We start from the raw sequence: 144,179 nt of genomic DNA, 5'->3' as shown, positions 1-144,179 counted from the left end.
TCCGGCAGCCGACAGGCTTTGGCCTAAAATATTGTCTATATAAATTCATGAATCCACTTGCTGACCGGTTGTCGGCATTGAGCATTTTTTAATAGGGGTTTATATGTGACCCTACCATTAACATCCTATATAAGGCAAGATTTTCATTATGCTTTATGTGACATGTCAAACTAGGGGGTTTTCATGATTCTGAATCCATTTCAAGCATTAGTTTTGCACAAAAAACACTCCTTGTCTGCTGGTCTACTGTCATCAACCACACAAACTCTAGAACCAAGGACAAAGCACACATTACAGCCGTCACTCGATCCTGTAGGTTTACACAACATTCGACAAATCGGACCCTTCCTCACCCAGGAGTCAGCCCAGCTCCTAATCCAGACATCAGTCATGTCAAAACTTGACTATTGTACCTCCCTCCTTACTGGCATGCGCACACACACATATATATATATATATATACACACACACACACACACACACACACACACACACACACACACACACACGACATAACACAATGTGTTGCATACAAGGTCACTGGGTCGCAAGACAAATTTCAGTGCAAACTGACAAAGTACAATATCATATGTTGTAGATTTAGCCTACATTGTTTCTGTGCCACTGTTTAAATGTTTGTTGTGGTACGTTTTCCCTCTTTATTTTCTGGCGCGTAGGGATGAACACAATAAACGAAGTCCAGAGTGTGCCTTCCTATGCAAGATGAAGAACAGAGATTTTCTAGATTTGACGGTGGCTGAGTTCATGGCCTTTGAGAAGGAAAGGTTAAAGATCTTCATGGTGGGTCTCTTCTCTACATGGTGTTGTCTCTGCATATTACAGTTGGAGGCCATCGATATTGTCCTTTTCTTTTTGCTGAGGTTTGCGTGATCTGCGCAAAACCCCTTTTGGTGTTTTAAACATTATGTTATAATTTAGCTATTGAAAAATAGCAGATCTACAAGCTCATCTACGAGCTTGTAGGTCTGCTATTTTTGAAAATCGTGAAAATATTTATTTCAGAAAACTGGAGGATTTAGAAGGATTTTTTTTAAATTTTGAGGTCAGGCCTAAATGGGTCAAATAATAAGGGACAATATCGGTGGCACCCAACTGTATGTGCTGTGCAACAAATGCATTTTGACATGGTGTTAAATGTTGTGGCTGTTCCTCGTCTTCCAGAGAAAATCCTTCCATGTGAAGATGGCCTGCTTGCGGGATGAAATGGACAAATTACTCGTCAAGCTCGAAGCAATGAAGGATTCATTGCTTCCAAAGGAAAAGAAATGATGTGCCATATGGTCATGTTTTATGTGTAGCTATGTTCTATTTTCATGATTAAATGTCTACCTAAAAGTGGTTGTACGTGGATACATTGTTTACTATCTGAACGGTCCATTAAAAGGGGTCTAATTGCTATATTTAGTTCAAATAAGTTAAGTGTTGAGTAGCTCAATATTCCCCTAGTAATTGTTATGTTTGATTAATTGAAAGATTTATTAACAGTATGCAGAATAGGTACATTTCAAGCACAACTCGATACAAAAACTGTTAACTATACGATAGGGTCCACCATTTTCAATTTATAAACATACAAATATAGAGCACAGAAGTCCTGACGTCACTGCCCTCTACTATCAGTAGAGGGTGCCAGTCCCTAGGTTCGTGTATTTTTTTTATAAGCATTGTAATCTCCATAGGGGGATTTTAGATCGCCTCATATAAGAACTGTGTTTGAAAAATAAACCGATCACCCCGGCCTTTTCACTCCTATGGATATGAAGCATCGACTGAAGGTGGAAATGTACAAATATACCCAAAGAGTAACAAAATAAGCGTTAGAAACGAGCCAAACAACCCAGAGACTACATTTCCGGGTAGGCTGCTTCTGCCCGTCGCACAACAGAAACTGAACGTTAATTACGTTTATTTTAATTTTAATTTTATTGATATATAATGTATCGTGGTTAGTACGAGTCGAGTCACCAACAGCTGAGCTTACGTCAACGAGGAATCTCAGGAACGCAATATGTTGACAGCTGGGCGTGACGTATATGCTCAAACACAGTTCTTATATGAAGCGACATAAAATCGCCCTATGGAGATTTCAATACAAATAAAAAAATACACAAACCTGTGTGTTGGTGCCCTCTACTGAAAGTGACGTCAGACTTCGGTGCTCTATACACTTCTATATAACAAACAGGAAATCATCATAAGGAGGTGAAAAGATAATATACGGTGGGGGGGTGAAAGGGCGTTGTAATCATGAATGTACAGTATGTATATAGACAATATTTTAGTCCAATACAAAATAAACTATATACCAAATTTCCCGCTTTGAACAAAAAAAAACCTGTTGGCATGATAGATTGTGCATTTAGACCTGCAAGCTCATGAGCTTGTAGGTCTGCTATTTTTTGAAAAATCGTGAAAACGCGGCACAAATCTTTCAATATAATATTCTGGGGGGGGGGCTCTGGAGAGAGAGAGAGCATGTGGTCATGATCAGGTGATGATGAGGAGAGGGTGCATGGCCTGGGAGGGGTGTGTGATTTGAGGAGAGTTGAACTGGGGCACCCTCTCGCTAAAACAATGCACCACGGTGTCCCAGACCGCTGTTTATTTGCAGAGGGCCGATACATACCGTACACACACAAACATCCTAAATAAGCACAACTACTAGGTTTTTCTTTCTTTTTTTTATATGAAATTCTCTTGTGTGCCTTTTCATTTCTGGTGTTTCAAAGGGAGAGATCAGAGCGACCCGCTGCGTTTGAATGAACCGTAGGGTCTGCTCCCAGCCTGACGGTTCCTCCTGCTTCACAGCAGGAACCTGTTTGCTTTGGTAGTGGGACAACGTTTCCTGCTCTTCGCTCTTCCTGCTCTTTCGGCAAACAAAGGCTTCTGAACACAGTATCATGGATGACAGGGTCGCCCTCGGGGATACGGAACATTTCAGATCAATGTAAAGTGTAAACAGTACTTTTTGGCCAAAAGGGGATTTTGTTCTGGGAAAAAAAATACTTTTAGTTACTCCACTGCGCCTTCTACCGATATTGCCCAGAGAATTGCCTCATAGAGAATATTTTTCCTCCGGTGAAAATAAATCCCTTTCTGGCCAAAAAGTACCGTTTATACGTGTGGTGGGGGGCTCAGAGTGCTCCCACTAAGGAAAGTAGGCTTTCTAATGACACAACCCGCCTTTGTTTTGGTGAGCAGCAAAAACGTTCTTTTTATTTACGATAAAGACGAGAGGCTGGTCTGCATTCATGCGAGTGTTGAGAGTAACATAGGTCTAAATGCAACGCATTAGAGCTATGTACCAGAGCTACCTAATAGGTTACTTGGGGTTATTTTGCTGTTGAGCTTTGTGACAACCACAGACATTCCTGCACAACAACCCCTTTACTTCGGAGGTGGACTGTTATGTCACAGATCAAATAATAAGACATGAATTAACTTCCTGAGCTTCCATAAATATCCCAATATCAAACAGATTGTGTTCAACCTACTGTTGATGTTCAACAATGTTTGCAAGTCGTTCTTTCTTGTATTTTTTCCAGGAAACGTGTGAAATCAAAGCATTTTATTGACATGTGGGATAATTGCTTCCAGTAGCCGGCATCTGAATACAAGTCAGATTTTAAACTAAACTATCACTCACACCTTTTAAAAATGAACACCACAATACACTTGATAGCGCCACAAAATATACACTATTTCATAAATCAAGTTTATTTGAAAAACAAAAGGGCTCTTAATTGCTTTGTGGCACCTGGTGAGTGGATAAAAGGCGAATTTAAGCAGTTGATTAGGGCTCAGTGAACAGTGTTTCATTAGGCAAAAGCAGGGGCTCGCAACTCATTTTGTAATGCTCCAAGCAACTATTCACGAACACAGCAGGGAACATTTGGACCAGTATATGCCTCAAGTTTCTCATACTTGGAATGTATATTGAGTGTTGTATATATAATAGCATGTTTACATGCGTGTGTGTGTGTGTGTGTGTGTGTGTGTGTGTGTGTGTGTGATCCCTGCCAGTGCCATCATCTCAAATCTACCTTCTAACGGTTACATCACCGTCTGTATTATGCCCAGATGTGGACCTGCATGATGTCACACTGATGACATCATACACTGATGACATCATACCTGACTGACCACTGATCACCATGGCGACACTGAGGTAAGCTGATAGCCATTGGTGGAAGAAGTACTCCATTTATTATTTTTCAACTTGAGTAAAAGTACCAATACTACAATATAGAAATACAAGTAAAACTTTACTCGAGTAACTATTGTTTTCAAATTTACATCATATTTGAGGCACATATGACCTCATTTCTCCTTTCATTGTCAATGGCAAATATCAGACGTGGGGGGGACAAAAGCTGTATATAGGGCGCCCCTCAAAAAAATCACACCCGTGTGAAGTGAGGGGCGCTCTTATCATCATACATCATCTCATTCCAGCCAATCACAATTTGCATCCTCACCTTCGTCATCAATGTTTGTGTTATGCTATGTTTGTGTTTACACTATGACGTAAAATTGTCCATTCGTTGTCAATGGCATTTTAATGTTTGTGTTAGGACAAAGTTTGTGCACATAGCAAAAGCTGGACAAAGAAATATTGGACACATTTATACTCAAGTGAAATAACAAACAAAACCTCAAAATGGTACATGGAATGATATTTGGTTACTTTCCAGCACTGCTGAGAGCAGGAACACTCTTCATAGAACAAACTTATGTGGTTACTTTCCACCACTGCTAGAGCAGAATCACTGTTCTTAGAACAAACTAATGATATTTGGTTACGCGTGTGTGTGCGCGCGTATGTGCGCGCGCACCGTGCGCATATGTTGAGGTTTAATTTCATATTGATTGAATAGATAACTTTTGTAGATGTGAAAAACAAAAGAGAAGCCGAATACAGTAATCCTGTTAAATCATTTGGTTAAACAACAAAATGTGCTAAATGTACCTGTGTGTACTGTATAGCATTACGCGGAAGCAGGGATTGAACCCGGGGCTCCCACTTGCCAGACCAACTCTCAACCTATCAATAGGGGCGCTGAGCCTGATTGGCAAGGCTGTTGTGGGCCGGGTCTCTAATAGATGCATGTGCATTTAGTGCCATTAAGTTAGCCATCTCTTGTTAAGAGATTAAGAGAGTATATTAGTTACACTTATTTTAAACTTTGGTGCAGTGGTGTAGTATACTATGCCGTGCCGTCGTTTTTTGCGAAAAAGCGCATACCGTCTGCTAATCATTTCATCCATTGACCACGTGCGAGCGCATGTCGCGCAGGGAATAATCATGGTATGCCGTCTGAAAAACCTGGACTACAGCACTGCTTTAGTCCAACACAAACCAACTGATATAGTATCAACTAAAACAGAGCAAGTACTAGTATTTCTCTATGCTGTCCTGTAGAGGGTGCCAGTTAGCTTTGTCACAGGATTGGGACACTTTAATCCAGGGGCTACATGCGTCTGGTCCACAAGATTCGATACACCACCAAGATACCCATGTACCTGTCTAAATACTTCCTTAATGTTAACGAAGTCCACACCCACAACACCAGAGGGAGTGCAACAAACCATGTACAACCCAGATTCGGCACAAACAAGGGACTAAATTATTTTCGCTCCTATGCCACCAAAATGTGGAACGCCCTACCAACAGTCATTAAGACATGTGAATCCCTTGACTCCTTCAAAACCGCTCTCAAAGGGCACCTACGGACGGCTGCAATTTGAAACTGGCCCCCGTAAAATCTGAATCCCCCCCCCCCCCCCCCCCCCTTTTCCCCATCACTATATGTTTCTTGAATTGAACATGGTAGACCCTCTTGTAAACAAGTGTAATGCTTCATTGGGTCGTCCACTCACAGTTAACAGTCTTTGTATTGAGTTTGTGCCTGAAATGTACTGTAATTCTGCAAACTGTTAATAAATATTTCAATCAATCAATCCCCACCTTCACATAATGTGGCCCTCAGGTTATTATTGCAATAGGCCCTACTGATATATCATTGATTTCAGCTGGTAACAATTCCAAACATGCAAACATGACCCGCTTCATAAAGTTAACATAACTATAATTAAAGGCATTTGAAATAAAAATGTTACAATTTAAACATAGCAAAAAACTATTCAGGATTTAAATTCAAATGGATTTCAAAAATAGATGATCTACTAACTGCGTCGCAGTTTTTAGCTTGTAGATCGGCTATTTTTGCTACAACAGTATGCTTTGTGGCCCTCTGCAGTGAGTGTGGAAATATAGTGGCCCTCCCATATATAATAGCATGTTTACAGTAATTGCTAATGTAACCCTAATCAGGGCTTAAATCTGCACCCCTATGTCAATCCAATTAGAGTGTGTGTGTGTGTGTGTGTGTGTGTGTGTGTGTGTGTGTGTGTGTGTGTGTGTGTGTGTGCGTGTGCGTGTGCGTGTGCGTGTGTGTGTGTGTGTGCGTGTGCGTGTGTGTGTGTGTGTGTGTGTGATCCCTGCCAGTGCCATCATCTCAAATCTACCTTCTAACGGTTACATCACCGTCTGTATTATGCCCAGGTGTGGACCTGCATGATGTCACACTGATGACATCATATCACACTGATGACATCATATCACACTGATGACATCATATCTGACTGACCACTGATCACCATGGCGGCACTGAGGTAAGCTGATAGCCATTGGTGGAAGAAGTACTCCCATTTATTATTTTTAAACTTGAGTAAAAGTACCAATACTACAATATAGAAATACAAGTAAAACTTTACTCGAGTAAGTATTGTTTTCAAATTTACATCATATTTGAGGCACATATGACCTCATTTCTCCTTTCATTGTCAATGGCAAATATGAGGGGACAAAAGCGTTATACCTGTATGTGATTGGTTAGCAGATTTGCTTGTCTACATATGACGTAAAGTTTCCCTTCATTGTCAATGGCAAATATCAGACGTGGGGGGGACAAAAGCTGTATATAGGGCGCCGCTCAAAAAAATCACACCCGTGTGAAGTGAGGGGCGTTCTTATCATCATACATCATCTCATTCCAGCCAATCACAATTTGCGTCCTCACCTTCGTCATCAATGTTTGTGTTATGCTATGTTTGTGTTTACACTATGACGTAAAATTGTCCATTCGTTGTCAATGGCATTTTAATGTTTGTGTTAGGACAAAGTTTGTGCACATAGCAAAAGCTGGACAAAGAAATATTGGACACATTTATACTCAAGTGAAATAACAAAACAAAACCTCAAAATGGTACATGGAATGATATTTGGTTACTTTCCAGCACTGCTGAGAGCAGGAACACTCTTCATAGAACAAACTAATGATATTTGGTTACTTTCCACCACTGCTAGAGCAGAATCACTGTTCATAGAACAAACTAATGATATTTGGTTACGCGTATGTGCGTGCGCACCGTGCGCATATGTTGAGGTTTATTTTCATATTGATTGAATAGATAACTTTTGTAGATGTGAAAAACAAAAGAGAAGCCGAATACAGTAATCCTGTTAAATCATTTGGTTAAACAACAAAATGTGCTCAATGTACCTGTGTGTACTGTATAGCATTACGCGGAAGCAGGGATTGAACCCGGGGCTCCCACTTGCCAGACCAACTCTCAACCTATCAATAGGGCTGAGCCTGATTGGCAAGGCTGTTGTGGGCCGGGTCTCTAATAGATTGTGCATTTAGTGCCATTAAGTTAGCCATTTCTTGTTAAGAGATTAAGAGAGTATATTAGTTACACTTATTTTAAACTTTGGTGCAGTGGTGTAGTATACTATGCCGTGCCGTCGTTTTTTGAGAAAAAGCGCATACCGTCTGCTAATCATCTCCTCATCCATTGACCACGTGCGAGCGCATGTCGCGCAGGGAATAATCATGATATGCCGTCTGAAAAACCTGGACTACAGCACTGCTTTGGTGTATGTACGATTATCCAACACAAACCAACTGATATAGTATCAACTAAAACAGAGCAAGTACTAGTATTTCTCTATGCTGTCCTGTAGAGGGTGCCAGTTAGCTTTGTCACAGGATTGGGACACTTTAATCCAGGGGCTACATGCGTCTGGTCCACAAGATTCGATACACCACCAAGATACCCATGTACCTGTCTAAATACTTCCTTAATGTTAACGAAGTCCACACCCACAACACCAGAGGGAGTGCAACAAACCATGTACAACCCAGATTCGGCACAAACAAGGGACTAAATTATTTTCGCTCCTATGCCACCAAAATGTGGAACGCCCTACCAACAGTCATTAAGACATGTGAATCCCTTGACTCCTTCAAAACCGCTCTCAAAGGGCACCTACGGACGGCTGCAATTTGAAACTGGCCCCCGTAAAATCTGAATCCCCAGCCCCCCCCCCCCCCCTTTTCCCCATCACTATATGTTTCTTGAATTGAACATGGTGGACCCTCTTGTAAACAAGTGTAATGCTTAATTGGGTCGTCCACTCACAGTTAACAGTCTTTGTATTGAGTTTGTGCCTGAAATGTACTGTAATTCTGCAAACTGTTAATAAATATTTCAATCAATCAATCAATCAATCCCCACCTTCACATAATGTGGCCCTCAGGTTATTATTGCAATAGGCCCTACTGATATATCATTGATTTCAGCTGGTAACAATTCCAAACATGCAAACATGACCCGCTTCATAAAGTTAACATAACTATAATTAAAGGCATTTGAAATAAAAATGTTACAATTTAAACATAGCAAAAAACTATTCAGGATTTAAATTCAAATGGATTTAAAAAATAGATGATCTACTAACTGCGTCGCAGTTTTTAGCTTGTAGATCGGCTATTTTTGCTACAACAGTATGCTTTGTGGCCCTCTGCAGTGAGTGTGGAAATATAGTGGCCCTCTCCATCATCAAAGTTGCCCACCAGTGGTTTAATCTTTAAAACATTACAAACTAAGGGTCGTCCGATGTCGTCCGTGGCGGTATTTAATCACATTTAATGGTCGTCCGATGTCGTCTGTGGCTTGGAAACTGTTAACTGACTTAGTGGGTTTTGCATCACAAATTCACAATACAGTATGTCCAGTATGTAGCTATGTATACACAATGCTCATTAATGAAGAATTCTTTTTGTAAGAAAGCGGCTTTAACTTGTCCTCCTATGTTCAAATATTTATAGTACAACCGCGCTCTTATTTTACAAATTCAATGAATCAGTAAATAACTGTTATTGTATGTACCAAATGTTTTGTACCAAATCACATTTATATTAATAAAATGTCATACTCTTGAACATAACGCACATTTGTGTTTTAGTAACAATACTGGGGAAGAGAAATGTCAAACCTGTCTGAACCAGCCCCATTCAATGCATCTAGTGTAATCACTCAAGACCCCCCTCTCCACACACACTACACCCACACACAGTGGTACACTTGGACACCTGTTTCTCAGAGTCTTTCAGCTCTGTAAGGAATTTGCATCGCAAATTAGGCAAATTCCCACACACACCCGCTCTACCCAAGCGCCAAACTCAACCATTTCCCTTTTAAAGCAATAGGACACTTTGGTAGAGGTTTGGGTTGTGTAGCTAGTTACCTTGCCAGCCATGGATCTGTGGATGCGAATATTCAAATAGTAAAATCAATCATGAAGTGGACATTTATATAAAGAAAGAAAACTTGGGTCTAATGATGTTATATATTGGCAGAAGCAGTTTTGCTTGCACTTGTTTATATGCTAAAACAGCTGTTTCCGGCTGCAATGTAAGTCAACGAGGAGTATATTTTGGATTACACATTTTCTAATCAATGGAGCAACTTTTTTTTTTAATATCTTTCCCACCTTCGAAGTAGACAATGGAACTACACAACCAAGTGTTTCTTCAAGCCAAATTTATATTGGTCTTATATTGGTCTTATGACTATGTTGCTCACTGAAAATAACTGATTTCCACAGAGAAAACAATTTTCATATATTTTATTTGCGTGAGTGACACAGTTGTACAACAAAGTATAAAATAGACTTTAGTCTGTCTCAGTGAATGGGTATAGGAGACTTCTGAATACAGGCCTTCTTAGGGCCCAAGAGTCCGTGTCAGTGGTGACGATGAAGAAGAGGGTTTTAATTTATTATACTCAAAGGGAAATGGTTTACCACAAGAGGCAGAGGACAGCTCAGATCTGATCAGATGACAGATACAGCCTGTCATAGTATTTGTGTTCACAACTCACATTCCTGAACTTCCCTCAGTCGTCAAAATGTTTTCTATTTCTATGTTCGGTGGTCTGTGCTTTTGTCTGACGATGCCTGTCATTTGGATATTTTCTGTTTATCTACCATCCTTGTAATTATCGTTTTCCTTCTGCTCTCAGTAAACAATGTTGGCCTGTCTGCCATTCCACCTGTCCCGCTCCACTGGTGCTAAGTCAGTGGTATTCTAGTCCAGTTTATACCTGGTTTGTACGACTGTGTTGCTCGCCAAAAATGAACAACATCACAGCCGCACGACAAAGTAGAATTTAGCCTTTGTACTAGAGGGTGTAACGGGAGACTGACTTTAAAGCTAATCTGAAGGGGCGATGACCCAGACATATACTCCCATACCCAACCACACGCATGCACGCACGCACACACACGCGCGCGCGCGCACACACACACACACGCACACACACACACACGCACGCGCACACACACACACACGCACACGCACATGCACACGCACACACGCACGCACGCACACACACGCACACGCACACACACGCACACGCACACGCACACGCCACAGACACAAGCTGTATTCAGCATGCATTTTGATTGTTCAGTTTTCTTAACCACTTAGTAAAACCCTATGCTTAGTTGATCCTATAGGTCTACTAGTATTTCCCTCTAAAAAGAAATCTGTAGATGAAGATCTGCAAACTAATTTTGCTACGCATCCCTGGCTTGTAGTTTGACTATTTTAGCCTGAATGTTCGACCCTCCAGAATAGGGGCACTAGGGTTCATGTAGTTAATGCTTATCATTTTGGGATGATTATGAATTGTGAAGTAATGTAAAAAATAGTAGTGTTATGTAGATATAGATAGTGATATGATATGGATTGCAGTTTACAGATACTGACGGTGCACATTACTTTCACATTTTATATTGCTGCACTTTTGAATGAATCACTTTACTGCCACCACTGCAGCCAAAGACTATACATTACACATAAATAGTAACTCCAAAACCTGGTAGGAGGCAATACGGCCAAGATATCCTTAGTCTACTAACAACATGCTGGGCCGTGCACAGACTTCATTTAGAGCAGGTGCCCTAGTCATTAGGGCACCTGACTTGAACTACTTGAACTTTGTCCTGTGCTTTGAACCCATTCCGACTGTAGTCTTATTAATACAGCGCCCGGGAGCAGTAAGGGGTTAAGTGTCTTGCTCAGGGGCACTTCGACACATAGACTGGGTGGGCTGGGGGCGAACCGGCGACCTTATGATGACCAGAAGGTCTACCTACTCGGATACATCATAGTCCCACTATACAGTTTGCGTACAGCCAAAACAGGTAAATGGACAACGCTATCGCCCTCAGCCTCCACACTGCCCTCTTCCACCTGGAAGAGAGCAGGGCTGTATACAATGAGAATTCTGTTCATTGTATACAGCAATCAGCACCGTCATTAAGCTCAGAGAACTAGAACTCGACACCGCCCTGTGCAACTGGATCCCAGACTTCCTGACAGACGGACCCCAGGTGGTGCGGATTGGCACCAGCACCACTTCCATATACACTGACTCTTAGCAATGGGGCCCACCAGGGCTGTGTGCTCAGCCCCCTCCTGTATTCCATGTTCACTCATGACTGTGGGGCCGCATGCAGACAGTGATGAGACGTCCTTTACAGAGAAGAGCCCTGACATCATAGTATCAGGATAAGATCCATCTTAACATCTGTAACAGAGGAGATGATCAATAGACCCACAGGAGGCTGCAGAGAGCACACGCCACCATTTACGCCAACAGTTTGGTGGAGAGAGTCAAGGTGGTAAGACATAGGCCCTATAGACCGAGCAGGTTCCACATGGACTCCAGGGTACCTTACAGGTGCACCACAGACAGTATCCTGACTGGCTGCATCAACGCATTATTTTGACCAAGCAATTGGTTGAAATAGGCCATTCAGCCGTGCTGAAATGAGCATGACAGCACACCTAGCCGTTAATAGAAGATTAATCACATTAGAAATATCATCAGTTGTGTTGATTAGTTGATTAGTGAGTTTTGTCAGAGCAGCAGCATTATTGGCTTAGGAATGGAACAAAAAGGGCAGGTATACGCTGATTATGCTCCTGTATATCAGTTATTATGGTGGTACTTGGAGAGCCAAATATTTTCTGAGGTGGTACTTCAGTATAAAAAGGTTGGTGATTTAAAAACTGTAACCTGATTCTTTTCACATTTTGTATTGAAATTTCAGGTTTTTACTGCTATTATTGACTGGGGTAACCAGTCCTACATTTAGCCGGCGAAGAAAGGGTGTTTCTTCGACATTTATAGGACTTTTTCATGATTCTATCGCTTCTCAGGTTCCCAGATTTCGATATGGCAGACAGAGTGCGGTGAAGTTATAGAAATTGCACATTTCACAACAGCAACGATGTCATGAGAGGTTGGAAGATTTTCTGCAGGCCTTCAAAAACGTACTGTATATGTCAGATATGTGTGCTTATGTAGCTTTAGGATATAGACGTTATAGCAAGTGATGCAATGCTAGCGTTCTACCATATAATCTGGCCCCCAGTGGCCAGCCACAGCACTCTTCAGAGTGGATACAGGCGCACTTGTTGTAGCCTTGTTTTCAGACTATTATCAGTGTCACAGTCATAATTGGCATTTATGTCATTTGTTCTTGTTCAGTATTACACTGCAATTTAGACATCCATACTGTATAGGTGACTGTGACATTTATATGCATACAGTATGACACACACACACACACACGCACGTGTGCACACACACACACACACACACACACACACACACACACACACACACACACACACACACACACACACACACACACACACATTCCAGTTATTCCTGTGTAAGTAATAGCCTGTAAAAAAGGGTTACCAAACGAATCCTTCCTCTAATCATCTATTGTGAAGATGCATTGTTACATTCTTTTTTGGGGGGGTGGGGAAGAGTACTACATTATAGGGCCATATGTTTGAAGCGTCTGGGAGATTACAGTCTGACTTCATTTAAAGCTGTAAAGCTCCTCTAAAGCTTTTTGGTAACAAACACTGAGCCCCCTTACAGTTATCCCCTTGCCTGCCAACTGCCTCCATGTATTGTGGCCTGCCCACAGTGCCCAGTGAGGATTAGGGTCAGGGCGGATGACAAAAAAACACACCATTATGCAGAGTTATGGTTGAGACTATTCGTCTATAGTACTCTGCCCAGGGCATATTGTCAATATATCACAGATAAGGCGTGTTACAGGTCGGGCTGACACGCCCCATTTTTTTAACTTAAGCTGTATGAAATTTCTTGCCATTAATATAGTGGTTGCAACTGTATTAATTGATTGCCCGAGTCCCGTGGTGGGAGTTCTGCTCTGGTTTTGGTCAATATTAAGTAGGCCTAGTTCCGGTCATTTTGTGGGGGGCACAGGGGGCCACGCAGTAAAAGTAAATGAATCCACAAAACTAACGTCATTTGTATTGTTGACCAATTTCTAAAATATTAGCGCAACTTTCGTTCAACTTTGACCACTCTATCACATATAACTATTTTTTGGGCGTAGTGATATGGACACAAAAAACATAGTTCCGTGTGATAGAGGGGTCAAAAATGAACCCATTTGGCCCATTCATTAGGCCCAATGGGACTCCAGCCCATTAGGCCTGATAATCACAGACGAGTTTGCAAACTTCTTCGAACGATGATGTCATGTTGTCTGGCTGTTTAACTTTCAATGTGATCTATCCATGCCGATCGTGTTTACGTTTACAACTCAATGTGCCGGCGGAAGTGTCTTTCAAGTATAAGTTCACGAATGCGATGCATTGTGAGCTTGTAAATCGGCTATTTTCAAAAGATTTTGTACACATTTTGAACTTGTGAAAATGGGACATTCTGCGATATGAGTACTCTTACTTTTAGTACTTTAAGTACATTTTGAAGCTGATACTTTTGTACTTTTACTTGAGTACATTTTGAATACGGGACTACTTGTAACAGAGTACATCTACATTGCAGTATGTATGCTTTTACTTAAGTACTTTTTTCTGCCACTGATTTGTAGTAGTGAACGTGCACGTGGATCCGGAGGCTGCGTCAGGCAGAGGGTCATCAGGGGTCAGAGATGCTCTTTCAATGGACAGTGGACAGGAAGTGTGCGTGCCCTTTTATGGTGCCCTTTCAGAATAACAGTAGCCGTCTTGTGTTTTATTTGGACATGCCCTTGGTAATGTAGTAAAATCGGGAGAAAGGATGAAAGCTTGCAGAAAATAGACAAAACAACATATTTTGAGATGGGGTCAGCAGCCAAATAGGCTATAAATAATTCTGGGGCTCCTTGACATTGAATAGTTTGAGCACCATTGACATAGAAACATAGGTTTTTCAGAAAACTGTCATGATTTAGAAGACATTATATTATGTAGAATCGGCCTCAGGTCTATGGGTTAATGTGGTTAACACAATACAGAATCTGCCAGTGAAAATGTCTCTTTTGCCCTCAGTGATATTAGTTTGGCCATGCCTGCTAGTTAACACCCAATATGGGAACCAATTAGAACACCTGATTGCACACATTAGACAGTTCTGCAAAACAGAGGTTAATAGCTGTATTTTTCCAAATGATACTGTATTTGTAGTGAACGAGAAGGTTGTTAAGTACAAGATAGACTTGCAAAACTGTAATGAAGGACTGTGATTATTATTATTCATTTGTGCTCAGAATTACATTTAGAATAGTTTGGGTTTTAATGGTCTGCAAGGGCCTTGGATTCTGCTTATTCTTTGGCTTGTTGTTTAAATGTTATCCATCAAGTTGCTTTTATAGCGGTGTTGTGAACAAATGATCTGGCATGGGGAACGTGTTTTGTGTTTATCTGCTCACCGGGGAAGTTTGTTACCGTGTTTACATGTCGCTGCTCTTCGCACTAATCGCCATTTGATCTGAAGTCACTTCCTGCTATTCTTGTGTCACGTCCCTACTGTCTCCTCTCTTCCTGTCCATCAAGTTCCCTCTTTCCCCCAACAAGGAAACCAGGGGCTCAGAGAGGATACCCATAGAGTAGGGGGGGGGGGGGTGCAGGACTGTGGGTGCATGCCATGTTTGCGTGCGTGCGTGCGTGCGTGCGTGCGTGCGTGAGTGAGTGCGCACACCTTTGAGCATGCAAGGCCTTGTGTGTGTCATTGTGTAAGCAAGAACACTGTTCTTTACACTGGCTCTGAGAAAGTTGGGGCCAGACTTTAGGTTGATATGGATGGGAAGCCACAGAAGCAGACTACTATGATAACAGTCAGATAGAGTAGAGAGAGAGAAAACAGAAAGGTCTGGTTCCTTAGCACGTAACAAATGAGCTGGACTGGTAATTGAGCAGAACAAAATGTCACAATATTTACACTTCATTCACATTTCATTCATATCTTTGGGGAGAGTAGATTGAATATTTTCCAGTCTTGTGGAGATTGTAAGCTCTCTCTCACTCTCTCTCTCTCTCTCTCACGCACACACGCACGCACGCACGCACGCACGCACGCACACACACACGTACGTTTAATACGTACAGCAGAAAGTGACCTCACAGCTCTGTTATAATTGAGAGTAATGATAAAACCATATGGGCGGCAAGACCTTTGGTTTGAGGTTACAATAGCTTATTGTGTTCCAACTGGTGTCATGGGTGTTATACTGTGTGTGTGTGTGTGTGTGTGTGTGTGTGTGTGTGTGTGTGTGTGTGTGTGTGTGTGTGTGTGTGTGTGTGTGTGTGTGTGTGTGTGTGTGTGTGTGTGTGTGTGTGTGTGTGTGTGTGTGTGTGTGTGTGTGTGTGTGTGTGTGTGTGTGTGTGTGTGTGATGTAGGCCTATGCATGCGTCTTCTAGACCTTGAACTAAATCGAAGCGGCCGCTTAAGTTTCACAAACACTGTGAAGCCCGACAGCCATAAAAATCCATCAGGTTCATATTACTGGTGAAGAGGATAGAAGTTCAGAAACCTACTAAATCCTATACAAGTATTTGGAGTATTTCCCCTCACGGTTTATAGCAGCTGGCGTTCCCAAACTTTTTCATGTCAAGGACCCCCAAATTGACGCCAATTAGCCCGTGGACCCCCATTTGAAAAGATATTCCAGGGACCCCCATAAGAGAAGATTTTTACAGCTCTAGCAGTGATTCTCAACCCGTTTAATTTCAAGGACCCAGACCCCCATTTAATGGCATTTCTATCTCTGGGACCCCCAATTTATATTGTAAAATCAATGTGAATTTAACTCTGAGTGTAGTTCCATTTGTAGCCTACACTCTCAGAGTTACATACCCATAAGGGTCCATTTTGGTTCATTCATTCATTCATTCAAGTTTTATTTATTCTCAAAATTACACTGAGTAATTAAACTCATTTTCAGTGTCATCGAGTATTACAATATCATTTAGAAAAACAACACAATGCATCAGAAGATCAGGAAACTATCATTTAGCTGGGGACCCCCATGGAACTCCCTCAGGGACCACTAGGGGTCCCCGGACCCCACTTTGGGAACTGGTTTATAGAACGTTGCCCACTCTACTGCCCTGTGCGGCGTGGCCGCGTGGACAGCATGTGAACCGGTCCTCAGTGGTCTAAACGCAGTGGTTTTGAACCTTTTTCATATCAAGGCCCATTATTTATTCGGCATTTGATCCACGGACCACCATTTGATGACATTTAGCCTCTCAGACCCCAAACTAAAGAATGTTGTTATCGTTGACACACAATCCCATGCTGTTGGCAAAACGTTGATCAAAATAACAATTCTTCTACATTCATTGTCTAATTGTGTAGACTTCTTGTGAATTAATATAAGTATAAGTAATATAAGTAATATAAGTAATATAAGTAATATAAGTAATATAAGTAATGCAGTAATGCAGATATTAAACAATCATGTACAAATGATTTTACAAGTGTAAAATTAAACCAAATGGATTTGGTTTCATTTTACGCTCTCAAGAGTTAAAGATTTATAAGGGTCCATTTGGTTACCAACTCTCCATTTAGCTGGGGACCACCTCGAACCCCCTCAAGGACCACTGGTGGTCCCCGGACCACTGGTTGAGAACCACTGGTGTAAAGTAACTATAAGTAGTAGTAAGTACATTTGCTCAAGTACTGTACTTAAGGAAGTTAAGGTACAATTTTGAGGTATTTGTACTTTACTTGAGTATTTCCAATTTCAAATACTTTTACTTCTACTCCACTACATCTTAGAGCCAAAGCATGTACTTTTACTCCACTACAATTATTTGAAAACTAGTTACTTTGGATATTTTGATTATTATTACTACACATGACCAGTTCAGCTCTATATACATTTAGTAGTAATTTGACAATAGCAGATCTACAAGCTCACAATGCGTCGCGTTGCGACACATTGTGAGCTTGTAGATCGGCCATGTTTTCAAATTATTTTTATATATTTGAAAATTTGAAATGGGATATTCTGCACAATGAGTATAAATGTTGATGCCAATACTTTTGTACTTTTATTAAAGTACATATTGAATTGGGGACTTTTACTAATGGAGTAGTTCTGATTTGCAGTATTGCTACTTTTACTATAGTAAAATTATAGTGCTAATAATATGGCATGTGGCAACGAGGCCAACTTGGCCAAGTGAACATGTACACTAGCTAGCTAGGTACATGTTCACTTGGCCCCCCCATTGCATATAGTCAATATAAGCCTCAGTGACCAAGGAGAGAACCCCATCCCCCACCTTAAGGTTATTGGTCCCTATCCTGTGGCAGACAGGAAATGGACTCTCACCAGTGACACTGCCACAGCTGTCAATGGAAACAAACTGCTCATGGGCAGTTGGGCACTGCATGGGAATGACTTACTGCAGTGCAGCAGTGGAAAGTATAACTAAGCACATTTACTCAAGTACTGCACTTAATTAAGTACAATTTTGTACAATTGTGGGATAAGGTACTATTACTTTGCGTTTTGTTTTGTACTTTTGACTCCACTTCAATTATCAGAGAGCATTAGTTACTAGTTACTTTGCACATTTATAGAATTATTACAAAACTTACAGTAACTGATAAGTGATTATGTATTCTAGGTTAAGCTACCCAGCAGCATATGAAGCCGGTAATTAAGAGAAGCCCCACATTTAACAGCTGCAACATTGATGTGATGAACACATGAATGGATTATCTAATGGGGTCATTCTGTATTTTAAAGTTTTAATGCCAATACTTTTGCACTTTTACCCAAGTAACATTTTGAATACAGGACTTTTACTTTTCAATAGAGTATACTGTATTATATCTAAATTACAGTATTGTGGTTTTGATACTTTTAATTACCGTAAGTCAAATAATCAGAACACTTCTTCCACCACTCCTGCAATGGCACACCACTGCTTCTCTGAAACCTTGACAAGCTCTATATCTTTGACTCTTTCTGCACAGTAAGTCCTGAGCATTATTTAACTCTGAAAATGGTCAGTGGTTTTTATTATTTTATTTTATTTTTTTATAGTGCTTATCCCACGTTTTTTAATGCTGGGCGCTACACTTCTTCTGCCAACCTGGGGCGGACTGACCTCATGCTTCCTTTGTATTGAGTTTGTGCTTGAAATGTACTGTAATTCTGCAAACTGTTAATAAATATTTCAATCAATCAATCAATCCTTCTATGCATGAGGAGTCCAAGCTGCTTCTTTTCACCTGACAGGGGAGAGTTTCCCCGGCCGGACGTAGCGCGTGGAAGGAACAAGTTATTCCGACCAGTTCCTTTCCCCTCCATCAGGCGCCCCGGCTGGCCATGGGGAGGTAGTTTAGAGACCAGGATTACTGCATGTTTTTTGTGAGGGTAGGCCTATACCTACCCTAGGGGACACGGGGAGAACATGCAAACTCCACACAGAAAGTCAGTGGGGTTTTTTTCACTTTCATTCATTATTTTTTGAGTGGTGCAAACGACTCCAACAACTGGCTTTGCACCCGTGTTTGTTCGTACCAAAAAAACGAGCATGGTTGCTATGGTTAGCAACCAAAAAAACGAGCATGGTTGCTATGGTTAGTATGTGACGTCACTGACAATAAATGTGTAGTTGCACCACTCAGTTCACACAGGTGTGATTTTTTTCTCTATATTACACACTATATAATTTAAATGGTGGTGTTGTTTGTTTTGTTTTTTTGTATGTTGTGATCATGTACGTTGTACTCTGAGAGCGTGCTCTCAATGGTCTTCCCTGATTAAATGAAGGTCAAAAATAAAGATTTCCCTGTCCTATCCCGGATGGTTACTGTGTATTTTTTTTTACCAGTGACCCTGAGTGCAAGCTATTTATATTCTACAGGCAGCAATCTGGAACTTCCCATTCCTTCCTTTTATATTTGATAAATATTTATATCCCATCGCTGCTGGCTCAGCAAAACAACAACAAGGGGACAGAAGCAGAAATTGTGTCACCACACTTGGATGGGCTGACCCCCAAACAGTGGGTTCGACGTCAATACAATACATCTCACCTTCACTTAACAGGTTAATATAAGAATACTGATATATAATTGATTTCAGCTGTTAATTACTTGACTCTAAATTAGTAGCTTAATTAGTAGTATTAAAATGTTATTGTCTTTTTTTTATGTCCAAAGCATTTGTATTTAGTTAACATAACTATATTTAAAGGCATTTGAAAGATTTTTGAAATTAAATAAAAATGTTACTTTTCTGGATTGCAATTAAGAAATAGCAAAAAATGATTCAGGTTTTCAATTGAAATATAGCAAAAATAGCTGATCTACAAGCTCAAAACGCGTCGCAGTGCGATGCGTTTTGAGCTTGTAGATCGGCTATTTTTGCTACAACACTAATATGCAATGTGGCCCTCTGGATTCTCAACAGGCCGGGTCGGGCCTGTTGAGAACTCTAGTTTTCGCCGGCTGCCGGGCGTGGCTGCACAAATAACTTTGGGGTAGGCCCGTCTAGAGTTTAAATGGATAGGTATCGGTCAAAAGGGAGACATCGAAGAGGAAAGATTGATGGGGAAGGATCAACATATGTACTGTATATCCATATACTAATATTGATGACATCAGGGATCTCCATATATGGGCTTAATTGCGACAGCAGGTCGCATTTACTATGACATCAGCGATCTCCATCCCTGATGATGTCACGTGACAGCTGGGAACCATATATGGGGGCTTTATGGGGATTTTGAGTGATACACTGACTGACTGACTGACTGACGGGAAATGCACGATTCCATAGTTAACTGTGACCTTCGGTCCCAACTATGCCTTGCATCCACGATGCGTTGTGAGCTTGTAGATTCGCTATATTGGCATGTGAAATAAACTTTAGATAGGGCTTAAGATAGTCGATGGTTAGAACAGACTTCTACAATAATTTGCTGCCATCGACTGCCATCAAAATGCAGGCGAGTCGATCATACAGTAAAGGCAGACTAAACAAAGGAGCCTGGGCTTTTTCTCTTCATTAATTCCACGTCCTCTGCCAAGAGCTGATAAGAGACAGTAAAACAAATACAGCATAGCAGCTGCAGTGCATGCTGGCCATTTTTCACTGTCTAATTGCATTGAGGAAAAACCAATCATGGCCTTTTTATTCGTGTCCTCTTTCATCAGGAGGAAACAAACACCAGGAGATATTTGTGTGCATGACATTCATACAAATACAAACACCACATGAAACCTACAGTGGCCTAGTGTTCCTATATTCGGGTCATAATAATGAATATTCGGCAAAAATGGGGGGGGGGGGGGAGCGTTGTTGTATAGCCTACTATTTAGGGGGAAAGCAGGGTTAAAGGGTGTAAGACCACTTTTTTAGAGGTTTGGGTTGTTTTCTTACCTTATTATGGGCAAAGTTATTTCGCTCCGTTGTGTTGTTTATTAGCAATTTAATAAATAAAAATACCAGCCCATTGACTTCCATTGTAACGGGGAAACAGCTCTCAAAGTCACTCTTTTAGCACATAAACCAACGCAACAAAAGCTGATTCTGACAGGTTATCACATCAGGAAAACTCATGCGGTTTTATTTTCATCTTTTAAGATAGATTTATAAAGTTACTATTTTAGTCGGAGACTGCATTTATCTTTTTTTCATCTTTCTTTTTTTTATCTCTCTATCTATCTCTATAACATGAGTCTTCTGTTTGTCCTGGCAAAAATGGTAACAAATTCATCCATGTATTTGTTATATATTTCTCATGTGCTAAGATGACCAAGTTATTGTCTCCACCAGGCCGAAGGCATGGGGAGAGAGTATGTTTTGTTGTCTCCACCAGGCCGAAGGCATGGGGAGAGAGTATGTTTTGCACTCCGTGTGTCCGTGTGTCCGTGTGTCTGTCTGTCCGTCCGTCCGTCCGTCTGTGAACAGCTAATCTCTGGCACCGTTAACCCGGTTGATGCCAAATTTTGCACACACACTCCCTGGATGCCAACGATGAACCTCTGCTCCAAAATTTCCAGAACGGCCTGTTATAGCGCCACCAGGAGGCCGCTTTGTGCAAAACAAGTTTTTGGACAGTACACCTACAGATTTTGTCCAAACATCACACAAATGGGTACACAGTATCTCTAGAGCCATTCAACGAAACAGGTCTTTCAGATTTCTCAGACTCCATCCTAATTGGCTAAGATTGGCTTCCAAAGTTCACAGGAGTGCTCAGTTTCAACCAAAATGCTGCAAATCATGAACACATCGTGTGATTTCCGTGAAATTGTGCATACACATTCCCACTAGGCCAGGAAGAAATGCCACGTGAACATTTTCAACTCAGCCTCATGGTGGCGCTATAACTGGCCGAAAAGTGTTTTTACCTCTAACTGCACGGATCTGTGGATAACTTTGTATGCCAACTCCCTAGAGGCCAAGGAAAAACCTTTGCCTGGAATTTTTCACATCTGCTCTTTATAGCGCCACCAGGAGGCCGACATATGTAAAACACATTTTCTAATATTACTCCTTCAGATTTTATCCAAATTTCATGCAAATCGGTAAACATGCTCTCCATAGTCATGTGATCAAGACGGGTTTGTTTGATTTCTCATAATCCACCCTCATTGGCTACGATTGGCTTCTAAACTTTTCAGGAGTAGCCCGCTTTGTACCCGTTTTGTACAAATCGCCACAACTACTCAGCGCAGCGTCCGATTGCGGTGAAACTGTGCATGCATATTCCCACTAGGCTTTGGAAGAAATGCCACTTGACAGTTTTCAAATCAGCCTCATGGTGGCGCTACAACAGGCCAAGCCGCGTCTCTCTCACACACACACACACACACACACACACACACACACACACACACACACACACACACACACACACACACACACACACACACATTTTCTAGTTGTAACTTATTCTATGAGTAAGCAGACACTTGCGATTGATTATGGGCAGTTGGGCACATTTCATGACTCAACCAGGCAATCCGGTTTCCCTTGAGATTCTAACTCACTTTTCTGTGGAAGTTCTTGACATCTGACTTCCCAGTAACTGACAACATCGACGCATCATCATTTCTCACCAGATCATTTACTGCATTGTTTCTCAACTTGTGGTCAATACAATAAATTCAAATACAAATCTTCACTTTCCTACATTACTAAATGCATGGTCTGGGACAGGGACCACATGCAACACCTTCACGGACCACCAGTGGTCCACGGACCACGTGTTGAAAACCCATGTTGTACACCATCACTTGTTTACCTTTACTACCACCATATGATAATATTGTATCTGTATTTATTGTCTCCACCAGGCCGAAGGCATGGGGAGAGAGTATGTTTTGCACTCCGTCCATCCGTCCGTGTGTCCGTGTGTCCGCCCGTCCGTCCGTCCGTCCGTCCGTCCGTCTGTGAACAGCTAATCTCCGGCACCGTTAACCCGGTCGATGCCAAATTTTGCACACACACTCCCTGGATGCCAACGATGAACCTCTGCTCCAAAATTTCCAGAACGGCCTCTTATAGCGCCACCAGGAGGCCGCTTTGTGCAAAACAAGTTTTTGGACAGTACACCTACAGATTTTGTCCAAACATCACGCAAATTGGTACACAGTCTCTCTAGAGCCATTCAACGAAATGGGTCTTTCAGATTTCTCAGACTCCATCCTGATTGGCTAAGATTGGCTTCCAAAGTTCACAGGAGTGCTCAGTTTCAACCAAAATGCTGCAAATCATGAACACATCGTGTGATTTCCGTGAAATTGTGCATACACATTCCCACTAGGCCAGGAAGAAATGCCACGTGAACATTTTCAACTCAGCCTCATGGTGGCGCTATAACTGGCCGAAAAGTGTTTTTACCTCTAACTGCACGGATCTGTGGATAACTTTGTATGCCAACTCCCTAGAGGCCAAGGAAAAACCTTTGCCTGGAATTTTTCACATCTGCTCTTTATAGCGCCACCAGGAGGCCGACATATGTAAAACACATTTTCTAATATTACTCCTTCAGATTTTATCCAAATTTCATGCAAATCGGTAAACATGCTCTCCATAGTCATGTGATCAAGACGGGTTTGTTTGATTTCTCATAATCCACCCTCATTGGCTACGATTGGCTTCTAAACTTTTCAGGAGTAGCCCGCTTTGTACCCGTTTTGTACAAATCGCCACAACTACTCAGCGCAGCGTCCGATTGCGGTGAAACTGTGCATGCATATTCCCACTAGGCTTTGGAAGAAATGCCACTTGACAGTTTTCAAATCAGCCTCATGGTGGCGCTACAACAGGCCAAGCCGCGTCTCTCTCACACACACACACACACACACACACACACACACACACACACACACACACACACACACACACACACACACACACACACACATTTTCTAGTTGTAACTTATTCTATGAGTAAGCAGACACTTGCGATTGATTATGGGCAGTTGGGCACATTTCATGACTCAACCAGGCAATCCGGTTTCCCTTGAGATTCTAACTCACTTTTCTGTGGAAGTTCTTGACATCTGACTTCCCAGTAACTGACAACATCGACGCATCATCATTTCTCACCAGATCATTTACTGCATTGTTTCTCAACTTGTGGTCAATACAATAAATTCAAATACAAATCTTCACTTTCCTACATTACTAAATGCATGGTCTGGGACAGGGACCACATGCAACACCTTCACGGACCACCAGTGGTCCACGGACCACGTGTTGAAAACCCATGTTGTACACCATCACTTGTTTACCTTTACTACCACCATATGATAATATTGTATCTGTATTTATTGTCTCCACCAGGCCGAAGGCATGGGGAGAGAGTATGTTTTGCACTCCGTCCATCCGTCCGTGTGTCCGTGTGTCCGCCCGTCCGTCCGTCCGTCCGTCCGTCCGTCTGTGAACAGCTAATCTCCGGCACCGTTAACCCGGTCGATGCCAAATTTTGCACACACACTCCCTGGATGCCAACGATGAACCTCTGCTCCAAAATTTCCAGAACGGCCTCTTATAGCGCCACCAGGAGGCCGCTTTGTGCAAAACAAGTTTTTGGACAGTACACCTACAGATTTTGTCCAAACATCACGCAAATTGGTACACAGTCTCTCTAGAGCCATTCAACGAAATGGGTCTTTCAGATTTCTCAGACTCCATCCTGATTGGCTAAGATTGGCTTCCAAAGTTCACAGGAGTGCTCAGTTTCAACCAAAATGCTGCAAATCATGAACACATCGTGTGATTTCCGTGAAATTGTGCATACACATTCCCACTAGGCCAGGAAGAAATGCCACGTGAACATTTTCAACTCAGCCTCATGGTGGCGCTATAACTGGCCGAAAAGTGTTTTTACCTCTAACTGCACGGATCTGTGGATAACTTTGTATGCCAACTCCCTAGAGGCCAAGGAAAAACCTTTGCCTGGAATTTTTCACATCTGCTCTTTATAGCGCCACCAGGAGGCCGACATATGTAAAACACATTTTCTAATATTACTCCTTCAGATTTTATCCAAATTTCATGCAAATCGGTAAACATGCTCTCCATAGTCATGTGATCAAGACGGGTTTGTTTGATTTCTCATAATCCACCCTCATTGGCTACGATTGGCTTCTAAACTTTTCAGGAGTAGCCCGCTTTGTACCCGTTTTGTACAAATCGCCACAACTACTCAGCGCAGCGTCCGATTGCGGTGAAACTGTGCATGCATATTCCCACTAGGCTTTGGAAGAAATGCCAATTGACAGTTTTCAAATCAGCCTCATGGTGGCGCTACAACAGGCCAAGCCGCGTCTCTCTCACACACACACACACACACACACACACACACACACACACACACACACACACACACACACACACACACACACACACACACACATTTTCTAGTTGTAACTTATTCTATGAGTAAGCAGACACTTGCGATTGATTATGGGCAGTTGGGCACATTTCATGACTCAACCAGGCAATCCGGTTTCCCTTGAGATTCTAACTCACTTTTCTGTGGAAGTTCTTGACATCTGACTTCCCAGTAACTGACAACATCGACGCATCATCATTTCTCACCAGATCATTTACTGCATTGTTTCTCAACTTGTGGTCAATACAATAAATTCAAATACAAATCTTCACTTTCCTACATTACTAAATGCATGGTCTGGGACAGGGACCACATGCAACACCTTCACGGACCACCAGTGGTCCACGGACCACGTGTTGAAAACCCATGTTGTACACCATCACTTGTTTACCTTTACTACCACCATATGATAATATTGTATCTGTATTTATTGTCTCCACCAGGCCGAAGGCATGGGGAGAGAGTATGTTTTGCACTCCGTCCATCCGTCCGTGTGTCCGTGTGTCCGCCCGTCCGTCCGTCCGTCCGTCCGTCCGTCTGTGAACAGCTAATCTCCGGCACCGTTAACCCGGTCGATGCCAAATTTTGCACACACACTCCCTGGATGCCAACGATGAACCTCTGCTCCAAAATTTCCAGAACGGCCTCTTATAGCGCCACCAGGAGGCCGCTTTGTGCAAAACAAGTTTTTGGACAGTACACCTACAGATTTTGTCCAAACATCACGCAAATTGGTACACAGTCTCTCTAGAGCCATTCAACGAAATGGGTCTTTCAGATTTCTCAGACTCCATCCTGATTGGCTAAGATTGGCTTCCAAAGTTCGCAGGAGTGCTCAGTTTCAAACTAAATGCTGCAAATCATGAACACATCTTGTGATTTCCGTGAAATTGTGCACGCACATTTCCACTAGGCCGAGTGAAATGCCACATGAACATTTTCAACTCAGCCTAATGGTGGCGCTATAACTGGCCGAAAAGTGTTTTTACCTCTAACTGCACGGATCTGTGGATAACTTTGTATGCCAACTCCCTAGAGGCCAAGGAAAAACCTTTGCCTGGAATTTTTCACATCTGCTCTTTATAGCGCCACCTGGAGGCCAACATATGTAAAACACATTTTCTAATATTACTCCTTCAGATTTTATCCAAATTTCACGCACATCGGTACACATGCTCTCTATAGTCATGTGATCAAGACGGGTTTGTTTGATTTCTCATAATCCACCCTCATTGGCTACGATTGGCTTCTAAACTTTTCAGGAGTAGCCCGCTTTGTACCCGTTTTGTACAAATCGCCACAACTACTCAACGCAGCGTCCGATTGTGGTGAAACTGTGCATGCATATTCACACTAGGCTTTGGAAGAAATGCCACTTGACAGTTTTCAAATCAGCCTCATGGTGGTGCTACAACAGGCCAAGCCGCGTCACACACACACACACACACACACACACACACACACACACACACACACACACACACACGTTTATATTGCTCCTAAACATTTTGCCAAAAATCACACACACACACTCCTATCCTCCTGGTGGAGACCTGTGCCCAGAAGGGCACTTTTTCTAGTTTTTTCTGTCGTGCAACATGGTGCGACGGTAGGGGGTTAGGACATGTGCCAGTGTGGAGATGGAACTCTCACATGAAGCTGAAGACACCAATTTCAAGGGCTGTCACATACAACTTGTGTTTAGACAGACACAGTGGCCAGGTCTGTTTCGGTTGGACAACATATCTTGGCCAACATTGGCTTTGCAACAATGAGTTCGCTTTTCAGAGTTGCATAGTCTTTTCCAGTTCCAGCAAGTGCATGCAAAGGCTGCAACAAGGTGGAGTCTAGAAATCTCTCAGAATAGGGTACAAGGCTGTCATTAGTTCTAAATTCTTCTTTGAGAATCTGTTTTCCATTTCTGAAATGGCCCTGTCGAGGATGCTGAGCAAGGATCTTTTGAGAGACTGAGAGGGGGTGATGGTGGGGTATCAGTATCTGTATGACCCACAGTTGATAACACAACACTTTCACCAAGGCGTTTGCTCAATATGCTCCTTCTTTTAGGTTGATGTGACACATCCTGATCCTCCGCAGATAACTGAGAAAGCTCAGTCCAGCAATCCTCTTTGCGGATGTTTTTCAAGGACTCCAGTGATTCAGTAACAACCAAACCAGCAGAACACATATCCACAGCATGAGACTGTAGAATAACATTTGCTGGAATTAAGACACTAAGCACCCGCACTAGAAATGTGGCAATCTCAAAGAAATTTAGCCTCTTAATTTGAATTAAAAGGCCTGATGCTTCAGTGCACAAATCAACTGAGGCCTCATCATCCTCTGAAATCTCTGATAGGATAGTGCAAAGACGTTCTTCGTTCTCAACAATGCACCTTGTCACATCATAATGGCTTGTCCAACGAATTCCAATTAGTCGTCTGAGACAAGGAGCATCATACCTTTCTGACACATAGTGGTGACGGAAGAAGTTATACAGGGAATTGCAGAGGTCAAAAAACGTTTTGGCACATGGCTCACCCTGCATAGCATGCACAACCATTAAATGCAACTGGTCGTTGTATAACAGTGAATATATGGCACATATCTATCCACCTTCTTTTGAAGTAGTGCTTGGACACCACCTCGTACTCCACTCATCACCAAAGCACCATCATAACTATATATAACTATATTGTCAGCACTGTAGCCAGCCTCAGAAATGTGTTTTAATATCTCAGTGCTGGTGTACTCAGCATCAAGTTGGTGCAAGTTAAGTAATCCAATTAGATGCTCCTCTGGTATGGATTTACTTACAAATCTTAGAATTATAGACAGATTTTCTACATTGGTCCTGTCCCTTGTCCCATCACTTTTTATACAGAATCCTGCAGAGTCAGGAGTATATTTCCGACAGGGGAAACAGAAACATGCGTCTTTTTTAACGGAGTACTCAAGCCATGGTCGTGTGCGGTACCAGGCATGACACAAATGCACGTTTGGGGTATGAAGTTAGTTAATATGGGTTGGGACGGTGCCTCTCCATTCAGTTAATATGGGTTGGGACGGTGCCTCTCCATTCAAGTCTGTGCTCACTGTGACTGGGGCCGAGACAGCAGAGACGTCGGGTCCCCCATTGTTGGGTCTAAAAATGTGGCGCAGTGCCCATCCAATCAGAAATGGTACAGATATTTTGGGATATTTTTTTATAGGCAAAGAAATAAAAGAATCCCCATAACTTTTGATTGGGTGGACAGGACGCACCCCTGGCCCCCCCTAGAACCGGTGACATCTTGCGAGGTTGAGATGCACCCAGCTGCAGCCTCGCATACGAGCAGTCCCAGACACAGACACTTCTTCTAAAGTGTCTCCCTCAAACACGTCCATTGTGTATGTTTTTAGTGACAAGCGGACGAGATTTGTTTACGTCCCCGCCGTGGCTCAACAGCATTCCAATAATACGCTTCAGGAGTGGGTGTACAGTTTTGGTCCAATCAGATCGTTTTTCACTCAACGCGAACAGCAGTGATTCGGTCGGCGTAGGCATACCTACCGGATCTTCTTTCTACACAAATTAGTCAAAACAAGACAAAATTGACATTTTTTATTAAAAATAAAACCGCATGAGTTTTCCTGATGTCATAACCTGTCAGAATCAGCTTTTGTTGCGTTGTTTTATGTGCTAAGAGTGACGTTTAGAGCTGTTTCCCCGTTACAATGGAATTCAATGAGCGAAATAACTCATGGAATGGACTAGTTTGCCCATAATAAGGTAAGAAAACAACCCAAACCTCTCAAAAAGTGGTCTTGCCCTTTAAAGCAAATTAATGACATGACAGACTATAATAGAATGTAACCGCAAGGTTGCCAGTTCGAACCCGGGCTCCCCCAGAGTTAGTGTCGAAGTGTCCTTGAGCAAGACACTGAACCCCTAATTGCTCCTGATGTGCTGGTTGGTTCCGTTGCATGGTTTCCGCCGCCATTGGTGTGTGAATGTGTGTGTGAATGGGTGAATGTAATGCACAATCTCTGTAAAGCGCCTTGGATAAAGGCGCTATATAAATGCACCATTTACCATTTTAATAGAATGTTTGAATGTATGCGTTCATATTCAATCGTTACATGCAGCTATCACAAATACTTCTATACAGACAGTGTAAAACAATTTTTTTTATGAAAAGGTATAAACATTACACTCACACCATTCAATATCACACCAGCCTGTCATATGGCCTCAAGCAATCACAATATTGTTTTGGTTATTTTCACAGAAGAAAAACAGAACAATTAGAGTAGACATATGAGTCAGAGACATTAGTCACACATTCTTATGGCTAATTGTCTCCACCAGGCCGAAGGCATGGGGAGAGAGTATGTTTTGCACTCCGTCCGTCCGTCCGTCCGTGTGTCCGTGTGTCCGTCCCTCTGTGAACAGCTAATCTCCGGCACCGTTAACCCGGTCGATGCCAAATTTTGCACACACACTCCCTGGATGCCAACGATGAACCTCTGCCCCAAAATCTCCAGAGCGGCCTGTTATAGCGCCACCAGGAGGCCGCTTTGTGCAAAAGAAGTTTTTGGACAGTACACCTACAGATTTTGTCCAAACATCACGCAAATTGGTACACAGTCTCTCTAGAGCCATTCAACGAAATGGGTCTTTCAGATTTCTCAGACTCCATCCTGATTGGCTAAGATTGGCTTCCAAAGTTCGCAGGAGTGCTCAGTTTCAAACAAAATGCTGCAAATCATGAACACATCGTGTGATTTCCGTGAAATTGTGCACGCACATTCCCACTAGGCCGAGGAAAAAATGCCACATGAAAATTTTCAACTCAGCCTCATGGTGGCGCCATAACTGGCCGAAAAGTGTTTGCACGGATCTGTGGATAACTTTGTATGCCAACTCCCTAGAGGCCAAGGAAAAACCTTTGCCTGGAATTTTTCACATCTGCTCTTTATAGCGCCACCAGGAGGCCGACATATGTAACAAACATTTTCCCTGCATCCCTCCACATCTGCCGGTTATAGCGCCACCATGAGGCCGATTTCTGCAAAACGCATTGTTTATGTTAGTCGCACAGATTTCATCCAAATCTCACGCAAATCGGTACACATGATCTCTGTAGTCATGTGATCAAGACGAGTTGGATTTCTCAGATTCTACACTGATTAGCTAAGATTGCCTTCTCATGTCCTGCTCATCCAGAATTCTATCCTCAGAGATGCTATGAGTGATCTGGCTCTGCATTTCCTCAACAAAATGAAGAAAATTGTTGCAAGAAACAAACAAAAAAACATGTTTATATTACTCCTAAACATTTTGCCAAACATCACACACACTCATATCCTCCTGGTGGAGACCTGTGCCCAGAAGGGCACTTTTTCTAGTTCATACTTTTTTATTTGATGTGAACATGATCAAACTTATGTTCTGTTGATCAACTGTTAGATCAATGTTATTTAAAAGTAATACATAGCCTATTACTGTTAAAGCCAAGGGATCGTGCCATTCTTCTTCTTATTATTATTATATAAAAATAGATGAAAATGAATGTCCCGAAACCTTTAAAGTCAAACTGGCCTGTTAGAACGGATGGATCACCGGGCACTTGAGACGTGTAAAATAGTGGTTCTCAAAGATTTTCATGTAAAGGACCCCCAAATTGTATTCAGCCACAGACTCCAATTTTCATTTTGAGGCTTTTATGCAGCCTTTATTGATTATACAGTAGTTTGACAGAAAAGGTAGTGTGCATGGCATTGGTTCGACCTCCCGTTAGTCCAACCATTACTATAACACTATCCCAAACCCTAACCTAACCAGGGGCGTTACTAGCGTGACCCAGACAACGCAACTGCGTTGGGGCCTGCGTGGGTGCCAGGCCCGGATTGGACAGTCTGGCATATCTGGCACATGCCAGAAGGGCTGGGCAGTCATGGGGCCGGGGCTGAGCCAAAATGATAAGAAAAATTTATACAAAGAAGACATAATAGCGTCTTTGGGCCGTATTTGGGCCGGTGAAGACCACAAATGCCAGGGCCGATTTTCTGTGCCAGTCCATGCCTGGTGGGGGCGTATACTGATGTCTAGTTACGCGGCTGAATCTAACCTAACCCTAACCTCACATGGGTGATTTGTAACCCGCAGTACAGGTCGGACTAACGGGAGGTCTGACTTAAAGGTATGGTCAGTGATTTCACTTAATTCAAATATCACTTCTTTTTCCGTTTTGTTGTGATAATCCTCCCTACTATAGCGTGTGCTGACCATATAAAGAGTTCCTCCCTGTCCCCAGTTAACCCCTGGGGGTCAACCAACTTTAGGTTACGTTTTTTGGCTAGGTGGCCCAGCCTTCATCCAATCAGGATAGAGAGGGGCCTTCCGCCAATCATGATCGAGCGGGGGCGGGCCTTGTTGTGTGTGCTGTTGGCCTGTCGCGACCACGTGTCCCCCCACTGTAGTGCGTGCATGTGCACATCTTGTTACCGGGCGGACCGGGGTTTTTTCCAAATCACCCAAATCACTGAATGCTCCTTTAACAGTTCTACTGCTTATTCCGTGTTTCCCGCATTATAATCAAATATCCTACGCTGTCTGGATTGTTGTATTACCTTTAGATCATACGCTGAAGTATTTGGGCGTTTGATCCGTGAAAATCCGGTCCAGATCCGTTCCTCAGTTTGTTTTTGTACGATCGCACCACCCGCCATCTTGCCAAGGAGAATGGAGGGGGCTGGGAGGCTGTTGTAGTCAGACAAAACCTCCGTCCACTTGCATTGGACTCAATTTCCCAGAATCCCTAGCAGCCCAGCATAAGTTTCGATTTCCGGTTTCGTCATCATAACATGAAGCTCTCTCCCCCTGCTCCGCGGAACGACTGACTTTCTTTTTTATTATTAAAATTCGGCGATTTAGACACATAAAACAAATAGCGGGAAACGCGTAATAAGCAGGGCATATCGTTTGATCAATCAATTTAAGGCCCTGAAACTAAGGGCAGGGCGTGGGGAGAGAGAGATGGGGAGTGTGACATCCAGCCAAGGGCCTTGGCCCAAGGCCGTCAGGATTGGAACTCGAACCTGCGAGCCTATAGCTGCCCGGACCGCTACGCCAGCTGTCCGGGCCAGAGACGATTTGACAACATCTGTCAACATTTTTCGAAAAAAAGCCAATCTACAAGGTCACCACGCGGTGCGATACAACTGGAGCTGCTCATATAGCTGGGGACACCTGGGTTCCCTCCCAGACCCTACTTTAAGAACCAGTGGCGTAAACCTTGTGGTCACGGTGTTTAGCAAGCTGGTGTCAATCATCTAAAGTTGCTTGAAGGGGGTCCGGGGGGGGGGGGGGGGGGGGGGGGTGAGTGGAAGAGGCTTGTAAAAAGGGCCAAATGTTCACGCTCTCCAGCTGTGAAGAAGGTGTTTACTTGTGTGATATGGCTCGCTCAATTAAGGAACGCTCAGTTTTTGCCAGAGATTCTCCTTAATCATACAGGTTGAGTTATCAGCGGTTGCTATCAGTTGTGTGTGGTATCATGAGATAGATAAGAGCGGTGCCTACTGTCTGTGGCCCGGCATTGGTCAGATCACGAATCAAACTTGCAGAACCTGCTGTCAAACAGCAGGGGGGGGGGGGGGGGGGGTGTATGTGGTCTCTGACAGCTTATGCACACATCAAACAACTGTCAGGCCGCCCGTCCTGTCACCCGTCTGAATCCCTTTCTCTGTCTGTCTGTCTGTCTGTCTGTCTGTCTGTCTGTCTGTCTGTCTGTCTGTCTGTCTGTCTGTCTGTCTGTCTGTCTGTCTGTCTGTCTGTCTGTCTGTCTGTCTGTCTGTCTTTCTCTCTCTCTCTCTCTCTCTCTCTCTCTCTCTCTCTCTCTCTTTCTTTCACTCTCTCTTTTAATTCAAAGAGGCTTCATTGGCATGAGAGAACATATATGTACATTATCAAAGCAAACGTAGAACAAAACAATCAAAATAGAACAATAGTACAATTAAAACGGAATGAAGAAATGTGCAAAAAAGAGATGCGTTTCTCTCTCTTTCTCTGTCTCCTTCTTTTCTCACGCACACTAAAAGGACAACTCCACAAACCTCTAGTCATTTGGCGCCACAGATACCAGAAGAACCTGGCTCATAAACCGGCTATCTCACACTCAAGGTCATGTGACGATACTAGAGGATCAAAGCCAAGGGGTGTCAGCTGCCCTGCCGACAGATAGAGATCCGCTGTCTGTCACTATAGTGTGTATGTTATTGCGTGACAGTCTCTCTGCGTCTGTGTGCATGTGTGCACGTCTCTCCGCCTGTGTCTGTCTGCCAGCCAGCCTACGTGTCTATCTGTGTGTGTTTGTGTGTATATTTGTGGTCTCTGTATTTATCCCTTTGATGTCCCTGGGATAACTCATGTGTTATTGACTTGTTGATAGATCACAGTCAGATGATGGCAACTGAGATGCCTGGGTGTGGGTAGCTAGCGTGCACAACGTGACACGGAGCTTCTTCAATGCCGTCATGGTGTGTGGTTTACAGCACCATGGCCACACAGGAGAGGATAAAGAGGGGCTAGCTGGCAGGATGAACAGCACACGGTACCAAAAACAACAATCGATTTGAAAGACAGGTGGGCAATATAGTCAGAGGAAAAACACATGCTGTTCTGTGGAAACGGGGCAGCTGGTTCTAACTAAAAAAGAAATCACACCCGTGTGAAGTGAGTGGTGCAACTCCGTGTGGGGGTCCCGGAAATTCCAGACCCACAGGAACGTGCCCAGGGTGCTGGCCCGGTTCCGGCGAGCCGCCCCCCAAGCCGAAACGGTAGAGAAATTAGTTACCATGTGGGGGTCCCCGGAACATCCAGACCCCCAGGAACGCGCCCAGGGTGCCGGGCCGATTCTGCGAGCCGCCCCGTGTCCGAAACGGTTGAGTACTGTACTGTACTGTACTGTACTGTACTGTACTGTCACACCCGTGTGTGTGTGTGTGTGTGTGTGTGTGTGTGTGTGTGTGTGTGTGTGTGTGTGTGTGTGTGTGTGTGTGTGTGTGTGTGTGTGTGTGTGTGTGTGTGTGTGTGTGTGTGTGTGTGTGTGTGTGTGTGTGTGTGTGTGTGTGTGTGTGTGTGTGTGTGTGTGTGTGTGTGTGTGTGTGTGTGTGTGTGTGTGTGTGTGTGTGTGTGTGTGTGTGTGTGTGACGCTGCGCAACAGTGACACTTGGTTGTGAAAACCAACCAAATGGAATTTTCGTGCTCGGACGGACACAGCCAGCCAGGGACTAGCCTGGGGTCCACCTATGCTTTCTATGGCATAGGCAGCTCCCGGCAGGATCCGCCGGGAGAATCTAGACGCAGCTGCGCGACACGTGTGCGTCAATTTAACAAAGGTGCAGACGATCAGAAATCAGCAGAGAGTGAGTGGCGTTTGCGCTACTGTATGCCGAATTGAAGTGGACTCGGTCCCAGACTTTTTTTTTATCCCTGGAAATAAAAACGTCTGGGTTTCCGAGGCCAGCCAGGGACTGACACACATAGCTTCGTAATGAAGTGGTTGCAGCACTCAAACATTGTACACAATTTCAAGATGGAATGCATCTGTTCCATTGGAACTTGCCACTCTTAGGGAATGTAGTTTAAATTCTATCATATACGCACAGAAGTTATGGGTTTCTTACAGTGTCTCGGTGTGTCAGTGGGTGGGTTGAATGAGGTAATTGACACCAAATCTTAATATAGCCTATCTGTAGATTCACAGTCCTGTCAACTCCGACAATGCAAAACAAATCATCAAGTATAAATACACTACAGCTCCATTGGAATACAGATAGGAAGCTAGCTTTGACTAAACTCTCTCTATCTTTTCCTGTTCTGCCAAATGGCCTGCTGCAGGAGCTGGCTGGACAAAAGCTATAGAGGGACAACTCAAGGGAGAAAGAAGGGACAAAGGCTGGGTGGAGACACATAAAAAACAATCCCATCAGTATAATTACAAATTCCATGACCTTGTGTCATCATAGATGTGGAAAAACAAAGTGTAAATGACATTGGTTAATATTTGAACAAGAAGGGAATTGGTTCTCCTAATCAGAGGGAATAGTGAGATAAGTGGGGAGAGGGCAAAGCGAGGGAGCGAGAGGGCTCGGATGGAAGGAAGGAGCGGAGGAGGGGATCGGCGGAGGAGAGGATTGTTGAGTGATCTGCTAGTTGTGTCTAAGGCAGTCGGTGCTCTGGCGCCACTGTTGCCACTCCGCTGAGAGACGGAGCAGGCTGCAGAATGAGCTCTCCCACCTGGCTCATGGGTCGCTGTTATACAGACACATACTGTAACTGTTTTACCAACCATGGATTGTATATTGAAGGATGGATTGTTCACGTACAACACTTTGATTACATGATTGTATACACCTGTTAATAGCTCATACAACATGCCGATCCTTGGGCTTGCAGCGGGCTAGACAAGGCCATAGATCTCCTTCGTTTTTTTTTCGTTTTTTTTTGGGGTAACTGTTTAATTATAATTCTTGAAGCTTAGACGCATCTCTTATATATCCATATCTATATCTGTCCTGCACGCTCCAGTGCTGCTATGACAACTGAATTTCCCTTGGGGGATCAATAAAGGTCTGTCTAACTCTCAAAGCATAGACTGAGGAGAATATGAGGGGTGGGGGGGGGGGGGGGGGAGAGAGAGAGAGAGAGAGAGATGGCTGGTCACTTAATAATTGTTTAATCATAATACTTTCTTTTATTTTATTATAATTTTGTATCTTCATGCATCAACTGTACAGGGGAAAGTCATCTGGAAGAGAGTCTGTTTCTGTGTCCACAGCTATTCTTGCACATTTCTTGAGCAGGCTGTCGGTGGGCCAACAGCCCACCATCCCTGAATGTTTATCATGCATGAGGTCAGTCCGTTGCCCTCCCCAGGTTAGCAGAGGGAGTGTATAGCGCCCAGGATTACATAGACAATAATTGACACTGGGTGAAAAAAACACACTTTTTTAAAAGTGATAGACAAATTATTATTATTATTATTATTATTATTATTTCATACTATTTTAACCTTAAATATTTATCAACTGTCTATTCATATATATTTTTTTTTAATAGAACTGTGCTGCTATAATATAGCAGCAAAGTTCTATTAAAATGGTAGACATATATATCTGCAGCACAGCAGCAGTTCGTTAGGGCTCTGGGCATTTTAATTTAGTTGTCAGTAGAATACATGTTTCAGCATGTACAGCCATAAAACAACAAACATTGACACGTACTGTAGTAGTCTCTTCAACCTGGGGTATAGGCCTACAGTGCTCCAGTGTGAGAACGAGAACGACCCTGCATTTTGACAAAGTAATTGTAAAACAGCTCATGGGTAAAACAACCTGTGACTCATGGCATGTCAAGACAAGGTTTATAGTTAGTGTCGAAAATATATATAATCGATGTCTACTGTTTAGGAAAATAATATCCTAAATAAATACATTTGTGATCATCGAAGACATTTAATGTAGTTATTCTACACATTTATCCGGGAGTTTTATTTTGTTATTAGTTATTGCAAATGAAACTCGGCTTTATTTTTGCTTGAAATCTTTTTTTGTTGCAACATTATTTTGTGATAGCCTGACCACCATTGAGTAATTACTTCAAGCGCATATGTAATGAGCAGAGAGAATGGTGGGTGTGTGCAGTGAATGAATACGCGTGCTCTTCAGACTAGAGAGGATCGGCAGAGGGGAAAGGAGGGGCGGTCTGGGGGATGTCCTAGTGGGGGGGGGGGGTGGGGTTGTGGGGGGACAAGGGTATATAAAGGCCAGGCCGCTCAGTTGTAGCAACATATTTCAGAGTGCTGACTAGCAACAGATTTCAGAGTGCTGAAAAGACAACTTCTCCTACGGACTATTTCCAATTTCCATCAGAAATATTTTTTTGTCCGCATTACATTGGACATTGTTGCTTAACCTCAATTAATTTGAAACCGTAGAGACCAAATCAGATTTCAAATACGAGAACGGATCCAAAAGGGAGATGGAGGTGCCAAATGAAAGTCTTTACGAGTACTATGACTACGATGAGAATGAGAATTCCACCATGTGTGACTATTCCGAGTGGGAGCCTTCGTACTCCGTCATCCCGGTGCTCTACATGCTCATCTTCATCCTGGGCCTGTCGGGAAACGGAGTGGTCATCTTCACCGTGTGGAGAGCACAGGGCAAACGGCGGGCTGCCGACATCTACATAGGCAACCTGGCTTTGGCTGACCTTACCTTTGTGGTCACTCTGCCTCTCTGGGCTGTGTACACGGCCATGGGCTACCACTGGCCCTTTGGAGAGGCCCTCTGCAAGATCAGCAGCTATGTGGTCCTGCTCAACATGTACGCCAGCGTCTTCTGCCTCACCTGCATGAGCTTTGACCGCTACCTGGCCATCGTCCACTCCTTGTCCAGCGCGCAGCTTCGCACCCGGGGCCACATGAGGGCTTCCCTGTCGATCATTTGGCTTCTGTCTGGTCTACTGGCTGCCCCCACTCTGATCTTCCGCACTACCAAACACGATGAGACGGTCAACCGGACCTCCTGCGCCATGGACTTCAGCCTGGTGGTGACGGATAAGAACGAGGAGACCCTGTGGGTGGCCGGTCTCAGCCTCTCCTCCTCGGCCCTGGGATTTCTTCTACCATTCCTGGCCATGATGGTGTGCTACTGCTTCATCGGATTCACCGTCACCCGCCACTTCAACAGCCTGCGCAAGGAAGACCAGCGCAAGCGGAGGCTCCTGAAGATTATCACCACACTGGTGGTGGTGTTTGCTGCCTGCTGGACACCCTTCCACGTGGTGAAGAGTGCTGATGCGCTCTCCTACCTGGACCTGGCTCCTGGCACGTGTGCCTTCCTACGTTTCCTCCTCCTGGCTCACCCGTATGCCACCTGCCTGGCATACGTCAACAGCTGCCTCAACCCCTTCCTGTATGCCTTCTTTGACCTGCGCTTTCGTTCCCAATGCCTGTGCCTGCTCAACCTAAAGAAGGCGTTGCATGCCAGCCCTGCCATCTCGCTATCCTCCCAAAAGACAGAGGCTCAATCCCTGGCCACTAAGGTGTGACGTCACCACGTGTATGTCAAGAAACAGGTGATTAATGATTGTCCTGCCTCCACTCACTCAAACAATGCAGGTGAATCAAAGTGTTTCAGCTGAGCATGATTTGGTCAGTTGTCAGGGTGTATAAACACAGCTAAACATGTTAGCTGGATAAAGAAAGGTGAGGAATGTGGTGTATTAGTTCTGACCACAGACATTTTCCTCGTTGACTTTCAGTGGAACTGGAAGGGATGGTTGATGCGAAACCAAACTTCTTAAAACAAGGGAACAAAGCTGCAGGAAGGACAATGCAAACATTTTTGGACACGGGTGGAATGTGTGTCAAATGGACCAACGGATTTGTATGTTTCTTTTGGCTGATGCAAAGTGTAGAGCTTGGAACTCTGATGTCTTCTAGCTCTTGTGAATTGTATTATTCATGATTTTGCCACATGCTGTTGTTTGTTTTAATTTGTAAGCACTTGAGGTGCAATTCCCTCCCTCTTACGTGATCTAGCTAGCCGACAGTATTTTGTGTGTATGTGTGAATGGGTTTGCCAGTCAGCAAGAGGTGACTGAGAGTCTGATAAGGGTTAATTGTAAGGAGATACAGGGGCATGGTGGGTGGGGGTGAGGGTGGGGGTGAGGGTGAGGGTGGGGGTGAGTCCCAGACAGACAGACAGATGGCAGCTGACAAATGTTTTGAGGAGGGTGGGGGGGGGGCCCGCCGCCCAATTAAAAGTTGACTGACTGCTCCGACAGATAAGTGTGTGTGTGTGTGTGTGTGTGTGTGTGTGTGTGTGTGTGTGTGTGTGTGTGTGTGTGTGTGTGTGTGTGTGTGTGTGTGTGTGTGTGTGTGTGTGTGTGTGTGTGCGCACATGCGTGTGCGTGCTTTGTCTTGTTACTATAATTGAATGTAAGTGTGACCGTGAACTCTTTAGGATGATAAAGAACCCTTGACCGTTGGTTATGCCAATGTACATTATGTAAATATACATTGTGAATATGCATTATATTGAGTTAACCTTTATGATTTGTAATAATAAAAAAAGGTGGATAAACCAAAAATAATTCTCCTTGGTCTGTCTGTTACTACTTGTTAAGACTTGTCGGAATGAATTTACTCATTTTCAATGAATGTGCCTCTTCCTGTTAGTGCATTGCTAAGGGGAGACATTCTCCCTCCCATTGTGTTCTGTGAGGCTAAAATCAAAGCGAGTGTCTACAGGAAATGCACGTTGGAGTTCTGTTTCCTTCTTCCAGCATGCTAGCTTCATGTATGGCTCCTCACAGTTCTCTCACCAGTGGTCCTTGAGGCGGTAACTTCCAGGTGGTCCCCAGCTAAATGATGGACAGTTGGTGACCAAATGGACCCATCTATATTTAACTCTTGAGAGCGTAAAATGTTGCACTCCACATCAATACAGCATGGAATTGTGGACAAAATCTTCCAACAACAATACAATATTCTTACGTTTAGTGGTCCGTGGCTCAAATGCTGAATATATAATGGACCTAGATATGAAAAGGGTTGAAAACCACTGTCTCACACTGATGGTCGGCATTATGTGCAATACATGAGTTTCTGTTTTAGGCATACTATAACACATTTGCTTTGTCGCGGTCATTCGTCTGCCCTAAAGACAATGAGCTGCTTCGCCTCAAATTAGCATGTCAACAGTTTCAAGATGGCCTCTAATCATGTTTGGTTAGAGGAAGCAAACATTCAACCATCTAAAACCTTTCTCTTTTTTTTTATTCCCATTATCACTAAGTAATTTATCTATAATCCATACTAAACCGGTGGTCAGTTTAAGGTAGATTGTTGAGATAATTTATAACACTATATGTGGGCGCAGAGCTGACCTTTAACCACATCTATTTTTGGGTATGTCATACATATATATGTGACATTTTTCTAAAAATGTTCAAAATATTTACAAAAAATGGCTGCAGATCCATTAGTGAATAGCGAAAATATAATAAAATAGGGTTTAAGTTAAGTGGTTAAGTTGACATCCAGTGACTTTGCTGTAATGAGCTTTTTCAGGACATTGTATATAATCACCATCAGCAGGACAGATGATTGGCTCCTAATCCTGGGTCTACTGACCGGTAGTAGCAGTAGTAGCACCATGTGAAATGAACCGCTGAGGAAGTCCCTCGGAGACCCCCAGGGGTCCTTGAGGGAGTTCCAGGGGGTCCACAGCCAAATGATAGTTTGTAACTAAATGGACCCTTTTGGGTCTGTAACTCTGAGAGTATACAAATGGAACCAAACGGGTCCCTTTGGTTCCATTTGTACACTCTCAGAGTTAAATTAACATTGGTTTTACAATATAAATTGGGGGTCTCAGAGATAGAAATGCCATTAAATGGGAGTCTGTAGACTAATGCATATCAAACTGGGGGTCCTGGAAAATTAAACAGGTTGAGAATCACTGCTAGAGCCGTACAAATCTTCTCTCATGGGGGTCTGCCGTATCTTTTCAAATGGGGGTCCGCGGGCTAATTAGTGTCAGTTTGGCGGTCCTTGACATGAAAATGTTTGGCAACCACTGGTCTAAATCCATCACATAGTACTGAGTACAGCCTGTGTTTATTCAGAGAATGCTAACAAAAGGAAACACATCATCTCTGTTTTCTTAGTGAATATACTCTGTTAACCGCTCCAGCCTGATTATTATACGACGGTGTCATGTGACAAAAAATGGACAATCTACAAGCTCACAATGCATCACATTGTTTTGTCTGAAATGAGTAAAATAAATCATGACATTCTCAAAATAGGGACACCAGGTTGTCTCTTCACATTAATCCATGACATACAGTATCTATCATAATCAAATGATAGAATAAACCCTTATTGATCCTGCGAGGGAAATTCAGGAGCCATGAGGCAGCTTAAGCCCTGAGAACGATTCTACAAAAATGGCTTCTAAATCCTAAAAGTTTTCTGAAAAACCTATGTTTCTATGTCAGTGGTGCTCAACCTTTGTCATGTCAAGGACCCCCCAGAATGATCTGTATTTGCCCGCGGACCCCATCTGAAAATATGTGAAGATGTGAAGAAAATCGTGAAGATTTTGCACCAAGTGCCGCGCTACGAGCTTGTAGATCTGCTATTTTTCAATAGCTAGCGTATAACATAATGCTTAATAAAACACCAAAAGGGGTTCCCGTCCAGAATGGGTTAAGTTACAGATACAGAGAGAAGTACTGTGAGGTACAGTGATGAACAAATAGGCAAATTGTGTTCAAGTAAAACATTGAAAACAACTCATAATAATATGTGATAAATACTGTGAAGTACAAAGAATTCTTTATGAAAGAGTTCTCTGAATTTCAGCTCAATATAGAATATAGACTATATGATCTTTTGATCATTTGATTAGTTAAGGAGTATTTCACTTTAAAACACTTCTTTGGTCATTTTCCCATCTACGGTACTCAACCTTATGGGTGCAACCAAGACTTTTTTTTTTAATTGCTTGATTAAATATTTCCCATTAATTTGATCAGACAAGCCTCTTCAGCAACGTTTGTGGTACACCTACTACTGTAGTACACAATGTCTCAAAAAAGCCAGACAATCTCACAAAGATGAATTTTACACTAACTTTCACATTATCCCCACCTGCTGCTGGCATCAAAGTCACAGTCAGACTGCTGTGAAACCTAACCTGAATAGATTAGATTCATGGGTTTTCAAGTTTTATGGAGGTAAAGTGATCAGGTTACAAAGATTTCATGGTACGGTCCTTGCTCCTGCCACAACGGATTTCTCATTTAGCTAGAAAGTGTTATTTATGCCACGCAGAAGAATATGAAAGAAATCAGATTTTCCCCGTTTATCAATGTATTTTTCTGAGGAGGCACAGAATAAGGAATCCAATACAAGTAAGATGACAGTTCAGTACACAATGTTTTCGGATTCAACATTCCTCTCTAATGACAGTGTCAAGTGTGTCTATACACAGAAGCAGCCTTGCCATGGGGAATCCCGAGGGCTATAGCTCTCACTCACTGAGAAAATGACAAACAAAAAAAACACTATATCCAGACAGATAACCGACTGGTGTATTGTAACATTTAATGACATTTCATTAAGTGGGTTTTTTTAAAACCAGAAGTACATGTTTTCACTGTTACAGTTGCTTCTTTAAATGGACCGCTACGAATTTCAGAACAAAAAATAAATTCAGATGAAGATGCATACAAATAAAATTATTATTATTATTATCTCTGTGAAAATTCCGCCATTTTAGCCGTTTTGGCAGTTCTATTGTTCTTCACGAAATTCAGCTATATGGTTCACACTCATTCGTCAATAGACCTCTGACCTTTAGATCTGACCTCTGACCTTTAGATCTCCCGATGAGTAAATTGTTAGGATTTGCTCGATCCACTTTTCGATCTTTTTTTGGCCACGTAAAAGAAATCGCATTTCCATACATGCGAATGGGGTCTGACTGGTTACACACAAAGCTGGTTGCCCAGCTTTGTGTGTCTGTGTGTACCACATCTGTGATGATTTGATTGGCTGAGCACGGAATGTGATGATAAGAGCGCCCCTCACTTCACACAAGTGTGATTTTTGAGGGGCGCTAGCTCCTCCTATGTCCAGCGTGTACAAACTTTGTCCTAACACAAACATTGAATGCCATTGATAATGAATGGCCATTTTTACGTCATAGTGTAAACACCAGTAAGACGCCCTGGGGGCGAGAAACAACCCTAAAGGGCGAGATTGCGTGCATGCGTACTGCTGGACGAGCGCTGGCGCTTTGGCATGGGGGGGTCAGATCAACATATGGAATGTGTCTTGAGTGTACAGGGTTTGATCTTAACTTTGATGAGGTCTGGCCATATATGGAGCGTGTCTTGAGTGTACAGGGTTTGATAAGGTCAGATCAACATATGTAATGTCAGAACAGGTCAGCTCCATATATGGAGATCTAAGGGTGGCAGCGGGGGCAGTGTCTTGAGTGTATACAGGGTTTGATGAGGGCCCAGGTAGGGCCGGGCCTTAATTTTCGGGCCTGATCAGAACTCTAGTTTTCGCTGGCTGCCGGGTGTGGCTGCACTAATAACTTTGGGGGAGGCCCGTCTAGTTTAAATGGACTGGTATCAGTCAAAAAGGAGACATCGAAGAGGAAGGACGGGTGGGGAATGATCAATATGCAATGTCAGAACAGGTCAGCTCCATATATGGAGATCTAAGGGTTTGAGGTCAGATGTCGGAAAAAAACATTAAACGCTGAACATAGGATGTGAATGGCCGGAATGAGATGATGTATGATGATAAGAGCGCCCCTCACTTCACACGGGTGTGCTTTTTATTTATTGTCAAATAATGTCAGTCATCAATGTTTATATAGTTCATTTTGCGTATAGCTTTTTTCTTTTTGGGCCCGTCTTATATTTATTATTATTATTAATATTATTTAAATAAAATAACGCATTCATTAATTGATTGATTGATTGAAGTGTTTATTAACAGTTTGCAGAATAGTTACATTTCACATGAAAGCACAACTCAATACAAAGACTGTTACTGTGGACCTCACTGCCATCACCTGAGAAACCTGTCATCTGTCATTCATACCAGTAAAGAAACAGAAACTTGACAGAACCTGGACAGAAACCTGATACCACACCCTAAGACGTCTGTGACTTTTAGAGTCACCAAATGGATTGCTCACAAGATCAAAGGGGATCAAAGTTGTGGGGGCAAAGGCAGAGGTTTGTGTGGAACACACCTAGACTCAATTGGCATATGAATGGGTGTCAAGCTGTTGCAGTTGCCCTGTTTTAAAGCAGACATGTGGCCAGCCCAGCTATATGCCAGAAGCACATCTCCAGCTGTCATAAATCAGAGCCAAATAAACCAGGCCATGCAGAAAATAGACATGCAGGAAGTGTATGCACGTTTCTCCTCAGCCTGAACAATGGGGACAGGGTCTTTTCAGCCAGCGACCGGACTTTAAGCCTGCCTGACCATAATATGGCGGGTTGGAGAGATGACCCCTGGAACGTCTTGGCGGACCCTTGGCTTCCTGCTGCCTGCCCTCCATCACGCCACCCCCACTTCCAAGAGAAGGACGGACGGACATCATGGACAGGATAGAGTCAGCAGGCCAGGCAGGAAAGTCAAGAGGCGGGTGGGCAAGTTACGAGTTCCTGTCCGGGGATATCCTGTCTTTCAGCAGCATCTCTCTGCTTGGTCCCCAGTGCAAGAAAGATGCATGCCCCACCTGACCCCATGGGAGACCTGGGATCTTACTTCAGTAGCAGTGATGAGTGCCAAATTATTGTGGTAGGATACAAGGAAAGCCCCGTCAATTTATTTAACCATGCCTGATTAAGGTCAGAGTGACCGAAACGTACCTGCATTAAACCTTTTTGTTGTAAGTGAATATACAATATGTGGGATATTCCCCTTTTTTGCTCCGCTCAAGTGCATTGCTCCAATGCACCTGCCCATTTCAGTACCTGTGTGCAAAAGGACTTTTCTTTTTAAAAGAAGAAAAACAAAAATCTTTCTTACTCTGCCATACTGTATAAGAGAAACAGCTCTGCAGTGTTACCATTAGGCATGTGACACCTGAGGTGACGAAATAGGCCTCTCTCTTTTGAAATGCCAGACATTTAAAAGACATTCACACAAGAGCATCGTTAGTGAAGACACGTCGTTTCCGACAGCAAAGGGGGTGGAAGTGGCCATGCTTTGGGATGCTCCGGATCCTCTTCACAGGGCACAAAGTGTCCCTTCATTCCCTCCTCTATCCTCTCCTTTGTGAGGACGCATGCCGTCTCCAAAGGGCCCCGCACTCCCTCCCTCAGACTCATCACAAGCCTAAATGGACCCCCTGTCTTAAGCCCTAGGACCAAGCCAGTTCAGAAGCTCAGCTGCACTTACTAAAACATCACAGGTAGCCTTCAAATAAGTCCCAGATCCAGTAGCCTCCGAAACCCTACAGATTCAGTGACTGTGGCACATGATTTCGCATCAGTGACAGTGGAAAAACAAGTACAATTCTGAAGTTTGATTACGATTAATCATTGTACAGTGGTGGGTATTGGTAATAGCGGTTTAGCAAATGTTTTAATGTGACACAGACTATACCAAGTGTGCATTGGCATTTGGCACTACTAGGCTACGCACAGAATCACAGCTGTGTAGGCCTAATAAGTCTGCTGTTGCTGTCCTCTCTCTCTCTCTCTCTCTCTCTCTCTCTCTCTCTCTCTCTCTCTCTCTCTCTCTCTCTCTCTCTCTCTCCAATTCATTTCAAAGGAGCTTTACTGGCACGAGAAAACATGCCAAAGCAAAAGTGGAACAAAATAATCAAAACATGTAAAACAATATAAATGGGAATTAAATAAATGTGTAGCCTATGTGCAATGTAGAAGGAAAATGTACAAATTGTGCATCATCTAGTTTCGAATTGCAGCCGTCCGTAGGTGCCCTTTGAGAGCGGTTTTGAAGGAAGCAAAGCTACTATATTTACCCAGGGTATCTGGGCTAAGCTCAAGAACTTGTTTCCAGCCAGGCCCTGCTCATAGAACATTTCATGGTAGTGGCTCAATGCCTTGCTCAAGGGCACTTCACTTGATTCGAACTGGCGACCTTCCGGTATCAAGACCGCTCCGCAATCCGTTCGGCCACCGCTGCTACTAAAGGAGTCAAGGGATTCACATGTCTTAATGACTGTTGGTAGGGCGTTCCACATTTTGGTGGCATAGGAGCGATCATGACAAAGAACAGACTATCTATGGTAGAAAGTTTGAAACTAAAAAGAGCTACGAAAGTGTGGAACAAATTAATGCCACCACTACTCTAATTGTAAAATGAATGATGTAGGCCTATTGACATTGTTCCAAATCTGTCAACACGTGTTGTAGTCTATTGTGTCTATTGCATGCAATGTGAGATTTTTAGCCGTAGAAAATGCAATAAAAAAATATTTCTTCATCTCTCCCAGACCCAGACTCATTTTGACCCCGTGTTTGCCTGTTTTTTTTTATTATTAATATTATTGAAACAACTGGCACATTTCACCGAGGTATGTTTGAGCTGGGGAAACACTGACCCCTCGTGACACGACACCGCTAGAACATCTTGTGCGGAACCTTTACTAAATGTTTCTGGCGGACTTTCTCTGTGCCGGACATGTAAATCAGTAGGACCGGGGCGGAAGTTCCGATGTTAATGTTTTTGTATCTTGTTGTTTCTATGTTTTGTTCTCTTTTATTTGCCAGTACAGTGTCGTGTGGATTTAACGTTAGATATAATTCACTTGGGCTATATTTTGTACTAGTAGTGGTGGTTATTTTGTCAAGGTTGTTGATATTAAACAGTTGTATGTTCGGTTGTCAGCCTGGTTTGCTAGTTACGTTTAATAATGGCTTCTCGAAAACAGAAGCGCGTTTTAAGATACGTGGAGGAGGGTAGTCTGTTGAAGTTGAAGTCGTACCTGCGTAAACATTCAGAGTTTGACGTCAACTTCTCTCAAAACAAAAAGCAAAGAAGCCCATTGCACCTGGCCTGTAAACAGGGCGACGACGCTGTCCTTCTACTTTTATTAAAACACGGAGCTGACGTTCTTCAGAAGGATCTTAAAGGAGATACACCTTTACACCTCGCAGCCAACAGAGCACTCAAACATGGGAAAAGAGGTGAAGACTGAAGAGTTTTGATTGAAGTATTTATTAACAGTTTGCAGAATTACAGTACATTTCAAGTACAACTCAATACAAAAACTGCCAACTGTGAGTGGACGACACCATAAGATAACGTATTACACTTGTTTACATGCAAGAGGGTCCACCCTGTTCAATTCATCATAATGTAATCCTGAAGGTTACTTGCTTAGGTTAGGTTCATATGTATTAGAAATGAGACACGGAGACATTCAACTCTTTGCAGGTCAAAATATATTCCCTCCATTTCCTTTCACAGTGTACTCAATGAATATAAAACCTCTTACGATAACATTCAGAGACGTACAAATATACACTTCTATATAGCCAGAAACAGTGTGAGGGGAAAAAGGGGGTGGGTGGGCCGGTGGGGGATTCAGCACTGCCCACTAGTAATCCAGAGTCTTAAAGCTGCCTTCAATCCGGAATTTATTTAATGCATAACACGTGATGGGTAGCAGGTAGAAACCGGGGGTCCCGAAAGGGGCTATCACATCTGTAGTGGTTATAGGTGGTATTCCTTCATAGAGGAATTTATTTTAGACCATAATTGTGTCAGGTAGGACTCCATGGTGGACAAGTATTACTGCATGAATCTCCCCTGACCAAGCGGTAGAAATGTGGTCTCACTCATATGACCATTGCAGATTCAACTGAGAGTTACAAATGGATAAATGAACACGTTTACTGAGTAGAATCTACCCCATAACATCCCATTGCTGTATAATTCTTAATCTGACTTTGTTTTACTTTTCATTTCTTAAGCATACGATGAGCTGGTTGTGCCTTTACGAAATAGTTGCCCGGAAGCTATGGATATGTGTAATAATGCTGGGATTACCCCGAAAGACCTCTTGCTGTGGATGAAAGATGAAAAGGTAACACCAGTTTCAAATTAATTTGTATTAAAGAGAATAGAAAACTGATGTTTGAGGACTACTCTGGAATTACACGGTTGAGTGTCAAAAACATACATTAATTTATTTTATATTAATTATGTATTGTTCATGTAATTATAGCCTGCTGCAACTAGTAGGAAGAGGGCACCTGCTTCTGACGCTGAGAAGGAATGGAGGGATAAGCTCTTTGGGGAGTGTGAAGATGAGTTCTTTGAAACCTTTGGGGTTTATGATGGTAAGTTAAAAATAATAATATATATATATATATATATATATATAGATATATAGATATATAGATATACACATACATATACATACACACACACACACACACACACACACGCTATTTTGAACCAAAACCTGAATAGGCATGTTTGTTTTGCAGATGATGATTTCCTTCCAGTTGACGACGACGAAGAGGACTTCGGGGACTGGGCTGATAAAATCAGAAGAGAGTATTTTGCTGAAAAGCATGCTGAAGCTCAACGACTGGCGGCGGCAGCAGCATCATCTTCAGGACGGAAACAGTCTAAAAGTAGGAAGGAGGCAGAAGAGGAGGAGAAAAGCCGGAAGGAGCTGACGGAGAAGCTTCAGAGGGAGCACGAAGAGTACCTGGCCCGCGCAGCGCGCAAAGAGGACGAGACGAAACAGGGCAAGAAGCAGCGTTATGAAGAGAGATGCGCCGCCACTTTCCAGAAAAGTGCTTCGGCAGCAAGCACGAAGCTGAGCTACAGTGACATCCCGTGGCCAGCCCCGCGAGGCACAGTGCTAGAGATGGTGGACGTGATGTTACACGGTGCCAACCGGAAGGATGTGCCCGTGTTCCGGAAACTTCTCAAGCGGCAACAGACGCTGTGGCACCCAGATAGGTTTGCCCAGCGCTGTGGCGCCCGACTGGCCGAAAATGACAAGCAGAAGATTCTAGACACGGTCACCGCTCTTTCACAGGAGCTGAACAGACTGTCTCAGAGTCTGAAGTAGAACTAGTTACCTGACCCATATGTGACAAGCAGAAGATTCTAGACACAGTCACCGCTCTTTCACAGGAGCTGAACAGACTGTCTCAGAGTCTGAAGTAGAACCAGACACCAGACCCATATGTGACTTCATCCATTTACTTTTTTGATAACATCCTCATCGGCAGCTGGTGTGTGATGAACGTTCACATGTAACTGTAAAGGTATTAAATCTTCGGTATCTTGATAATGTAATTATAACTGAATGGTTTGTGCTTTGTTTTTCTGTTGATGAATTTATTTATTTGCCACTTATTTTGTTGGAGGATTATTTAGTGTGGGTAGTTGGTCCAGAGGTTGATATACTATATTACTATATTAATTTACGTAATTTCCACAGATTTTGTTTTCTTCTGGGTTTTTTTAGTGGTGCAACCACTCCTATAAACAGCTATGTGTGTCCCTGGGTCTGTCTGAAAATAGCGTTTGTTCACCACCAAGTGTCACTGTTGCACGGCCAAACACAGACACACAGGCCAGGGAGGAGGGCTTGTACAGTACAGTATGTACAGCACGAGTACAGTATGGCAAACCTCGTAAAACGAGGATCCGTTCTCCTCAGCCATTAATTTCTTCTCCTTCTGGACTAGTTGCACCACTCAGTTCACACGGGTGTGATTTTTACTACACATTTTTAAATTTTGACTGAAATCTTAAGGTCAGTCCACACCAATGCAACTGCAACTGTCTTGTTGTCAGGAGTTGCGACTAGTTGCATTGGTGTGGTTTGGGCTTTGGGGAACTTTTTTTAATTATTTCCACACAACAGCTCTAAGGTATATTAATGACATGGTAAAATGTTGAAAATGAGTGGAATGCCCCTTTAAATGGTATTAATTATTATGAAACCCAGGTTCCTCAAAGTAGTTTTGAAGCTTACGAAAACCATTGTGAAGAGAAGATATAAATGAGCATCAATTTAAAGTCACCAATGCATGAGGCTTTTTTAAAGTGTCATTAAAATACATGGATATTTAAAACCTCTATCAATATACTCTCAAATACATTATTTTGAAACAGCTGAGCAGTGACTGAGTGATAAAATCACATCAGATTCACTCTTTCACACAAAGGAAAGGCAGATGGTCGGCCTGGTTTCAGCGATGGAACGGAATATATAAGTGGATGCAACGGTTGCCATGTTTGATACTGCCACCCCCTTCTAGAATAATCTTAGAATTATATGAATTAAGCATTCTTATTAAAAAAAAACGTATAGTATGATGTTCACCTAAAATGGTACTATCACTATGGTATAAATCTTGTGCGATTGAGTATAAATATTTTGCAGGTTGGCGATTAGATATTATTAGCCTACACATTCCATTCGTTTTTATTTCTCAGAGGGTTATAGTTTGGTAATGTATAGGCCACCTAATTCGTATCAGAAAATATATTTTCATAGTCACTTGAGTTTTTATTTGAACAAGAATTGATATATTCATTTGACACCTAGACATGGGTTGGTGTAGGCCTACTGTAAATAATAGGCGATTGATTGATTGAAATATTTAACAGTTTGCAGAATTACAGTACATTTCAAGCACAAACTCAATACAAAGACTGTTAACTGTGAGTGGACGACCCAATTAAGCATTACACTTGTTTACTATTATGCAGTCTGTAATAAATAGACCAACTGGGCTGCAGGAAATCTAGTCATCCTGCTAGTGTGATTATCCCGGTGATTCATATATTATATTAATATATCATTTAAAGAACTAGGTCAGGAGTTTCTTGTTTGCTATACATTTCAAACAAGGAAAACGAACATTTCTCCTAGTTGAAAAAGGTCTACGAGTCAGGCGCACTTATTTGCGTATATAGCAATATCTGGCAACCCAAAGACGCAATCTGTGTCAATTATTGCCGGGGCGACGTAGCAGCCCGGTGCGAATCTAAGGCCGTAGCCTATTTTTGATAATCGCCTTTTAAGCGTGAATTAGATGAATTTGCCATATTTCTTAAAGCATCCAGTGTTTACCGAATACAGCGTTTAGCTGTTTCTTTTGTAGTTTTGACCGAACAGTATCGCGTTGTTGCAGTCCTTTTGCAATACGGTGACAGGTGTTCAGACACTGTTCAAGGTAGCCTGCAGCAGCATGAAGGCTTTCACGGAGCTCCTCCGATGGAATAGGTGCAATAAGGAGGTTTTGGCCTTTGTTTCTGCGTTATTTATGCCGTAGAGATTAAACGCCGCCTTGAAGGAACGCGAGCTAAGCATAAGAAGCAATACAATGTGATGGTGTCTAGACTGACAATGTCACAGCCGATCCTTTGAAAAAAAAATCTTTATTTACTATCATTAATTCACCATCGGGATCGTGTAGTGCGATGATTCGCGATCATGGCATATTCTTATTAGTGTTAAATCGCTCGATGTCTAACGGATAGTAGACAAATTAAGGCCGGAAGGTGGGTAGCCTACAGATAAGATGGGGTTCCGAAGTGAGGAGATGTGCTTGGCGCAATTGTTCCTGCAGTCCGGATCGGAATATGACTGCATAAGTGAGCTTGGAGAAATGGGACTGGTCGAGTTCCGAGATGTAAGTATAGGCCCTATAGGGCAACTGAAGTGAACTAACTGCCAATGTACAGTGAACATATCGCAGACAGTGCTCGTGTAACTCTCATAATGTGTATAAGTGGACGCTTGTGGGTCCATTTGGTTACATTTGTACACTTACTGGTGGATAAATGAACACTGGGTAGTAGGCCTAATAGTTTTTTTATTTTTATTTTCTTCTTCTTTTTTTTTTTTTTTACTGTGTAGCGTTGTGAACTGTCTGTTTTAAAATAATGTGTCTTGTTTTTTAAAGCTGCAACTGTCATAACTGGTTATTGCCTACAGCCTAGTCTTTGTTTCTGTAGGCCAATTAGAGCCGCCATAAATATGCCTGAATGTCCCCAATATGCAATATATAGGCCACTTACTCCATTTAGACGTCACTTGGGTAAAAGTAGAACACTACCAAAACTGTAGCTATTTGCACATGGGAACTGTCAGCCTAATGTTAACGCTATAACTCAACTCTGACCCTGACATGGACCCTGGGGTAATCATCATTTTAATTTACTTTTTATTTAGACAGGTAATCATTTTATTGAAGGTCAAAAGAGAACTGAAGACATGCGATGTACATGCGATTTTATTAGAATAAAAAAAACAGCAGAAACAGAACTGTCACACACAATCATGTGAGGAACTGTTCGGCTGACTGAAGTATGTCAGTGGCATCAACTTTCCAACAGTTGACTTAATGGTGCCTGCTGTCAAAAGTGCTAAAGAATGCTTCCACCTTTCATGACCTCGATCAGGTATTGTTGGCGAATGTTCTTATTTGCACAGTACGTGACTAGAATGCTTCTCTGGTTACAGCTCAACCCAAGTGTCAGCTCGTTCCAGCGCCGCTTTGTCAGCGAAATCAAAAGGTGCGAGGAGATGGAGAGAATTCTGGGTAAGACAGCAATTGGAATGGACCACTATATATCTGCATGAAATGTCATCTGGACGCTGAACAGCTGATGGTTGCTATGGTGACAACAGACCACATCTCTGATTACGATAGCCTATAGTGAAACTAATCTTTTAGCCTAGTAGTTCTAACTTGTTCTGATATTTTACCCATTTAGACCTGAGGCAGATTCTAAAAAAAAATGTAAAATCATGACAGTTTTCTGAAAAGCCTATGTTTCTCTGTCAGTGGTGCTCAACCTTTTTCATGTCAAGTACCCCCAGAATTATCTGTATTTGGCCGCGGACCCCCATCTGAAAATATGTAGTTCCAGGATCTACATCTACAAGCTAATAGCGAGGCACCGAGTGCCACGCTATGAGCTTGTAGATCTGCTATTTTTCAATAGCTAAGGTATAACATAATACACCAAAAGGGGTTCCCGTCCTGAATGGGTTCTTAATTTGACCTATCATAACAAGATGATCTTTGATTTTGGTTATTTCTTTCTATGACCAAGGCTACCTCTTAAGAGAGATCCACAAGGCTAATATAGCTTTCCCAGAGGATGATGATGAAAGTCCAGTGGCTCCACCACCCAAACAAGTCCTTGAGATCATGGTAAATTATCTGTGCTTACCTTTGTTTGATTACGTATGAACATGCTAAGATATATAGTTTAAATGTGGCAAGTCCTTGAGATCATGGTAAACTGTCTGTTTATGACATGCTAAGATAATAGTTTAAATGTGTATGACCTACCATAACCAACAACATGCAGTGTTGCAATTTGTTGCATTGCCGCCTGTCAACCAGTAGTGGTCATAACCTAGCACAGGGTGTCTACTCTATGGGGAATGTCTCCATAGAAGAGCAGGGAGACCACCTCTCCAACCACCACCGTTTTGTTAGTTATATTGTAGTAAGATAAATAAGTAGCCTGTGGCCATGTGGCACATAAGGCAGGAGCCTATTTATATTTTTGCTGTAGTGTGAGGCAGCTTTGTGTACAAGTAAGTACATCCCCCAGTTGAGTACTTTTTCCTCTACTGAGGCTACAAGCTTACATTGGATCTGCTGTGATGTTTCAGGAGCAGCTCCAGAGGCTTGAGATGGAGCTCAGCGAGGTGACTAGGAACAAGGAGAAGCTGCAGAGGAATCTGTTGGAGCTCACAGAGTACACGCACATGTTGAAGATCACGCGGACCTTCGTACACAGCCGCTCAAGAGTGAGTCTGTTTATATACGGCTACAGTTTAGGCCTGTTCGTCAACAGCCGTCTGTCACACGCAATCCATACTCCCTGTCTCAGATTGATCTGTTTTCATGTCAGGTGAGACTCGGCGACATCTCGCTCTCGTGTCATGATATTTGTTTTACTACGCAAGGTTGTAATAGACAAGCACCCTGTAACTAATAGCACACAGTGTAGGTATTATTTATTTAAAGACCTGTAAGGCCTCGAACAAAGCCAACTCGGATCGTGACAAATGATGACAACAAACACAATATTTTGGGCCGAACAAAATTAGAAAGAAGAAAAAAAGGGCAGGGTACAACACTTTTTTGTTTGTTTGTTTTTCTTTGTAATTATTTGTTCGGCCCAAAATATTGTGTTTGTTGTCATGATTTGTCACGATCCAAGTTGGCTTTGTCCGCTGCTTTAAAGGTCTTTAAATAAATACTTTTTGAAATGTCTGGGAAAAATTAATGGGGAATTATTTCCTGGGCCAGTCAAAAGAGAGGCATCTAGTCTAGAGAAGCTAAAGCCAATACACAGCTTTACGTGTATAGATCAAGTGTGGGGTTACCAAAACACTTTCCATGTGTTAGATGCTTGTCATAAAGACTTGACAGAAATCTGATTTTTCAAATGTGTTTTTGTACTGTACTGTAGCATGAGGCTCTTGGTCCACAGTATGAAGAATTTCCCACCATGGAGACAGACTCTGTGACCGGATGCACTGGCATGCAAAGACTAGGAGCCAAGCTGGGGTGAGTTACAGTATGCTTGATTTATATTTGGTTGCGCATCAATCGTGCCGCACACCAAAAATATGCAATCTACAAGCTCACAGAGTGCCACATTGAGACGTGTTTGTAGAGCGGGAGTGTGTGACGCTGCCCGCGCAACTAAGTATAAATCCGTCTTTATAGTATCAGAGACAGTTGCACTAAATAAGATTACTGACATGACTGGCATCATGATATGAATCTGGACTCATGTTGAACTGTCCTGGCCATAGATTTGTATCAGGACTTATCCAGCGAGTAAAGATAGAGGCCTTTGAGCGGATGCTGTGGAGAGTCTGTAAAGGTTACACCATCCTCAGCTATGCCGAAATGGATGAGAACCTCACTGATTTGGACACTGTGAGTTCAATAACGCAACTATTAATGGATATGATAATGCGAGACATGATATGCACAGAAATTTAATATATAACAGTAATAACATATCTATTATTCCAGGGCGAGCTCAACAAAAGCGTTGTGTTTCTCATCTCATTCTGGGGTGATCAGATTGGCCAAAAGGTTCAAAAGATCTGTGACTGGTAAGTTTGTTGCCATACACTTGCTAACTTCATCTGCGAATACATTATTATTATGAGATACCTCATGTACTTCACCGCCTCGATACCGTAGTTTCATAATATTTTGCATCGCCGTGTGCTTGGTTATCCCCTCAGTTACCACTGTCATCTTTACCCTCACCCCGAGAATGACGAGGAGAGAGCGGATGTGATGGATAGCCTAAGAACACGCATGCAAGACCTTAACAATGTAGGACTTTGATACACCTTTTGCCACGGCCATAGTACTAAAAGTGTGTTACCGAAAACTCTGCGACATTGCAATCAATACAGGCTCCATACAGTCATAAATAAACGTGCTCTCTCCTCCAGGTGCTGCACCGTACAGAGGACTACTTGAAGCAGGTGCTGCAGAAGGCCTCTGAGTCAGCCTTTACATGGGTTGTGCAGGTGAAAAAGATGAAGGCTATTTATCACATACTCAACCTCTGCAGCTTTGATGTCACCAACAAGTGTCTAATAGCAGAAGTGTGGTGTCCTGTTAATGACCTGGCGAACCTGCGCGGGGCACTAGAGGAAGGTTCGGTGAGTGATTCATTAACCACGTCTTGTGGCTAAATGACTCTGTTACCTGTCTATAAGAGGTGTGTGCATGCGTGCGCGCGCGTGTGTGTGTGTGTGTGTGTGTGTGTGTGTGTGTGTGTGTGTGTGTGTGTGTGTGTGTGCGTGTGTGCGCGCATGCGTGCGTGCGTGTGCGCGCGTGCATGCGTGAGTGTGTGTCCGGAGCTAATCTAAACGGCCTTGAGGTTTGTGCAGGCGGGTTTAGTACACTGTTTCAATCTAAAATGTTGAAATTCCAGTCATGAGCTCCACTGATTTAATTCTTCTTGAACTGCACTTTTACAATGGAAGTCACTGGGGCTTGGATTGGGCTGAAATGGTGCCCCAAACTGAGAAAATACTACAGCTCACATTACAACTCCTCGCATCATGAGTCCACAACACATTATGATCTTGTAGATTGGCTATTTTAACTTTTTTTTGTAAAAGATTTGTTTTAGGCTTTTCTGCCTTTATTGATAGATAAAAGTGAAGAATGAAAGAGAAAGAGGGAGAGAGAGGGGGGGGGGGCATGAAGCAAAGGTCGCCATAAACGGGACTTGAACACGCGACGCGCTGTCAGGCCTATATGTGGCATGCCCCAGCGCCCCCGAAACGATTACAACTTTTGCAATCTTTTGTTTTTGAAACGTATAAATTATCGATGACATAATATGAGTTATTCACCCTTTTCAGAGAAAAGGTGAGGCAACTGTACCGTCCTTTGTGAACCGGATCCCAAGTACTGATACTCCGCCCACCTTGTTGAGGACTAACAAATTCACACGTGGCTTCCAGAGCATCGTGGAGGCCTATGGGGTTGGAGACTACAGGGAGGCCAGCCCAGGTAAGAACAGATGCATGTACAATTTGTTGGTCTTATATGTAACCCGATCAATGTCTCCAATATTCTCAAAGGGCACGAGACATTTTTAACCCAATTAGACCTGAGGCCGATTCTAAAAAAACAAAAATCTTCTAAATCCTAAAGGTTTCTATGTCAGTGGTGCTCAAACTATTTCAGTGGTGCCCAGAATTATCTGTATTTGGATGCGCGGACCCCCATGTGAAAATGTGTTTTTCCAGGGACCCTCCCAGAAACAAAGATTTGAGTTCAAAACATTTGTATAATATAATATTCAAAGATTTGCACTACATTTTCATGATTCTTAAAAAAATAGCTAAAGTATAACATAATGCTTAAAACACCAAAAGGGTTTCCCGTCCTGAATGGGCTAATGTGTTTTTTTTGTTTTACTGCAGGTTTGCGATAGCTTTAGGTACAAGTGTGTTTAATCATTTTTCTTATGTCGGCAGCTCCCTACACCATCATCACATTCCCTTTCCTGTTTGCTGTTATGTTTGGGGATCTTGGGCATGGCCTGGTCATGGCTCTCTTTGGCCTGTGGATGGTGCTGACAGAGAAGGGACACAAAAGAAAAAGATCCAGCAATGAGGTAGAAAATATCCCTGTGGTCATTTGTATGATGCATTTCTTTTTGTTATGTATTATTCCCCCGGAATGACAGCATTCTACTGTATCTCGGTTAAGATTTGGATCATGTTCTTCGAGGGACGTTATATCATCCTGATGATGGGGCTTTTCTCGGTGTACACTGGGCTGATCTACAACGACTGTTTTTCAAAGTCCTTCAACATATTTGGCTCTGGTTGGAGTGTCAGGGCTATGTTCATAAACCAGCAATGGACGTGAGTCATCAATAGCAACATCCTCAGACATGCAAAGCATGCAGCTATGCATGTTATTATAGGACAATAATAGTGGTCTGGACTCTGGAATTTTTATCCCATTGAGTCACAGTACACTTTATATTTATGCTGGCCATTTTCCAACGCATACTGTAGTTTTTTGTTATTGTTGTATTCTTTTGATTGACCTGACTTATTCAAGGGATGACTTCCGCACACCCGGTTCAATTTTATAGCAGGTGCGTATAGGTCCTGGCAGTATAGCAAACGTTATGAGGAAGGAGGAGAGACCCGCACACCGCCACTTGCTGGTTCAAGAACTTTATTTTAAAGAGTCATAGCAACGTTTCGGCCTTTCGGCCTTCTTCAGGCATGAAGAAGGCCTGAAGAAGGCCTTGCTGGTTCAAGAATAAAGTTCTTGAACCAGCAAGTGGCGGTGTGCGATTGACCTGACTTACCAGCTTTTTTCATTCATACTTTCAGGTGATAAGCTCACTTTACAATTCTCAGTTCTGGCTGATATTTATATCCACGTGACAAAACAATCTTTTCTTTAGAGACACATTTTTAGCAAAACCTTAGATCTGCACTTTAAGCTGCATTAAATGATGATAAAACATTGACATAAAAAATAATATGGATAACCTGTCTCAAGCGTGTTTCAATACATGCAAATTGATTTTTATTTCATATAGAAATTAATTTAACCCATTGAGTTCCTCAAAAACACCAGCTACGATAGGCTTTGGAAAATTGTCAGCAGTAATGTAATGTGTATGTATCATAACTAAGTCATAGTCAATACTTTGCTTTAAGTTGTCACGTCCTTTAAGTTGTATCTTGTATTGGTATGTGTTTATATATAATGTTTGGCCAATTAAATTAATATGTTCATTTTATATTGCAGAAATGAAACCCTCCAAACAAATGCATTGCTCACTCTTGACCCCAATGTCACTGGTGTGTTCAATGGACCCTACCCATTTGGCATTGATCCTGTGAGTATCCCCAGATATCAACAATAGAATTAGTGTCTGGTGCAGTATTTTGTGAATTATTATTGTTTTACGTTTCCAATGCTCTTGACAGATATGGAACATGGCAGTGAATCGCTTGTCCTTCCTCAACTCTTACAAGATGAAGATGTCTGTCATAATTGGTGTCATACACATGAGCTTCGGAGTGGTGCTCAGTGTCTTCAATCACTTGTGAGTGAATGAATGAATGAAATAAATTGTTGTAGTAAACCCGCCTATACCGATGTTCAAGTCCTGCAGGTTAATACGCGTGTTCTCTCCCTCTAGGCATTTCCAGCAGAAGTTTAATGTCTACCTGCTATTTCTTCCTGAGCTGCTTTTCCTACTGTGTCTCTTTGGCTACCTGGTCTGCATGATTCTCTACAAGTGGGTAGCATTTGGCGCGCGTGACTCCCAGTTGGCCCCGAGCATCCTCATCCACTTCATCAACATGTTCCTAATGCAGGGAGGAGATGTTACTCCACTCTATCCAGGACAGGTTTGTGTTGTGTTCATTGTCTGTTGAGGATACACAATCATACCGTGTCAAATATGAAAGGTCCTACTGATGACATTATTTTCTGGTCATCATTTAAATAATTTTGTCTGGTCCCAAAATGATCGGTTTTGTTTACCTTTGTAAGCCGACGAGTTTTCACACCACAAAGGAAACAATCCCCTGGGGATTTTTTGTGTTATCTTTAAGCTATCCAGATGTTAAGCTATCGCTATCCAGATGTTAAGCTATCCAGATGTGAGTCAGGGAATTGAGGAAGTAAGGAACTCTATGTAACAGAGAGAATGTAACAAGTGTGTGAGGGGGGGGGGGATTTGTCCGGGATTTGCTGATTGCATTCTGTACAGCACCTTGTAAATATTCGTGTCCTTGTATTATTGTATCTCTTATGTGGACATAAATACATTATTAAAATGTGTGTGCGTGTGCGTACCTTGACTCCCCAGGCTGGACTACAGATCTTTCTAGTGGTGGTAGCTATGCTGTCCGTTCCTGTGCTGCTGTTAGGAAAGCCTCTGTATCTCTACTGGTTGTACCGTGGAGGCAAAGGCCTGCGCAGACGCAGGGTGAGTTTGGGAACCCCTTTTGGTGTTTTTTTAAGCATTATGTAATGCTTTAGCTATTGAAAAGTAGCAGATCTACAAGCTCGGTGCCGCGCTACTAGCTTGTAGATCTGCTACTTTTGCTTAATTGCATTTAAATAAATGCAATTCAAATCTGATTTCTAAAGATGTGTCTCAGTCTGGACACTCGGACACTGAAGCCTGATTTATACTTTGATGTACGAGGGCGTCGATCGCCGAAAACACAATTACATACATTGCAATGCATTGTGAGCTTATAGATGTGCAATTTACTTTGAGTGACACCATCATACGGCAGAGAATAAAGCCTTACTCACACCTACAGTATGTGACACGCCTGTGGCATGTTTTGAGTTTCTCACGTGATTATTAAAGCTATTGTCTTAACTCAGGGCTATGAGAGGGTAAGGCGCGTGAGTGAAGATGACAACTCTACAGTGCCGTCCTATGAAGAAGATGAAGAAGAGGGACTTGATGAGGTGACCGACAGAGGAACCATGCCCAAAGAGGTCAGGCATTCTTCCATCCATCCATGCCAAATATTTGATGTAATCACATCTTAGCCCTTAATACTGATTTTTTTAATACTGAAATATCATGTTCTGTAGGTCAGGGGTGGGCAGGTAGACATGTCAGATGTCTTTACAATAGGGTCACCTTATCAAAGCAAAGCAAAGCAAAAAAGCAAAGTTCTTTGTTTACCCAGGGTAAGTGGACTAAGCTCGAGATGCTTGTTTACAGCCGCGCCCTGCTCATAGAACATTTCATGGTTGGGGTTCAATGTCTTGCTCAAGGGCACTTCAGCGGTGGTAATTTTAACGTGCCGGTCCGGGGATTCGAACTGGCGACCTTCCGGTATCAGCTCCGCAAACCGTTCGGCCACCGCTGCCACGATCAAACCCATTGCATTATGTTTTAAACATGGATCCAATGCAGACTCCATGATGATAGAGATATCTCTAAAGTCTAAACAGTCCTGCAAACTATTATGCCCAGGCTAATATTGGTATTACACATACTGGTTCAGTATGTGTTCAGGTCATGTCAAGTGTGCACTTGACAGCACTTAAAGCGGCCTACAATGATGCCCTGAGGCTCTTTAAGGCACTCTATGTATGGACTTATATCTGGCCTGGATGAGTCCCGGAACAGTATTATTGAGGATATAGTCAATCCTGGAAAGAGCTGTCTCTGGTACTGGTCCAGACAGCGTGTAAACTGGAGAGTTGCGGCCGAGCTACACCGATCGCGTTTGTGCGTGTCTATGCGTGGAATTTACTGCGCTCGTACAGCACGTTTTGAAAGATCCAACGTATGTCAATGATACCAGCGACACAAGACATGCGGATAGTGCGGGCCCCGGATACGCATGCTCTAAAATTGGATCGGTTCAAATCTTTTTTCCGTACGTTTGCCCTCACGTGCAGCTCAGCCATCAGCCTCTATTCATGATTTTATGTTATTTATTTATTTATTTTATTTTTTGTAATTTGTTAAATTTGATGTCAATGATTTGTATCTACTCTATGCCCTATGGACCCCCTTTGTGTCTGGAATAAAGTGAATTAATTGAATTGTTAAATTATCACCATTTAAACATTTGAGTACATACTGATGTACTCAAATGGTAATAAACTACTATAAATTGTGGTAGAGTTCAAATTAATTTTGCTCAAACCCATTAATATAATGCTGCCTTTTGATTTTAGGGATTGAGATGGACCCGGTCCTTTGACCATCTCAACCTACTGTATGTTGCCCATGTATGACGTCGTAGATGTACCTTGTGTCCAGTCATTCTTACTCGAGCCGTTCTTTTTTCCCCAGCCTAATTTGGCACCATATTAATTGGTACAGATAACTAAAAGTTGGTTCGGAACTGGAACGAAAAAATACAGTTCTTGCCCTGAAGTGGGAACCAATGTGGGCGTGTCACTATTCAAGTTGGAAGATTCAGATGTGACCATTATAAAAAAGAAAGAACGGAACCAGTTCTAGAACCAAAGTTCTTTTGTTGGAAAACGGGGCCTCACTGTCTTATATATGCTTTTGTCTGTGTTGCAGTTTGACTTTGCAGATGTTCTCCTGAACCAGTCCATCCATACCATTGAATACTGCTTGGGCTGTATCTCCAACACTGCGTCCTATCTGCGTCTCTGGGCCCTCAGCCTGGCCCATGCCCGTAAGTCCAGATATTTCCACACCCAACTCTGCTACGCCAGTGGTTTTCAACCCTTTTCACATCAAGGCCCGTTATTCAGTCGGCATTTCAACCACACGGACCACCATGTGATGAGATTTAGCCTCTAACACCCAAAACTAAAGTATGTTCTGTTTTCGTTGGATAAGATTTTTCTTCTTTACATTCTGTAATTCTGTAAATCTTGTAAATGAAATAGTGCAGATGATTAACAATAATGTAACTCTCGAGAGGTCCATTTACGGGTCCATTTGGTTTCATTTTACGCTCTCTAGAATTAAAGATCTATAAGGGTCCATTTGGTTACCAACCCTCCATCATTTAGCTGGGGACCACCTGGAACCCCCTCATGGACTACTGGTGGTCCCTGGACCACTGGTGCTGCGGTATTCATGTGATGTTGGTCGTGTGCTGCTGTGTTTTGTTTTTTTAGAGCTGTCTGAGGTTTTGTGGACCATGGTGATGCGCCTGGGTCTGAGGATGACCACCAGAATAGGAGTGTTGTTCTTGGTGCCTGTATTCGGCCTCTTCGCTACACTCACCGTGTCCATCCTACTGGTCATGGAGGGCCTGTCAGCCTTTCTCCATGCTCTCCGCCTCCACTGGTGAGTACCGCCTCATGTCCATGAACCTGAACGTATCACCTCTACAATGTAGGGTAGGTTTTAGGGATGTCCCGATACACTTTTTTCGTTCCCGATACCACAATTTCTGTGTTAGCCGATACCGAATACCGATACCAGTGTTGTGATTTCATGTTGTGTTTATAGCTATAGCTATATATCTCATGTTGTGTTTATAGCAGACTCCTCACTCATACAGTCATTGTGCACTTGAAAGCAAACTGCACATGCCCCAACATTTTACCCCTTACCCCTTGTTGTTAGACTGGCATATTACCCGGTATGACAAATAAGGGCCGATACCGATACAGTATCGGGACATCTCTAGTACTAGGTTTATTAACAACTTATAATAGGGACTTCCTGGCGTCCCTATTATAGAGCGTCGCAGTCCCGCCTCCTACCCTGGACCAGGAAATGAAACCCAATGCATTTTCCTCATAGACATTTCTTAAAGTATTTATTTAAAGACGGTTACGCCGCGGACAAAGCCAACTCGAGTCGTGACAACTCATGACAACACAAACAATATTTTGGACCAAACAAATAATTAGAAAGAAGAAAAAAACGGCAGGTTACAACACTTTTTTTGTTGTTTTTCTTCTTTGTAATTATTTGTTTGGTCCAAAATATTGTTTGTGTTGTCATGAGTTGTCACGACTCGAGTTGGCTGCGACGCTCTATTGGCGCATCATTATAGGCGAAGTGTTGTTTTTAAGTGTAATGAAATGCTATAACAGCATGAAATGCTATAACAGCACATCGGCAACGCAATTGCAATGCGACAATGTTGTTTTCTATATTCGATGTACGACAAAGTATTGGGCTTAAGTAGTTCACAAGCATTTGTTCCTTTAGTGTCGAAAGACATCGCTACAGTGTAATTGCTAAAAATTAAAAAATAAAATAATAATGTCAATTTCAGGGTGGAGTTCCAGAACAAATTCTACCATGGGACAGGTCTCAAGTTTGTCCCCTTCGACTTCTCCCTGCTGCCCTCCGTATTTGAGCAAGATGGCTTACTGTAACAAAGGGACTCGGCTGTACGGGACGTGCGTGGGGAAATGGATGACTTTTATAATTAAGAAGGATGCTTAAGGTTTGAGCAATGCACACTGTGATACTGACAACAGACAGGAACTCATTGTTATAGCAATGTTTTTCCACCATGACAATGTTTAAACTATATATTATCGGCTGCACTGACTGCCTTATATTGCCACCGTATCCAGCAAACCTCTGAAAACACTGGGGTTCAAAATTCTTAATTATTTAAATTATTTGAATTATCGCATTTTGTAGGTAGGCTACAGTATATGCTATACGATTGGTTAGTCCATAATTGGGCAAATTCTAACATTTGATTTGCTTTGTGCTGTGTAAAATAGTTTTTTGTAATATTTATTACTTGATATTTCCAATTAACATATGTTCGGGGCAATACAAATATGTTACAACAGTATCATATCACGCATCCTGATTTTGAGTGCCATATAGATTAGCTCCCAATTATGACAAGTGAACAGCCAAAGGGTTGTGAAGTTATTCAATGCTGCTTATTTATGTGATGAAGATACTTGATGGCAAAGATCATCAAAGTTCCTCTGATAAATCGTGTTACTAATATTAAGGAAAGAAAAAAAAAGAAGTCATCACAACCTTTTAGTGAATGCTACTGTCACAACGCACTTTTCAAACAACAATGTAGAAATGATTGTACAAGACAAAAAAAATCTGAATTTCCAACAATGACTGTGATGATGCCAAATGAATATTCTTCAACTGTTTACTGTTTACTTTAATTTAATGCTTATTTAAAAATAACCTCCCCTGCAATAAATAGGGAAATGTTCATGAAAAGGTCAAGACGCCTTAGTTCTTCCTTCAGACATGATACTGCTTATAGTATGATGATGATAGTGATGATTGGTTAAATTATAATTATTTAAGCCTAAATTGTTGTCAGTATAAGGCTCTGATCCTATATTACAATTTTTGTGTTGGATAACGGTTGCAAGAAATGCCGTCAAATAAAATGTTTATGCTCAAAGATATATTTCCTGTTTCCCTGCAAATCTAATTAAATCGTCTCTACAGTATGTTTTCGTGTTTCCTGACTGAGACACTTGGCTGGACGTGTTTGACCAACGCGATGGTTGACCAACGCGATGTGAAAACACAAACAAACATGGGATAGCCTACAGTACTATACACTGGTCGACTACGGTTAGAGTCTAACCACCAATCTCCCATTTTGAGCCGCCCCGCGATAATTGCGCTGAAAACCTTGACCCGTCCGCCCGCCCCGCAGGTCAACCCCCGGGACCTCACTGCTATCTGTGATGTCACTTAACTCTTTATAATGTTGATGTGGAAAAGCATACACACAGATTGGACACGTGTATGCTTTTTGGTCTGACTAACTTTGGCTAGCCTAACGTCAGTGTGCAGTTTTGAAACAGGTGATGATGATAACCTATTCAGTTCACTGTGGCTTTTCACCTCGGATGTTTGTGTTGCAAAAATAGCAGATCTACAAGCTCAAAACGCGTCGCAGGGCGACACGTTTTTAGCTTGTAGATCAGCTATTGTTGCTATATTTGAATTGAAATCTTGAATTATTTTTTGCTATTTTTGAATAACATTTTTATTTAATTTTAAATGCATTTAATAATAGAGGGTATGCGCGTGACATCATCATGAAACCAGGAAGTTATGCAGGAACGCCTACTGAGTGGCAAAAAACTACTTTCTGGCCTTGACAGCCCATACATCCAAACAGAAAAGTCTTATCTGATTGCATTAAACAACATTAAACAATGTTAAACTCACTTTGCATGTTGCTTTGCCACTCGATTTGCCACTCGATGTTCCATTCACTTTAAGCATGCGCATACCCTCTATTGCAAATAAAAAACAATACTTTTTTTTAATACTAATCATCAAGCTACTGATATAGACTGAAGTAATTGAAGCGAGTTGTGTTTGCATGTTTGGAATTGTAACAGCTGAAATCAATAATATTTCAGTATGACGATCAGAATCCGAATAGAATCAGAATCGATATGAACCTGTGGGCCGCATTAAGTGAAGGTGGGGGCCACATGTGGCCCATGTAGAGCATACACGCTGTGTAGAGAGATGCTATAGGTTTGATTGCATTTGTGGTCAAAGGTCAAGGTCACTATCACCTCACATCCATCCCATTCTCATGAACAGATATAGGATCGGGAGCGCCTAGCTAGATGGAGGGAAGTGTTATTACTAACACAAATGTTCACTTGAACTGATTAGAATTTGGTTGCCAACTACTGTTTCTCAACACTACCAAACTGTAGAACACCGTAGGGCGTAGGCTTCTCTTATTCTGTCACATCCAGCAGTTTTGGTGCTTTAAAAAGGTTAGGTTAATCTGATTTCCCAGTGCAGAGAGAGCAAGGTCTTAAAGCAGAACACAACACGCTGTTTGTCATGGGTGTTATGTCCGATTGTCATTGAAATAAACAAGCAGCGAAATGTTGGTGCGACGTGGTCTAAATTTTCCTTTGCTGCTTTCTTTCGTTTTAGCGATTTTAGACAGGGGGCGGGGGCATTCGAACATGGGGATAAATATGTATTTCTTTTACAGAATTTTATAGGTATTTGTTTTTGTATTATTTACTATAGTCCTACTGGACCCCATAAAATTACATCTGGTCACAAAAGATCATGGGATCTATTGAATGTGAAGGGGGAGGTGACAAACTGACATATTGAGCCAACACACAGTATGGCAGCCCCCCTAGTAGTCAGTTGTTCGTTCAGACACACGGAAAACAACTACTGTGGCCAGATGTAATTTACTGTGGTCTAGTAGGACTAGTCCTATAGTATATAACAATAAAGAAATCACCTTCATCTTTTGTAAAAATAATAAAAATAATACATATTTAGCCACCCCCGTGCCATGTCAAAAACATCTAAAAACACTAAAACGAAAGAAAGCAGCAAATGAAGAAAAAATTAATAACAACCTAAAACATGAACCGTGGTTGGAAAAAAACAAAGTTGTCCTTTAAAGATCACTATGTTAAGGTAAGGATGTGCATTACTGTAGGTGAATATTGATATTGATTATGTAGGAGCTCACTGTAGAACCCAATTTCTTCCCCAAGGTGATTGGTGTAATTCTCCTAATAAGCCACAAGAAGGCGGTAGTGTTCCACAAATATTTATACCAAATGGGTTTTGTGTCAAGACTGAGGTATTTTATTCAAAATGTATAATTTTCGTCTGGAAGAAGAAACCACCTAAGTCCAATTTGGGAGGTTTTCAGTGCTATTGAACACCCTTTACATCATCATCATCATCATCATCATAACCATTATTTAAGCTTGGCAGGCCCTCATTTTCAATGTAGTCAAAATACAAAACACAAAATCAACAATATACATTAAAATACAGCAATATCAAATATATGAATTGGAAAACAGAAAGTATTCAAAACTAAAAGAACTATAATAGATAGACGAGAATTAATTAAAACACATTGTTGAAAGCACATTGTTGAACAAAAGTGCTAGAAATCAGTATATGTTCCACATTTCTTGTCAGATCTGACAAGCCTGGATTGTAGAAGAAAGAAAAGATGGATGTCTAATGAATACATCGATACGTTATGATCTACCCAGCTATCCCCTCTCTATTTTTACTTGAGTTTCTTCATGTTCATGTTCACCATATTTCGATCAATTTCTTTGTGATTGACAGTAATCAGACTTGATATTGCGTATAGCATCTTGGTGATGATTGTTGAGTTAAAGAAATGTATTTAGGCCTAGATTTTTGTCAGTATGAGTCTCTAATTCGTATTTTACTTTGTGTCGATAAAGGCTCATAATTCATGTTCACCATATTTTGATTGAAATATCCTTGCGAGTGAGTGCAGCTTCTATCCCGTCTTGTTTGGATTGTCTTGACTCTGATGTAGATATAGCACTGCATGTACATATGCTGTACATTGTGTCTTTTTCCTTTTCATACCCAGATACTTATATCAGTCATGCATCTTATGAAGATGTTGCATGTTGTGAAGCTCCCACCCGCCCTATACTGTTTCTCTGTCTCCCTCCCCCTTTCCCCTAGTATGACGACAGTCAGAGCTGAATGAATTGACCTTCCTTTAGACTCCTCCTCCTATTCTGTAAAAGAGAGAGAGAGAGAGAGAGAGAGAGAAAAAGAGAGAAAGGCAAGGTGAATGAAAAAAAAGGAAGTGTAGCTATTAGCTGCACATCTATCTCCTCCTATATCTTGACAAGACAATAGGGAGCAATGACAATGAGGGCATTCTTCTTTACTAGTTTCCCATGGTAAGTAACCTCTTTATTACTTGCAGTTATACTATGAACAAAATGAAAAGTAACCTTCAGTTGTGTACCTTTGTGAGGTTAAATGACTTGGCTGTGGCTTCACAGAGCAGCACGTGTAAAAAAAAACGTGTGTTTTTAAGCAAATAAGACATCTCTCAAAAATAACCTGCAGATTTTTTTCTTAAGGTGAGTAACGGCTCTCTTAATTCAAAAAGTAGGTCATTTCAGAACCTCAAAACACAAATGGGTCTGCATCTGACCCTCTTTGGGAATTGTGGCTAGACACTATACATACAGTGTCTATTTCTAAAAGGGGTGTGTCTCTTGAGTGCTCAGTGCTCCTAATACTTTCAATTATAATTTAGGCATTCATCTGACTGATGTGTAAAGGAAAGCTTCTCTTATTCTGACTGCAGCTGCTTGCATGCAGTATCCATGCAGTACGTGCTTGTTTGTTTTTGTTTCTTTGGGTTGGCTTTGATCAGCATCTACAAACGTTGCATTGTTTGCGATGTGTCGTGAATTTGAAGCTATTTTCTGTGAAAGTGGTTAAGACACCATAAGCAGGGTTTTAACACATTAAGCTCATCCCATTCAGAAGGTTTTACATGTTTATTTGTCAAAACACTGGTATATTTAAATTGAAACATGGATATTCTTTCTCTTCTTGTGTTAAATTGCTGCAGCCCATTGCAGCAGTTGTAACAAAAACAATAAATAGGGAGATTTAACACAAAACTGTCAAACATCTGTCAATCTGATCTGTTGCCTACAGGCAAATTAATAGATTCGTAAACTGCCACTGCATTTATAATCTGAATTCTATAATTCTATTCATATAATAAAATAACTCCCCTGGGGAAGAAACAGTGCAGTTGTAATGCTGCGGAGCAGACTTGCATTAACTATTTAAACGGATATACATTAGTTGTACATTTGATCAAACACAGAAAATAGCTCATCTACAGTCATTCAGTGATGGCTGATGAGTCATGTCTCATACTGAAGGCAACGAATAAGCACAGCTCACCTACTTGCCTTCCTGTTTACAAATTTATATTCACAGTTTTATTTCCCACTTTTTCTATTCCATAGATTAAATGATCAATGTCTGTTTATATACAGTAGATGTGTGTGATAGAGTGCACGTATTTGTCTTATAATGTATATGGGTCATGAAATGCCAGAATGTGTTTTAATTCTTCACTGCTCCCGACTGTTTACACTGATCCAGTTTAGCTTGACTGTTTGTATTTCATTTAACACAGCATGGCAGTCCGTCTCACTGCTCCGATGCCCAAAGGAGCATCAAGGCAGATCTGACACTGGCCTACATTCAGGCAACGTGTATGGGTGATTTCACCTTGCACTACAGACAAACAAAACGTTTGTTATAACGTTGTTATAACATATATATCTGTGGAATTTTCCTGTAACTGTTAGACCGGACATAACAGGATATGTCAGCAGTTAATCTTATAGCATCAGGCAAGGTGAATGAAAAAGGGTTGCTATATATAAATCTGTTGACATTTACCTCTATGACAGCCAGGCCGTTTGTTTTAATATTGATTGCAAGTGGAGTGAATTAAAGTGGTAGTCTATTATTGAACTGTTTCTTTGTTCTCTCATCACCTCCTGTATTAATTTAATGGAAAATGCCCCTCTTCCTTGGTGAATGACAATAAGTCTCTCCAGGGGCGTGCAGAAAACAGTAGAGAGATAGAGGCTGAAATACCCTAAAAGGGCACTTTTTGCCCCAAATTGCGAAAATAGCAGATCTGCAAGCTTGTCGAGGCGCAACCATGCACTCTTTAGCTACTGGATATGCGCCGTACGACCTGGATTTCTACGCAAATTCTTTAACGCAAAAATGCTGCGTTCGAGTTCAGGAGAGTTCGAAAAAGAAAAGGCAATTCTCCTGAATGCTGATTATGGCATGATGACACCATAGCAAATACTGCATTCAAGGTCTGGCTGGAGAGGGCAGGTTTTGTTTTACAGACGGGTGAAGGGGCAGGGGCTGAAGCCCCCATTGATGTCTATGTGTGCACGTCCCTGAGTCTCTCTGTCATACATTTAAAGAGCTGAGACTGATGCTTTACCTCCTCATGCCTACACAGGAAGGAGAGTGCAGGCAGTGTGTAAGGCGTGCGTCATCTTGTTTTTTTTCTCGCTTCAGCTGCTATAAATAGCTCAACCTCCCAATGGCACAGTCCTGTGTTTCCAGGACAACCACGTTCATTCATAGCTTTCTGGTTATTGTGTAGAGGAAGGAACATGTGAATGAGAGTGCGTAAAAAGCCTCTCTCTTCACTCCTCCGGCCTAATTGCGACCGCGGGTCGCAGTTTACTATGAAAACCTGCACGAGACGTCCGTCACGCCTCGTGACTGTCCATCACGCCTCGTGATACGCTCCATATATGGCCGATACAGAATTCATTCCATATGTTGATCTGACCTCATCAAACCCTGTACACTCAAGTCACGCTCCATATATGGCCAGTACAGAATTAATTCCATATGTTGATCTGACCTCATAAATTCATTGTGCATTATTTTGGTCAAATCATGATCCCATGCCAAAGCACCAGCGCTCGCCCAGCAGTCTGCCATCGCCCAGGCGGATGCGTACATGCGTCGATCCGTCCCAGCAGCGCGACCGCCACACTCTCACGGAGGAGACTGCCGACGAGCGGCGGCGGCATCAGGCCAGGCGTGACCTCGCCCCTCCGGGCGTCTTACTGGTTTATACTTATTCTTACATCTATACAGCCTATTGTAGTGGCGCTGTTACGTAATGGAAAAATAACTGGGGACAGTATGACCTTCAGACATACCCGAGTGTCATACTGTCGTTTGTAATTTATGTAATTATCCCTCAGTTCAGTTGGCTGTATGTTTTATGAATATAGGTTCATGAATGTGATTTGAACATGCATGACCCTCCTTTCTCCTCCACCTTTGGTGGAAGATGACTCGGGAGATGAGAGTCTTGCGCCATAAGAGGACCACTGACTCAGCGGGCACTAAGCTTGATTTCCTGCAATGAGTTAAAAATCTTGCAGTGTGTGCCGGGCTTTAAAGCCCTAACCACACCGAAAGGTCAAGACGGTTTTAGCGTTGTCCCTGCGGTGCGATATGTCTTGTTGACCCACGTTGACCCTAGTGATTCAATGCATGGAATTCAATATTGGCCCAAACCACACCCAAAGGATCAAGATTTTAGCGTTAACTCCTTGCAACCGTTTGGTGTGGTTAGGGCTTAACAGTGACACTACTGTACTGGAGAAACTGCAGGGATCCACTGATGGCACAAACAAACTGAATTCTGTCAACGAGTCATGTGGCAGTTCAGCCTGCCACTAACACAGAACTTAACAAACATGGTTGAACTCTGAATTATTCTTCATGGTTTATGTTGCAGAGAATGAGCTTTGTTTGACTTTAGGTATATTGTTTCCATTTGTTTGATGCTTGATTGTTGATTGATTGTTGGCTCCAGTGTAGGGAGAACATACCAACTGTGGGTATATGTACAGGGAACCCATTGGATTTGTGTAACATGGGAAATTGAGTACTAATTACAGTATTGTATGTTTATATTCTGTGGATATTTTGATGAGTGATGTGTGACACTTTAAATGTGTTTGTTAAAGTAAAGTATTGTCTCTTGACATGGAAATCTTATGCTGGTTAATTGTGGAATCAATTAGGTTTGTCCAGTGGGAGGGGCTTAGCCTATAAGTAGGGAGACCTGCCACTGCCAGAGATCAGTCAATGTAGGACTGTGGAGGTGCAAGGACCTGGGGGCCAATCTGTCCAGTTTGCTGTATATACTTTTGTTTTCCATTTTGTCACTGTGTAAAAGGGAGAATAAAGTAAACCACTTCTCTGCAACAAGGACTCTCCTTTCCAGTTTTTGGCTATTTTTCACCAGTGCCTGTCGGCAAACATTACCCTCACTCAGGACAGAGTGTGACAGAGTGTAATACACTCTTTTAGTTTTAAAATGTCCCTCACAATTGTCACAGCTGACCACAACGGTTTGGTCTTAGGGAAGGTCTAGCATGTCTGCTCTGATACACGTGACATCACCAGCTGTTTCTTTTTTACCTGACTACGACTACAATAGTGATTAGTGTAACTAGTGTAGTGCAGTGACAGAGAATGCCCTCCCTACCTGGCCTAACGACAGGCCAAGCTGGGGGCACTGCTAGGATTCGAACCGCACAGTGCCACTCCACGTTACTGTGCTGCACACTACACAGTACACACACACACTGATCAATGCAACAGTGATCATTGCAATGGGAAGGCCAACAGGTGCCATTACATTTTTCCTAGTGAATGGTGCTCACCGCTTATGAGGTCTACATTGATGGGATCTAGATCTTGTGTGTTGACACCTCAGGCTCCTCTGGACCTTTTGGAAATAGCAGAAACTCACACAGCCGGAGGTGGCAAAAGGCCCTGCATGCAGCATGAGAGAGAACATATCCACCATCTGGAGGAGACCATTGGACAGCTAGCCGGCACAACAGCCTAGAAAGAGCCTGGAGGGAGAATCCCAGTTCCAAACAGGTTAAAAGTCTATCTCTCTCTCTCGCTCTCAAATATGAATACACCTTATTGCAGTCATGTCACGTTGGTTTGTGGCTGATATTGTATACTGTCTGTAATACAAGGACTGCGCCACAAGCAGTGCCCTCAATCACCTCACTGCTTTTGCACTTTTGCAGCAGCTGATGTGGAGGCAACTCAAAGAAGGAGAGGTGTGGAGACAATGAGGAGAAATGAGTTCATTGATGCCATGGAAGAGTCCCCTGCATTCATATCTGTGACTGACTGCCAATAACCACACAAAGCACAAGTAAGTAAGAGGCGTTACATAGGAGCAGCTCCATGCACTGATGCAGTGGTGGAAAGGAACCAAGTAGGCTACATGTACAATTTTGAGGTACTTTTACTTTACTAGAGTATTTCCAATGTTATATTGTACGTTTTATTCCACTACAATCATTTGAAGAGTTTAGTTACTTTGTAGATTTTGATTATTACGGTATTACAAAACATACATTAACCACTTCTGCCCTATTTAAATGTATACAAACGTGTAGCTTGTAGTTCTGCTACCGGTATTTCAAAGATTTTTCTAAATTTAGACAATAATAACTTGTGAAATACAGGACATTCCGCATAATAAGTACTTTTACTTTTGGGTAATTGATGCCAATACTTTTGTACTATTACTCAAGTAAATCTTGAATACCACACATATCATACTTTCTAGATAGAGTGTTTCTAGATAGAGATAGAGTGTTTCTAGATAACTGTACTACAGTATTGATATTTTTACTACTTTAAAAAAGTACTCCTTCCACTGCTGCACCGATGTGTACGTTAATTATGACATCCTCAACCTCAAGCCTCCTCAGTGCTCGACGAGGTTGTGCATGTCATAATTAATGTGCATTAATGTAGGAAGGTTCTTATGTAGATGAAGCAAAGTTGTGTAATGAAATCTTGTGAATGCAATTGATCTCAGGCACTCAGGGAGCAATCAGAGTATGATGATGATGAGTGGAGGAATTCCCAATGACTGGAGCCACAATGACAACGTAAGTCCTCGGCAGACTGATCTTCATTAAAATAACTTAAATATGCATTAGAGATGTTAACAGCTGTAGCTCTATGCTTACATTAAGAGTAGCTCAACTACTGTTGTTTTCTTTTTCTTTCTTTTTAAACAGGACTCAACCAGCACAAACCACACACAACAAAGGACACGACGCAACCGTATCCCTGACAAACCCCATTACTCTCTCAGCCTATGGAGCATCATGAAGAACTGCATTGGCAAAGAGCTGTCCAAGATACCCATGCCTGTAAAGACTTTTGACTTATCAACTGGTTATGATGGAGGCCTAGTTTTTGTCTCCGTTCTATAAGCTCCAGGTCGCATGATTATTAGTATTAAATTATTATTATTATTATTATTTTTTAAATGTCACCCATACATGCCCAAGGAACACCAGGGTTAAAGGATTGTTCACCCCAAAAATGACTTATTTTCATTCATGGAGATTTTATTTTGTTTTTTGTCGCATTCCTAAAGCCAATAATTTGATGACCGGCGAAGACTCAAATGCAGGTCAAGTGAGTCAAACCTAACCGGCTGTAAAGTGTTGAATGACCGTGTTCCTCCCTACGGTCCATACTAAAAAAAAGGTTTTGTAATTTTTCTTATTTTTTGTTTAGGATTTCTGAGCTCAATTGCACAAAAACCTGAACTTTCAGTAGATTTTCTGTGGTCTGGGCTCAAACAAGTGCTCTGATTCTCCTGTGGAGTGTGATGTACTGTAAAAGCCAGCTAATCCCATATATGACAATGGGATTTGCAAGCAGATGTCACTGTTTTCACTGTTTTGCCTGTTTTCATTCTAGCTCAAAAGGCTTCACAGACACAGAGGGCTGTATTTTGAGTGTCTTAAGTACCACGTCTTATGACTGGAGGTGTGGCCAATGCTGTTTGGCCACTCAAAATAGCTAAACAGCATTGGCCACACCTCCAGGTCTTAAGTTAAGTCATAAGACCTGGTACTTAAGACACTCAAAATACAGCCCAGAGTATTCTAGACCACTAAATGTTCAAAGTTAAGGTTGTTTGGGACGTAATTGAGGTCATAAAACAGAAAAACGAAAGATAAAAATAAATGAAAATTAATGTCATGAAACCTTTAACATGCTGCAGGTGAACTTCAACGAGCCCTTATCGATGCTGCAGCGTCTGACCGAGGACCTGGAGTACAGTGAGCTTCTGGACCGGGCGGCCCACTGTGACTCCCCCTTGGAGCAGATGTGCTTGGTGGCTGCCTTCTCCGTCAGCTCCTACTCCACCACGACGCACCGCTCGGCAAAGCCCTTCAACCCTCTCCTGGGGGAGACCTATGAGCTGGACAGCTTAGATGAGTGTGGCTATCGCTCCATCTCTGAACAGGTGAGACACACACAGAGACAGTGGTGGAAAAAAATACATTTTACTTTAAATATTAAAGTATCAATATTGCAATGTAGAAATATTCTGTTACACGTAAAAATCCGGAATTCAAAATTCACTCAAGTGAAAGTACAAAAGTAGCCTACCCAAAAGTAGAAAGTGCTCATTATGTAGAATGTCCCATTTCACAAGCTTTAAAATGTATAAAGATCATTTGAAAATAGCAGATTTACAAGCAAAGTATATAAGGCAGAAGTGGTTAATATTGTAATAATAATCAAAATCTACAAAGTAACAAGCAACTAAAGTTTTCATATTGTATTGGTAGAAGTGACATTATAGTAGAAGTAAAAGTATAGAAATTTGGAAATTCTCCAGCAAAGTAAAAATGCTTCAAGATTGCACAGTTTCCTAGTTTTATTTTTTTAAACAATATGTTTATTGTTTTTTTTAGGTTTTTTTTCATACATGTACATAACATGGTGATGCTGACATATAGGAGCGGAGAGGATCAATACAGCAGACCAAGAGACAAAAGAAAAACGACACAGTTGCCTACTTGAGTGCATGTACTTAGTTATTTTACTCAACTGCACAGAAAAGTACCTGTGCTTAAATGGATTTGTCGTGGCAGGGGTTAATGTAGCCTATACCTGCTTCACCTATAGAAAACAATTTCCAATGGGTAAAGTGGAATGAATGTATTTATTTAACAAAAGGCAAGAGCTCTGGGACCCCACCCCAATTTCAGACATCTGTTCCCTTTACACAACAAGAGAACCCAAATAGATGGACACTTGGTTAGTGGAGACAGAGCCATACATGGCTCTTTTTACATGATTTACAAATAGTTACTCTGACAGACTGCAACAGGTGATTTCACAGTTTGCTTACTAAACTGTGAGTTGTAAATAGACCTGCATAGTGACCAGACCTCTTAGTAAAGACTCATATGGAGGCATAACTATAATCACGGATAAAACAGTGTAGTATTATCCAGTGGTGGAACTATTTTTGGAGTATTTCACCCGCTTCTTTACTTATACTCCACTACATCTCAAAGGAAAATATTGTACTTTTACTCCACTACAATTAAATTAAAACTTAAGTTACTAGTTACTTTGTAGATTTGGTTTATTATTACAAAACACACTAACCACTTCAATCAGCCCCATTTTTATCGCATTAGGTTGTTTTTATACATTTTGAACTTGTGAAATGGGACATTCTGCCCAATGAGTACTTTTACTTGTAACCGAGTATTTCTACATTGATACTTTTTCCACCATTGGTATTATTTTCACATTATTACAGACCCACTGTAGGCCTAGTTATTTAGTCATAAGCTTTTTATTTATACGTATCATTGGTTAAATCTATCTATAAATGCACCAAGTCTCTGTACGTACGTGTGTAATACACGTAACTCGAGAACCATTCGCCCCACCGACTTCAAATTCAACACACGCGTTCCTCCCCACCACAGGTGGTGCAGTGCCCGGTGTCGAGTCGGTCTGACCCACGGTTATCCAGAACCGCCCCAAAAAGGCCCCTGCCCGGGCTCTGGACAGCAGAGCCATAGAGTAAAACAGAGTTACGAGAACTCTGTTCATTTCATGGGGCCAGTCCAATGGCGGCTCTTCTACATAGACTTCTATTGGCGAAGAGCATAGCGAACAGTGACAAAGTCCTGGACCGGAAGTTGGCAGAATGCACTGGACTCAGGCAACAGCCCAGCTTTAATGATCTTAAATCCCTTTATTTTAGATCGTTTGTCAGTAATAGTACAACATAACATTACAGAGTCTTTAGTTGTCACTGTACAATACTTTAAAACAGTTGGCATGTTATACACATGCCTAAAATAGCTCTTGTTTGCGCCGCCCTCGTTGAAAACAATGCCACGCTAATTAGTGTCCTTGTCATGAAGAATTGCACAGAAAACACTGAAGAGCAATGATTCTTTGCATGAAAAATAGATGCCATTCTTTCACTCTCAGGTCAGTCATCACCCCCCCGCCGCTGCACACCATGTGACATCACAACGAGGCTGGACCCTGAGGCAGGACATTACCATTGACAGCAAGTTTCGTGGGAAATATATCTCCGTCATGCCTTTAGGTGAGAGCAAGTATTAATATGGCCGTCAATTCTGACAATTGATGACAATTATCATGTAATGAAAAATCGAATGCAGAAATACTGTAGATTAAAACTGCAATCTGTAAACTTCTATGCCCTATGTATGGTATTCGAACCAGGGGATAAATTACTATTTGACCCTAATGCAATACCTCTTGTCAACCAGTAGTGGTCCTATCTAAACACAGCATCTACACGACCACACCACACAAACAGTTGTGTTAGTTATATTGTGATAATAACATACTTTTACATAACATAACATACATAACATTTTATTCACTTTAAAGAGAATACAGAGGGAATTCTTCTTTTGTACTATTGTGCACTTTTTGGTCATCTTCTTTGTTTCTCTGTAGGCTGTATTCACCTTGAATTCCACTCAAGTGGGAATCATTATATCTGGAGCAAAGTCACCTCCACTGTGCACAACATCATTCTAGGAAAGTTGTGGATCGACCAGGTGTGTTATGTTATGTTAAATAAATGTGATAATATATTTCATCCTCTAGTCCAGCTCCTCTAGCTTCTAGTATGTTAGTCAGTTAGTTCATCCATTTAGACCTGAGAACTGATTCTACAAATGTCTTCTAAATAAATAAATAAATAAAAAGTGTTCTGAAAAAAAAAACATGTTTCTATATCAGCAGTGCTCAAACTATTTCATGTCAAGGACCACCAAAATGATATATAATTGGCTGCCGACCCCCATCTGAAAATATGTTGTTGCTGGGAAAGAACATATATTCAAAGATTTGCACACATTTTTCACGATTTTTCAACAATAGCAGTTCTACAAGCTTGCAGATCTAATCCAAGCTATGAGCTTGGAGATCTGCTATTGCAACAGCTAACGTTTAAAATAATGGTTAAAGTGGTTAAAAGCTATAAGGCGACACAGATGCTGCCTCAGGTCTAAATGGGTTAATACTGTATCTCATAGCATTTCTCTCTCTTTCATTTCCTACTCTCTTTCTCAAACCCTATCTTCCTCTGTGATTGTGTCCTCCTCTTTTACTGTTTGTAGTCTGGTGAAATTGAAATAATTAATAGCACTACCAAGGACACCTGCCATCTCAAGTTTACCCCCTATAGCTACTTCTCCAGAGAGGTCCCGCGCAAAGTAAGTCTATCATCCCTTCAGTCTTTGCACACTTGCTTCTTTGAAGATTCACTTAATTATAATGACTATATTGGTGGCCATTATTTTTGTTCTTACATCATACTCCACCCATTGGGGTATATTAAAAGTAATGCACATTCATGTTAACTAGTACACACTTGCTTGTGCATATTTAAAGACATAAGAAAGTAGGCTGTAAAATGATATATTTTAGTAATAAATAGCTTTATAAATTACTTTGTCTGACTGAATGGAATGCTAAATGCAGAGAAGACAAAACACGGCGCCTTACAATATGACCAGACTGAGTCAGGAGAATTCAATACAATACATTTCACCCTATCTTTTCCATTGTCTCAAGGTAACAGGGGTGGTAGAGGACAGTGAAGGAACAGCACATTATATTTTGTCTGGAACGTGGGATGACAAGATGGAGAGCGCCAAGATAGTGGAAAGCAGCGAAGGAAATGGAGGGTCTGAAGGCAAGCAAAAGATGGTTTATCAGACTCTTCCACCAAAACTGCTGTGGAAGAAATACCCACTACCGTATGTTAATTTCCAGTCCACTCCATTTCTTGTAAGAAAAGCTGTACCACTTTTGCTAGATTTGTGAAGTTTTATATGCCACCATACACAGATGTTGTGCACCAATGTCATGTGCTGAAAATAGCAGATCTACAAGCTCACAGTGTGGTGCGATTCAACACGTATGTTTGTAGATCTACTATTTTCCGCACAAGATGCCATTGGACGACGGAGTACAAATCAGCTTTACAATCCCTTCCCATTCCTACAGTATCTTTTTAGCCTGTATACCTCTGTACATTTCTTCCTTTTGTGTCACCTGTCGCCCAATGCACAGGGATAATGCAGAGAACATGCACTTCTTCTCTACCCTGGCTCTAACGCTGAATGAGCCAGAAGAAGGTGTGGCCCCTACTGACAGCCGTATGCGTCCTGACCAACGCCTCATGGAGGCAGGTTTGTGGGATGAAGCTAATGTCCACAAACTGCGTCTAGAGGAACAACAAAGACAGGACAGAAGGAGAATGGAGGCACAAGCCAACGAAGCCCTGGAACAAGGTATGTAGACAGAGAGAGAAATAGGGGCTTTTACAGCTTCACCCAGCCATGAATGGAATACACATGCAGGACCACAATGGAAACAAACCATAGTGCCTTCTTGGGTATATCCTCTTAACATCCTTTTGTACGGAACAGTGCCTCAGTGCTTTTTTTGTTAGTAAAGTATGAAATCAATCAATCAATCAATCAATCAATCAATCAATCATTTAATCAATCAAAAAAGCATGTACTGAATAACTTGTGGTACCCTTCAGGCCAAGACATCGAGGGTCACCAGCCACTGTGGTTTGAGAGGACGACAGATGATGCAACAGGGGAGAGCGCCTACGTCTACAAGGGTGGCTACTGGGAGGCTAAAGAAAATCAAGACTGGAGACAATGTCCTGCAATCTTCTAATTTCCTCTGCCTCTGTTTTTGACAGAACATTTTGAGGGCAGATTAAGAGAGAGGGTCAACATGCAAATACTGTGTGTGTGTGTGTGTGTGTGTGTGCGTGCGTGCGTGCGTGCGTGCGTGCGTGCGTGCGTGCGTGCGTGCGTACATGCATGCATGCGCGTGCGTGCGTGCGTACATGCATGCATGCGCGTGCGTGCATGCGCGTGCGTGTGTGTGCAAATACTTGACAGAGAGAACTATTTTAAATTATTTGTGTGTATAGAGACATGATTGCCGTATTGAAGTTGTACCTGATGGTATCTCTCGGGAGAGCAGAAATGGGCCGTGCTTTCCGCCTATATACACTCACTGGATGACCTTTTCTCAAAGCTGGTTTGAAACAAAGTGTTCCTCCAGCATCAGTCTGACTTTGACAACAGATTGTGAACGGACTGCAGCAATGTGGAAATATTCATTTCTTCCATTCAGTTTATGAGAACATTTTATATTTTTGTTAAAATCCCACAAACTTTGTCTTTAGGGATGTGTATTCACCATTCTGACATGGTTCGTTAGAGATATTACTAGTATAGTGTATATAATATATACCAATATATATATATATACCCCCCCCCCCCCCCCCCCCCCCGGCTTACACACAGAAAAAGTTAAATAAAATGGGTACATGTCAATGCAGGATATCAAGGAAAGTTTTAAAAATGGTGCTGGCTGGTACTATATAGTACATTACTGTATTGACAAGCTGTGGCTCTTTTGTTACATTCACTTCTGCATTCTGTGTGAATCATAGATGCTTGTATTATACTGTAAAAAGCCTGTTTGATTTTGGCCTGTGTATAACAAAAGTATTATGATAGAATTACCTCATGTACTGTATTATTACTGGCAGATCATATTGATTGCTCTCAGTTGTCCTGAACATTTACAGTATATATTCTGTCAGAACTAAAATTAAATTTGTGTAAGCATAATCTTAAATGGATTTCTTTTAATCAAAATACAATTAAACTAATATACACGTTTTTTTTATATTAAATTAAGAATCAGAATATTAAATGATAAGTTATGTAATTGTATGGAGGTGCAACTGAGATAAAATAATGCACATACTGTATTTACATTTGCCTGGTGGCAATTACACATGCAACTAAGTTTTTGTGAAAACATAAACAAGTAGCTATGCATGATTTTAGAGTTACTTAATAACACTGCACTAGCACAAAAAATATCTCATCAACTCATCACCTAGCAGATTGTATTTAGATTCTCACTGAACATGATGTGAACTCACCTTTTGTGCCCTATGACTTGGAAACAATAAAATAATTGAGCTAACAAAAATATTACTGTGTGCTTCTTCACAACCACAAATAGGATGGAATATGAAATATCGGACAGATCCGTCTTGAGCACATGACTATAGAGATACTGTGTAACGATGTGCAGGATTTTTAGACAGAATCTGGAGGAGTAATATAAAAAAATGTGTTTTACAAAAGTAAAACACATTTTTTACAAAAGTAAAACACACTCCCTCTAGGGAGTGTGCATTCAACGTTTCACACAGATGGGTGCAATTATAGGTACAAATGGGTAAAACATTTTTTTTTTTTAAATGCCTGCCGGCGGATTTGTGATTTGAGTCTGGCTTAATTATTAGCCAGGCTACATGGTACATGCCTTCAGACCATTAATAGGCAGATTGCAGGATGTTCCATTTCCTCTAGCACCATCTTCAGGACAGAATGTCAAATTCCATACAAATTAGCACAACATAGTCTTGACACATGTTCCCACAGAATCCCACTCAAAACATCTTGCATGGAAGCTGCTACCTGGGGGTTTAAAAGCAGCGACCTCAAGTGCCTGCGGGTGGGCTTTTAAGACTTTTGTCTTTTCGTCTTACGAATCAAAATAAAACTAAATCTCTAACCTGAGTCGGTACAAATTCTCTAAGGCAGTGGTTCTCAAAATGGGGTTTGGGGATGGGGACCCCCAGGGGTCCTTGAGGTGGTTCACATAATAAAAAAGACAATGAGGAGCCACTTAAACCTTTTTATACAGTAGGAATTCTACTAGCAAAACCTGATTATGAATGTTGTCTCTACATTTCCCTTAATGGTTTTAACTGTACATTTCCCGTGTTAATTTTTAAATTAGTTTTGGCACGGAGGTAATTGAATTCTCAGAACTAATTAGAGCACACATTGAGAAGGTTGTGACAGGGTTGGAATAGAAAGCTGCATGAAAGGACAGGACGTTCTCTACTCTGCCTATAGAGCTTTTGTGCATTTTTACTGTTCTCATTTACCGTCCTGGGATTGGAACAGCATGTTCCACAGTCCACACTGATAGTCTGATATGGATGCCAGGCCAGCTGAGCTTCTACAGCAGTATTCTCGAATCTCATTCAACTGCATGTGGGGTACGTACAGTGTGTGTGTGTGTGTGTGTTGTGTGTTGTGTGAGAGAGAGATAGTGTGTGTGTGTGTGTGTGTGTGTGTGTGTGTGTGTGTGTGCGTGCGTGCGTGTGTGTGTGTGTGTGTGTGTGTGTGTGTGTGTGTGTGTGTGTGTGTGTGTGTGTGTGTGTGTGTGTGTGTGTGTGTGTGTGTGTGTGTGTGTGTGTGTGAAAGCAAAGAAACTGTGTGTACACCAAATCTGAATGTTAAGAAAAGGATAGCCGACACTGCAAAATAAGGTAACAGGTCAGGCCGCCCCCATCTCGCCCCAGATTTTTTCAGCCGACCTCACGCCGACAGCTCGGTGCGGCGGTTCTTGTATTCTTTATTTTGTTTTACTGAGAATAAGGTTAGAAATAAGTTTAGGGTTAGGCATAGTTTTACTGGGGTTAAGTTTTGGTTTAGGCATCGTTTTACTGAGGTTGAGGTTAGGAATAAGGTTAGGTTTAACCGTTTAAGCATAATTTACTTAGATTACTTTAGGAATACCAGGCCGCGCTGGTATTCCGGCGATTATAACAGACGATTATAACAGACGCTCTTATAATCGTTTATAAGAACGTCGCAGTCCCGCCCCCTCGAGAGACCCGGAAAATAAATCCCCGTTAATTTTCCTTATAGACTTTTCAGAAAGTATTTATTTAAAGACGTTTACGCCGCGGACAAAGCCAACTCTTGTCGTGACAAATCATGACAACAAACACAATTTTTCTGGTTGAACAAATAATTAGACACTTTTTTTGTTGTTTTTCTTCTTTGTAATTATTTGTTTGGTCCAAAATATTGTGTTTGTTGTCATGATTTGTCACGACAAGAGTTGACTTTGTACGACGCTTATAATGTCTTTAAATAAATACGTTTTGAAATGTCTATGGGAAAAATGCATTGGGAACTATTTCCTGAGCCTGGCGTCGTCATGAAAGGGGGCGGGACTGCGACGCTCTACATCCAATGACAGTACTGTGCTATGTTGCTGCACTGACTGGCGGTGTGGGGTCAATTTACTTTGCAGGTTGCTGATCCTGTCCGGGAGGAGAAGAGCGGATGCGGAAACGTTGCGTCAACTTGCATGCATGCATGTGTGCGAGCAAAATCGGGTAATACTGTAATGACCGGATACAATAGAATAGGTGGGTAGGATCAGAGCACCGGGTAGTGAGTAAGTAAACAGAAAGCAAGCTTTCCACCGGTACTGCATGAAAGGCTGGTGCGGTGGTGGCGGTGTGACGTTATCCGTCGATGGGAGAATGGTCTGGATGCTACAGTCAAACCAAAGAAAGATACTCCGAGGAGAAGAAGGTAAAGAAAGAAGCAGACAGAGCGAAAATATACACTACACTGATGCCATGTAAGTTAAACTACCGTTATATACGAGAATTGATGTAGATCGCTAGTAGTGTCATTACGGTCATATGATATAACATTGTTGACTCTCCACTGAGTCGCTTCATAATCAGCTGTAGTCTCTTCTTGACTTGTAGTCCCAGTAGAAGCCTCAGTGCTAGCGCCGCGGGGCTAAAGTGATTTTAGCATAACAACACAAACTGAGGCCACTAAAAAGGCCAGGCAGGGGACATGATGCGACGTGCAGCTGCCCCCTGTTCGACCGACCCAGCGACCCCGGCCGGAGGGGGTGTCAAATGTCACCTCGTCACCTCATTTTTTAAACTAAGGTTATGATCTAACCTTGCTTTTTTGATTGAAATATTTATTAACAGTTTGCAGAATTACAGTACATTTCAAGCACAAACTCTCATATCGTACCTTTCTTTACCCTGATTTAGGCTACGGTATACTTGTCTTGGTCGCACGGTGTTTCAGTAAATTATTTGACATGATCTATTTTTATTCGTACCGCGATTCGCGAACTACGTGACCGAATCCAGTGATGATGGCTGTGCTAGTGCTACGCATTAATAATACATTTGTGATATTAAATTATGGACCCGCTTATTGTCAGTCAGAGTGAGTTGTATGTTTGTATGGCGAGTTCAGGAGTTGTCAGTTAGCGACACACATGATGTTGATGATGATGGGAGCACACGACGATATTGGCATGCATGATGAAGTAAGTTGCTATTTTAAAACTATGTCCCCCGATGTCACCCCCGCGGCCGTGCCGTGAGGCGTGGTTTCTGTTTTATGAACTATGTCTGAAAATAAATTCTAAAAGAAAACAAACTGTCAACGCAGACAAACGCTCCGCCAAGTCGTCATCGCGCCATCTTATGATTTGCATGCCAAGATTTAAACCAATCACGCCAGTCCCCGTCTAGAAGGAGTATCCACTCCAGGGAACGTTCTCTCTTTTCTGTTACACAACCAGCTGCCAGTGTGCCAAATGCAAAATAGAAGCACGTGTCTTCGTTTCAGTGGGACAGGAAAAAAACGCAAGTTCGTTCACGGGACGGCCAAGGCTTATTTTTCAACCTGCGTTAGGATTTAACCGCCGGATTATTATGTAATAGCCGTGAGACTCGTGAGTTCGCCACAGGCGGGTTTTTTTGGGGGGGGGATAGGTGTCACTACTGTTCTTCCTTCCGAGTTCCGAGATGAGAGTGTGGTTGCGTTACGAAGTCAAGCGGTATGTGTTTACCTTGCAGAGACGAGGATGATACGAACATGATCAACACCGATGGCTTCTCAAAATGCGAGGAGACCCGGCCAGAGACGACGAGGAGGAGGCCACCCGCGGAGATGCTTCATCTTCTGTCCGCCGTCATTGTATGGCTAGTGACTGGAACTACCATCTCCAGTCTCAACAAATGGATTTTTGCTGTCTATAACTTTAGATACCCTTTACTGTTATCGGCTTTGCACATGCTGACAGCCATTGTTGTGGACTATGCTCTGATCAAGCTGAGAATGATCAAGCACAACGGGGCCGGGGAGCAGGACCTGACACCCTCCGCTAAATACAAGGTGTTTATGTTAAGCTTGACGTTTTGCGCCAGCATTGCTTTCGGCAACATTGGTCTGAACTATGTCCAGCTGTCCTTTGCGCAGATGATTTACACCACCACTCCACTCTTCACACTGGCCATCTCCACACTAGTCCTGGGCAAACAGCACCACATCCTCAAATACACGGCCATGATGCCAATATGCCTGGGAGCCTCTTTCAGCATCATGGGTGAGGTCCAGTTCGATCAGACCGGCTGCTTCTTTGTGTTTGCAGCCACTATGTTGAGAGGAGTCAAGAGCATTCAGCAGAGTAAGTCCTGTCATTATCATTATTATCCACCACCACCACTGGTGTCGTTTCAGTTGTCTTGTCATTAACTTTAATTAAAACAAATGTAACAACTGCAACTTATACTAATGTAAACTTTAAATGTTATTTTTATGATATGGACATGATGGAATAATTTTCTCCACAAGTGGAAAATGTCTCATGATGCTGCTGACTTCAGAGTGTATTTGTGTTTCCCTCGTGGTGGTGTAGACCACTGCTATGCAGTCTGAGGTCGTGGAACATTTTAGTTGCACACTGATTCATTCCTGTGTCCTTGTAACACGCCCATCTTTATAGGTGTATGACGCCCAAGCTTGTTTCCCTGCATTCTGTTTACCATGGAAACCATTCAGGGTATCCTATGAAGTATGAAGCTTATAGCAACAGCAAGCCTCCCACAAACATGTCATGGTTAACCTGATGGTTGCTTGTAATGCAAGTGAATACAAATCGCAGGCAAACTTAATGGTTCTGGGTTATATATGTAATTCGCTCTCATTTCAAGAACATTAACTTAAGCATTAAAAGCTGCAAAACGGATCACGTTGTCATTTTGACAGTGCAGCATTCATACAGGTTCAGTTAGTAATAGTTTGCTAATGCAGCAAGTGATGGGATTTTAACAAACAGTAAACTGACATTAAATTAAAGCATGTCTTCTTTAATCAAAGGTTTGCTGAAGTTTCCTCAAAAGAGTCAGACACCCTCATGACTAGGAGGTTGTTGTTTTATGTTCTAGCCATCTGTATTTGTTTACTTACTTTCAAATTGATATCAGCTGGGATGTGTTACCGTATGTTAAGTGGTATCCTCACTAGAATCATTTAACTATAATGTCCTGTGCTCAGAGGGAATCGCCCAAGGCTGGCATCGCTGGACTGGTAGATTTTTGGGGAAAATAAATGTCCACTACTGTGGTCAACTCAAGTGATGTATTTTGTGCAGGTGATTAGGGTTACTAATGTCATTAGTTCACATAATATGGTAGCTGTCTGGGAAGAAAGAAACCACAAAGTACAGTCTCTAAAATAAATGTATTCTGAGAGACTGAATGCATGTACTGTACTGTATGCAAGAAGTAGGCTTGTTTTCAGTTTGAGTCTGCATTCACACTAGCAGCACCGTCAACAAAATGCTACACAACAACAACCAAGCATTGCCACTACCAAGTTGCAGGTGAAGCTCCTCAACCCTCTCTGTGTAAATGAAAAGGGTTGGTTTAAATGGCACAGGGAACTGATGTATAGAAAGAATGAGTTTGTCTTCCTTTTATGGAATGGAGCAGGAATTGTGATTGATTGATGCTTCACTGCGTCATTGGCGTGCTGAAAAAAGTTTAAGTCAGCCTTTTTTTGGTAACATGTCGTGCCTGGCTGTCACACAGCATCAAGTGTCCGGCATCAGTTTGTAGCTTTGTGATGTCTTGAAAATGACGTGAACCTTGTTGCTTTGTGTGTGAATGCAGCATCAGGCTGCCGCAGACAATAATTATGAGTGAGGGAAGTGAAGTGAGCAAGATCCCCTGTCACCTTGTACTGACCATGAGCAAGAAGATACTGGTGTTTACACAATGTTCTAGTTGTGCACAGTGGAAAGCAGTTCAACCTAGTTGTACTGGACAGATCCAAGGCCTCCCCTTTATCAGTTTTCACTGCACTCCATGACTATTATGTACACAGTGGTGGAGCATTTGTATAGTCAAATGTACCTGGTGAAAGAAGTAAAGTACGGTAAAGGTTCTGCTATAATGTGGACACAACTAAATGTTTTAAACAGATTAACATTGTTGCATATTTCTGTTTTATTTTTAATCATGGCTTATGGGTTGAGAAATGTTAGCGGAACTGTGTTGTCAGGTTTCAGTAACCTACTTTAATACACTCTCTCCCCATTAGATATAAAATGTGTCACTCTATGATGTGTTTTTCGGAATTTGCTTTATACTCCTTCGTAACAAATATCTTTGTTATTTCTCAGGCATCCTTCTTCAGGAGGAGAAGATAAACTCTGTTTTCCTGCTCTACATGATGTCAATTCCCAGTTTCTGTATCCTGGCGGTGGCGGCTTTGGCCTTGGAAAACTGGGCTGTGCTCGAGTCTCCATTCCACTATGACCACCACCTGTGGATCTTCATCCTGCTCAGTTGCCTGGGGTCTGTCATGTACAACCTGGCCAGCAGCTGTGTCATCACCCTCACTTCTGCTGTCACACTACACATTCTGGGCAACCTGAGTGTGGTGGGCAACCTGCTTCTCTCCCAGTTGCTCTTTGGCAGCGAATTGTCTGCCCTCAGTTGTGCTGGGGTGGTGCTCACACTGTCTGGCATGCTTATCTATCAGAATTCTGAGTTTATTGCCAGCTATATGGATTCACGGAGGGCCAAAGTTAAGGGTATAGGAGAGGGCGAGCTACCTACTGGGAATGAAGATGGTGTGGACAATGCAAATACATCTGAATGCACCGAGCCAGATCATCAGGAGAGAAGACATGGGAAACAGGAAGACAAGCAGGACTGAACTCGTATGAGTAGGAGAATGCAGCGAATAATAAAGTTGAGTGATGGAAACCATTGTTGTAGACAAGTGTAAATCAGACTGAACTGTGGCAGGGAGTAGCGGGAGGACTGTGACCTAATGAGGCCATTGTCAATGACGACACAGCTGAACACGTTAAGTTCAGTGTATTTTATTTTGTACTTTATTCACTGTGCCAATTTATTTATTTCTCTCATGGTCTCATGGAACTGGGGACTGACATAGAAAAAGGTTGCCTTTTAAACAGTTACATTTTCTCCTTTGTACATGCACTCATACATAGTCTATAGTGGTACTATATGCATGCATGAGCACACTAAAATACTGTACTGTATGTGATACCTCATAAGGTGTCCACACTGTCACTCATACGACACTGTGAAAATGTTATTTACAGAGGGCTCGATTTATACTTTGTTGCCTCCTCGTGTTGTGCGCTGAAAATAACTAGATAGGCTATTATCAGTGCCTGACACTGTGCAACAAAGTATATGTATATCAAGCCCTTAATGGTTTGGGTGGCAGGTGTGGATATTGTACACTACAGATAACCTATTATGGCGTTAAGGTCGGAACTGTTACAGTTATGGATATTGAACACTACAGATGGACTAATATTAATGTGTTAATGTCGTAGCTGGTAGAGAGCAGGCATGGATATTGTACACTACATTTAACCTAACGTTATTTTGGCGTTTAGGTTGGAGCTAGTAGAAAGCACAACAGATAACCGACCATTATGGCTAACGTCAGAGCTGGTAGGGAGCACTCCACCTCCAAGTTTGATGGGCACAAGTAATTGAAAATGCAGTAAAGCACTTGTACTGTTACCTAACAATGACCCGGTCCTGCCTGTCAGGAGACTGGGTCTTTTTGGCAGCTTTTTGTGTGTATCCGTGTGTGTGTGTGAGAGAACAAAAGGAAGTGTGTCAGAGGTGCTGAATTTGTTGTAGAGCTATAGCTTTTGTCAACATAAAGTTTACAAGGATGGACAAATGCAAAGTTTGCAAACCAACATTTTCATGTAATGGCATAGCTCTTTTTAAATCTCTTGCGTTCATATTATCGGCGACAAAATCTACAAAGCGACCAAGGGTGGCCAGCTGCATTGCTGCTGTACGCAGTGTGGATTCAGGATTGAGCAACACTGTGTACAGCATTTACAGAAGAGCAGGAATTGTCTACTAGACGTACTAGAGTAGGGGTGAAAATGGTCAAGCAATATCATGATTGATGCTTCACTGCGTCATTGGAATGCCAGATAAAAGTTGAAGCCAGCTCTTCTATTTTTTGTAGCGTGTCATGCAGTCACAAGTGTCGGACGTCAGTTTGTAGTACGTTTCATGACTCTGGCTTCCATAGAGAATGACTTGTAGCTTGTTCCTTTGTCGCTGCTAGTGAACGCAGCATTAGTCTGCTACTAATGCACAGAACGCCTGGCTGAGTCCTTTCTTTAGCCCAGTGATATGTATGACCCTCAGTGCAACCTTCCACTTAAGATCTAGATTATTTTTTTGGTTGGGGAAGAGAAAAACAACCTCCTTGGAATTAAACAAATTACAGTTTTACGAAAAGGTATTCACTGCGGCATACTTGCGTATATTATTAGGTTTCGAAATTCTCTAAGGAGTCTCACCCAACTTAGGCTATCTGTTCCCCATGGAGGTGTTGAGAGGAAAAAGGCCTTCTTTTCTGGTTACCTCTTTAAAAAAAAAAGACAAATTCATATTTGATTGAGCGACAGTGTCATTCCATAAAAATGCATCGAGTTTGTCCTGTCATGTAAGTATAAATTAGCTGTATGCCAAAATGATGTTAATCCATTGGTTGGTCTCTGTCACAGTATGTCCATTCTTCAGGTGCCTACTGTATGTTTGATTATTGGTTTTTGGTAACCAGTAAAACTAGAAAACTGGCTTCTTACTACTGGGCAATTTTGTGTTTCTTCCTTTTTTTTTCACATCAACATTAATGTTTTTTTTTTATAATTCAAATTTTTATTTGTTTTTCAAAATCGTACAAAATCTAGGTTCAGTACAAAACAGCATTACAAACATTACAACATACCTTACAGATAGCCAGTCCAAGAAACATAACAGTTAAAATAAAAAGAAGAAAAATAACAAGGAAATCATTTAAGGTTCATATATCAACATTAATGTTGATGTGAGAACAGCATGTAATTGTTTTTGTTTGGTCATAATAGTCCAAGGCTTTATCTTGCCATTATTGTATCCTAGAAGTACAGTAACTTAGAGAGCAGCTTATAAAACTTATCACACATTGAAATCTCATCCATGTGACAATGTAGCTACTGATATTTCTCTCACAACTAAGTATAAATTAACCCCCCTGTATCGAAGGTGAAATTGCTTCAGATCTGATTTGCAGGGCTGTGTATGGTTATGATATTTCCATCCCATCATTCCAGATGCATCCATGATCAGTCAGATAACTTGCATGCAGTCAAGCTAAGCACAAGACAAAGAGTAGCAAAGATAATAGACAATATTTTAATACTAACATCTGCTGCTTTGTTTTCTCCTTAAATGTTTTGCCATAAGCATAACAGTTGTTAGGATGTCAGATTGTCAACCAACCATCAACATGATGGGAATTTCAAAAGAATAACAGCTGGAGATTTCTTGCTATTACAATACTTGAAAGAGCTGTAGCATCATTCACAATCCAGAATCATATGCCCTCTCAATTCGAAGTATATGTACTGTTCGTGTATGGTTCGTGTAACGATACACTGCTGACTGCAAACAAATGACCACCTTATTATATATTTTGTCATATTTGTATAGTGCTATATCAGCCCTTGCACATTAATGATCTACTCCCATTCCAGATAATTTTGTTTTGATTGTTAAAACATAATGTCTGATAGTTTGATCTGTATATGGCTGCTGCTTTTCATTGGTATTGTTTTTTTGGGAGGTTATGAAAGCGTATATTGCACTGACAAGTTAAGGAGATGCCACCTTCAAAGCGTGTGGCTTCTGTGTACATACTGTTTTGATTGTAAAGATTGTTGGATGTAAATAGTTATTTTATTATATTTATGTATTTTCCAGTCATGAATGGGTGGCTCAAATATACTGACTCAAGAACGACAATTAGTGTCTCCTGTCTTATTTTGCCAAAAAGTACATATATTATTTTCTTTCCTTAAAAAATAATAAAACAATATCATATCATTTTCATTTGTGTTATTTCAGTTGAACGTACCCCCAAAATATGCCAAAAATGTACATGGTCAAATGTAATTCCATTAATAAAGACTAAAGAGACTGAGACTGCAGGGCCAAAATAATGCTATGAAATGCCACATGGGGTTGTAGTGTATGTGCTTGCACTGACCACTTGATGGAGCCGTCTGTTTAATTTATATAATAGTTTTGTTAGAGCCAACAGGTTCTATTTCAGATAAAGTCATGAAACTGTTTTGGCTTACTCTTAACTACTGCCAAAATAGGGAGTCAATGTATATTATGAATACATACAGGGGAGTGTATGTCCTGTCCTTCAATATGGAGATGTCTATTCACTGCAAACTGGGTGTCACTGAGTGGCCCAACAACTTTTTGCCTGAATAAGGCAGTGCTATTCGCTTGCTCTTTCTTTTGTTTTTTCTTCTTCTAGATCTTAACCCATTGCTTTCCTGCCATTGTGTGTGTGGTAAACTGCACATGCTCTCCAAATTAGTACAGCATTTATTAATGACAATTCCTAGATGTTTAATGACGATTCAGATATCATCTCTAATTCACCTAATATGAATAGAGCATTATAGAGCAATGGAGTTTCCGATAGTTGCGAATCCAATGTGCTCTCACTCCCCCTTTCCTACAGTAACTTGGGCAGCTCATGTAAGCGACCTCCACTTACTATCCAAACATGCATCCTTATGAAGTGCTATGGTGGGGGGTGTGATGACAAGGCTGGGTCCAAACACTTCAAGTTTAAAGAAGTGGAGAGAAGGGGAAGGGAAACATTTAACCCTGGTAAGAAGGAGAGAACACACAACAACGGAATATATTTGGGAGAAAAACATCATTAACTGACAACAGCTACATCATTGCTTCACAGCAAACGATAACAAGGTACCGGATCCAGAAAACAGGTAGGTAACCTAGGAGCCATATGCTCCACATCCCATCCCAATCTCACCTTTTACAATTCTCCCAAATCAATGCATTTATGGTATTGGTTGTTATAAATAGTTTTTGATGTGTAAGTAACTCTTCATAGCTTGTCCGAGAACATATTTTATCACTATATTTAGATGCTTTAGGCAAGTTTAGGGAGTTCTCCTTCATTACTATATTTGTACGTGTATTAGGAATTTCTTTGCCTGCTTCCAGTTGCTGCTGAGTACTTCACGTAAGACAAACATCTCTAGCAGAGCTGCTTGGTTTTCCAGTTAATACTCACACAGACTCTGTTTACATTAAGATTGCTGAACAGAACAGACTGCAAATAGAATAGAATGCATTCTTTCCGCATGTTCATTAATGCTTTTGCTCAACAATCATTTTAAATTAAAGTCCTGACCTTGTTTGTTCTGGCTAATATGTTAAAGATTATAGTTTTTATAACTGATAATGCATATAGTTATATTCTTTATACAAACTATTGTACAGTATCCTACAAGCAATATGCCGTGTTGTCATGCATGTTACTTCCTCTTCATTTGACTTCTTCTATGGCTGTAAAATAAATTCATATAATACATTTGGCTGGTTGTCATTTAGTGACAGCTATACAAAATGTATCCGCAGAACAAAGTGAGTCTATCAACGCGCCTCAAGCCTGGAACGGCTGGTCCGGTGCATCAGAGGAACAAGCACACATGTTGCAGAAGGAGGAGAGGACACTGGAGCAACATGGACATTTTAGTCCTTTTTATTAGGTGCTAGTATACAAAAACGACTAACGTTTCGACCGAACGTTTCGTCTTCATCAGAGTCATGACTCTGATGAAGATAATAAGGCTTAAAATATCTGTGTTGCTCCAGTGTCCTCTCCTCCTTCTGCAAAATGTATCCAATTTTGTGTGACACAGCAATATCCTCAGTGTAACCGCTTAGTATGTATGATGGTGTGTATCTCTGTACTACGGTAGTCTCACACGCGGATCATGGACATAAAGGCAGATGGAGGACCAAGCTCCATGACCAGCCAGGAGTTGGCAGCCATTGAGGATGAGGAGGTCCTCAATCAGATGGTGAGCCTGTTGAATAGGAAACTTGTCTAAGTTAAAGGAATCTTTGACATTTGTCTTGTGTTGAAATTATTTGCTTTTCAGCTTTCATGCTCTGAAGAAAGTCTGAGTGAAAGCTTAGCATTGAAAGGTGATTCTGCAATGGAGAAATTGTACAGAAGCCTCCTTTCATTCTACTGCCTACTGCCTAGTGATTTATTTCTTTCTTTTATTTTATGAAATAAGCATACATTATGGTATTGTACTGCATGTCATCAGAGTGACTATACAGTATTGGTGGTTGGCTGTTCATGATGAACATCAAGTGCTTAAAGGTGAACATTTATTGAAATAATTCTTCAAATATACTGTACACTAGGTTAGGGGTATGGTGGTGCAGTCGGTAGCGCTGTCGCCTCACAGCTAAAAGGTCCCGGGTTTGATTCCAGACAAGGATGCTGTGGGTGCTGGGGCGTGTTCTCTCCTCCGCGTTATCAGTGCCCATACCCTAGGTGGGATTGACGAAAGGGTCTTTCTGTGCGGAGTTTGCATGTTCTCCCCATGTCCCCTTGGGTAGGTACCCTCACAAAAAACACTCTATACTGCCGGGGCGCCTGATGGAGGGGAAAGGAACTGGTTGGAATAACGTGTTCCTTCCACGTGCTACGTCCTACCGGGGAAACTCCCCCGGTGATAAGAAGTTGCCTGCTTACTCCTCATTCATTGAAGGAAGCATGTGCTCAGTTCTGGGCTCTCCCCAGGTTGGCAGGGGGGGGAGTCGTGCCCAGGATTATAGCTTGGCACCAGGTGAAAAAATGGGTTACAAAATCGTTCAATAAAATAATTATATATTGTTTTTCCCACTGTGTACCTCTGATAGTTGGATAAAGCTGTGGATTTTGAAGAGAGACGTATGATTCGATCTGCACTTAGGGACCTGCTCAAGAAAAAGAGAGGTAAATACTAAAGCAAGGATTTGCTGGAAATTATTAGTGCAGTTGTGACGAGCCACACCTCCTCTGGACCATTGTTTGTAATATATAATTCTGTGATTATGGTTTTATTTTCAACCCACCATTGTCTCTATTCAGATAAGCGTGAGAAGGAGAGAGGGTCTAGGCAGCAGGATTTGAGACAGCATGGCTTAAGCAAAGCTGGGACAGTAGGTGTGTCCGTAAGTGTAGGCAGAGGGTCCATGAATCACCAGGCATCTTCAAACAGTGAGTATCCCATTGATCAAACGGACATACTCGGACTGTCACACACTGATTCATATGGTTGAGTAATATTGCATCCAAATCTGTAATTTTGTATAATATTATTATGTAGGCTATTTATGAAATTGTGTTTTTCTCTTCAGAGCCCCAAACTCAGTTCTCACAATCACCATCCAAACCATCTAACAAGCCAACAGGCAGGTAAGTTACATTATGGAAGCATAGCTTATGTGTGAATGTTAATGTGTTTCATTTTATGGTGTGGCAAAATGGTAAATATGGTCTACAAATCTAACACCTTTATCCGAAATGCTTTACACAATATGTACATTCATTCACCAATTCTACTGACGGCGGAGGCAACTATATGCACAGCTCCAACGTGCGCATTGGGAGCAATTACAGTTTGTGTCTTGCACTCAAGCCAAGGACACTTTAACACAAACCCACAAGTAGGTTCAGAACTTCAGATTGGGGATCAAATGAGGGCCTTTTCGGTTCCTAGGTAATTCTACCTCATGAACCACTGCCACCCCACCGGTATGGCATTGTAGCTACCGTAGATGTCACAGTACACATGGCAGGTCTGTTTACAAAACCTGTCAAATAAACTAAAATCTGTATGTGCATGCTTTGTTTTCCTCAGCAATGCAAATCTCCCTGTTGCTTCAACTCAAGCATGCCCTGCTGCCACTACAGGACCCAACACTAAAAATGTCAAACAGATGCTACTAGATTGGTGCAGGGCCAAAACAGAGCCATATGAGGTAATAAATGCCGTACAAACTGTCTGCTCTCCACCCTTATAGCCTACTGCCCTGTTTATGTAGAGCTAATAATAGTAAAATCACAATTTTGCTGTGTATTGTACTACAAGAACGCTTGTCTCATTTACTGCTTGCTTTCTTCTTCATATTGTTTATTTTTAAATGCTATTCTCTCCTTGGTTAAGGGGGTGGAGATCCGCAATTTCTCCTCCAGTTGGAGCAATGGCATAGCGTTTTGTGCCTTGGTGCATCGGTTTTTCCCTGATGCCTTTGAGTATTCCATCCTCAATCCTAACAAGCGCCGGGACAACTTCCAGTTGGCCTTCAACACCGCAGAGTGAGTGTCCCTTCCTAATATGAGCATATACAGATTTATAGATTTACAGAATGTTTCGGGGAAAAACACTTTCTCTCTTGTTCTGTATCTCAAGTTAATAGAAATTAATTATTTTGTACTGTCTTTCTTCCTGTAGTACGTGCACATAATACTGGTTATAGATTGTACATTTGTCTGTGCCCAAATACAACTAGATACTAGCTTTATCTACACTGTGCCTATATTTATATAATATTACTTATTACTTTTTTTTCTCAATCCCAGTAATTGCATCTTTTGTCCCCAAGTCTTACTTTGCATCTTCAACATTAGCAGTTTTTTCTCCCCCTTTTCTGCAGTGTTTATTTAACTCTGAAAAGTGTACTGTATACTAGTGTACACATCATGATGGGTCCATTTGGTTGAACACTAAGACTTTTTTCCAGGTGTTTCATGAGGTTTGAAGTTGAGTTTTTCGCTGTGGAAAGTTCCTTCTTCCCTATACACAATTGCAGCAGACATTAATGTTCTTCTCGTCTTTATCGCGGACATAATCAAAATAATACTTCCAAGTAGAGCTGCTATTTCCGTTCACACAAAATATATTTTAAAATATCTTTTAAATATAAGCAACAAGCTATATGCTTAGATAATTTCTATTTCTATTAGGATAATGTGCGCGCCTGTAAAGACGAAACGGAAGTGGGAGGAGGCTCCACTTCTACTTTATATTTTACTCATGATAGAACTTCCGTTGCTCCAGACTGTATTTGCAAGCATTTGGAAGTTGTGAGAGGCAACAGTCTGGCAACACAAGATACAATGAAATACAATGGTAGCAAACCCCAGAATCCTATTCTATTACCCCTGTGTCAGGATACTCCATGGCAAATTTCAGACTACCATTTAGATTTATGTAATTCTAGTGAATTAATATTTGCCTTTACACAATTTCGTATAGGAATAAAAAACTAGAATTTGCCGCCCCAGGTGGTACCGATATGTGAAATCTGGGGCCTTGGCCCAAGGACTATATAAATAAACACTCAAGCCCACAGTACCACCAAGGCTTGTGAAAATAGTAACTAGTTACTTTTGGAAAAAAGTAAATAAAAAAAGTAAATAATATTATTATTCAAAATGTGTAAGTAACTAGTTACTTTAGTTACTGGGGGAAAAAGTTACTTGACAACACTGACTAGAACGTATGTAAACTACGTTTGACTGAGATAGTATTCACATTATATTTATTTATCAAGGTAAAGGTTCAAGGTAAAATGTATTGTCCACAAGGGAAATTTGTCTTGGGCTTTCACCCCTGCTGCAGTCACACACAAAACATCAGTGACAACAAAACATCAAAATTCATAACAGAGGGGACAACAACAACATCACACAAGTGCACAAATAGTATGGTTACCCCTCACTTCTTAATGTCCAAGTGCAAGCGGCCAGGTTGACCCTATATGTCTTTAAGTCTATTTGTATGCCTTTTTTCATACGATACCTACACCTCTAATTATTGTTTTCTACCTCCTAATACGTACATCTGACAAGCATATAGACATATTTTATATGAATTCTCCTAGTGTCACAAATTAATCTGTACGTGTTCTCTACCCTTACCTGCATCTTTCATCCTTACTGTGGTGCTGCTATTGACAACTGAATTACCCTCAGCATCAATAAAGATCTCTTGCTCGCTCTCAATCTCTCTCTCTCTCTCTCTCTCTCTCTCTCTCTCTCTCTCTCTCTCTCTCTCTCTCTCTCTCTCTCTCTCTCTCTCAGGAGACTGGCAGATTGCCCCCCTCTGCTGGATGTTGATGACATGCTGCGGATGGAGGAACCTGACTGGAAGTGTGTGTACACATACATCCAGGAGTTCTACCGGTGCCTCGTGGAGAAAGGCCTCGTCAAAACCAAAAAGCGACTCTAAAACATTGAGATGTCTGAAACAGTCTGTCATGATGACGTGACTGTCTATGACTATAGGCTACTATTTAACAAATGATTCACACATTTTCACTAGTTGTGTTCAAGTGCCTAGCACATGCACTTTGCATACATATATAGCCACGAGTGTTTACCTTTTGTCTTTTTTATTACAGTTTTACAGTTAAGCGAGTGTATTTGTATTAGTTTGTATCTGCTTATGAGTGTCTATGTGCTTTGAGTAGACAGCTGGCACATAAGATCAGTACATTCCATTGAGATTACACATCTGTATTAATCTCTGTCAAAGCCATAGCAAATCTGGGAATAGCTTTTTATGGTGCTGCTGCTTGTGGGGTAGGCCCATGTTGTTGTGCGTGCGTGCGTGCGTGACGTGTGTGTGTGACGTGTATCTGTGTGCGTGCGTGTGAGTGTGTGAGTTCATGCATCACGTTTACCCTTTTTATTTATTTTTGAGGGTATATTCAGCTATAGATTTCCGTGTTACACAAACATTAAATTGTTAATTCCCATTGACAATGAATGGAGAATTTTCGTCATATGTGGACGAGCAATATGCTTTTTTTATCCTACACAAAGATTAAATTCCCATTGACAATGAATGGAATAATGGATGAGGTACGATGATCAGAGCGCCCCTCACTTCACACGGGTGTGATTTATTATTACAGACTTTGAGGCAGCATTTGAACATTTTAAGCGATCTGTAGCATATAACATGTAGGCTATAGGCTATTATTGCTACAAAGATAGATCACATGATTTAACTGAGTGCTATAGCTCTTAATATATTCATCATGCCTGCTGTCTGATGTTTAATTCTCGACGTCGGTTCAGGTTGTACATGCAGGCCTACGTGCAGATTCTAGAACGATGAAGGACAGATGTTATCATGTTAATTATTCTGGATGATAGACAGATATAGTCCTATAAACAGTTGCACTTTCACAAAATAATTTGCGTTTTTTTTCTTCATATCGCATGCATGCACTGTCGGCTATTACCACAATTCATATTCATATATCTAGGCTGCCTATAGTGTCTGACATGAAAGCCTATTCCAGCTGAGCAGGTAGGCTAGTAGCCTATAGGCTATAAGGGCACAGCTGTCCAGTGTGTCTTGTGCGCAGCACAGTAGAGTTAGCCAGTATCAGTATCAGATTATAACGTTTAATATTAATAAAGTCAGGAATTGTGATAGATGAAATCATCGTGCAGCTGAGCTCAGCCTCTGAAGATACAGACACATCAAGTGTCACCAGTTCCTCTCGTGACCGGCTCAGCCCATCTCAAGCGTGACAGTCTGTCGCTCGCTGTCCCGACATTGCTTTTCGCAACAACATTCAGACTGCGTGGTTGCTTTGAATCGACATCGCGCTCAAATGATGTGAGCGATAGGCTACCATGTGGGCATCCCATGCTTTTTTAATCACAGTCTGGAGAACAGGACAGCCGATGCCTCGTCTCGTCTGATTTCTGCGAGGTCACTTGGCGATCATTCACCTTGGAAAACGCATGAAAGGTAAGAGAGAGAGATGTTGCGTTTAGGCAATCTCAGACTCAGAGATAGGCTATCAGCAGACTCAGCACAGTGCACACACATCTTTGCATTTATATTTTATGTAAAATTGCGTTTTAATGGCCAAGACATGTTTCGTATAGCCTAGATTTGGACAATTTAGCATAAGAGTCGGGTATTATTGACTTGGGCTTACATAATCGACATGATAGGGCGCATCTCAGACTCTGCCCCTTCACTTTGGAGCGTGGATTTGAATTTTGAACACAATAAGGTTAGGCCACATGGGATAAATGGTTATGGTGCATATAGCCTAGCACCTTTATCCAAGGGGCTTCAGAGATTGTGCATTACATTCGCACATAAACACACGATGAATGCCGGAGGAAACCATGCACATCAGGAGCAAAGTGTCTTGCTCAAGGACACTTCGACACTAACTCTGGGGGAGCCTGGGTTCGAACTGGCAACCTTGCAGTTACCATCCGGTCACTCTACCCCTGAGCCACTGACGGATTTCTAGTTATACCTGGAGATCATGAATATAGGTAAAGGGGGTGCATTATTTCTGTATGGGATTGATTGATTGATTGATTGATTGATTGATTGATTGATTGATTGATTGAAGAAACAGATTGGAGAATTACATCAAGCACAACTCAATACAAAACTGTAGTACAAATAAACACTTCTATATAGCCATAAACAGGAAATCATCATAGAGGAGGTAAAAAGGGGGGAAAAAACATATACAGTGAGGGGTAAAAGGGTGGGTGGGGGATTCGGATTCAGATTTTACGGGGGCCAGTTTCGAATTTCAGACGTCCGTAGGTGCCCTTTGAGAGCGGTTTTGAAGGAGTCAAGGGATTCGCATATGTCTTAATGACTGTTGGTAGGGCGTTCCACTGCCCGCCTGCATGCCTGTTGACCTATAGACAGAGTGAGGTCAACTTACTAGTATAATGTGCAATGAAATAACCTACCATGTGACGTGGCCTATACTGTTTGAAGTGCTGTGACAGTGTCCCATATGCAGCTGTGAAGGGTTGCTGCCTTGCATCTTCTCAGGCACTGTATGGGCGCTGTTCTGGTTGGTCTGTTACCACTTGAACTCATTATACCGTAGGTGAGGATCTTATTTTCTTTTCCCCCCCCGTTAATACTTTGAAAATAGGAGATCTGTCAGCTATTTAAGTGATTAACAGGTTGGGAAGGAGAGTGGGATAGACATAGACAAATAGACAGAGAGAGAGAGAGCGAGAGAGGTGGAGGGAAGGAGCGAGATGAAGAGCAGAGGCCTCTATAGTTCTCCTTGCCATTAGCGGTGCTGGAAAAAGTACTCAAATGTTTTACTTAAGTAAAAGTATAAATACGGCAATGTAGATGTACTCTGTTACAAGTAGAAGTCCCGTATTCAAAATCTACCCAAGTAAAAGTACAAAAGTATCGGCATCAAAATGTACTTAAAGTACTTAAAAGTACCCATATCGCAGAATGTCCCATTTCACAAGTTCAAAGTGTGTGCAAAATCTTTTGAAAATAGCAGATCTACAAGCTCACAAGGCTTTGTGAATACTCAAGTAAAGTACAAATTCCTCAAAATGGTACTTAAGTACAGTACTTAAGTACATGTACTTAGTTATATACTTGACATACACCACTAGCCATTAGTGATGCTCAGTATAGTAAGGCAGGCTTTGATCCATATACTCCATACAGTAAATCACAGAACATTCTCTGCCCCACCACCAGTGTTGATTTTGACAGCAAATTTTGATTTTAGTTTTAGTCTCGTGAATAGTTTTCACTTAGTTTTAGTCACCTGGAATGTTTTAGTGTTAGTTTTAGTCAACTAAATAGCATAAGATTTTAGTCTACTAAATCTACAGTTGATTTAGTCAACTAAAATGTGTAAATTTGGCAGGCCTTGATGCCGTCATAATAGCTGATTTTTACACTTGCTGAAAATAGCCGATCTACAAGCTCACAACGCGTCGCAGCGCAACACCTTGTGAGCTTGTAGATCTATTTTCAGCAGGCAACCAAGTGTAAAATTACTTATACTGGATTAGTTTTTAGTTGCTGACGAAATTGTCAATATATTTATATTCTTAGTTTTAGTCATCATAGCTTAGTTTTCATTTAGTTTCCATTTAGTTTCCGTCAGTGAAAAAAGGTGGTCGACGAATATTTTTCGCCATAGTTTTAGTCGACAAAATCAACACTGCGTCACCACAAGCACATGTCCATCAATCCTTGGAAGAGGGTCGTGGACAATAAAAACGTGGGGTTGTATAGAGCGTCGCAGTCCCACCTTTCAGAATGACCAGGGACCCAGAAGAGAATTTCCCATGCATTTTTCCCATAGATGTTTCAAAAAGTATTTATTTAAAGACCTGTAAGCCTCAGACAAAGCCAACTCGGATCATGACACAATCACAATCACAATTTCTGAAACATCTATGGGAAAAACGCATGGGAAATTATTTTGAAAGGGGACGGGACTGCGACGCTCTAAAGTGGGACAGAGGACAGAATATGTTTCATCCTAATTGAGGCCACTACGATTTATTTTTATTTTTTAAGTAAACAGAAATACGTTGATATATCTTCAGAATCCAATCTTTTGATCTGAAACTGTATTTGGAAGAGCCCAGAATTGTATAATAAAACGGAAGTGTGTCACCTTACTGCTATAGAACATTTGGCCTATATAACAGTCTGTATTGCTACTTGTAGTAGACCTCTGAGCACTACAGTCCGTCCCTATGCCAGTCTGCAGTCGTCCAGAATGGAGACTAAAGTCGGTCCTTCAGTTCAAATGTCTACCAATGATGTATCTGGAACAGGAGATGAACATGTGCCAATTTAAGTTTGTTATTCCTTTTCCCAGCATCCATTGGCGGAAAAATGAATCACACAAAAAAATCTCCTTCCATTAAGGACTGCATGATGAATGCAGAGGGTCTGTGATCCTCAAGGGAATGCAAGACCGAGGGTGGTGGTGGCAGGGGTGGGATTCAATCCAAACAAAACTAAGTCACTTGTGTTGTGTTGTCTTCATTCATGCACTGATGAACCTGCACCATCCTCTTTTTTTTATCCTGCAGCTCTCTTCTCTTTCAAAATCTCCTTGTACTGCATGTTGCAGGTTGATGGATCAGATGCAGCAGATGCAAAGCAGCACTGACCCAGCCAGGCCCAAAGGTCAACTTGGGTGTGACGCTTTCCCACCAGCTGGCCCAGGACAACCTCCATGCAGGCCAACAGCCCAAGAAGACCCTATCCTTAGTCCCTCAGGAAGGCTCCAAAATAATGCTCATGGTCTGGGTCTGGTACAGGCAGCTGGTGCATCTGCAAAAGTGACAGACCCAATGCAGCCAGGGCAAACAACATGTGGAGGAAGTCCAGCACCACTAGCCAGTATTAGCCGACCCAGACCAACTGCTCTGGGAAACAAACCTGCTATAAAGCCCACAAAAGTTTCAGAAGACCTCTCCAAGGATATGGACCACATAACAGTTTGCATCCCAGGACCTCAGAGTGCCAACAACACCCATTCACAGTCCCCAACAGAGTCCTCTCTGTCTCTCCAAAGCCATCCAAGTCCTCAGCCTTACACCATTCAGCCTTGCCCAAACTTCCAGCCCAGTCCAAATTCAGCTTCCAGCTACAGTCCCAAACTCAGCCCCATTGCTCATTCTCAGGGGGTCATTTCACCTTCGAAAACAACAGAGAACCTTCAACAGTCAGTGGAAATTGCGGAATTCAGGTGAGACTGATAATGAGTTTGAATATCATATTCATGATATTAGAAGGCCTCTGTCTCTTGTACAAAGGTTTCAATGGTTTGTTTTAGTGATGCACCGAATATTCGGCCGCAGAAAATATTCGGCAGAAAATATTCGGCAGAAAATATTCGGCAGAAAATGGCTAAAAATGCATTTTCGGCCTATTCGGTTTCGGCCTGAATAGGCAGAAAATATATCACCGAATAGTGTATGCAATTAATGCATTCAAAAGAGCCGAATAAATGTTTTATGGACCCATAATAGTGATTATTATTTAAGTTAAGTTTTGCCATAACCATTTATTTTGCCATAAATCAGATAGCTTTAAGGTACGGCCATGACAGTAATGGTAGGAAAAAAGATAATATTAATCATATTCGGATATTCGGTATTCGGTTTTCGGCCAACTGTTTCCTATATTCGGTATTCGGTTTCGGCCCAACATTTCCTAGTTTGTTTGTCTGGATGGAAGTTGTTATACCCTTCTCTATTTGGCATATTAAACAATAGTGACTGGACACAGGATAGTCATTGGCTGTACAAAATTGTGCCAGTCTGTCTGATTAATCAAAAGCTGCATCTTTGAGCTTTGTAAAACTGACAGAATAGCACAAGCATGTTACATTGGCCAAGGTCCCAGGACCCAAACCTTTGTTTTCTTTTTATTTTGTAAGTTTCTCTAATAAACAGCAAATAATATAACAATCAACTCACAAATATCTTAAACCGCGTTTGTATATAAAATAAATGGACGAAAGTGGAAACACCTGTGTTGGTGAGGTGCTGGCTATGAGGAACAACAACAGGGTCTATAATGGGGAATCCACACACTTGTAACTCCCATGCAATATACAACATTTTGGCAGACAAGCTAGCTGCTTTCATCCTGAAGAAGACATCTTGTCTGCCAACATGTTTGTTTGTGTGTGTGTGTGTGTGTGTGTGTGTGTGTGTGTGTGTGTGTGTGTGTGTGTGTGTGTGTGTGTGTGTGTGTGTGTGTGTGTGTGTGTGTGTATGTGTGTGTGTGTGTGCGTGCGTGCGTGCATGCGTGCGTGTGCGTGCGTGCCTGCCTGCCTGCGTGCGTGCCTGCGTGTGTGCATGCGTGTGAACTAGGCTATTGCACAGGAGTTATGAGTGTGTGGATATACAACAAATGTGCCTCATTGATTGATTCTGCCTTTCTTTATTTACACATAAAGAATAGAAAATAATAAAGACAATAATTTCACTGAAGGCAGCTACCTACAATGTCCTAATTCTGTATGATTGCATCTATTACCATCCGCTACTAGGGTGTATGTAGTCACATGGAATGTTGGATCAGCTGTGCCTCCGGACGACATCACCGCTCTGTTTGGGCCAAATGTTTCGGATGGAAGCATAGACATGTTTATCGTGGGGTAAGGAAGTATTTTTTGTCATTATCAGCCATGCCAGAGAAATTATCTCGATTGTCCACATACTAGTGTATGGGACTGTCCGACGGCCTATTATTCCAATGTCCCAATTGTATGACAAATGTTAGGTTAATGTGAGGTTGAGGTTAGGCATAAAGGGGCCCGTCAGACCAACGTACCGGCATGGAACAATGAAGCGTTGGACTAATGGCATTGCATCATATATCCACCTCCATTTTGATCTATTAAAATAAACATACAAGCTTTTGTTTTTGTGAGTAATTATATTTGGGTTCTCTTCTGCCTCCTTCTAGTCTTCAGGAAGTGAACTCCATGATAAACAAACGGCTGAAAGATGCTCTGTTCACAGAGCAGTGGAGTGTTCTGTGCATGGACACACTCAGTCCTTTTGGATATGTGTTGGTGAGTGTTACCTGTGTGTGTGTGTGTGTGTGTGTGTGTGTGTGTGTGTGTGTGTGTGTGTGTGTGTGTGTGTGTGTGTGTGTGTGTGTGTGTGTGTGTGTGTGTGTGTGTGTGTGTGTGTGCTGTGCGTGCGTGCGTGCGTGCGTGCGTGCGTGTGTGCGTACGTGCATAACTGCTTCTTTCTTTATCTCATTACCCCCATAGATAGCATCACAACGAATGCAGGGAGTGTTATTGCTTGTGTTCTCAAAATTCGGCCACCTTCCCTTTCTGAGAGGAGTGCAAACAGTGACCACACGCACAGGACTCGGCGGCTATTGGGTATGTGCTCTGCATTGCACATCACTCTGTTGACTATATATCACTCAGATGTAGCCTAAATACAGACTTTAAATGTCTATTATACTGGTGTACTGCGTATAAGGGGATGAGGGGGTGTGCTTATGACAGGTGCATATGTTTCTGTGGATGTGTGACCTTCCTGTGCATGTTGATGTCAGCATCACCTCTCTGATGTTGGTGCAGTCTCCTTCTCTCTGAGGTCAGTGCAGCTGCTGCTGCAGCAGCGGAAGGACTGTCTGGGTTTCTGGTTCTCTAATTCAGTAGCAGGACCCCCCACAAAGAGCACAGCTATGTCAGACGCATAATGATACTGATTAATACGTCATTCCTCAATGACGCGTAGTGCATTCATATATCACTCTCGTCTCTCTCTCTCTCTCTCTCACACACACACTCTCTCTCCCCCTGTGCCAACTCAAGGGTAATAAAGGCGGCGTCAGTGCAAGGATGACAATGTTCGGCCACCCGGTTTGTTTTCTGAACTGTCACCTGCCAGCTCACATGAGGAATCTAGAGCAGCGCATGGAAGATTTTGAGAGCATTCTGCAGCAGCAGCAGTTTGAGGGAGGGACTGCCAGTGGTGTGCTCGACCATGAGTGCGTGACATGAATTTTGCACATGACTAGGTGCCATTATTATACAGTTCTTTAATGAATTGTTTAGTCCTTTTTATTGTCTCGGCGCTAAATGGCTATCTTTTTTTTGTCCTCAGTGTGGTGTTTTGGTTTGGGGATCTAAATTTCCGCATTGAAGACTATGACATTCATGTGGTGAAATGTGCCATTGATAGCAACAAGCTGCCTCTACTTTTGGAGAGAGACCAGGTGAGGCAGCTAGACTGCGACCTTTTTAAGTCTTTATTATAGCCATTTGTCACTTGATCAAAAGAATGTGTCAACAGGGGGCACTGTTGCACAACAAAACACGATTAAAAATGATCTTCATTTATTTCTCTTCAACAGCTCAACATGGCTAAAAACACTGAGTCCATTTTGGAGGGCTTCATAGAGGGCCCTCTTAATTTCCCTCCTACTTACAAGTTTGATGTGGGCACACATACATACGACACCAGGTATGCAGCTCTCTATGTGGAGCAACACATTTACAGGTTTTTAAAGTGGGGATCCCACCTGAGGGCCAAATGGAAAGGAAAATATATAAATAAACAAACAAAACTGTAAATAGAATAATAATAATAACACTTTCAATTCAAATTCAATCAATAGGATTATTGTGCCATTTTAAACACTTTCATCATTATTGTCTTTTCAGAAATCGCTAAAATCTACAGAGATCTACAAGCTCACAATGCAGCACATTGCCACACGTTGTGAGCTTGCAGATCACCCCTTTGGGTTTGCATTTCCAATAGGCCAGCTCGCCCAGAGGCTGTGCTATTTGAGGGGCCTTGGAATGGAAATGTTTCGGAGCCCCTGATTTAGGAGATTCTCTTTCTACCAGTGTTGTTTTTGACAAGAAATTTTGATTTTAGTTTTAGTCATAGTCTTTTGAATAGTTTTCATTTAGTTTTAGTCACATTTTAGTCACCTGGAATGTGTTAGTGTTAGTCTAGTTTTAGTCGACCAAATCTACAGTTGATTTAGTCGACTAAAATGTATTTTGGCAGGCCTTGATGCCATCATAATGTCTGATTTTACACTTGCTGAAAATATAATGTGAGCTTGTAGATCTGCTATTCTCAGCATGCAACCACGTCTAAAATGACTTATACTGGATCTCTTGTCCACCAGTCCCTCCCTATAACATTTTAGTCTAGTTTTTATTTGTTGACGAAATTGTCAGGTAGTATTAGCCGACAAAATCAACACTGCTTTCTTCGTGGCTTTAGTCCTTTAGTTGAACATTATCTCTGCTATATTGTCATCCTCGCTCCAATCTTTACTTTGTTAGTACCAAGAAGAGGAAGCCTGCCTGGACAGATCGGATACTATGGCGCCTCCGTCGCACCGGCTCCCCTGGCCCTAACCACAACTCAGCACTGCAGCGTGGTCTGACCTCGTGGATGGGAGGGGCAACAACAGTGACCCAGCATGCATATCGTAGTCACATGGGCTACACCATCAGTGATCATAAGCCGGTTTCTGCCCTGTTTGCATTGCACGTGAGTTTGAATGCTTTGACATATTGCATTACCATAACGTTTAAAATATGGCCTTTATTATCTTCACCCGAGGCCTATGCCAGGGGGAGATTGTATCCTCCCCAGTGTTGTTTTTGGCAGCAAATTTAGATTTTAGTTTTAGTCGTAGTCTCTTCAATAGTTTTCATTTAGTTTCAGTCACATTTTAGTCACCTGGAATGTTTTAGTGTTAGTCTAGTTTTAGTCGACTAAAAATGTATTTTGGCGGGCCTTGATGCCATCATAATGACTGTTTTACACTTGCTGAAAATAGCCAATCTACAATCTCACAACGCGTTGCAGCGCGACGCGTTGTGAGCTTGTAGATCTGCTATTCTCTTGTCCACTAGTCCCTTCCTAACACCTACCGGTAGTTTTTATTTGTTGACGAAATTATCAGTATATTTAGTCTTAGTTTTAGTCATCATAGTTTAGTTTTTATTTAGTTTCCATTTAGTTTTCGTCAGTGAAAAATGGTAGTCGTCTTAGTTTGGCTATCTAACCACTGCACTGATCGGTGTCAAATGTATTATTAGTCCGGCAGCCGACAGGCTTCTTTTGTTTAAAGAATGAAAGCTGGTAGGCCTATAGTCTTTTTTATTGGCATAAAATATTGTCTATAATATATACATTCATGAATCCACTTGCTGACCAGCTGTCACTATTGGGCAATTTCTTTTTATAGGGGTTTCTTGTGACCCTACCATTAACATATGGCAGGCAAAAATGTAAAACTTTCCTTTTGCTTTAAGTAGCATGTTACATGTCAAACTAGGGGGTCTTCATGATTCTGAATCCATTCCAAGCATTCTTTTTGCACAAAATACTCTCCTTGGGCTAAAAGCAGCCATAGCCACTTGCCCAAATGTGCCCAAAATGTGCTGACCTCATCACATTTGTCATGACATCTATGGCCGTTTTTAGCCCAAGGAGTGCATTCTGTGCAAAACGAATGCTTGGAATGGATTCAGAATGGATGGTAGGGTCACAAGAAACCCCTTTAAAAAAAGAGACGAATTACAGTCGTGCGTGCTTCCTTCTATTATACATTTGAAAACATGTGCCCAAGCGCACGCACAGGAACACAAGGCACCAGCTACTACGTCACTGACACGCTGCAACACGCTGCAACACACACTGCAACAACACACTAACACGTCACACACTTACCCTCCGCGTCGTTGGTTCCCTATCTCCTCATGTCGCGCCGCACGGCCACACTCGACACCAGCCGCGTAAAAATTGTCATCGCACTGCCACTAAAGCCGGCTCCCGTCCACACTCGCAAACAATATCAATATCAATAATAAACACAAACACGCCACAAGCACCGACACCCCCGCCTAATTTGTTGCCACGTCTATGAAAACAAGCACAGAAAAAATGCCATTCAACACGCTACTTACACACACTACCACTCGCTTACAATACGCGGACCTGGCAACACTACATTCCCTCTCCCATTGGCTCACAGCCCACCACGTGACCCACACAGGGAGGGAGACGATTGCGTGATGCTTCTATGTACAGGATTCTATAGGTCACCACTTTTGGTGTGACACACACACGGCTTATGTTTACTAGAAGAAGAAGAACTACACAGCGCACACTCTGATTCTAACTTGGACACTTACCATAATGCTAACACGACCGCGTCGACACCTGGCGTGGTACAAGCGGGACAAACCCAGGCGCATATATGGATACCAACAACAACACTACACGCACACGCGCGCGCTGCAACAACAAACAGCTACGTACAGTGTGTGTGTGCGTGCGTGCGTGCGTGCGCGGGGGGGGGGGACTTTGGATCGCCTCGCAATGCCGCGACAATGGCACTACACTACACAGGGCTCGCCAGTGCCACTACGTACTCGCATTTGCGACTTACAATATCACCGTGCGAATTGTAACATTCACTTTGTAGCACCGCTGCGACTACACAATCCAAACTACTTTAGAGCTACACGTTGCGCCGTTTACATCCACAACAATGTGTCACTCTCTCGGTTCTGCACCGCTGCTGGAGAAGTATAGCACTGTCGAAGGCAGCGCAACTACTCCCCCCCCCCCCCCCCCCCCCCCCCCACACACACACACACACACCCCAGAGAGGGAGGAGAGAGAAGAGAGCGAGAGAGAGACAGAGCACACACGTCTTCACGTAGGAACACAGAGACAAAGACAGCGCTTTCCAGTCCTTACCTTTTCTCTCACATTGTTTTCTTAGCTTTGTGACTGACCAATGAGAAGCAGATTGTATTGTCTGCAAAGCAACTATGTGTCTGTCACAAATAAAAGTTCTGTCCTGCAAGCCCATGTCATGTCAACACAGACAAGGCAGCTGTGCGCGCGGTGACTCCTGCAAATTACACTGACCCAATATTATTTTGTACAACCTAGCAAAGCATAACATATGATGGAGAATAGGCTGGTCTCTCTTTTTACAAGACATACGCCATTGCATACAGGTTCTCAACCTTTTTAATTTCAAGGACCCCCATAACTCTGACAGTAAAACCAAATGGACCCATAAGAGTCCCATTTGATTCCATTTGTACAGTATCAGAGTTAAAAGTCATAAAACAGTCCATTTGGTTCCATTTGTACACTCTCACAGTTACACACCTGTAGGGTCCACTTGGATCCATTTGTACACTCTCAGAGTTACAGACCTATAATGGGTCCATTTGGAACCCCCTCAATGAACCATGAGGGTCCCTGGATCACACCTTTGAGAGCCACTGCTTTCAAAAAATACATAACTAATATAGAGCATATTTGATCAATTTAATGTTAGGCTACAGATTATTTTGACATCTGAATTTAACAGAACCGCCCACGCACGACACATGCACATGCACGACGTGCACGCGCATGTCCACATCCACATGCACGCGCGCATGTGTCCTCTTTTTGCTCATTCAGAATATGGTATGCCTACACACTTAACATAATGCAAACACGCAAATTGCGCAAACGACTGCATCGACACCTGGCGTGGAACAAACGGGACCAACCGAGGCGCATATATGGATAAGAACAACAACACTACACGCGCGCGCGCGCACGCGCTGCAACACAAAACAGCTGCATAAAACGCGTGTCACTGTGGACTTCTGTATCTGTGGACTTCTGTATCGCAACGCGGGGCAACGCAACTCTGGGATGAGCGGGCCGAAGGCCCGCGAAATTCTAGTGATTTACAAATGAATCGCCTCAGACCTACTGTCCTGCCAGGATATGGCCAGTCTGGAGCCAGATATTGTTTACTGGCCACCCAGCCTGGCGAAGATGTGCTCCACTAAGCACCCCTTTTTAGTTGTACTGCTAGTCTGTTGTATGTGATAACTCTTGTGTTTTTTTTATCTCTTATGTACTCTCATAGTTCCCATTTAAGGTGGACAGTCCGCTGGTATCACTACAGGTAAACAAGGAGTGGTGTAAAGTCTCTGACGCTACAGTCAGATTCACTGTGGCGTCAAATTATCAACGGAGCTCATGGGACTGGGTAGCCATATACAAGGTAATCTTACATTCGTTTAAGGTTTGAAATTAATACATTAATTTGGCTTAGGTTATCTCAAGATAAATTCATTATTGCTTAGTATCGATATCAACTTTTATGGCTGATTGATTGATTCTGTCGGGGCTTTGTTTCCATAGGTTGGATTTAAACATCACAAGGATTATGTTGCATATGTGTGGGCCAAGGGAGATTATCTGACACAGGTAGGAAAAGTATTATTTATTTATTTTATTTTATTTTTTGACAGAATGTTAATGCCAAACTTCACTGTTCATATCTTAGTTCTGTATTTATATCTATTCTCTCAGGTAACATTTACTGAGGAGGACTTGCCAAGGGATGATGGGGAATACATCCTGGCGTACTACAGTCATAATATGAACAGTATTGTCGGAGTGACATTGCCCATCAAGGTAATAACAAGTGGCAAATGGACAAAGAACTGGAATATAGATGAACACCGTGTTTGCCTACTTTCTTCTCTGCACTCTCTGATGCATTTATGTCACATCTCAAATTCCTCATGCTCCATAGATCCAGATTCCAGTCCACAGTCCCACAGTGTGTCGCTCTGACAGCTCTGACATCAGCTCGGAAGACGATAGCACACTGGTTCTGCTGGCTCCAATCTCCCACACCCACAGCACTAGTCCTAAAACAGGAAAGCACCACCACCACCACCATCATCATCGCCGTAGCCACAGTCCTGCCGTGTCAGCTCTTTCTTCTAACCCCCTTCCTTCCCTGCAGGGACTCGGCCTCTGTCCTCGTCCTGAAGACAGTCAGGCACGTAGCCGCTCACCTTGCTCCGGTGCCAAGAAGGAGCGGCTCGTTTCTCTTGATTCTCTGACGTCACCCTCCTCCATCAGCCCCCTCAGCCCCCACAGCCCGTGCAGTCCACGCAGCCCAGCATCTCCAGGCAATGGAGTTTCTGCCCCGGAGGCCCTTATTGCTGCCATCCTTGGCGAGCACAGACCAGCACACGATAACCCCACAGGGGGCAGGCAATCAGGGAGGGCAGGAGAAACAAGTTTATGAGAGTTGTACAGGCAATGATGTCAAAATTCAGAAAGAAAACTTAAAATGGGGAAGGGAAAGTATGAATGGCAGGTATCAGAGCTGGTAAAATCCATGCATTCAGATGCTGTCCGGACCCCACACTGTCGCTGTGCTCATAGAAGCAGCACATGAATTGTAATCTAGTTTGCAACATTCCGCATTGTAGCCAGCAAGTTCTCTATTACTGAATCTACCATTAGTGACTCCATTGCATACACAATACTTCTGGAGTCAGAGGCTCGTTCAGACTGCAGGCATTCGAGTCTATACCCTCCCCCAACAAGTGCTTTTTATATAGACTGAAGATCAATGTCGTAAACATGTTGAATGTGAAACCAAAGTCAGAGCAAATCTGCAATGGAGCGGACCATTCTTATCTAGATAAAATGATCCATTATCTTATATCAGAATCAGGACCCTGAACTATGATGTTATGTAAGACTTCACAAATAGTCATGGTATCATAGTTCGCAGTCACACACTCACAGTGTGTGTGTGTGTGTGTGTGTGTGTGTGCGTGCGTGCGTGCGTGCGTGCGTGCGTGCGTGCGTGCGTGCGTGCGTGCGTGCGTGCGTGCGTGCGTGCACATGTAATATAAGGGACACTGGCTTGAAAAAGAACATTTATGTGATGTTTTTAACCAGATTAATTATATAAATTCAATTTGCTAAACTATTTCTGGGTCAATATCCATAGAATATAATAAGAATAGTGATCTTGGTACATTTTTGCCATTTTTGTCATCCTGGTGTTAATTATCTCCATGTGACCCAACCAATGATCCAAGATTTTTCTTAGGTTTGTGAATAAGGCCCCTGATCTACAGATGAGTTATAAAGAGTTTATGTTTAGAGTGTTGTGGATGTTTGGGACTTTGTGTAGGACTGGCAGTAAAATCATTGTTATTTTAGTTGTGTATGAGTGGAAGAAGAAAATAAAAAATATACTACATCTGAAGTGGCAGAAAAAGGTTTTCCTTTATCCTGGATAAACAACAATAGGGTAAAACATCTATACACAGTGTGTTTCCTAATGCTTTACTGCTACTAGGACGACAGTGTTCTACTGTTGATACAAAGTAAAGTCTTTAGGAGCGAGAGATTTGAGAGAGGATGGAAAGTTTAAGAATAAGAAAGCAGCTTATCATGTGGGGTGATATGCTGTTGTTACTGGGAAGAATACCATACAATTCATTTCCCACTGCGTTTTGGCTCAATATAAAATGTGTCAGCTGTCATTGCCTATATATTTCCATGGCATGGCATTTATATAATGTTGCACAGGACAACTGTTATGTTTTGTCTTGAGATTTCTATCCTGCTAGATAGATGCACACAGCTTATAGAGGACCCCCTGTTGTTTGCAATCAGGTTAATTACACTGTGGATTAGCTCAGATCTGAAACCAAAGCTTTATAATCAAACTAATGCTCCAACGCTGGACTCTTTTAAGGCTGCCTTGAAAAGACAGACACCTTCTCTCAGGCATTTAGTTGTTTGTTGTTTTGTTTTGTTTTATTTTGTTGTTTGTTGGTTGTAAAGCATTCAATCAAGGCGCTATATAAACCGTTTGACCATCAGCAATACAACCTAAAACAAATTTGCCACAGTTTGACTAGTTATCCCACCATTTTGAATTATATGAAAAAACTGTTAAAATCGATCTACTCCTGGGATTTTTTTTATAGTGCACACAACCTTCTACACACAAACTTTGGACCAATAGAGACGTTTTTAAGTAAAAAAAAAAACCATTATGAGCCAATGAATTTTTCAGTTTTATGATTTATTTTCTTCTCCCCCGGCCTATCATAAATGCAGAGTCACATTGTTATGAAACTTTGTTTGCAGTATGGTAGAGGATCCAAATGGGTGCCAAGTCTATCTAGTTGGCCCCCTCCTTTTCCCCCACTATACAAATTTTCTTTGGCCAAAATGGCATATCTACACGCTCACAACATGTTGCTGTGGACTTGTCATGACATTGCTACCAAATGTCATGACATGAAAAGGATTTGAGGACACAGTAGCTTCTCAGGTCATCTTCAGTAGTAGTAGCCTATATAGTCTACTGGAAGCCCCTATAAGTCCCATGTTAGACCCAGAAATGTTGGTTAGTATTTTATAAATAAAATAAAAACCTTTTATGATTCAAATGTCATCTATAGGCTTAGCAGATGAGATTGGTTGCTAACCAATCTCAAAGTTCCATGTTGAGCAATTTGAGTAATTAGCACAATATAATGTGACCATACCATTAACAACCTATACAAGGCCAAATAAATCAAAATTATATTCTTTAAGTAGCATGTGACGTGTCAAACTAGGGGTTTTTCATGATTCTGAATCAATTCCAAGCATTAGTTTTGCACAAAAAACAATTAAGTGGCTATGGCCATTTTGTTTGTTTGACACGTCACATGCTACATAAAGCATAATGGACATTTGAAAATCTTGCCTTATATAGGATGTTAATGGTATGGTCACATATTATATGCTATTTACTCAAATTGCTCAACGTGCAACTTTTAGCAACCAAGCTGAATTTCATCCATTAGGCCTATAGATAACATTTCTATCATAAAAGTTTATACAAATCACCATTTCTGGGTTCATGAAATTTCCAGTAGACTAATACATTTACTTGAGTAGCCTTAGGCTACTCAAGTAAATGTAGTACACTTTACATAAAGAATAATGTTTGAGCTCAAACAGTCACCACCAAACATAATCTTTGAGTATGTTTTTAAGCAAATATATGGAGGCATGTCACAAGGTGTGACTCACACACGGTGATGCAGGTTTTCATAGTGGTATAGCTAATACGAGTTATTAGCTATACTAGTAAGACGCCTGAGGGGGGTCAAATCAACATAAATTCTGTACTTGGTAAATGGTGCATTTATATAGCGCCTTATCCAAGGTGCTTTACATAGATTGTGCATTACATGCATTACATTCACACAAACACACCGATGGCGGCGGAAACCATGCAAGGCACCAACCAGCACATCAGGAGCTTGAGTGTCTTGCTCAAGGACACTTCGACACTAACTCTGGGGACAGGGGGAGCCCGGGTTCAAACCGGCAACCTTGAGGTTGCCATCCAGCCACTCTACCCCTGAGCCACTGCCGCCCATATAAGGAGCATGTCTTGAGTGTACAGGGTTTGATGAGATCAGATCAACATATGGAATGTCAGAACAAGTCAGCTCCATACAGTATATGGAGATCTAAGGGTGGTAATGGGGACATTCTCTTGAGTGTACAGGGTTTGATGAGGGCTCAGGTGAGGGCCTTAATTTTCGGCCTGTTGTGAACTCTAGTTTTCGCCGGGTGCGGCTGCACTAATAACTTTGGGGTAGGCCCGTCTAGAGTTTGAATGGACAGGTATCAGTCAAAAGGGAGACATTGAAGAGGAATGATGGATGGGCTTAACTTAACTGCGACAGCAGGTCGCATTTACTATATAAACATCCCTGATGATGTCACGATGACCTGGGCACCATATATGGGCCGGGGCTGATGTCACATGATGTCACGATGACCTGGGCACCTGGGGGCTTGCCTGGGGTGACCAACCAACCAAAACACACACTGACGGAAAATGCTAGATTACATACCGGTAGTTCACTGCGACCTGCGGTCACAAATTAATAACTATAGGCCTAATGATGACTGAACCAGGGTGAGATCAGAACTCCCTTTTTCTGTTCTTCACCTCCAACTTCCAGCCAGGTAAATTACAACATTGAGGCCTCATCATAGGTCACCAGGTAATTTAGTTTCAAAGGAAAAATATATATGAAAAAATAAAAGACAGTCTTCACTTTCCTATGTTACTAAATGCATGAAAAAGCACTGTTGAGGTCTCTGTGCTGAGAGACTGTCTGAACATCACGACTACACCATCACTCAGTAACAACTGTCTCTTCGTACTGTTGAAGCGATCTTTTGTATGTTAGCCTTCAGTTAGTAAAGTTGAAAGAATCAAGTCTTGAATTGGATTTGAACACAGAATCACATTCATCAAATGCTTTGAGAGCAGTTCAAGAGTTGTTTTGCATGTTAGTATAACACCCGGGAATCGAACCGGGTCCCCCACACAGAAGGCCAACATCTTAACCACTATCCAAAGCAATTTCCAATGGCTCAGGGGAGATATGAGACTTTTGAGGTGATCAGGCTCAGCCTTTGAGCCACTGCTACAATTAAGTTAATACAGCTCTACATGTTCAAATCCCTGTTCTCCTATAGTTTAATGCTGGAGTGTTTCAACTTTACTAACTGAAGGTTTAACACAAAATTACCAGGAGACTTAATCTGAGTGTGTCTGAATGATGGTGCAGTGGTCTAATGATCTGACTCTCTGTATGGACATTCCATGTTCAAGTCCCATTGCTCCTATATTAGCCTGGTTTCCAGCCCATAGACCTCGACTGAGTGCACTGGAGGCTCTCAGAGTCTGACAATCAGGCTACTCCTATATAGCAATGCTGGAGTACTTTGAACTTTTCAAGGCTTGAAAAAAAAAAGCTCAAAAGCACCAGGAGAAATCTGCTGAGTGCCCAAAGGTGCCTTGGCTCAATGGTGTGGTGTGCTTGATCGGTTGCCTCTGCTACATACAGTTGGCAGGTTCAAGTCCCATGTCATCAAGGTGCTGGAGGACCATCGGGAGGTGCTCTCTCCCCCTGTTTCCTGAGAAGTAACAGTTGGGGCTTATGTCTGAAAGAACCCTGTCCACCTAACATTTTACAGATAAGAAGAAAATAGCAAGGCATTTTGGCCCATCATCTGACAGAATAGTCTGTGTATTTGCATATTGATTATAATTGTCGACAATGGCATACTATGTCATAGTATGACATTTTTCTTGATTTTCGACGATTAAAACAAATTACTATAGTGTGTAGTTTTTTCATAATTTTCATTTTTTTTAATTGTTGCAAAAACTATGAATTATAGTGCATGGTTTTTGTGACGATTTCAAGAAACAAATGTGAAAATTATGAAAAAACTACATACTATATAGTTCATGGTTTTGGCCCATCATCTGACAGAATAGTCAGATGGCCCTGATTGGTGCCCCAAAACCTGGTGGGAAAGTCCCTCTTTTATGTCTGGCTTCCAGGCCAGTTGGAAAAGGGCACACTGAGAAGTGGTAGGAGTATGTAAAATTAGAAATTTTCATGGTAAAAGTTTAGCTGGACAGGGTTCTTTCAGACATAAGGCCCAACTGTTACTTCTCAGGAAACAGGGGGAGAGACCTTGATGACATGGGACTTGAACCTGCCAACTGTCTGTAGCAGAGGCAACTGATCAAGCACACCACACCATTGAGCCAAGGCACCTTTGGGCACTCAGCAGATTTCTCCTTTTGAGTTTTTTTTTTTCAAGCCTTGAAAATTTGAAATTACTGCAACATTGAGCTGTAGGAGGAATGGGACTTGAACATGGAATGTCTGTAATGAAAGCCTGATCATCAGACCCACTGCACCATCAGTCAGACACTCTCAGCCAAAGTCCCCTGGTAATTTTGAAGTGATCTTTTGTTTGTTAGCCTTCAGTTTAGTAAAATTAAAATAACACACCTCTGACCACCGTCCACCGGTGGTACGCGTACCACAGGTTGAGAATCACTAAACTTGACCGAGATCCCTCCCCTTTGTACCACGTGGTCTTCATTCATTGGCTAAATCGATAAAGACACGGATTTGGGACCACTCGCCAAAACAGGTTCTTGTAGTGTCTCTTAATATTTAAGCTGGCCAACCTTCTTCAACCCTCTTATAAAACCGCTTCTATCGTTGTATTTCTTTATTATCAGTACGAGACAAATACACCGGTTTTGATAACTCGCCAAATATACATCGGAAAGAACCACCTAGACCTAGTAGACCGGTATTATCTAAAAGGCTAGTTTGCTATCTCGAGTGTTTTCAAAGCTCTTATAATAAAAATGAACGGCCAGCTGAACGGTTTCCATAACTCTGATGAAGACTGTTTTCTCTTCACGTCTGAGTCCGTCGGAGAGGGACATCCAGGTGAGTTGGAGTGAGGAGAGAACGAACATAATATAGCGGCTATGTTGGGCTTTTCTCAGCAGCAAGGTCATGTGGCATCATGTTGTTTATAATAGCCTGTGTTGTGCTGCTGCAGTGCATCATGCCTTCAGTCCTATTCAAACATCTCAACAATATCATTACACAAGCTTGTACAGGTTTTAACAGCTTTTTTAAAAAATATATTTTTTTGTATGGAAATGTTATCCTACAAGCCCAAATATTGGGTTACAAGTGGTTACACCAGTCTCTGCACAAAGATGTGTAATACATACTCTTAGACAAAGACAGTTATCTAATTGTATTTGTAAACATTACAAAACGGCTATCGACATTCTTTAGCAGTTATATGTCTACAGGGCAGTGACTCACAATAGTACCCAGTGATAATTGATTCGTGCAAATCATGCTATTTGCATTCAAAGGTCTTCATTCAGGCTAACTAACAGCACCACGTTCCTTCAGACTCGGCCACGCGTGGCGCTTGACTGTCAATTTACAGTATAATAGAATGCAATGGAGCGCCTTAGGACTGTGTCTTCATTGCGCCGAAAACAGCTAACCTACAAGCCCACAACGGGTCGCGGGCGTAACGTGCCGTGAGCTTGTAAATCTGCTACTTTCGGCGCGCGGCACCGTCGTACGACGACGCACCACTGTTGTTATTATTATAGCAATGTCAATTCATTTAGTTGCATTCTTATATATAATGGTGTATATTAAATGACCGCATAATTTGGTGGTGTAACGGAAGCTTGCAGGAGGCCACCGTTTTGAAAAGGCGAGGCAAGAAAATAAAACAAAGTAAGACTTCCAGGTCGCCTCTTAAAAAAATAAAATGTTTAATTGATTGATTGATTGAAAATTTTATTAACAGTTTGCAGAATTACAGTACATTTCAAGCACAAACTCAATACAAAGGCTGTTAACTGTGAGTGGACGACCCAATTAAGCATTACACTTGTTTACAACAGGGTCCACCATGTTCAATTCATCAAAACATTTAGAGACGTACAAATAGACACTTCTATATAGACAAAGAACAGTACAGGAATTCACCATAATGGAGGTAAAAAGGGAAAAGAAACATATACAGTGAGGGGAAAAAGGGGGGGGCGGTGGGGGGATTCAGATTTTTACGGGGGCCAGTTTCGAATTGCAGCCATCCGTAGGTGCCCTTTGAGAGCGGTTTTGAAGGAGTCAAGGGATTCGCATGTCTTAATGACTGTTGGTAGGGCGTTCCACATTTTGGTGGCATAGGAGCGAAAAGAATTTAGTCCCTTGTTTGTGCCGAATCTGGGTTGAACATGATTCGTTGCACTCCCTCTGGTGTTGTGGGTGTGGACTTCGTTAACATTAAGGAAGTATCTACACAGGTACATGGGTATCTTGGTGGAGTATCGAATCTTGTGGACCAGACCCATTGCAAGATGCTGTACTCTGTCGCCGACCCTAAGCCATGCCAGTCTGTCAAAGTGGGCAGGGGTGAGGTGGGTTCGGGGGGTGAGGCCAAGTAGGAGCCTGACCAGTTTGTTTTGGGAGGTCTGGAGCCTAGTTTTAAGGGCCTTTGAGGTGCTGTGGTACCAGGAGGTGCATGCATAGTCAAAGAAGCCTTGTACAAGGGCTCCTGTTAAGGTCTTCAAGGTGTTTTTGTCGACTAATAACTTTCTATTAGAAATTAAACATGTATTTCAACATTATTAGTATGCTGTATAGACGGATATTTGAAGTGTAATGGCATTTTAATTATTATTTGTGTTGTGTATCAGTAGCTTTCCCGTCCACTGTCTGGAAGACAATTAAATGCTCTGCTGATCCTTCACTGCTGCCTGCAACCACATCACTGTTATACTTGTCACAGTAATCTGTATATTATCTGGAAGCTTACAGCTATACATTGACCAGGGATTTGTTACAAAACTTGCAACAGCAAGCAAAACATTCCTGTAGTGGTCATGGTCCATGGAAAAGATCATGAAGTTTGATAATTCTGCGTTGCATTCCTTAAGATACCGTAGGCGTAGATAGTTTAACAATAGTTTTGTAAAATGACTGAAATATGTAGCCTTTCAATAATTAATTGTTTAAATTTAGGCTTGGCTGCAGGACGGTGTAGTGACAGTCTGAAGCAATAAACCAGTCTCAAAGTTCTTAATAACATGGCTGTAAATGGAAAATACGCAAAAAAAAGAATGGGTAGGTTGTGCAACAGTCCCCTTGCTGGTGCTGGACAATAGATAACAGTGTAAAGAAAAAGAAGAAGAAAAAAAAGTTAGAACTAGGGATGTCCAGATACACTTTTTTCGCTTCCGATCTGATCCCGATACCTCAATTTCTGTGTTAGCCGATACCAAATACCGATACCAGTGTCGTGATCTCATGTTGTGTTTATAGCTATATCTCGTGTTGTGTTTATAGCGGACTCATCACTCAAATGTGCACTTGCAGTTTGGCCAACTCCAAAGCAAACTACACATGTCCCAACATTTTATTTACCTGCCATAGTATCAACCCCTCGGATGTGTGGTTAGACTGGCATATATACCGATATGATCCGATATGACAAATAAGGGCCAATCCGATACTTTTCACGATACCGTCCGATACAGTATCGGGACATCTCTAGTTAGAACGTGCACTTTGCTCACTGAACTAGACTTAATGACAATGTTAGAGCCTTCTCATAATAGTTAGACCAAGAAGAACCTTCTGAAACTTCTGCCTATGTTAGAAATAAATGATCTGGTAGGCCAAATGTATATAAAAAGATGTTGCAACCTGATGGTAGTACAATGAGGCTTTCAGTATTGCTCATCATCTAGTGTAGGGGGTATTTATTTCCAATGGAGATTATAGGCTTACCACAAGATTCCTAATTCTAGGTACATCAGGGGGGGTGTTATATTCACATGCGTATGCTGTGCTGCTGTGTATGCTGTGCTGCATACATAACGTATGTTAAATTGGTGTTCTCACTCAGCTCAGGGGTTGACATTCAGTCACCAAGGTCTCAAAGGTACTTGCAAGACACGGGTCATGTTCTACTTGCCCTTGAACCTTCTTTTCCTTTCCTTCACAGATAAGATTTGTGACCAAATAAGTGATGCTGTGCTTGATGCGCACCTCAAACAGGACCCTGATGCCAAAGTGGCATGTGGTAAGGATGTGGATTTATAAGCAGAGTTTACTTTTTAACCACATAAGATACAATGGTATTTTTTGTTCTTTTTTTCTGTAAAAAAAAAACCCAGAGAAGATTATCCTGTTGAAATGTTGGTTTGTGACTGTATTTTAAATAAATTCATATTGCATTGTGGCTACAGCCAGTGTAGCACTGTAGCTGTCCTTCTTTATCAACTTTCATAAATAACCACACTTCAAATATAGGGCTTATGCTCGCAGTTTTTGATCAACATCGTTCACCATGAAAAAAAATACATACATAACATATTTAGTGTACCGTGATTATAAAACGGCAGCTTTTGCAGATATGTGACTGTAGATTAATGAGAGGAGGAGCTGCTTTTATTAATGGAGATTTGCACATATTTAGTCTAAAGGGGAAGAAATAAGACTCATTAAGCAGCACCGAAACATGGATTAAATAGCATGGAACACATATTATGCAGCTAAACTTAAGGACCTTTCAAACGGGCAGCGTTGAACGCAGCCGCGACAACGCAAGCGTAAAAAAAAAAGCTAAACCGAATCCAGGTCTGGTGAGTCGCGGGCGTGTGCACGCGCGCAACAAATTCACGGGACCGCGCTCACGTAAATACGCTTGCAAAAACGCAGGTCTCATTGAAAATGAACTATAGGCGTGTTTTATCGCTCCCTGTTTGCAAGGCCCTTTATAAAGAACAGGAATGGGATGGGGTTTCACAACAGTTAAAGAGTCAGTTTTGTTCCGCTAATGCCAGGGAAGCCTGAAATTGATTCAATGTTATGATGGGTATTGGGTAGGAGGAGGGGGGGGAACTGTACCGTTTCCCCACTGTATTTTGCTAATGTGAATAATTTAATGAGTGCTTTAATGATAGCTTTGATATATTCACTAACACCACTGATCACTTATACTAATTGTACTGTCAGAGGCATATGTAGGAGCCAGTCTAGCTAGAATTAAACCAACTAAAGCACCTGTACCTAATGGATTAAGCGATAGGCTGTTTTAAATCGTGTAGGTTGCAGCTTACTGTAGCAGTCTTTACCAAATTGTTCCAGCTTTTATTGAATGAATGAACATTCTGTATCCAAAACCTGGAAACCCTCCAATCACATTCCTGTACCGAAACCCTGAGTTCAAGGATTTGGGGGGCCGGGAAGGGACGTGCAATGTACCTTGCAGATCAAATTCATTTGCACAATAAAGATTCTTATCCCACATTTGTTTTTAGCACTCTATCAACAATTTAAAGATTTATCAGTCGTTTTAACCTACAATACGTAAAGTTCAATCTCCACTCCACCTGTCTTACCTATAAAATATATTTCTTTACAGTGTGTTTATACACACACACACACACACACACACACACGTTTTCCTAATAGTCACCTTCCTCTCCTCAGAGACTGTAGCTAAGACGGGGATGATCCTGCTGGCAGGAGAGATCACCTCCCGGGCTAACGTTGACTACCAGAAGATCGTTAGGGAGACGATCAGGCACATTGGCTACGATGACTCTTCCAAAGGTACTATATTATGGGTTCTTGGCTGCTTGGCAATGTGGCTAATGCAATGGCAAAAGCACATTCATGCAATTAACAGTGGGGAAACATTTAGCTGAAAATTGATCTCTCATCCTACAGGCTTTGATTATAAGACCTGTAATGTGCTGGTGGCTTTAGAGCAGCAGTCCCCTGATATTGCTCAGGGCGTCCACCTGGATCGCAAGGAGGAGGACGTGGGGGCTGGTGACCAGGTTTGAGGGGCCTTAGTTGGGCCTTATTTGCACGTTTTTGTGACAGTAAGAAAATGGGCTGTAATTTTTTTTTTTTTGCTGGACCATAAGAGGCCAGCCTATTGTAGTCAACATTTCCTTATGCTTTCTCTCTACCCATCCTTCAATTCAGCTGTCTAGTTAATTCCACAGACACAGAACCAGGAAAATCCTAACTTTGGCGTTGATGACAGAAAAGCATATACATTCACAAATTTCACATTGAATTGTTTTTAAGTGACTCAACTCCCAAGGTTACCAGTCCTGCTGCCATAAAAGAACGGGAATTAGATCCCAAATAAGAAGAAAGTTGGTTGGTTAGCAGACTTCAGACAATGCAACAATAATATTCAGCATGACACAAAAGGATAGTCACAACCTTATCCTTAATTTAAATTAAGCTGAAAATAGCAGATCTATAGTGTTGCTCCGGGGAGCATCACTGTCGTACAAAGTATGAATCAGCCTTCACAGTCCTTCCTATGGCTCATTAGCCCATTGGGCTGTGTATCTTGCACAGTTGCTCTCCGAAAAACACACACACACTGTCTGCATGCTCACAACACCCCAACCCATGTACTGTACATATAATCAGGGATGAAAACAACTCTTCTGTGAATGATTTGTAAATCGCCAAGATCCAAAGACCTTTTCTTTTTTTTTTCAGAGGGCATGTGAGGGTGATGGGTGACAAATGATAACTAGAACGCAAGCACTACATGTTTATGATAAAAATGTCATAGCAACGTTGAGTGGGAGCCCCTTTTGTCTCATTTACGCAGCTGCTATTTACACACCCCTCTCTCCTTGTACACGCATTTTGTGTGGATGGCAAAATCACCCAAGAAAGTTTGCTTTTTTCCACAATATTTCCCAGTTCCAAAAGAGAGGCATATAGGTATTGCCCACAAATGTTGCAATTCACAATACAGTGAATACACGCATGTCACATAGCTGGTGATAAAGGAGGTAGAACACTGAAGTAATGTTACTGTAAATGAGAATATGTTTTAGCTTGTAGATGTGCTTTTTTCCAAGGAATTTACAAAAAACCTTATATCTCAATTCTTATAGTATCTAGGGTCTGGCTTAATTAGTCTGAATACAGTTTGTGACTCATCGTATTGCATATCTGTGAAAGGGTCTGATGTTTGGCTATGCAACTGATGAGACTGAGGAGTGCATGCCTCTTACCATCGTCCTGGCTCATAATCTGAATGCCAAGATGGCGGAACTACGGCGTAATGGAACACTGCCATGGCTCCGACCAGACTCCAAAACTCAGGTATTGTTTACTCGGAACTCTAAACACTCGCTTCTGCTAAATATTGTACATAAACATGGATCATTTAGCCATTAAAATGTTTCGTTTTTAGAGGTTATGGTTGTATATTGGATTTTTTGTTTACATTTTGTCACTACGGAACTATAACTGCATTGAGTTGATGTTAGCTTGAAAATGTAGTTAATAAATTCATCTTTTCATCGATGGGAAACTTTGCACCCACGCTCTCTGTAGGCCAAGGACAATCTCGTCCGAATTGTTCAAATCAGCCAGTTATAGTGCCACCATGAGACGTATGTTACGAAACATTTCTTTTTTTACTACTGCATATTTTGTCCAAACCTCGCGCAAATCGGTATACATTATCTCTGTAGGCATTTGATCAAGCTTTATCTGTCACATTTCTCATATTCCATTCCCACTGGCTATGACTGGCTTCTACAGTTTTCCCGATTGCTGGGAAACTTTGCACACACAACCTCCATCCTAATTCTTTCAAATCTCCTCATGGTGGTGCTAAAACAGCCCACTTTTTGGCCTATAACTCTTGAACCGTAGTTAAATTCCAAGTGGCTATGAACAAAGTTTGCAGGCATCCCGGCCTGACGGGAGCTGTGCTCAGAAGATCACACTTTTCTATAGTTGTGTAAATCATTTTTGCCATCTGCCCAACTTCACTACATTCCGTGAAATGTATTTAGTTCATAAACCCACATCACTTGCTCTGTTGTCTCTCAGGTGACCGTTCAGTACAAACAGGACCGTGGTGCCATGGTGCCAATGCGGGTGCACACCGTCGTGGTGTCTGTGCAGCATGACGAGATTATAGTCCTGGATGACATGCGCGAATCCCTGAAGGAGCAAGTGGTGAAGGCTGTGGTTCCCAGTGTGTACCTTGATGAACACACCATTTACCACCTGCAACCGAGTGGCCGTTTTGTCATTGGAGGCCCACAGGTTAGAACTGGGCCAGTTATGTATATGTCGACTACATAAGGGCAAGAAGGTCCATGGTTTCTTCTCACTCTTCATTGTCCCTGCGCGGGAAGGGACATTAAAGCCAATCATCTTATATTAGGCTCGTGGTCTTCAGGCAGAGGCTTTGGGCCACTCTGCTACATAAAGACATAACATCTGATCTTATCACAGTAATTTAAGTCTCATTGCCCAAAGCTATCGGGTATATCAGTGTTTTGAGTTCTTGTCCTGAAGAACATTCCAGTGTGAAACGGCCTGTACGCATATTCAAATCCTCAGCTTATGGCCCCTACACACTGTAGGAGTTTTAAAGTTGTCGGCGAGTCATCAGATCGTTATATATTTCACACTACAGGAGTCTTTTAAAAACTCAGACTCATTATATCTGTGGCTTTCACACTAAACGATTGGTCGCCGACTAGGCATCACACACTGCAAGAGTTCACCAAGATGCGATCCAGACCTGATATAGGCTACATCATTTGTTTTTTTCCAATAAATTTTGACATCTCACGCACAGGACGCCTCTCTCTCTCTCTCTCTCTCTCTCCGTGCATGCCACACACAGGAATAGCCAGGCTACACAGGGCGAAATGTTTGTGATAGCTGTAGCCTACGTGGCAGGACGTTAAATCTTGATTTTCATGAAATAACTCTCCGTCTCTCCGCACGCACGCACACACACACACACACACACACACACACACACACACACACACACACACACACACACACACACACACACACACACACACACACACACACACACACACACACCCACACCGCACAAGGTCCAAAAGTTTGCTCCAATGCGGTTTTATCAACATTATTCAAGTGAAATGAGTTCACTGTCAGTGTCAGTGTCTCATTGGCTGTAATACAGGACTTCTCGGGACGCGGTCGCAACCCATTTCATACTGTACGTCGATGTCCAGTCGGCGACGGAGCCAAATATCAAACCTGCTAGATATTCAGAATCGGTCAGTAAGGCGTCGGCGAGCACTTTTATCGGCGCTGGATCTTCTCTTCTTCCTTTCACACACAGCAAGCAAAACCTCTGCGGTCAAAGCCCGATCTTGCGTCAGATCGGGAGTTTTGTCGGCGAGCGCCAAAAATGGTCCCCAACAGCATAATCGGAGCAAATATCGTGCAGTGTGTACGAGCCATTAGGATAAAACATGGTAATGATTTGTGCTCCCCCCCCCCCCCCTCCTTGCAGGGTGATGCTGGTCTGACTGGCCGTAAAATCATTGTGGATACCTATGGGGGGTGGGGGGCCCATGGGGGAGGAGCTTTCTCTGGCAAGGACTACACTAAGGTGGACCGCTCTGCTGCCTACGCTGCCCGCTGGGTGGCCAAGTCTCTGGTGAAGGCTGGGCTCTGTAAGCGCGTTCTGGTCCAGGTGAGGAGGGTCTTTGAGTAAGCCTCTTGTTTTCATCTTTGACTTTGTGATTCCGCCAGCACATGCATTTTCTTCTTGTGCTCGCGCGGCTAATTCTATCCTTTTCTTTTGTGTGTGAATAAACTCCTTTAGTTGTCCTATGCCATTGGTGTTGCCCATCCACTCTCCATCTCTGTCTTCCACTACGGGACCTCACCTTACAGTGAGAGGGAGCTGCTGGACATTGTGAATAAGAACTTTGACCTCCGCCCTGGCGTTATTGTCAGGTAACCTATCATTGTTGTTCTTTTTGCCGTAATAGTCTACTTGCCAGAATGTGAACCCGGACATGTTGAGTACACCAACGTTTTATGTTAGAAATGTTTAGTATAGGTCCCCAGCATGTAGAAACTGCCAGATGCTAACTTGCATATGTTGATTGATTTTTTTTTGGCTTAAAATGAAAAGGTTGTTTAAATCTTGTTCCAATAGTCATAATCATTTGCTGTAGGCTGTTAGTTCAGTAACAAGGGTGTGCCTGTCTCTCAAGCTCTTTAGTAAATATTTGGGATACGGATACAAATGTCATCCAATCAGGAGAGCGAACCACACAAGGATCATTTGTCAGCTTGTGTTCCAAATGTATCTGATCATTTGTTTAATCACTTCCAATTTCACTTGTTTATCCCATGTACTGTGTGACTTATCTCTCCTGATTGGATAAAATTGGTATCTCAATCAGAAAATGTTCTGTCTGCTTACTAAAGAGTTGGAAAGCTGGCGAGAACCCTCTTACTGAACAGATTAACTAGTTGGTAATCAATAGCAATGATTTATATGGGATTATAGAGATATTTATTAACCCTAATTTTAACAACAAATATATCACTTGCAGCACCTTTTAGGCCAGGCCATCCTATGCTTTTAGAAGCGGCTTGTAACATCTCGCATTTATGTTAATTCCGTCTGTGTGTCTTAGGGAACTGGATCTGAAGAAGCCCATCTACCAGCGCACAGCAGCATATGGTCACTTTGGCCGAGAGGCCTTTCCCTGGGAGATGCCCAAGAAGCTCAAATACTGAACCCAACATCCAGGTGTCTCTGTAGGTGTACTGCAGAGAAACCGGCATGCCTAGTAGGAGAGTATGTTCCTCTGTATGTTTTTCTGTATTCTCCCCCCGTGCCTCTCATATAGAGATATGTCCACACTCCTGCCCTTGCCCCACCACCAGTACTGCCCTCATCCTTTAAGAGAAAGCAACAGAATTCTATGTACTTTTATTTCCCTTGCCCATTGAACTTAATAGTCAGGGAGGGTAAATTCAGAGGATGAATTCCACATATGTGCAAATGTACTTTGAATATACAACAACTAAAGGGCACACAATTAGTATTAAGCTTATTTAGTAAGTTACATAAAGTTGTATACAAGGTAGTTTGTAGGCTTTAAATTTCCTAACATTACCAAGTTATATGGTAAACGGTATTTTCAAATGCCTGACAAGAGACATTCTGTTGCTTTCTTTTAATGGTTTGCACACTGTCTTAAATGCACTCCGCTGTCAAGTGTCACTCATTGACTTTCTTGTGTCAAAGATGCCTTGCTATCAAAGAAATGTCAAAGATGCCTTGCCATCAAAGAAATGTCAGCTCTGTCCCCACAACCCTGATCCCATCTTCACCTTTGTGGCACAAATATGGTTGAAGTTTGCTTTAAGTCACCGCTCATAATGGAATGTGAACCTAGCCTGTTTAAATATTTTGGATTTGTCTGAAAGCACGATTTAGCCATTTAATTTAACCGCTTTCAACCAGGCATCCTTATTTTGGACGTGACTATAGGCAAAATGTAAAAAAAAGAAATTCAGATATTCAAGCTCACAAGTTTGTAGATTTTCACTATTCCTCAAAGTGGTTCAGCAAACTCTTTACAAGGAAAATATAACGTCAAGTCATTTAGAAATTGTGCTATCCCTCCAGACCAAGTTTTCTGACGTGTTACAGAGAAGTCGGAAGCTGCTAATGATCTTGTTTCTGCTGGGTTGCACAATCCAATCATTCTTACCTTCTACTGGTTATTTATTTTGTTAAGATTCAGCGCGAATGTACCGGATGTACTTTAATTTGTCGTACACTTCTGACCAAGGTAAAGGCAAGGCACTTCCCCTCCTAGAACAGTGACGGTGACACTGGTATACCAACAGAGAAACTCATGCCTAATTTATACCTGGATGCACAAAGGTGTTATCCATTGAAAGTAACTGATTTCCAAACTAGCAACAGTATAAATCAGTCTCTGTCGCTCCTAGGCAGGGGCTGCCTTTACCCTATGACAATTTCACTTGAAAACACACTATGAAGGGTTTATTTTAAGTTCGGCACCCTTTTGGGACCCTATGGTAATGGGTGAGGAACGACATCTTGAGAACCTCTGAGTCCGTCAGTTTCTTCAACTTAAGACCACTTCAAGTGAAGACCACTATATTCATAATAACAAAATGTTATCTCATGATATTTTACATAAAGAGCTGATCAAGACCATACTCCCAACAATTTCCCCATGATCAATCACTTGGCGGAGGCAGCAAGGAAAATATCCAAGAACTTTCGATGTGGGTGGGCATGGCCTGGGAAAACAGTCGAATCTGCCAGTGCAAAAAAAATAAAACAATGTGTGCCCGCTGCAGATTTTGTCTGGCCACGCGAGGCTAAGGTTGGCAGCCATCTGCCTTGACCAGTTGAGTTGGGAGAGACTCGGACTCACCAATAACAACTATAAAAACAGTCTGCAGCCATAGTCTGTGTAAACCCTTGTATTGAGTTGCCAAAGTCAGTTGGAACGATTTGACTTCCGTTCTGTCCACCCTTCACTTCACTCTTCTAATCTCTTTCACAAACTGCTCACGAAGACCTTGAAAAAAAGAATGTGAAGAGTGTACAGTTTTCAAGTTTTGTTCTTCTGAACATAATCGGATATATTGAGAGCATTAAGTCTGCTTATTTATGTATTCCACTGTTCTGGGAAACACCTTGAAATGCTCTACGACCTACGTTCTAAACGGGCAATTCTGTGACTCAGCAGCTGGCGTAAGAGATGAGTTTGGGACAAAATCATTGACCTTTATTTCCATGTACCCCGGCCCTTCACTTAACCGCATTAACTGGGTGTCCTTATTTTGAGCAACATTTTCAAATGTACTGAAAAAAATCACACCTGTGTGAACATGTCGATTTGCTCAGACCCATATGACGTAAATTCTCCATTCATTGTCAATGGGAATTTAATCTGTGTAGGACAAAAATAGCCGATTTGCTAAGACACATGATGTAAATTCTCCATTCATTGTCGATGGGAATTTAATGTTTGTGTAAGATGAAAATCTACACTAATACCTGAATATAGCACCCCTCAAAAATAGTTCATCACACCGCATTGTGATGCAGTGTGAGCTTGTAGACCGGCAAGTTTAGTCATTTATTGTAGTGTAAGTTTATACACCTTGTGGTTAATCTGAATAAGAATGAATGAGTGTCGGGTGGACACATGGATGTAGCTGTACTACAATACTGCTGTAGCCAAGTATGTGTTGTATGGAATTAGGTTGCCATGGAAATGTGTGAATTCAGTATTTCAAACATTCACATCAAATAATTTTAGTTATAGCACATTGTTTTCCCTGTATGCCTTCTAAAAACATGACGTCACGTCAAGGTGGGATAATTTGCCCATTCATGTGGAATACATAATGGGTGGAGAAGTGGTCCAACTGGGTCTGTTTCAGTGGTTCTCAATGTGGAGTCCAGGGACCCTCGGGGTTCCTTGAGGGGGGACCAAATGGACCCTTAAGCTGCATTCAGACTTGGATGGTTAGAGCGGCGCGATTACATACAAAGTCAACGCAAAGACGATAGTTGCGCATACAGGAGTGGCACGACCTGGCACAACACATACGGGACGAACCGCGGCGGATATACATATTCAAGTCTGAACGCACCTTTTATAGTTCTGTAACTCAGTGTTACGGGTGAGAACAAAACACTGGTCTAATAACAGCATGGCTTCCCCAGGAATCTGAATCTCTGACATATTGGTGATGTCAGTCTTGAATTCACAAAATGTGAAAGCTGAAATGATTATAGCTCGAGGAAGCGACGTCGCTAGGTGGAGGCCATCTTACTTAGGTGCAGCTCGCTCACTCATAACATTGTGGCTATGGGGCATGTACTTTTTAAATAACCATAACTTGCTCAATTTTCACGGTTTGGTTTGGTATAAACGTCAGCCGTCTGCCGTCTGCAAAAACATTAAGCAGATAAGCATACTGAATCATAGCCACATTGATAACGTTTGTAATAAACCAACCCGTTTGTAAATCCGTCAAGATTTGAACGAGTTATGAGTATTTTTGTTTGAGCTGCCATAGAACGTACTATACCACCCCAGCAAGATGGGCGCCGGGTGAACTGGCTTTGACATATAAACGTAGACGCCCTTTCCGGCTCTGGAGCGTATGTGCTCAAGGGAGGGCAAAACTTTCCCGAGATTCCTTGCGAAGCACCGTGGAAGCATGAGCGTATCAAGATGCGCTGTGATTGGCCAGTAATCACTTGAGTGGCAGCGTGACGTAACGTGCCTTCCACACTTCCGGCGTACTTCCTACCCCAGTGTAAATTATTACACCCTTCCTTCAACACGCATCGCTCCAAAGAACTGCAGCGGCCAATGAGGCATCTATCTATCTATGCTTGGCATCACCTTGTGGTTCCTGGAGTGTTGTACAGAAACTTCAGGTCACTGCCACAAGGTGGAGCTGAAAGCAGGCCCCCAGACTAAATATGTAATGACAATCTGATCTGATGACTAGACTTCCCAAAGTGTGTGCACCCCCGCCCCCTTTCAATCCTAACCGCCCACCACCACTCAATATTTGAATCCTCCCACTTGCTCACACATGAAAGCAAAGTTTGTCTGGTGTTGTACAGAGAAACCAGCCTGTTTACATGCTCTCATGTGGGCCTTTGAGGAGAAGATGGTTTTGTTTTCTTCCATTTTTGGAAGTGCTTTTCTGTCAGGATAGTGAAGTAAAAGTGCCTTTTCCAATGTGCTGCCCTTACCCTGTCCCTTGCCTTCACATTCCCATTTCGTTGCTCTCGGGCTGAAACCTTCTATCTCCATAGTTCAACTTTTTGGTTGTTTTTTGTAAATTCATGCCCCACTTCGTCATACTACAAACTACAGTATCACACAAGTAGCAAACATCTATGGGGATCTATAAGCTCACAATGCGATGTGTTGTGATTTTTTTGCCATTTAAAAAAAGAAAAGAAAGCTGTTCAGTCTGACTTTGGGTTGTATAAATATTGAACATAATGACGACTATTAACAAGAGCTGTAATCAATCCATTGGAACACATGTTCTTTTTTTCTGAGAAGTTTTGGACATAAATGTTTTCTACCCGACAGTGACGATTTCCACATTTCTGCACCTGTTGTAATGTCTCCAGTAGCTGTGTTACTTCTGAGATGTCCACATCTCAACATGTTTTTAACTTTTTGCTGCCTGGTCAGTATTTGAATAAACATGATACACCTAAGGTTGCATATTGTCTCTTTTTCAAATCTCATCTCTGTGGCATCTCACATTATGTATGGTGTCCACCAAGATATCTGCTATCCTTCAAAAGAGTGCATTTTATTGCATAAAATTCCTAGTAGTCTCTACAGTATGAGAGCTGGGGAGTGACGCGCAGCAAAGGTTGTCGGGATCGTCTGAAGCTTGAGCTTAGTTCCAACATATAAAGGAATCGTTCTGTTTGTAATTAAAACATGATGTACCACTTGTAGCCAAAGGCATTACCAAAAGATTTGGAAATCTTTTGGTAATGCATAATCATGAATTTTCAACGTGGCAGCAATGACAGGCATTTTTCAAAATGGCCACCAGCAACAACTGTTGACCTCTAATGAGTGATGGATATAATATGATATCCCCCCAAAAGAAAATAATAATAATCTTAGCAATATTATATATTTTAATGTTGACATTGTAATGAGAACGTATTGCTTATTTTACTGTCCAATGACATGGGCCAAGTTATTGTGGAACATCTTGCACAATAACTTGTGCAATATGTCTTATAATTAGCATAGAAGACTCCAATGTAGGTCGGAGGTCCACTACATTTCTGGTGTGAAATGGCACGAGCGACGGACCCCACATAAAGACCACCCCGAAAATTGGCAGGCGCTATGCACGGGCCGTGCACACGTGCCCTTTTCTTGGTTTTGGGCCCCTGCCCCCCCCCCCCCTCAAGTGTTCTCTGCACGGCCCTGAACTTTAGAATTTCTATTAGAAGCTTCCTTCTATCTCACAAGACTCATTAAGTGAGGCCAAACGTAGGGTGAGGGTCTATCACAGATTCACAGGGAAGACTATTCACACTCACCTTCACAGAAATGGAGGGCTGTGCACTGTATTCTGTAACGGCTTTCTTTTTCTCTCTTGCACTGCACAACACAGCCCAAGTTCATAACTGGACTGGCCTGCCTAGAATAGAATAGTCCCCACTCCTTTGGGGTGTTGTTTTGGTCACATACAGTTGGGTGCCACCGATATTGTCCCTTATCATTTGACCCATTTAGGCCTGACCTCAAAATTTTAAAAAATCCTTCTAAATCCTCCAGTTTTCTGAAATAAATATTTTCACGATTTTTCAAAAATAGCAGACCTACAAGCTCATAGCGCGCCACTCGGTGGCGCGCTATGAGCTTGTAGATCTGCTATTTTTCAATAGCTAAATTATAACATGTTTAAAACACCAAAAGGGGTTCCCGCCCAAAATGGGTTAACTGTCCTTTTGCGCAGATCACGCAAACCTCAGCAAAAAGAAAAGGACAATATCGATGGCCTCCAACTGTATGTACTGTATAGTATATATGCACATAGGTGAAATTTGTCCTGCATTTACCCATCCTATAGCTCCGGTCCATATAGCCTTAAGGACTTCGGCAATCTGGTAGGCATGTGCAGAAGCCTTCATAGTCCCCCTCAGATGTCTTTGACCATCCCCATTTGCACGGTGAAGGTAGTATGCTTTTCGAGGGCAGCCTTGGTCGGAGGGGTTGATTGTACATTTTGCCTCTTTGCAAATTACTTCTTTAAGTTGTCCTTGCCGTATCTATTTCTGTGCATGTATTGGTTTGGTCATAGAGTAAGATAATAAACCTCAATTGTGGCCATTACCTCCTCTGGTATGGCTGAAGACGGTTTCAACAGGGCGTAATGTGTAATGTCAGGAAACACTGCCCATACTGCCGCGGTCTTTTTTACCCATGGCCAACGAAGCTTGACATAGTGTCACAACCCATAGTTGGCACCATAGGGGCGGCAGTGGCTTAGGAGGTAGAGTGGCCGCTTGATAAGCTGAAGGTTTCGAGTTTGATCCCAGGCTCCCCCAAAAGTTAATGTCGAAGCGTCCTTGAGCTGAACCCCTAATTGCTCCCGATGACAAAGGATAAATAAGGCGCTATATAAATGCACCATTTACCATAGTCTGTACCAGATAGTCACACCATAGTCATTACCATAAAGTCAGCACCACAGGCAATTTCCGATACTTTTAGCAGCCCAGGACATTACAGCAGGTCTAGGGCCTGAGAAAGCACACACACACTACCGCGTTCCATGCATTTACGAGTTGTGACTTGTGACGCTGTCAAGCTTTGTTGGCCACGGGAAAAAGACTGCATGGGCTGCGTTTCCTGAGCTTACACATGGCCTGTAATGTTGAAACTGTCTTCAGCCCCACATGAGACATAGCCTACCACAGGAGGTAATTTCACAGAATTGGTGTCACCACTGTGCCCCTTGGTTGTGCTTCAACATCCACTCTATTACATCTCCATTCATCGAATGGTTCAGTTGTTTTCATTTTGCAGATTCATTATTGAATCAATATTTGAATTCCTTGCAATTATAATTTAAATTTCAGCCATATTTCTGCCATCTTGAAAGAAACAGTGGTCTTATTCAGGGTTAAAGGTCCAAAGTTCAGAAATTGAACTCTGCATCATAAAAAAATGATTTGACACCCAGTGGAGGAGGCTGAACAAACAGTCAAAAAGGACACTGGGTGCTGGATCAAAATGAAGTCATATAAGAAATGAAAAGATCGGCCTGAAATAAAAGTAAAGAAACTTTGACACCCTAACTAACCCCACCATTAGTGGGTTAGGGTCATCATACGGTGACGGCTGCCATCTTGAAAAATGGCAGCAATATTGAATTCAATGACAATATTTCCAATTATCCAAAAGATTTAACAAGTAGGCCTGAAAACAATGGTTTTGTCTCAATAAATCTATGTTTATTGAGACAGTTAACGCATTGTTGGCCAGCACTTCACAGAGGCAGGTGTTTTCTCTTTTCTTGAGGTGTATTATGGCTGACTTATACTTCACCATACAATGGTATCGCTTGCCAAATATAGCCCATCTACAAGCTTGTAGATTTAATATTTTCAGTGTGTGCAGAACATATATTATGCATTTCTTGTCACCATCTGACCCCTCATAACCAGTTATGAGATGTTGATGGGGAAATAAGAGTGACTCTTGGTGGTTGTGTGACTGACGAAACAGAATAACAGCACATGGGGTTACCTCAAAGCTGATGAAATCGGCAAACTATATTCACAGTAAATAGGAATCCATCAGTTTATTATTGGTATGCAATGAAAATATTACAAAATACCACTTGGATCATACAGTATAATCAAAATTATGCTTAGTTGAAGTTACACATTACAATATTTGTATAAGAATATGCTCTGCAACCCCATTTTATCTTGCCATTAAAGTGGAGCTTGTACATTTTTTATGTGTGCATGGTTTGATGTCAGAATACCGGCTTGCCTATTATATTTAGTTTTTACAAGGAAAGTCAAGTTTCTTTTGAATCCATGTATTCAAAATCACAATAGATGGAATGGTGGAATGTGATATCAAATCTGTGCTAACACAACCATGAATGAAGTGCAGATAAAGTCATTGGCAATGACCAGCTTGAGTAATATTTGCAGCTAGATTTTGAAAGACCTGGGTCATCTGTGGTGGCAAAGACCGGTTGATATATATTCCCAACCTTTGTCACAATCTTGTCATGGTGATTATGCCCATAGTACCGTAGCTTCAGAGGACATTACTTGGGACAGCCTTCCAGGCAACTTTCTGGCAGAAGGACACGGTCTGCACACAAGACAGTTATAAGCAAAATCTCAGTAGCTACAGTAATCACCCTACAGTATATTCACATTTAAGACATTCAATTAATCAGTTTAACCCTGACGTCACTGTTGTGGGCAATTTACACAGCATTTGAAATTGTTTTGAAAATAACTATAATATTAACTATAATAATAATTACTGTAGATCAGCTTTTTTCTTTTAAGGGACATTTTTGAAAATTGGGCTTAAGTGGTTTACTTACCCCACATTTAAGGGCTGTCTTAAAATCTTTGCACATGTGACCTCTCAGAATGCAGGGGTCCTGAAAAGGTCTCTCTGATAGAGAGAGAGAGAGACCATACAGATGAGAGGACAAATTGTTTTATATTGTCTATGCATACTTCTATTCATGATTGCGGTGTCTGTTATTGATTCAAAAGAGTGAAAAATTTAAGAAAATGAGATAAGCAGTCATGCTGACTCACCGATGGAAGAAGGCACCTTCTGGTCCCAACATATTTGGATAAGTTCACAAATGGCCTGCGGGGTGGCATAGCTCAGAAGTCTCTCCACCAGTATCTTACCAAACTGAGCAATTAGGGCCTTACACTGGCCCTGGGAGGAGACGGGCAAAATGGTGCAAAACTGCTCCATCACATCAAGCATAGCTTTCTGAAAGAGCAGAAGATATACTGTACAGTAGGGCGAGATGGATGGACACAACCACATTTTGTGTTTGCATTTATGCATACACACACATGATTATTTTGACTCACCACAGTTTCTTCTTTGGGAAGCAAGCCCTCCAAAGTTTGGAAAAGAAGTATACAGTAGGTGCATTGTGTGGTGGCCTGTGCCTGGTGAAGCACAGAGAAGGACAGAGTGTACTATTTGACATTTTGAGGGAAGATAAACCAGAAGGTTGTAAGCCTAAAACAAAAAAAAGGTTTAAGCCTAATTTATCGTGAAGTGTTGTGAGCTTGTGGATCGGCTATTTTAGCTGACGACACCGTCATGATATATTATAAATTAAGAATGAGGAAACTGCAGCTGGGGGCCACAACAACTGACAGGTTAGCAAACTTGGATTTCTTGGGTTTGCAGCTCAGTCAGACGATGTTTCTGAACTAAGCCATGTTTGGTATATCATTCAGTGAGGCAGAAAAAGAGTTGGAGTTTAATAAACCCAAATGTGTATATAAAGGTTTATGTAAATGCAAAGTTAGTCTCTCAAGACTATGCTCAAGACAGACTGTTGCCTCGCGTCAGGGGCCGCTGTTTTCCCGAATATTTGACGATGGGATTCTCAGATTGATGCAAAGTACATATAAGTACTGCTAATGTCTAACCGCAATGTCCATATAAAGGCGTGAATGTTTAAAATGCACATTAAGTATCTTGCCTTTTCTTTTGCGGAATACAAGATGACTATGGAATACACAAACTAGGTATATCTTCCTGGCAGATGTGCGTGTACTTCACTGACCTTGTCCAGTGTCAGTGTAGCCTTCAGTCCTTCCTGGATATAGCTGATCAACAATCTCTCCTGCTTATCATGTGACTCATGGGAGCCACAAAGCCCCAGGAGACCGCAGGCCTGATGTGGTTTCTGTAGAAGAGAAATATATGTTTTTATTTTTTATATGATAGGGTTGGCCTTTTCCAACACACTAAACACAAGCAGGAGCAAGGAACATATGATTGTATTCCATTTCCTATATGTTTTGGGAAGGTCACTATGGAGAAAGCAGTGTTTTCGTGGACTAAAACTAAGACGAAAAATGTTCGTCGACTACCTTTTTACACTGACGAAAACTAAATGGAAACGAAATAAAAACTAAGCTATGTTGACTAAAACTATGACTAAATATACTGACAATTTCGTCAACAGCATAAGTCATTTTACATTTGGTTGCATGCTGAAAATAGCAGATCTGTAGTAGATCTGCTATTTCTATTTTCAGCAAGTGTAAAAACAGTCATTACGACGGCATCAAGGCCCGCCAAAATACATTTTAGTCGACTAAATAAACTGTAGATTTAATCGACTAAAATCTCTTGATATTTAGTCGACTAAAACTAGACTAACACTAAAACATTCCAGGTGACTGAAATTAAATGAAAACTATTGAAGAGACTGACTAAAACTAAAATCAAAATTTGCTGTCAAAAACAACATTGTGAGAAAGGCAATTCAGCCCACAACTTACGACGGCACTCGTGATGAAGGTCAAGGCCAGTGGAAGCACCTGGTCCACCTTCTCGTGGCAGATTGTGGCAGCACCACTTGGCCCAGGAAGGCGGTCACACAAATGTTCAAAGCCGTCCATCATCTTTTTCTGGAACAGGGATGTGAATTTGGTTGTCAATTTCAACTGACAACTTTTTGAGTTCTTGATTAAGAGTTATTCAACATTTTCAACATTGGAAATGTGCCTCTGCCCGGCCCCAAAAACAAATGTCATTAAACTTCTTGTTCCAATTAGAAACAACGCCACAATCTGAAATTGGTTCACAGTTCAAGAAACAGTGTAGAAAGTAGAAATTAATGGAGTGTCACTGAAAGTGATGATAGCATTGCATGCTCTTTTTTTTCCACCATTGAAGAGTAACTGCGGCAAATGTGAAAGATTACAAAACCAAGTGCAGGAGCAGAGGAAACCATATGTGACTGTTCCTCTGCACCTGTATCTATCTACACATATCTTCATCAAGTGGATGTGCAAGTTTGTCATTTTCAAGAAATGAAAGTCACCTGGCATTGCTGGCAGTGTGACTTTTCAAAGCCTACAGATACTTGTTTTTGCATCTGATATCAGATGATATCAACTGCAGATTGAAGTCAGGCATGAATAACAGATTTCCATTGAAAACATTTGACTAGTGTCACTTCGTATTATTCGTATTATTTACCTGTAGGGCTGTGTTGGAGAGCATGTCAACCACAAGTCCAAATATTTGGGTACAATCCTGGCAGACATCCCCGGTCTGAATAGAATAGATTCAGAAATTCGGAATAGTTTTCAAATACTTATAGTATAGCGTTGGATACAATGCATTGTGAGTTTCTAGATCAGCTATATTTGCTATTTGGTGTACAACGAAGTATACTGTATGGCTTACAGTAAGTGACATAAGGTAGAAATGGCATTCTAAAACCTGTTACAGATGCATAATATACAGTACATATTGGTAAAGTACTGGTCATCATTAATTGTGCAGAATCTTATTTCATTGAATATGCAACATGCTAATGATGGTGATGAGCAAACATATAACTCACATCTATAAAAAAATAATCAAAGACAAAAGATCAGCAAAACAGTTCGTTGCGATAATTAGTTATCGGGCGGTCAGGATACTCAGGAATAGAGAAGTGGTAGATGTAAATACTAGTTTGGTTTCCTCTTTCTTATCAATTGTAAATGACACATTTTTTATTACGGTGTTCTGCTTTCTCGTCAAAGTGTTAATATTACATCATTAAGACGTGGACATATATGATAATGTACTTCATGATAGTGCATGACTTATCTATCTAATTTGTACACCAAAAATTTATTAATTTGTTATTGTTTTGCAGGAGGGGGAAAAAAATGAAAGAAACATAACTTACTTCTATCAGGTTATCTACAACCTTGGGTGATTCCTCCAGATGAAACACCATTGTCAGGCCTGTGGAGCAGAATAAAAGAGGACACGTTTTCTCACTAACTTTACAACTTCGCCATACACTTGATAACACAACAAGTAGTGAAATGCTTCCATTACAGCACTAAAGGTGCACAGTAAAATCCAAGTCATTCAGAAGAGTGCACATAATGGAGCCAAATTCATTTGGAGCTAAATTAACATTGTGTATTTTTCTAACCCATTTAGGACTGAGGCCGATTCTAAATCCTAAAAGAAAAATCTGAAAAACCTATGTTTCTATGTCAGTGGTGCTCAAATGTTTTCATGTCAAATTCCCCAATGTAATTGGCCACCATCCCCCATCTGAAAATATGTTGTCCAGGCAGGGACGTAGCTGACCATTTGGTTGCCCTACTCGTAGGATATTTGTGCTCCCCCTCCCGACGAGAGCGCGCTGGTATTTCTCATGCAAACCGGCTATTTTCGCTGTTTGCGACACACGGCCACTTGTTATTACACAGAGAAAATTCTTATTTTGAGTGTCGGCTAGGCACTTTTTGGCACATTTTGTTGCCCCCCTCGGCGTGTTGCCCTACACGCAGTGTGTCCAGGGAGCCCCCCCCCCCCCCCCCCCCCCAGAAGCAAAGATTTGAGATGAAAACGTTCGCTCTGAAAGAATATATAATCAAACATTTGAGCCACACTTTCACGATTTTTCAAAAATAGCAGATCTACAAGCTCGTAGCGCGACACCGAGTGCCGCGCTACGAGCTTGTAGATCTGCTATTTTTCAAATAGCTAAAGTTAAATGCGTCCCGGTCCTAAATGAGTTAACTGTCTGTGACATCAACATGTATCAAACAATTGAACTATTACCTGAGTCCTGGAGGCCTATAAGGATAAGCAGTGCTAACTTGAGAGAGACCATCTTCCATACGGTTTAACTTGAAGTCTCTTTCTTTTAAAAGCTGGGTATATATTAAGCGTCTCTTTGAGGGACCACCTGCTTTCGATAGTTCACACCAATCAGAATTTGAGAGAAACCCACATGCCAGTGTGATAAGGTATGCCAATATCAGTGACTTATTAAGTTTCATACTTGGTTCCTCATACCAAAGTAAGCTAAAATATATATGTAATATGTTGCATGTTGATAAGAATCACTATTGAGCTTTGTTTGACATGTTATTTACCACATGACTTAACCGGTGAAAAGATTTCCTGTAGAGGGGGGAAAAGGAGCGGACCAAGTATAGAACCCTGGGGTACCACAGCCAATATACTATAGTGATCATACCAATTGTGTGGTTCTTTGAAGAGAGAGAGAGAGAGAGAGAGAGAGAGAGATGCATTCAATATTTGGGCAAGAGTCGACTGACCTCATCAGAGATCCACGTGGATGTCACGCCCTGTGATGTTTATTGTCATTTAACATTACTACTCTATCGGGATCGATGCAAATTGTGAATGCCTCCTCTCTTATCAATTTCCTTTGATTTCAGAGCATTCACACATACAAAACAATGTGTCCTTTTTGTGAAGTAAAGCAATATTAATGAAATGGAATGGCCACACTATAGTACTGTATGTTGCACAGTTGATGTGTTTTTATTTTTTCCTGCCACATTTTACAGATACTGATACTACACAGCAAAATCCAGGGTGATCATGACCTGAGAGTGTGAAAATGGACCTATAGAGGGTATGTGCGTGGCATCATCATCATACCCCAAAAGTTATACAGGAACACCTACTGAGTGGCCAAAAAAACAACTTTCTAAATTCTGGCCTTGACAGCCAATACATCCAAACCGAAAAGTCCTGTCTTATTGCATTAAACGATGTTAAACAACGTTAAACTCCCTTTGTCACTAGATTTGCCACTCACTTTTTGCCTGTGCATATACCCTCTATAGGCTGCATTACAAATGGCTTACTCACAATGTTATACCAGGAAGAGCTACACTCTGTTTAAGATTAAATGAGGCCAACCAACCAATAACTTGAGATCAGAATCACCATGTATGAAGCTTTTTGGGTATTTGTGGTTTTGATTGCTCCAACTTCCTGCGTTGTGTCATCACATATTGCTCCATCATACGGCAAAGTATACATCGGCGATAGCCTAGAGTAGTTCCTTCAGTCCTACAGTGCTACTGCAATTCCGAATTAATTCCGACCTAAAAGATTAGGTCTAAATTAAACTGCCATGTTTAGTGACTTTAGTGGCTTTTGTCAACTGGACTAGTTAAATGCTTCTCTGAATGAAAAGTGTGATTAGTGAAGAAGAACACTTCTGCTTTCTTAACAAAGTTAGTGCAGTATTGTGACCCTGAATACCTGTTCATGGTGTGTCCAGTATCCTGATACTAAACTAATCAGTTTAGTATCATTCAGTCATTCATTGCAAATATGCGAATTATTTGAATGCAAATGTATACAGAAGTTAGTCTGTACTGACACCACCTCTGACCATCAATCTGGGGAAATCCCACGTTTGTGCCATGCCACATAGATAGTTAGCTAACTGTGGTTTGCAAAATACTACCAGTTTCTGCATTTTGAGCTGTTTGGGCAACCTTACCGTTACAATTAGTTTCCTGTGTATGTTGCAAATAACACTGACATTTCTGCTGAAAGGTGACACTAATATACTTGCAGCCTGAAATTTCACACTGATCTTATATGAAATTACTTGTTTTGAATGCTACAATGTATGTTTGTGTGTAAAATGTTACATTCATTGATTGATGTATATTTCCATGAATAAATTCCTTGCTTATTGTATGCACTTGACCAGTGGTTATCAACCTGTGGGTTGGGCCCCCCAGGGGGGTCCCCACATGTTTTGGGGGGTGGGTGAAGCACTTTTGGTGTCTTAAAGATCGCTTTTGTCATTTTGACTGCCAGGGAATTCCCATCCACTTCCCATGATCGCGTTGGTTTGACTCATGGATATAAAGAATCAACTGACTGAGAGAAAACGATACTAATGTTACTGCTATAAACAGACGCTATCAAATATCACTGACTGACTGTTGTGACGACACAGAGACACCTCCCTGACAATATCGCTGAGACAGTTTATTTATTTTTGGACCACAATGCTTATATGAGAATATTTTAAACTTCTACGGCCCTGGACCAGGGGATGAGCGAGTGTACATCAGGACTTCGATAGAGATTTCACCGTCTGTCCGCTCCGCTGTAGTGCTGACATAATGAAGTGACATTATTTCGGTAGAGTGTCTCAGCCCTGCGGTCGCTTCTCGTCTTTAAGGCGACTTACTGGTAGTTAACGATATCTATTATCAGAAATAACGTTTTGGAAAGTAGATCATGGATGATGTACGATAAGAGTGCCCCTCACTTCACACAGGTGTGATTTTTATCTTCAATTTGTACTTTGCTCAGCCAATCAAATCATCGCTATGGGATGATCAGGCAATCATCAGCCAATGTTTGTGTTCACAGTCACACAAACCCGGAAGGCTACACATGAATCTAAACATAAAATTCCTCAGTACAGCATGAAAGGTGGGTACATTACTAGTCACAAACATTTCACTTGCACTGGTCCATCTTGGGAGTTTCAGGAAGATTCTAAAAGCATCATTATATATATATATATATATATATATATATATATATATATATATATATGTATATAGTGCAGTATGTTTTAAAAAGTGCTATTTTAACATTGTCTGTACACATATGAAACTTTCATGCCAGCATGAAAGAGGGAAAGGTGAGCTTTTGGTCGCCCTTTGATCTACTGATCATAACACTCTTTTTAGAGTTGAACTTGATATCGTACAAAAAGCCATATTTGAACAGACCCTAAGTACGTAGCTGCTGTAAACCAGACCCTAAGTACGTAGCTGCTGTAAACCAGACCCTAAGTACGTAGCTGCTGTAAAGCAGCACTGTAAGGTGAGAGTACAACCAAATCATCTGCATAAATCATGTGATTAATAAGGTGATCCCCCACCATGCAGCCAGTTTTACACTCTTTTAACTGTTTTGATAAATCATCTAAATACAAATTAAATAATATAGGCGATAAAATTCCCCCCTGGCGCACTCCATTGGACACTGGGTGTGGATATACTTGTTCCCCACCTAGCCTGCATGGTTTGGTGAGAGTACCAATACTGCAGGATCCTTATCAGATATAACGGGACACCTCGCTCTTGTAGCTTTAGAAGAAGTTTACCGTGATGAATACGGTCAAAAGCCTGTGACGCATCCAGGAAACACATAAATACTGTACTGTTGCAATGTCACCCTAATGTCACCCTACTTTGTATATTTCCTCCTCTTCTTCAGTCTTCAGTTCCAAATTTGCATTTCCACTTTGTTTACAATGTCTGCCATTGTTGATTTTCCAAGCTGGCATGTAGTGGAAACAAGCCTGGTTTTCATCTAGCATCAGTATAATAATGACTCAAATATTAAATAATCTGCATATCAGCACCCCCACCACCTCAGGACATGAAATTGCAGCTAAAAGTGCCTTCAATGTCCAGAAAGAAATGCCATGGACTGGTTATATCAGAGTGGTGATTGAGGCTCAAACCATTAGAAATAAGTTTGAGGGATATAGACAATATGATATTAAATATTAAAAACAGTTTTAAAATGCATGTTATTTCTGTTTTAAATTATTTTAAATTCAAGTTAACCCATTTGCAGATCCTTATCAGTGAACGATGAGAGACAGTGAGATCTCGCCCCTCCTGGAGATAAAGCCAAACAGATACTTAAGAATGAGGAGAAGAAGGAGGAACTACCCTTTACTGATCTCAACTACAACACAGGGGGGGCGAGTCTTTTTTACTGACTATAAGTAAGGCTAGTGGTGTAAATGCTAAAACAACTTCATATTTTGAAGTTCACTGAGAACATCAAAGTTAAAGGTAAGGGGGTTATTATTTATGGGTCTTTTTCTGTCATCTTTTGCAAAGACTTGATAATCCCCTATTGAATTTTTACTCTCTACATATTTGGAATAAAAATCACAGCAGTTTGCCTCTGCCTCTTATTGAGCTCACTTTCATTTGAATTTATTTTTCAAATGTCCCTTTATATATTTTTTTCTCTCGTGTCCTGGCTCCTGAATAGGTTTCATATTGAGTCGATAGGTGTTTATCTTATTTTT

General features: G+C 41.8%; 9 protein-coding genes across 12 annotated transcripts in view; all 9 read left to right on the top strand.

The window, feature by feature from the left end:
* birc5b (baculoviral IAP repeat containing 5b) overlaps positions 1-1,361 on the top strand; it is a 3,391-nt gene extending 2,030 nt beyond the window's left edge. Inside the window, exons 3-4 of the mRNA XM_079523733.1 lie at positions 678-801; positions 1,183-1,361. Of these exons, the coding sequence (XP_079379859.1) occupies positions 678-801; positions 1,183-1,290 (232 nt within the window). The 3' untranslated portion in view covers positions 1,291-1,361. The remainder of the gene's footprint in view (positions 1-677; positions 802-1,182) is intronic.
* Positions 1,362-37,503: 36,142 nt separating this feature from the next.
* Positions 37,504-39,275, top strand: LOC306939715 (apelin receptor B-like). The gene has a single exon (XM_079524402.1). It carries the CDS (start codon positions 37,618-37,620, stop codon positions 38,689-38,691), a length of 1,074 nt encoding a protein of 357 aa, XP_079380528.1. The 5' UTR covers positions 37,504-37,617; the 3' UTR covers positions 38,692-39,275.
* A 7,567-nt stretch (positions 39,276-46,842) lies between these two features.
* Positions 46,843-49,480, top strand: nfkbil1 (nuclear factor of kappa light polypeptide gene enhancer in B-cells inhibitor-like 1). The gene is made up of 4 exons (XM_079524771.1): positions 46,843-47,346; positions 48,136-48,248; positions 48,390-48,504; positions 48,655-49,480. Exons 1-4 carry the CDS (start codon positions 47,073-47,075, stop codon positions 49,248-49,250), a joined length of 1,098 nt encoding a protein of 365 aa, XP_079380897.1. The 5' UTR covers positions 46,843-47,072; the 3' UTR covers positions 49,251-49,480.
* A 1,714-nt stretch (positions 49,481-51,194) lies between these two features.
* Positions 51,195-64,296, top strand: atp6v0a2a (ATPase H+ transporting V0 subunit a2a). The gene is made up of 20 exons (XM_079523548.1): positions 51,195-51,831; positions 52,665-52,743; positions 53,261-53,361; positions 53,832-53,969; positions 54,638-54,735; positions 54,987-55,113; positions 55,213-55,295; positions 55,431-55,524; positions 55,647-55,859; positions 56,571-56,721; positions 57,192-57,331; positions 57,427-57,584; positions 58,492-58,582; positions 58,674-58,792; positions 58,889-59,099; positions 59,564-59,683; positions 60,094-60,210; positions 61,766-61,883; positions 62,335-62,506; positions 63,450-64,296. The coding sequence occupies exons 1-20, from the start codon at positions 51,721-51,723 to the stop codon at positions 63,550-63,552; spliced, it is 2,544 nt and encodes an 847-aa protein (XP_079379674.1). The 5' UTR covers positions 51,195-51,720; the 3' UTR covers positions 63,553-64,296.
* A 6,156-nt stretch (positions 64,297-70,452) lies between these two features.
* Positions 70,453-80,146, top strand: osbp2a (oxysterol binding protein 2a; the record flags this gene model as incomplete). Its single annotated transcript, XM_079523910.1, is given in 13 exon segments — positions 70,453-70,620; positions 72,288-72,408; positions 72,616-72,719; positions 72,721-72,746; positions 73,422-73,494; positions 73,627-73,761; positions 74,628-74,873; positions 76,874-76,994; positions 77,375-77,478; positions 78,043-78,138; positions 78,500-78,684; positions 79,001-79,221; positions 79,479-80,146. Coding segments are annotated over 13 exon segments (1,743 nt in total). The 3' UTR covers positions 79,622-80,146.
* Positions 80,147-83,215: 3,069 nt separating this feature from the next.
* Positions 83,216-91,050, top strand: slc35e4 (solute carrier family 35 member E4). 2 transcript variants are annotated; one of them, XM_079523750.1, is made up of 3 exons: positions 83,216-83,428; positions 84,684-85,294; positions 87,293-91,050. In XM_079523750.1, exons 1-3 carry the CDS (start codon positions 83,277-83,279, stop codon positions 87,829-87,831), a joined length of 1,302 nt encoding a protein of 433 aa, XP_079379876.1. In that variant the 5' UTR covers positions 83,216-83,276; the 3' UTR covers positions 87,832-91,050. The 2 variants fall into 2 exon arrangements, with proteins under 2 accessions (XP_079379876.1, XP_079379877.1); XM_079523751.1 differs by having other exon boundaries at positions 83,304-83,379.
* Positions 91,051-91,818: 768 nt separating this feature from the next.
* Positions 91,819-98,034, top strand: smtna (smoothelin a). Of its 2 annotated transcripts, XR_013791926.1 has the most exons (9): positions 91,819-91,978; positions 92,981-93,082; positions 93,939-94,014; positions 94,150-94,278; positions 94,419-94,476; positions 94,922-95,042; positions 95,228-95,379; positions 97,147-97,690; positions 97,723-98,034. XR_013791926.1 is itself a non-coding variant. In XM_079524469.1 (8 exons), the coding sequence occupies exons 2-8, from the start codon at positions 92,996-92,998 to the stop codon at positions 97,292-97,294; spliced, it is 771 nt and encodes a 256-aa protein (XP_079380595.1). In that variant the 5' UTR covers positions 91,819-91,978; positions 92,981-92,995; the 3' UTR covers positions 97,295-98,034. The 2 variants fall into 2 exon arrangements, 1 of the variants encoding a protein (XP_079380595.1); XM_079524469.1 differs by having other exon boundaries at positions 97,147-98,034.
* Positions 98,035-101,985: 3,951 nt separating this feature from the next.
* On the top strand, positions 101,986-111,490 carry inpp5ja (inositol polyphosphate-5-phosphatase Ja; the record flags this gene model as incomplete). Its single annotated transcript, XM_079523909.1, has 12 exons — positions 101,986-102,602; positions 103,914-104,021; positions 104,333-104,441; positions 104,646-104,762; positions 105,204-105,379; positions 105,496-105,607; positions 105,746-105,855; positions 106,695-106,905; positions 110,312-110,449; positions 110,590-110,655; positions 110,761-110,865; positions 110,987-111,490. 12 exons carry the CDS (start codon positions 101,986-101,988, stop codon positions 111,488-111,490), a joined length of 2,373 nt encoding a protein of 790 aa, XP_079380035.1.
* A 5,731-nt stretch (positions 111,491-117,221) lies between these two features.
* On the top strand, positions 117,222-131,755 carry mat2aa (methionine adenosyltransferase 2Aa; the record flags this gene model as incomplete). Of its 2 annotated transcripts, XM_079523617.1 has the most annotated exons (9): positions 117,222-117,554; positions 120,652-120,729; positions 122,142-122,264; positions 122,382-122,494; positions 123,654-123,797; positions 124,536-124,754; positions 125,995-126,177; positions 126,310-126,443; positions 127,136-131,755. In XM_079523617.1, exons 1-9 carry the CDS (start codon positions 117,470-117,472, stop codon positions 127,236-127,238), a joined length of 1,182 nt encoding a protein of 393 aa, XP_079379743.1. In that variant the 5' UTR covers positions 117,222-117,469. The 2 variants fall into 2 exon arrangements, with proteins under 2 accessions (XP_079379743.1, XP_079379744.1); XM_079523618.1 differs by lacking the exon at positions 127,136-131,755 and having other exon boundaries at positions 126,310-126,447.
* Between the last annotated feature and the right edge of the window lie 12,424 nt (positions 131,756-144,179).

Source organism: Electrona antarctica (genome assembly GCF_951216825.1).
Source record: "Electrona antarctica genome assembly, chromosome: 16".
Lineage (NCBI taxonomy): Eukaryota > Metazoa > Chordata > Actinopteri > Myctophiformes > Myctophidae > Electrona > Electrona antarctica.
This window is presented reverse-complemented; position numbering and strand designations above follow the sequence as displayed.

What these genes read in the sequence shown, in the direction of transcription:
- LOC306939715 (XM_079524402.1), top strand. Translation starts at nt 37,618, where the DNA reads ATGGAGGTGCCAAATGAAAGTCTTTACGAGTACTATGACTACGATGAG.
- slc35e4 (XM_079523750.1), top strand. Translation starts at nt 83,277, where the DNA reads ATGAAAGGCTGGTGCGGTGGTGGCGGTGTGACGTTATCCGTCGATGGG. An exon ending in ATACACTACACTGATGCCAT is followed by an intron (nt 83,429 to 84,683) that starts GTAAGTTAAACT and finishes TTTACCTTGCAG; the next exon opens with AGACGAGGATGATACGAACA. An exon ending in AGTCAAGAGCATTCAGCAGA is followed by an intron (nt 85,295 to 87,292) that starts GTAAGTCCTGTC and finishes GTTATTTCTCAG; the next exon opens with GCATCCTTCTTCAGGAGGAG.
- smtna (XM_079524469.1), top strand. Translation starts at nt 92,996, where the DNA reads ATGGACATAAAGGCAGATGGAGGACCAAGCTCCATGACCAGCCAGGAG. An exon ending in AGGAGGTCCTCAATCAGATG is followed by an intron (nt 93,083 to 93,938) that starts GTGAGCCTGTTG and finishes TACCTCTGATAG; the next exon opens with TTGGATAAAGCTGTGGATTT. An exon ending in CCAAAACAGAGCCATATGAG is followed by an intron (nt 95,043 to 95,227) that starts GTAATAAATGCC and finishes TCCTTGGTTAAG; the next exon opens with GGGGTGGAGATCCGCAATTT.
- atp6v0a2a (XM_079523548.1), top strand. Translation starts at nt 51,721, where the DNA reads ATGGGGTTCCGAAGTGAGGAGATGTGCTTGGCGCAATTGTTCCTGCAG. An exon ending in GAGGAACCATGCCCAAAGAG is followed by an intron (nt 60,211 to 61,765) that starts GTCAGGCATTCT and finishes TCTGTGTTGCAG; the next exon opens with TTTGACTTTGCAGATGTTCT. An exon ending in CCTCAGCCTGGCCCATGCCC is followed by an intron (nt 61,884 to 62,334) that starts GTAAGTCCAGAT and finishes TTGTTTTTTTAG; the next exon opens with AGCTGTCTGAGGTTTTGTGG.
- nfkbil1 (XM_079524771.1), top strand. Translation starts at nt 47,073, where the DNA reads ATGGCTTCTCGAAAACAGAAGCGCGTTTTAAGATACGTGGAGGAGGGT. An exon ending in ACTCAAACATGGGAAAAGAG is followed by an intron (nt 47,347 to 48,135) that starts GTGAAGACTGAA and finishes TCATTTCTTAAG; the next exon opens with CATACGATGAGCTGGTTGTG. An exon ending in AACCTTTGGGGTTTATGATG is followed by an intron (nt 48,505 to 48,654) that starts GTAAGTTAAAAA and finishes TTTGTTTTGCAG; the next exon opens with ATGATGATTTCCTTCCAGTT.